At 45.1% G+C, this 113,000-nt stretch overlaps 2 long non-coding RNA genes across 2 annotated transcripts; one reads left to right on the top strand and one right to left on the bottom strand.

The window, feature by feature from the left end:
* Positions 1-23,319: 23,319 nt before the first annotated feature.
* Positions 23,320-99,747, bottom strand: LOC139060730 (uncharacterized). The gene is made up of 3 exons (XR_011514987.1): positions 99,639-99,747; positions 94,981-95,108; positions 23,320-23,671 (listed from the first exon to the last, which is right to left on the bottom strand). It is a non-coding gene; the product is annotated as an uncharacterized lncRNA (long non-coding RNA).
* A 3,261-nt stretch (positions 99,748-103,008) lies between these two features.
* Positions 103,009-107,431, top strand: LOC139060732 (uncharacterized). The gene is made up of 3 exons (XR_011514988.1): positions 103,009-103,706; positions 104,340-104,399; positions 106,386-107,431. It is a non-coding gene; the product is annotated as an uncharacterized lncRNA (long non-coding RNA).
* The last annotated feature ends 5,569 nt before the right edge of the window (positions 107,432-113,000 follow it).

Below are 113,000 nucleotides of genomic sequence, written 5' to 3' on the forward strand. Positions count from 1 at the left end.
AACCTAACCTAACCTAACCTAACTAACCTAACCTAACCTAACCTAACCTAACCTAACCTAACCTAACCTAACCTAACCTAACCTAACCTAACCTAACCTAACCTAAACCTAACCTAACCTAACCTAACTACCTAACCTAACCTAACCTAACCTAACCTAACCTAACCTAACCTAACCTAACCTAACCTAACCTAGAACCTAACCTAACCTAACCTAACCTAACCTAACCTAACCTAACCTAACCTAACCTAACTAACTAACCTAACCTAACCTAACCTAACCTAACCTAACCTAACCTAACCTAACCTAACCTAACCTAACCTAACCTAACCTAACCTAACCTAACTAACCTAACCTAACCTAACCTAACCTAACCTAACCTAACCTAACCTAACCTAACCTAACCTAACCTAACCTAACCTAACCTAACCTAACCTAACCTAACCTAACCTAACCTAACCTAACCTAACCTAACCTAACCTAACCTAACCTAACCTAACCTAACCTAACCTAACCTAACCTAACCTAACCTAACCTAACCTAACCTAACCTAACCTAACCTAACCTAACCTAACCTAACCTAACCTAACCTAACCTAACCTAACCTAACCTAACCTAACCTAACCTAACCTAACCTAACCTAACCTAACCTAACCTAACCTAACCTAACCTAACCTAACCTAACCTAACCTAACCTAACCTAACCTAACCTAACCTAACCTAACCTAACCTAACCTAACCTAACCTAACCTAACCTAACCTAACCTAACCTAACCTAACCTAACCTAACCTAACCTAACCTAACCTAACCTAACCTAACCTAACCTAACCTAACCTAACCTAACCTAACCTAACCTAACCTAACCTAACCTAACCTAACCTAACCTAACCTAACCTAACCTAACCTAACCTAACCTAACCTAACCTAACCTAACCTAACCTAACCTAACCTAACCTAACCTAACCTAACCTAACCTAACCTAACCTAACCTAACCTAACCTAACCTAACCTAACCTAACCTAACCTAACCTAACCTAACCTAACCTAACCTAACCTAACCTAACCTAACCTAACCTACCTAACCTAACCTACCTAACCTAACCTAACCTAACCTAACCTAACCTAACCTAACCTAACCCAACCCAACCCAACCCAACCCAACCTAACCCAACCTAACCCAACCTAACCTAACCCAACCTAACCTAACCCAACCTAACCTAACCTAACCTAACCTGACCTAACCTAACCTAACCTGACCTAACCTAACCTAACCAAACCAAACCCAACCCAACCTAACCTAACCCAACCTAACCCAACCTAACCTAACCTAACCTAACCCAACCTAACCGATGACGCGATCTCGGGTATGTCACACCGCGCCACCAACTCAGTTTTGGGAATCCGAAACTATGGCACCATTTGTCACATGACAAACCTCAACGATGACGCAATCTCCGGTATGTCACACTGCACACCAACTCAGTTTTGGGAATCCGAAACTATGGCACCATTTCGTCACAGGACGAACCTAACCGATGACGCGATCTCCGGTATGTCACACCACGCCAACAACTCAGTTTTGAGAATCCGAAACTATGGCACCATTTCGTCACATGACCAACATAACCGATGACGCGATCTCGGGTATGTCACACCACGCCGCCAACTTGGATTTGGGAATCCGAAACTATGGCACCATTTCGTCACATGACCAACCTAACTGATGACGCGATCTCCGGTATATCACACCGCGCCACAAACTCAGTTTTGGGAATCCGAAACTATGGCACGATTTCGTCACATGACCAACCTAACCGATGACGCGATCACCTGTATGTCACACCGCGCCACCTACTTAGTTTTGGGAATCCGAAACTATGGCACCATTTTGTCACATGACTTACCTAATCGATGATGCGATCTCGGGTAAGTCACACCGCGCCACCAACTCAGTTCTGGGAATCCGAAACTATGGCACCATTTTGTCACATGACTACCCTTACCTAACTAATGCCGCGATCTCGGGTGTCACACACGCCACCAACTCAGTGTTGGGAATCCGAAACTATGGGACCATTTCGTCACATGACCAACCTAACCGATGACGCGATCTCCGGTATGTCACACCGCGCCACCAACTCAGTTTTGGGAATCCGAAACTATGGCACCATTTGTCACATGAGAAACCTCAACGATGACGCGATCTCCGGTATGTCACACTGCACACCAACTCAGTTTTGGGAATCCGAAACTATGGCACCATTTCGTCACATGACCAACCTAACCGATGACGCAATCTCCGGTATGTCACACCACGCCAACAACTCAGTTTTGGGAATCCGAAACTACGTAACCATTTCGTCACATGACCAACCTAACCGATGACGCGATCTCCTGTATGTCACACCGCACCACCAACTCAGTTTTGGGAATCCGAAACTATGGCACCATTTAGTCACATAACTAACCTAACCGATGACGCAATCTCCGGTATGTCACACCGCGCCAACTAAGTTTTCGGAATCGGAAACTATGGCACTATTTCGTCACATGACCAACCTAACCGATAACGCGATCTCCGGTATGTCACACCGCGCCACCTTAGTTTTGGGAATCCGAAACTATGGCACCATTTTGTCACATGACTTACCTAACCGATGACGCGATCTCGGGTATGTCACACCACGCCACCAAGTTTTGGGAATCCGAAACTATGGCACCATTTCGTCACATGACCAACCTTACCAATGACGCGATCTCCGGTATGTCACACCGCGCCACCAACTCAGTTTTGGGAATCCGAAACTATGGCACCATTTCGTCACATGACCAATCTAAGCGATGATGCGATCTCCGGTATGTCACACCGCACCACCTTAGTTTTGGGAATCCGAAACTATGGCACCATTTTGTCACATGTCTTACCTAACCGATGACGCGATCTCGGGTATGTCACACCGCGCCACCAACGCAGTTTTGGGAATCCGAAACTATGGCACCATTTCGTCACATGACCAACCTAACCGATGACGCGATCTCCGGTGTGTCACACCACGCCAACTCAGTTTTGGGAATCCGAAACTATGGCACCATTTCGTCACATGACCAACCTAACCGATGATGCGATCTCCGGTATCTCACACCGCACCACCAATTCAGTTTTGGGAATCCGAAACTATGGCACCATTTCGTCACATGACTAACCTAACCGATGATGCGAACTCCGGTATGTCACACCGTGCCACCAACTAAGTTTTCGGAATCCGAAACTATGGCACCATTTCGTCACATGACCAACCTAATCGATGACGCGATTTCTGGTATGTCACACCGCACCACCAACTTAGTTTTGGGAATCCGAAACTATGGCACCATTTTGTCACATGACTTACCTAACCGATGACGCGATCTCGGGTATGTCACACCACACCACCAACTCAGTTTGGGGAATCCGAAACTGGCACAATTTGTCACATGACCAACCTAACCGATGACGCGATCTCCAGTATGTCACACCGCGCCACCAACTCAGTTTTCGGAATCCGAAACTATGGCACCATTTCGTCACATGACCAACCTAGCCGATGACGCGATCTCCGGTATGTCACACCGCGCCACCAACTCATTTTTAGGAATCCGAAACTATGGCACCATTTCGTCACATGACCAACCTAATCGATGACGCGATCTCCCGTATCTCACACCGCGTCACCAACTCAGTTTTGGGAATCCGAAACTATGGCACCATTTCATAACATGACCAACCTAACCGATGACGCGATCTCCGGTATGTCACACCGCGCCACCTACTTAGTTTTGGGAATCCGAAACTATGGCACCATTTGTCACATGACTTACCTAACCGATGACGCGATCTCGGGTATGTCCCACCGCGCCAACTTAGTTTTGGGAATCCGTAACTATGGCACCATTTTGTCACATGACTACCGTTACATAACTAATGCCGCGATCTCGGTCGTCACACCGCGCCACCAACTCAGTTTTGGGAATCCGAAACTATGGCACCATTTCGTCACATGACCAACCTAACCGATGACGCGATCTCCGGTATGTCACACCGCGCCACCAACTCAGTTTTGGGAATCCGAAACGATGGCACCATTTCGTCACATGACCAACCTAGCCGATGACACGATCTCCGTTATGTCACACCGTGCCAGCTACTTAGTTTTGGGAATCCGAAACTATGGCACCATTTTGTCACATGACTTACCTAATCGATGACGCGATCTCGGGTATGTCACACCGCGCCACCAACTCAATTTTGGGAATCCAAAACTATGGCACCATTTTGTCACATGACTACCCTTACCTAACTAATGCCGCGATCTCGGGTGTCACACACGCCACCAACTCAGTTTTGGGAATCCGAAACTATGGCACCATTTCGTCACATGACCAACCTAACCGATGACGCGATCTCCGGTATGTCACACCGCGCCACCAACTCAGTTTTGGGAATCCGAAACTATGGCACCATTTCGTCACATGACCAACCTAACCGATGACGCGATCTCCGGTATGTCACACCGCGCCACCAACTTAGTTTTGGGAATCCGAAACTATGGCACCATTTTGTCACATGACTTACGTAAGAGATGACGCGATCTCGGGTGTAGCACCACACAGCCAACTTGGATTTGGGAATCCGAAACTATGGCACCATTTGTCACATGTCTACCCTTACTTAACCAATGCCGCGATCTCGGGTATGTCACACCGCGCCACCTACTCAGTTTTGGGAATCCGTAACTATGGCACCATTTCGTCACATGACCAACCTAACCGATGACGCGATCTCCGGTATGTCACACCGTGCCACGTACTTGGTTTTGGGAATCCGAAACTATGGCACCATTTTGTCACATGACTAACCTAACCAATGACGCGATCTCCAGTATGTCACACCGCGCCACCTACTTAGTTTTGGGAATCCGAAACTATGGCACCATTTCGTCACATGACCAACCTAACCGATGACGCGATCTCCGGTATGTCACACCGCGCCACCAACTCAGTTTTGGGAATCCGAAACTATGGCACCATGTGTCACATGACAAACCTCAACGATGACGCGATCTCCGGTATGTCACACTGCACACCAACTCAGTTTTGGGAATCCGAAACTATGGCACCATTTCGTCACATGACTAACCTAACCGATGACGCAATCTCCGGTATGTCACACCACGCCAACAACTCAGTTTTGGCAATCCGAAACTACGGCACCATTTCGTCACATGACCAACCTAACCGATGACGCGATCTCCTGTATGTCACACCGCACCACCAACTCAGTTTTGGGAATCCGAAACTATGGCACCATTTAGTCACATAACTAACCTAACCGATGACGCGATCTCCGGTATGTCACACCGCGCCAACTAAGTTTTCGGAATCGGAAACTATGGCACTATTTCGTCACATGACCAACCTAACCGATGACGCGATCTCCGGTATGTCACACCGCGCCACCTTAGTTTTGGGAATCCGAAACTATGGCACCATTTTGTCACATGACTTACCTAACCGATGACGCGATCTCGGGTATGTCACACCACGCCACCAACTAAGTTTTCAGAATCCGAAACTATGGCACCATTTCGTCACATGACCAACCTAACCAATGACGCGATCTCCGGTATGTCACACCGCGCCACCAACTCAGTTTTGGGAATCCGAAACTATGGCACCATTTCGTCACATAACTAACCTAACCGATGACGCGATCTCCGGTATGTCACACCGCGCCAACTAAGTTTTCGGAATCGGAAACTATGGCACTATTTCGTCACATGACCAACCTAACTGATGACGCGATCTCTGGTATGTCACACCGCGCCACCTTAGTTTTGGGAATCCGAAACTATGGCACCATTTTGTCACATGACTTACCTAACCGATGACGCGATCTCGGGTATGTCACACCACGCCACCAACTAAGTTTTCGGAATCCGAAACTATGGCACCATTTCGTCACATGACCAACCTAACCAATGACGCGATCTCCGGTATGTCACACCGCGCCACCAACTCAGTTTTGGGAATCCGAAAATATGGCACCATTTCGTCACATGACCAACCTAAGCGATGACGCGATCTCCGGTATCTCACACCGCGCCACCAACTCAGTTTTGGGAATCCGAAACTATGGCACCATTTCGTCACATAACTAACCTAACCGATGACGCGATCTCCGGTATGTCACACCGCGCCACCAACTTAGTTTTGGGAATCCGAAACTATGGCACCATTTTGTCACATGACTTACGTAAGAGATGACGCGATCTCGGGTGTAGCACCACGCAGCCAACTTGGATTTGGGAATCCGAAACTATGGCACCATTTGTCACATGACTACCCTTACCTAACCAATGCCGCGATCTCGGGTATGTCACACCGCGCCACTTACTCAGTTTTGGGAATCCGTAACTATGGCACCATTTCGTCACATGACCAACCTAACCGATGACGCGATCTCCGGTATGACACACCGTGCCACGTACTTGGTTTTGGGAATCCGAAACTATGGCACCATTTTGTCACATGACTAACCTAACCGATGACGCGATCTCCAGTATGACACACCGCGCCACCAAGTTTTGGGAATCCGAAACTATGGCACCATTTCGTCACATGACCAACCTAACCGATGACGCGATCTCCGGTATGTCACACCGCGCCACCTACTTAGTTTTGGGAATCCGAAACTATGGCATTATTTTGTCACATGACTTACCTAACCGATGACGCGATCTCGGTATGTCACATCGCGCCACCAACTCAGTTTTGGGAATCCGAAACTATGGCACAATTTGTCACATGACCAGCCTAACCGATGACGCGATCTCCGGTATGTCACACTGCACGAACTTAGTTTTGGGAATCCGAAACTATGGCACCATTTCGTCACATGACCAACCTAACCGATGACGCGATCTCCAGTATGTCACACCGCGCCACCAACTCAGTTTTGGGAATCCGAAACTATGGCACCATTTCGTCACTTAACTAACCTAACCGATGACGCGATCTCCGGTATGTCACACCGCACGTTAGTTTTGGGAATCCGAAACTATGGCACCATTTTGTCACATGTCTTACCTAACCGATGAAGCGATCTCGGGTATGTCACACCGCGCCACCAACTCAGTTTTGGGAATCCGAAACTATGGCACCATTTGTCGCATGACAAACCTCAACGATGACGCGATCTCCGGTATGTCACACTGCACACCAACTCAGTTTTGGGAATCCGAAACTATGGCACCATTTCGTCACAGGACGAACCTAACCGATGACGCGATCTCCGGTATGTCACACCACGCCAACAACTCAGTTTTGAGAATCCGAAACTATGGCACCATTTCGTCACATGACCAACCTAACCGATGACGCGATCTCCGGTATGTCACACTGCACCAACTTAGTTTTGGGAATCCGAAACTATGGCACCATTTCGTCACATGACCAACCTAACCGATAACGCGATCTCCGGTATGTCACACTGCACCAACTTAGTTTTGGGAATCCGAAACTATGGCACCATTTCGTCACATGACCAACCTAACCGATAACGCGATCTCCGGTATGTCACACCGCGCCACCAACTCAGTTTTGGGAATCCGAAACTATGGCACCATTTCGTCACATAACTAACCTAACCGATGACGCGATCTCCGGTGTCACACCGCGCCACGAAATAAGTTTTCGGAATCCGAAACTATGGCACCATTTCGTCACATGACCAACCTAACCGATGACGCAATCTCCGGTATGTCACACCGCGCCACCTACTTAGTTTTGGGAATCCGAAACTATGGCACCATTTTGTCACATGTCTTACCTAACCAATGACGCGATCTCGGGTATGTCACACCACGCCACCAACTCAGTTTTGGGAATCCGAAACTATGGCACCATTTGTCACATGACAAACCTCAACGATGACGCGATCTCCGGTATGTCACACTGCACCACCAACTTAGTTTTGGGAATCCGAAACTATGGCACTATTTCGTCACATGACCAACCTAACCGATGACGCGATCTCCGGTATGTCACACTGCACCACCAACTTAGTTTTGGGAATCCGAAACTATGGCACCATTTGGTCACATGACCAACCTAACCGATGACGCGATCTCCGGTATCTCACACCGCGCCACCAACTAAGTTTTGGGAATCCGAAACTATGGCACCATTTCGTCACACGACCAACCTAACCGATGACGCAATCTCCGGTATGTCACACCGTGCCACCAACTAAGTTTTCGGAATCCGAAACTATGGCACCATTTCGTCACATGACCAACCTAATCGATGACGCGATTTCTGGTATGTCACACCACGCCACCAACTCAGTTTGGGGAATCCGAAACTGGCACATTTTGTCACATGACCAACCTAACCGATGACGCGAACTCGGGTATGTCACACCACGCCGCCAACTTGGATTTGGGAATCCGAAACTATGGCACCATTTCGTCACATGACCAACCTAGCCGATGACGCGATCTCCGGTATGTCACACCGCGCTACCAACTCATTTTTGGGAATCCGAAACTATGGCACCATTTCGTCACATGACCAACCTAATCGATGACGCGATCTCCCATATCTCACACCGCGCCACTAATTCAGTTTTGGGAATCCGGAACTATGGCACCATTTCGTAACATGACCAACCTAACCGATGACGCGATCTCCGGTATGTCACACCGCGCCACCTTAGTTTTGGGAATCCGAAACTATGGCACCATTTGTCACATGACTTACCTAACCGATGACGCGATCTCGGGTATGTCACACCGCGCCAACTCAGTTTTGGGAATCCGAAACTATGGCACCATTTTGTCACATTACTACCGTTACATAACTAATGCCGCGATCTCTGGTATGTCACACCGTGCCACCTACTTAGTTTTGGGAATCCGAACCTATGGCACCATTTCGTCACATGACCAACATAACCGATGACGCGATCTCGGGTATGTCACACCACGCCGCCAACTTGGATTTGGGAATCCGAAACTATGGCACCATTTTGTCACATGACTTACCTAACCGATGACGCGATCTCGGGTATGTCACACCACGCCACCAACTAAGTTTTCAGAATCCGAAACTATGGCACCATTTCGTCACATGACCAACCTAACCAATGACGCGATCTCCGGTATGTCACACCGCGCCACCAACTCAGTTTTGGGAATCCGAAACTATGGCACCATTTCGTCACATAACTAACCTAACCGATGACGCGATCTCCGGTATGTCACACCGCGCCAACTAAGTTTTCGGAATCGGAAACTATGGCACTATTTCGTCACATGACCAACCTAACTGATGACGCGATCTCTGGTATGTCACACCGCGCCACCTTAGTTTTGGGAATCCGAAACTATGGCACCATTTTGTCACATGACTTACCTAACCGATGACGCGATCTCGGGTATGTCACACCACGCCACCAACTAAGTTTTCGGAATCCGAAACTATGGCACCATTTCGTCACATGACCAACCTAACCAATGACGCGATCTCCGGTATGTCACACCGCGCCACCAACTCAGTTTTGGGAATCCGAAAATATGGCACCATTTCGTCACATGACCAACCTAAGCGATGACGCGATCTCCGGTATCTCACACCGCGCCACCAATTCAGTTTTGGGAATCCGAAACTATGGCACCATTTCGTCACATGACTAACCTAACCGATGACGCGAGCTCCGGTATGTCACACCGTGCCACCAACTAAGTTTTCGGAATCCGAAACTATGGCACCATTTCGTCACATGACCAACCTAATCGATGACGCGATTTCTGGTATGTCACACCGCACCACCAACTTAGTTTTGGGAATCCGAAACTATGGCACCATTTTGTCACATGACTTACCTAACCGATGACGCGACCTCGGGTATGTCACACCACACCACCAACTCAGTTTGGGGAATCCGAAACTGGCACAATTTGTCACATGACCAACCTAACCGATGACGCGATCTCCAGTATGTCACACCGCGCCACCAACTCAGTTTTGGGAATCCGAAACTATGGCACCATTTCGTCACATGACCAACCTAGCCGATGACGCGATCTCCGGTATGTCACACCGCACCACCAACTCATTTTTGGGAATCCGAAACTATGGCACCATTTCGTCACATGACCAACCTAATCGATGACGCAATCTCCCGTATCTCACACCGCGCCACTAATTCAGTTTGGGAAATCCGAAACTATGGCACCATTTCATAACATGACCAACCTAACCGATGACGCGATCTCCGGTATGTCACACCGTGCCACCTACTTAGTTTTGGGAATCCGAAACTATGGCACCATTTGTCACATGACTTACCTAACCGATGACGCGATCTCGGGTATGTCCCACCGCGCCAACTTAGTTTTGGGAATCCGTAACTATGCCACCATTTTGTCACATGACTACCGTTACATAACTAATGCCGCGATCTCGGTCATCACACCGCGCCACCAACTCAGTTTTGGGAATCCGAAACCATGGCACCATTTCGTCACATGACCAACCTAACCGATGACGCGATCTCCGGTATGTCAAAGCGCGCCACCAACTCAGTTTTGGGAATCCGAAACTATGGCACCATTTCGTCACATGACCAACCTAGCCGATGACGCGATCTCCGGTATGTCACACCGTGCCAGCTACTTAGTTTTGGGAATCCGAAACTATGGCACCATTTTGTCACATGACTTACCTAATCGATGACGCGATCTCGGGTATGTCACACCGCGCCACCAACTCAATTTTGGGAATCCAAAACTATGGCACCATTTTGTCACATGACTACCCTTACCTAACTAATGCCGCGATCTCGGGTGTCACACACGCCACCCTCAGTTTTGGGAATCCGAAACTATGGCACCATTTCGTCACATAACCAACCTAACCGATGACGCGATCTCCGGTATGTCACACTGCGCCACCAACTCAGTTTTGGGAATCCGAAACTATGGCACCATTTCGTCACATGACCAACCTAACCGATGACGCGATCTCCGGTATGTCACACCGCGCCACCAACTTAGTTTTGGGAATCCGAAACTATGGCACCATTTTGTCACATGACTTACGTAAGAGATGACGCGATCTCGGGTGTAGCACCACGCAGCCAACTTGGATTTGGGAATCCGAAACTATGGCACCATTTGTCACATGACTACCCTTACCTAACCAATGCCGCGATCTCGGGTATGTCACACCGCGCCACTTACTCAGTTTTGGGAATCCGTAACTATGGCACCATTTCGTCACATGACCAACCTAACCGATGACGCGATCTCCGGTATGACACACCGTGCCACGTACTTGGTTTTGGGAATCCGAAACTATGGCACCATTTTGTCACATGACTAACCTAACCGATGACGCGATCTCCAGTATGACACACCGCGCCACCAAGTTTTGGGAATCCGAAACTATGGCACCATTTCGTCACATGACCAACCTAACCGATGACGCGATCTCCGGTATGTCACACCGCGCCACCTACTTAGTTTTGGGAATCCGAAACTATGGCATTATTTTGTCACATGACTTACCTAACCGATGACGCGATCTCGGTATGTCACATCGCGCCACCAACTCAGTTTTGGGAATCCGAAACTATGGCACAATTTGTCACATGACCAGCCTAACCGATGACGCGATCTCCGGTATGTCACACTGCACGAACTTAGTTTTGGGAATCCGAAACTATGGCACCATTTCGTCACATGACCAACCTAACCGATGACGCGATCTCCAGTATGTCACACCGCGCCACCAACTCAGTTTTGGGAATCCGAAACTATGGCACCATTTCGTCACTTAACTAACCTAACCGATGACGCGATCTCCGGTATGTCACACCGCACGTTAGTTTTGGGAATCCGAAACTATGGCACCATTTTGTCACATGTCTTACCTAACCGATGAAGCGATCTCGGGTATGTCACACCGCGCCACCAACTCAGTTTTGGGAATCCGAAACTATGGCACCATTTGTCGCATGACAAACCTCAACGATGACGCGATCTCCGGTATGTCACACTGCACACCAACTCAGTTTTGGGAATCCGAAACTATGGCACCATTTCGTCACAGGACGAACCTAACCGATGACGCGATCTCCGGTATGTCACACCACGCCAACAACTCAGTTTTGAGAATCCGAAACTATGGCACCATTTCGTCACATGACCAACCTAACCGATGACGCGATCTCCGGTATGTCACACTGCACCAACTTAGTTTTGGGAATCCGAAACTATGGCACCATTTCGTCACATGACCAACCTAACCGATAACGCGATCTCCGGTATGTCACACTGCACCAACTTAGTTTTGGGAATCCGAAACTATGGCACCATTTCGTCACATGACCAACCTAACCGATAACGCGATCTCCGGTATGTCACACCGCGCCACCAACTCAGTTTTGGGAATCCGAAACTATGGCACCATTTCGTCACATAACTAACCTAACCGATGACGCGATCTCCGGTGTCACACCGCGCCACGAAATAAGTTTTCGGAATCCGAAACTATGGCACCATTTCGTCACATGACCAACCTAACCGATGACGCAATCTCCGGTATGTCACACCGCGCCACCTACTTAGTTTTGGGAATCCGAAACTATGGCACCATTTTGTCACATGTCTTACCTAACCAATGACGCGATCTCGGGTATGTCACACCACGCCACCAACTCAGTTTTGGGAATCCGAAACTATGGCACCATTTGTCACATGACAAACCTCAACGATGATGCGATCTCCGGTATGTCACACTGCACCACCAACTTAGTTTTGGGAATCCGAAACTATGGCACTATTTCGTCACATGACCAACCTAACCGATGACGCGATCTCCGGTATGTCACACTGCACCACCAACTTAGTTTTGGGAATCCGAAACTATGGCACCATTTGGTCACATGACCAACCTAACCGATGACGCGATCTCCGGTATCTCACACCGCGCCACCAACTAAGTTTTGGGAATCCGAAACTATGGCACCATTTCGTCACACGACCAACCTAACCGATGACGCAATCTCCGGTATGTCACACCGTGCCACCAACTAAGTTTTCGGAATCCGAAACTATGGCACCATTTCGTCACATGACCAACCTAATCGATGACGCGATTTCTGGTATGTCACACCACGCCACCAACTCAGTTTGGGGAATCCGAAACTGGCACATTTTGTCACATGACCAACCTAACCGATGACGCGAACTCGGGTATGTCACACCACGCCGCCAACTTGGATTTGGGAATCCGAAACTATGGCACCATTTCGTCACATGACCAACCTAGCCGATGACGCGATCTCCGGTATGTCACACCGCGCTACCAACTCATTTTTGGGAATCCGAAACTATGGCACCATTTCGTCACATGACCAACCTAATCGATGACGCGATCTCCCATATCTCACACCGCGCCACTAATTCAGTTTTGGGAATCCGGAACTATGGCACCATTTCGTAACATGACCAACCTAACCGATGACGCGATCTCCGGTATGTCACACCGCGCCACCTTAGTTTTGGGAATCCGAAACTATGGCACCATTTGTCACATGACTTACCTAACCGATGACGCGATCTCGGGTATGTCACACCGCGCCAACTCAGTTTTGGGAATCCGAAACTATGGCACCATTTTGTCACATTACTACCGTTACATAACTAATGCCGCGATCTCTGGTATGTCACACCGTGCCACCTACTTAGTTTTGGGAATCCGAACCTATGGCACCATTTCGTCACATGACCAACATAACCGATGACGCGATCTCGGGTATGTCACACCACGCCGCCAACTTGGATTTGGGAATCCGAAACTATGGCACCATTTCATCACATGACCAACCTAACTGATGACGCGATCTCCGGTATATCACACCGCGCCACAAACTCAGTTTTGGGAATCCGAAACTATGGCACGATTTCGTCACATGACCAACCTAACCGATGACGCGATCACCTGTATGTCACACCGCGCCACCTACTTAGTTTTGGGAATCCGAAACTATGGCACCATTTTGTCACATGACTTACCTAATCGATGATGCGATCTCGGGTAAGTCACACCACGCCACCAACTCAGTTCTGGGAATCCGAAACTATGGCACCATTTTGTCACATGACTACCCTTACCTAACTAATGCCGCGATCTCGGGTGTCACACACGCCACCAACTCAGTTTTGGGAAGCCGAAACTATGGGACCATTTCGTCACATGACCAACCTAACCGATGACGCGATCTCCGGTATGTCACACCGCGCCACCAACTCAGTTTTGGGAATCCGAAACTATGGCACCATTTGTCACATGACAAACCTCAACGATGACGCGATCTCCGGTATGTCACACTGCACACCAACTCAGTTTTGGGAATCCAAAACTATGGCACCATTTCGTCACATGACCAACCTAACCGATGACGCAATCTCCGGTATGTCACACCACGCCAACAACTCAGTTTTGGGAATCCGAAACTACGGCACCATTTCGTCACATGACCAACCTAACCGATGACGCGATCTCCTGTATGTCACACCGCACCACCAACTCAGTTTTGGGAATCCGAAACTATGGCACCATTTAGTCACATAACTAACCTAACCGATGACGCGATCTCCGGTATGTCACACCGCGCCAACTAAGTTTTCGGAATCGGAAACTATGGCACTATTTCGTCACATGACCAACCTAACCGATGACGCGATCTCCGGTATGTCACACCGCGCCACCTTAGTTTTGGGAATCCGAAACTATGGCACCATTTTGTCACATGACTTACCTAACCGATGACGCGATCTCGGGTATGTCACACCACGCCACCAACTAAGTTTTCTGAATCCGAAACTATGGCACCATTTCGTCACATGACCAACCTAACCAATGACGCGATCTCCGGTATGTCACACCGCGCCACCAACTCAGTTTTGGGAATCCGAAACTATGGCACCATTTCGTCACATGACCAATCTAAGCGATGATGCGATCTCCGGTATGTCACACCGCACCACCTTAGTTTTGGGAATCCGAAACTATGGCACCATTTTGTCACATGTCTTACCTAACCGATGACGCGATCTCGGGTATGTCACACCGCGCCACCAACGCAGTTTTGGGAATCCGAAACTATGGCACCATTTCGTCACATGACCAACCTAACCGATCACGCGATCTCCGGTGTGTCACACCACGCCAACTCAGTTTTGGGAATCCGAAACTATGGCACCATTTCGTCACATGACCAACCTAACCGATGACGCGATCTCCGGTGTAAGGTCGCTCTGATTGTTCGGCTTCTTAAGTCTCACGAATCGGCCTCGTGCTTTGTGTATAGAGAGGGGGTTCACTTCCCCCCATGTCAGCGGGGCGACAGTTGCTGTGTTATGCGGGGTCACAGGCAACGCGCGGGGTTTGGTGACGCATCGCGGCAGGTGCCAGGCGGGCGTGTGCCGATTGCTGGAAGTCAGTATTGTGCGCACGATGTTCGCAGTCCGCCGACGGGTCACACAGACCAGCCTTAAAACGAACCGCTGTACAAAAGGTATTGTGAGCCTGGCGCCCGAGTCCCTGACTAATTGGAGGCGCCGCCGAGGTTAAGAAGGACTTAGCAACTCTGACTCCGTGCTGCATGCAGTGAGCATGGACCTAATCCTCTACGCCTCCGGAAGGTAATCGCCAGCATTGTTGTTGGGTGCGACTGCCTGCGTGGTGTCTAAGACCAGCTTACCGTACACGCTGTAGGAATGCGGTGCGCACGTAAAGAGTGCATTCGCACGACGGCGTCTTGGAAACACGCACTCAAAGAACTTTGTCTTGTAGACAATAAATTTGAAGGACAAGGAGGGTCATCCGTCTCCCAGACGGCCAAACTTTGAGTACAGCGGCACTTCGTGGTGCCGGTGCCCCTGCTTCCGAGACAGGTGCAGCCTAGACGCCGTTGGCATTTGAAACGGTCTAGCGATAACTTGTTCGGGCCTGGCGTGTTTTGCTGAGCCGGTCACTCACTACGGAGAAATGAGAGGGCAACGGAGTTTTGGCGAAGAAGGAAAAGAGCTTTGTTTTCCAATATGTTTATTTTTAAGAGTAAGCCCATCCCTGTGGGTGGTGGCTTAACAAACGGTTGACTCTGATTGGCAACTGAACCTGTGGGACGGGCCAACGGCCCTACCGCCTTTTTTTCTTTGTATATTTGGGCTATAAAAATCGGGACGACATGCTGTCCCTCAGACTTGGCTGAAATCAGTATTACTGATAGATCAGTGAGGCTCCGTACCATGTACGTTAGACTTGGCTGAAATCAGTATTACTGATAGATCAGTGAGGCTCCGTACCATGTACGTTAGACTTGGCTGAGATCAGGATTGCTGATAGACCAGTGAGCCTCCGTACTATGTACGTTAAAACGAGTCTGGGCTCTAACAGTCATTGAGACAGTAGAAGAGTGAGACTTTGTTTCTCAATTGTTCAAGTTTGTAATGTATTTGTTTTACCTGCCATGTATATAGAAAAGTTCACGTATAAATATTTCTTGTACATCTGACCTCATCGTTTCCTGCCTGCGTTTGACCAACAACTGCCGATCATCGTCCGATAAGCTTCAAGTTCCAACGGTGAAGCGAGGACGGAGAACGAACGAAACTTTACTTCCGGTATCTCACACCGCGCCACCAATTCAGTTTTGGGAATCCGAAACTATGGCACCATTTCGTCACATGACTAACCTAACCGATGACGCGAACTCCGGTATGTCACACCGTGCCACCAACTAAGTTTTCGGAATCCGAAACTATGGCACCATTTCGTCACATGACCAACCTAATCGATGACGCGATTTCTGGTATGTCACACCGCACCACCAACTTAGTTTTGGGAATCCGAAACTATGGCACCATTTTGTCACATGACTTACCTAACCGATGACGCGATCTCGGGTATGTCACACCACACCACCAACTCAGTTTGGGGAATCCGAAACTGGCACAATTTGTCACATGACCAACCTAACCGATGACGCGATCTCCAGTATGTCACACCGCGCCACCAACTCAGTTTTCGCAATCCGAAACTATGGCACCATTTCGTCACATGACCAACCTAGCCAATGACGCGATCTCCGGTATGTCACACCGCGCCACCAACTCATTTTTGGGAATCCGAAACTATGGCACCATTTCGTCACATGACCAACCTAATCGATGACGCGATCTCCCGTATCTCACACCGCGCCACTAATTCAGTTTGGGGAATCCAAAACTATGGCACCATTTCATAACATGACCAACCTAACCGATGACGCGATCTCCGGTATGTCACACCGCGCCACCTACTTAGTTTTGGGAATCCGAAACTATGGCACCATTTGTCACATGACTTACCTAACCGATGACGCGATCTCGGGTATGTCCCACCGCGCCAACTTAGTTTTGGGAATCCGAAACTATGGCACCATTTCGTCACATGACCAACCTAATCGATGACGCGATTTCTGGTATGTCACACCGCACCACCAACTTAGTTTTGGGAATCCGAAACTATGGCACCATTTTGTCACATGACTTACCTAACCGATGACGCGATCTCGGGTATGTCACACCACACCACCAACTCAGTTTGGGGAATCCGAAACTGGCACAATTTGTCACATGACCAACCTAACCGATGACGCGATCTCCAGTATGTCACACCGCGCCACCAACTCAGTTTTCGCAATCAGAAACTATGGCACCATTTCGTCACATGACCAACCTAGCCGATGACGCGATCTCCGGTATGTCACACCGCGCCACCAACTCATTTTTGGGAATCCGAAACTATGGCACCATTTCGTCACATGACCAACCTAATCGATGACGCGATCTCCCGTATCTCACACCGCGCCACTAATTCAGTTTGGGGAATCCGAAACTATGGCACCATTTCGTAACATGACCAACCTAACCGATGACGCGATCTCCGGTATGTCACACCGCACCACCTTAGTTTTGGGAATCCGAAACTATGGCACCATTTGTCACATGACTTACCTAACCGATGACGCGATCTCGGGTATGTCACACCGCGCCAACTCAGTTTTGGGAATCCGAAACTATGGCACCATTTTGTCACATTACTACCGTTACATAACTAATGCCGCGATCTCTGGTATGTCACACCGTGCCACCTACTTAGTTTTGGGAATCCGAACCTATGGCACCATTTCGTCACATGACCAACCTAACTGATGACGCGATCTCCGGTATATCACACCGCGCCACAAACTCAGTTTTGGGAATCCGAAACTATGGCACGATTTCGTCACATGACCAACCTAACCGATGACGCGATCACCTGTATGTCACACCGCGCCACCTACTTAGTTTTGGGAATCCGAAACTATGGCACCATTTTGTCACATGACTTACCTAATCGATGACGCGATATCGGGTAAGTCACACCGCGCCACCAACTCAGTTTTGGGAATCCGAAACTATGGCACCATTTTGTCACATGACTACCCTTACATAACTAATGCCGCGATCTCGGGTGTCACACACGCCACCAACTCAGTTTTGGGAATCCGAAACTATGGGACCATTTCGTCACATGACCAACCTAACCGATGACGCGATCTCCGGTATGTCACACCGCGCCACCAACTCAGTTTTGGGAATCCGAAACTATGGCACCATTTGTCACATGACAAACCTCAACGATGACGCGATCTCCGGTATGTCACACTGCACACCAACTCAGTTTTGGGAATCCGAAACTATGGCACCATTTCGTCACATGACCAACCTAACCGATGACGCAATCTCCAGTATGTCACACCGCGCCAACTAAGTTTTCGGAATCGGAAACTATGGCACCATTTCGTCACATGACTTACCTAACCGATGACGCGATCTCGGGTATGTCACACCACGCCACCAACTAAATTTTCAGAATCCGAAACTATGGCACCATTTCGTCACATAACTAACCTAACCGATGACGCGATCTCCAGTAGGTCACACCGCGCCAACTAAGTTTTCGGAATCGGAAACTATGGCACCATTTCGTCACATGACTTACCTAACCGATGACGCGATCTCGGGTATGTCACACCACGCCACCAACTAAATTTTCAGAATCCGAAACTATGGCACCATTTCGTCACATGACCAACCTAACCAATGACGCGATCTCCGGTATGTCACACCGCGCCACCAACTCAGTTTTGGGAATCCGAAACTATGGCACCATTTCGTCAGATGACCAATCTAAGCGATGATGCGATCTCCGGTATGTCACACCGCACCACCTTAGTTTTGGGAATCCGAAACTATGGCACCATTTTGTCACATGTCTTACCTAACCGATGACGCGATCTCGGGTATGTCACACCGCGCCACCAACGCAGTTTTGGGAATCCGAAACTATGGCACCATTTCGTCACATGACCAACCTAACCGATGACGCGATCTCCGGTGTGTCACACCACGCCAACTCAGTTTTGGGAATCCGAAACTATGGCACCATTTCGTCACATGACCAACCTAACCGATGACGCGATTTCTGGTATGTCACACCGCACCACCAACTTAGTTTTGGGAATCCGAAACTATGGCACCATTTTGTCACATGACTTACCTAACCGATGACGCGACTTCCAGTATGTCACACCGCGCCACCAACTCAGTTTTGGGAATCCGAAACTATGGCACCATTTCGTCACATGACCAACCTAGCCGATGACGCGATCTCCGGTATGTCACACCGCGCCACCAACTCATTTTTGGGAATCCGAAACTATGGCACCATTTCGTCACATGACTTACCTAACCGATGACGCGACTTCCAGTATGTCACACCGCGCCACCAACTCAGTTTTGGGAATCCGAAACTATGGCACCATTTCGTCACATGACCAACCTAGCCGATGACGCGATCTCCGGTATGTCACACCGCGCCACCAACTCATTTTTGGGAATCCGAAACTATGGCACCATTTCGTCACATGACCAACCTAATCGATGACGCGATCTCCCGTATCTCACACCGCGCCACTAATTCAGTTTGGGGAATCCGAAACTATGGCACCATTTCATAACATGACCAACCTAACCGATGACGCGATCTCCGGTATGTCACACCGCGCCACCTACTTAGTTTGGGGAATCCGAAACTATGGCACCATTTGTCACATGACTTACCTAACCGATGACGCGATCTCGGGTATGTCCCACCGCGCCAACTTAGTTTTGGGAATCCGTAACTATGGCACCATTTTGTCACATGACTACCGTTACATAACTAATGCCGCGATCTCGGTCGTCACACCGCGCCACCAACTCAGTTTTGGGAATCCGAAACTATGGCACCATTTCGTCACATGACCAACCTAACCGATGACGCGATCTCCGGTATGTCACACCGCGCCACCAACTCAGTTTTGGGAATCCGAAACTATGGCACCATTTCGTCACATGACCAACCTAGCCGATGACGCGATCTCCGGTATGTCACACCGTGCCAGCTACTTAGTTTTGGGAATCCGAAACTATGGCACCATTTTGTCACATGACTTACCTAATCGATGACGCGATCTCGGGTATGTCACACCGCGCCACCAACTCAATTTTGGGAATCCAAAACTATGGCACCATTTTGTCACATGACTACCCTTACCTAACTAATGCCGCGATCTCGGGTGTCACACACGCCACCAACTCAGTTTTGGGAATCCGAAACTATGGCACCATTTCGTCACATGACCAACCTAACCGATGACGCGATCTCCGGTATGTCACACCGCGCCACCAACTCAGTTTTGGGAATCCGAAACTATGGCACCATTTCGTCACATGACCAACCTAACCGATGACGCGATCTCCGGTATGTCACAGCACGCCACCAACTTAGTTTTGGGAATCCGAAACTATGGCACCATTTTGTGACATGAGTAACCTAACCAATGACGCGATCTCGGGTATGTCACACCGCGCAGCCAACTTGGATTTCGGAATCCGAAACTATGGCACCATTTTCTCACATGAATAACCAAACCAATGACGCGATCTCGTGTATGTCACACCGCACCGCCAACTTAGATTTGGGAATCCGAAACTATGGCACCATTTTGTGACATGACTTCATAATCATGAGGTTCCACTTCAACCCAACATATTGGATTGTTACGTCTTCAATGGCAACCTCATTTGGCTGCCATCTTCGATTTCAAATGGCGAAACTATGCCTCCATTTGTCATAATTATGTGGTTCACTTCTAGCTGCTATATGGGATTATGATGCTATCATTGGCACTCGTATTTGGTCGCTATCTTGAATTTCAGATTCCTTAACTATGTCGCCTATGGATTTGCTTCTATCCACCATATTGGATTACATTATCACTGGCACCAGAATTAGGCTGCCATCGTAGATTAGGTCAGATATCACATTACCAATTACGAATTGGGTTGCTATTGATTTACTGTGGGCCGCCATCTTTGATTTATCGGTGACATCAATTGGTCTTCACCTTGGTTAGGTTACCAATCAATGAGCACTTCCGTTGCTATAGCAATTTACCACGGGGCTGCCATCTGGAACTTAACCTAAACCAACTAAACGATTGACGTGATCTCGGGTAGCAGCCACCTTAGATTTGGGAATCCGAAACTATGGTACCACTTCTTCACATGACGTCATAGCCATGCGGTTCCACCTCAATCCGTCATATTGGAGCATTATGTACTCACTGGCAACCTCATTTGGCCGCAATCTTACATTTCAGATTTCGAAACTACGCTTTCATTTTGTCATAATTGTTTGATTTACTACTAGCAGCCATATGGGCATGTGGGATATCATTGGCACCCGTATTTGGTCGCCATAATCAATTTCAGATTCCTAAACTATGATGTCATGACCCTGTGGATTCGTTTCTATCCACTTTATTGCATTACGTCATCACTAGCACCAGAACTAGGGGGCCGTCTTAGATTATGATGTCAAATATCACATTACCAATCACCAATTGTGTTGCTATTGATTTACTGTAGGCTGCCATCTTTGATTTATCGGCGACATCATCAATTGGTCTCCATCTTGGTTAGGTTACCAATCAATCAGCAATTCGGTTGCTACAGTAACTTACCATGGGGCTGCCATCTGGAACTTAACCTAACCCAAGTAAACGAATGACGCGATCTCGGGTAGCAGCCAACTTAGATTTGGGAATCCGAAACTATGGCACCACTTCGTCACATGACGTCATAGCCATGCGGTTTCACCTCAATCCGTCATATTGGAGCATTACGTACTCACTGGCAACCTCATTTGGCCACAATCTTACATTTCAGATTTCGAAACTATGCTTCCATTTTGTCATAATTGTTTGATTTACTACTAGCAGCCATATGGGGTTACTTCTAGCAGCCATATGGGCATGTGGGATATCATTGGCACCCGTATTTGGTCGCCATTACTAACTTCAGATTCCTAAACTATGATGTCATGACCCTGTGGATTCGTTTCTATCCACTTTATTGCATTACGTCATCACTAGGCAGCCGTCTTAGATTATGATGTCAAATATCACGGTACCATTCATCAATTGTGTTGCTATTGATTTACAGTGGGCCGCCATCTTTGATTTATCGGCGACATCATCAATTGGTCCCCTCCTTGGTTAGGTTACCAATCAATGAGCAATTCGGTTGCTACAGCGACTTACCATGGGGCTGCCATCTGGAATTTCTCAAACTAAAAAGTTCCTGCTCAAGCGTGCGGGCAGCAGGAACAGAAACGTAAGAGCTGAATCTCTTAACGAATAAAGGCGGGGCCTGCAACAGATCCACCATGCGATCCTCGATGTCTGGTATCGGAGAACTCGGGAAAGCAATTTCATCTCCGAAGACTAGACATGGCAAGGAGAGTGCCTTGCATGACAGTGGAGCCCACCTGCTGACATCTGGGTTCATGGCACTGCAATATTTCTACCTCGGCCATTAATGAGCCCACCTGAAAATTTTTAGAGCCAAAAGAAGACACTCCCAGTGCATAAAATGTGCCCTTTCAGTGCGTTCAAAACGCTTCCTAGAAGACATGCAACAACTTCCAGTATGCCCTTCAAGTGCATTTTAGCCTAATATATGGGTGCACGGGCGAGCGTTGCTCGATGCCAGGCACGACAGAGTGCATAGCAGGACCTAGTTATGGTGGCTACACTAGTGTGTCAAACCGCCAATGCATCGAACTATACCCGTTGGTCTCGCCAATGTGGCACATTTATTATTGCAATAAGGATTTGCCCTTAAGGCAAAATTCTTGGTGTGTATGTGTATTATATGTGTTGTGAGCCGTGTTAATAAATTGAAGCAGTGTTTGCAGAATCTGTTGTCATGTATCCCGCGGCCATAGCTGTTTGTCAGTGAAGCAGAGGCCCGCTTGCAGTAGAAGACGCGAGCATTCTGATTTTAAACCAGTACATGTCCATATTAGGTGGTATCTGCTTCCATCACACGAACAGAGCGGTATGGACACGTAGCGACCAGCTCCACCTTGAGATAAGCCAGTGTAAGGGCCACCTCAGCTCCAAGCCTCCTCAGCACTTCCTCTGCCCTAGTAAGGTGAAGGGGGAGGGAGCAGACATACGGTGGAATAAGAGCGCGTGTTCTCCCGGAGAATTTTTTTACGGGCTCGGAGCGAGTTATGGGAACAGGGTAGGCAAAATTTCCGGAAAAAATCTATTTTTTGTTTTTGTGTAATTTAAAATCTATTCTTTCCTTAACATGGCCCAGTGTTTCATTTGCGCGCACGCGAAATATTTACCTCAATATCGAGACTTTTCGAAACCTAGGCAGCATCCAGCCACGCCCCCTCTGACATGCTCAGGATCTGTGCCTCTCCGAAACTGAAAAAAGTTTTTTTGAGCGCCTATTTTTTGTTGCGTTTAGCAGGAATGGCTGTCACTCATCTGGCGTACGTACAGGGAGGTCTACACGCGTCAATATCTTCAACGATTTCTACGTTTTTTTTGTACAGTGTGTACTCACGGCACCTGTATTGTGCATTGGTTGCTTTCATGTTTTACGTGCTAGCAGCTACCCATCCAAGCGGGCGGAGTAAGCCGCTTTGCGCAGAACGCAGAGTAAATTCCTTACGTCGCCTGACATTGCATAGCCTGAGGCATAAGCGTCCTCGCTCTGTTGAAGCCAAACATGGCAAAGCGTTTGCGCGGGCGAATCGCGCTGGGCGCACCGCCACGGATGCAACACTGTCAATGAGGCGTGCGCCTCTCATCTCGCTAACTCATTCGTGACAGGTGCGAGCTTGCGATCCGAGCCGCAGGAACCGCGTTTATATTGCGCTAGCGCCATAGAACTGTTTCATGGTGGGCAAAAGAAGCACCAGAAGGGACTTGTCTTTTCGCACCGTCTTTTCGTCCACCATGAAGCAGTCGTATGACGCTACCGCAAGCGTGACTCCGATGCAACTACTGGCCATGTCATGAACACAGCCATGAGTAGCTGTATTCTATATTTTACCCAGCGCGGCGCTATTTCATTCACGGTGCGCGCACCACGAAAGCCACCCGTGAAGATTGCGGCTACACTCACCTGCTTCTGGCCGTCAGTCGATCACGTGTACCACACACAATACGGGATATGTGACGTAACCGTGACGTAACTATGAAATCAAACACGCATTTGCCGTAACGTGTAACACAAGACGTGTACATAACGCTATAACGTAGGTTGCCTTGTTCATCGCATCTAGAAACGCATCTACTACAGAAAATATAGGATCAATACACCAAATGGCGCAAGAGAGCTTTAAATGTCAGTTTCTGTTGGATCCTGCTGCTACTCATGTAGGAATTCCCGCGAATTGCCGCGAGCAGCTTTTATGGCAGCCCATGCCAAAGATTTGGAGTTGCATGATGCTGGCCTACCTTGGCAAGATTATAAAGCCACTTTAGAAATAGCAGTTGAAAAATACTGGCAGAAATGAATGGAAACATATTATAAAACCTGTTTTATGAGAACGGCGGAGTTCTCGCCAAAGAAAAACATTTTACGAGGTTATTTTATGTTGCTTGTAAAGTGGTCACACAAGGCTCATAGTTACTGAATATAACCAACCACAACGAACATGCGGCGAATTTGCGTACGTGTTAGATTTTAATAACATGTGCAGGAAATAAAAATGGAGGCAAATATATTTTACTATTTTCTTGTGAAAAAATAATCCCTTTCCATCCCATGTTCTTATTGAGCGATGAACCACTTGTGCCATAAGGAGATACTTTGAACTTTTTAAAAGGCACGGGAAGGCACAGGAATTCTAACTGTAGCACATTCCATCTTCTATATTTTTACTTCCACTATTTTACCGCATTTGAACAAATAAGCTAATTTGAAAAACGGCTGCTGCATCATAATCCCAAATCATGTTGATTAGCTCTTACAAAAATCAAGCATCCGTACGGCCCGTCGGAATACGCCGTTTCGTTTTATAAGCCCCTCCTATGCGATCTGCATTTCTTCCACTATTCGCACATGTATAGCCGTTAAAGGTGGCTCGCTCATGCACAAACCGCCCCTTCCTGCGAATTAAACGAGCGTCCTCGCCTGCTGCAGATACCGCGGGAGCGCTCCCATCTTCGATGCTCGAACACGCAGGCGATGATGTAGTCGGCAGTTCGGCCGATAGCGTGATGCGGCCGATGCGATAGCAGAATTCGCATCAGCCTTGCCGTCTTTCGTAAGGCGATTGCCATGCCGCGCCGTTAGCCGAGTGGTAGAGTGTCGAGCCGGCACTCGCAAGGACCCACGTTCGAATCCTGGAATCCTGCTCTGCAGCCAGCGACGAGCTGCAGAGCAGAAGGGGTTCGGCGTGGTCCGCCACTTGGACGGCGCGGGGGACAAGGGGATTCTTTGTGCTTTTAGCACAAAGTCTCCTCTAGCGTCCCCCGGGTACCCGAAAGGGCAGGTGCCCGGATTTTTATTTCAAGGTCAAATTTTTATTTCCTGATCGCTTGGTTTTCGCGCTAGCGCCATACAGCTGTTTTATGGTGGACGAAAAACAGCGCGAAAAGACAAGCACCAGAACGAGGCTTGTCTTTTCGCGCTGTTTTGTTTTTCGTCCATGAAACACTTGTATAGCGCTAGCGCAAACGTATGAATCACACTGGCCATGTTTATGAACAGATCTGCGGTATTTAATTTTACCTAGTGCGACGGTGCACGCACCACGAAAGCCGCCCGTGAAGAACACGGCTGCACTCACCTGCTTCTGCTGGCGCCAGCAATCGCACTGAAAGTGGTTCCAGGACAGAACTCCTGCACTGGTTGACATTAAATGTTTCGTACAGCTACGTTCGGGTGTTAGTTAAATACCCGCATGTATGCTGGGAGTGGCCAGTGTTCACCAAACTAATTTACTTATTGGCGGGGTACCTTCTACTTACTGGGTTGTTTGGAACTTTCTTTATGAAGTGTCTGGGCAACATATTGTAACGCAGGAAACATTTATTTGGCTCATATAAACAAAAAGACGAGAATGGCAGACAAAGGGTATACAGTTGCAGAGGAAAGCTGCCGCCAGCTTCAGTACAACATTATGCTTAAATTATTGAACATAAGCATGCTGGCCCATTTCCTACAGATACTGTTGCAGCAGCGACTTGCGCAATTCGTCCCGCGTCTTCACGCTAGCGACATTCAAGTACCAAGCACTGTCATGTTCATGGCTAACTTTACGGTATTCGCTTCGCTAGAACTAAAGGAAACGCGCCACGAAAGGTGACGCAGAAGGCTGCACATACCTGGCTGAGCTGGCGAGGGCGGCATCTCGTAGCGCTGACACGGAATACGGCTCCAATTCCCGCGACCCCATAAGTAACACACCTGCCTGCACATTTTCTTTTAAATCTGAGAATAACTTTATCAAGGGCGCGTGCATATTTTACACGTCAATATACACCAGATTTCGTAGCAAGCCATTGTTAACGCATCGCAAGTTTTCAAATGTGAACGCAAATGGTTATTCAGAAGTTTTCTGTTTTGCTATGGAAGCCGTTGTTTGCTTGTATTTTGTCATTTGGTGTTTTTGGCGGTGTAATCATGCAGGAGTATCATACCTGACGTCACAACGAGTCATGTTTTCTTGGTAACAACTCATTTGTTTTGCAAAGCTGGTCGCCCAGTAGACATTCATTCTTCGGGAGCTTTCGTAGTTTTCTAAATCAGGAATCAGCGATTCTATATTTAAAGTCGATCACAAGCCGTCTTTTTTTTTCACTAGTCAGTCTCGCCGTGCTACCTAAGAACACACGAATAAATTCGCCTGCTTTTGACTACTCGCATCCGCGAATTCTGATATTCCCCCAACGCAATATTTTTTTAATATTCTTATAAGGCAAAGTAATGTTTCACCACTGACTTCTGATCGTTTGTCAATGTGCTGCAAATGCTACAGTGTAAGCCGCAACTCGCATATTCCCGTTTGTGGTCGTCCGCTTTTAACACTTTCATTTGGTGCGAACATAGAATGTCCGACTAGTTCTCTTTCCTGTTCTCTGATCTATCTCAATGTTTTCATGGGCCGATCTCAAAATCCTACACTTTCCCTCAAGCAAGAATCGAACCTGCGATACACGGGCTCCTCATGTGCGGCGTGTCCAGAGGGAAGCGAGATGTGAGCCTACCTGCAATGCCTCGATAGTCTTCATAAATAAATAGCTGCAGCCGACAAGGGGGTGTTCTTTGTCAAGTACGACACCAGCCTCTTCTTGAATAAGACGTTCCCTTTTAACTTAATTGCGGCCATTTCTTTCTCTTTTCAGCATAAACTTGATTCATTTTAGGCTACATAAACGACATCATTCGTAAACTTGATTAACATCGAAATGCGGGTTAGCTACATCTACATCACTGTCATTTTGTCTTGAGATTCTGCAGTCATCAGCAGTAAGACTGATGGAAAACGTGTTAATTCATGATGGGCAAGCCATTCATTAAAATGAGATTGAGCGGCGGGCTTATTGCGGAGCTCTGATTCGGCTGACAAAAATGAGTCAATGGTTATCTGACGCAAATTGGTAACGATTCCTGAGAAAGGCTCGCAACTAAGAACTTCGCCGTGCAGATCCAGACGTTGAGTTCTTCCGCGACATTAGAATACGTAGTTGATAACGTCAGTGGGACATTTGCTTAATAGCCTTTTCGCAAAAGTTGTACTTAACCCACGCCCATATAAATTTAAGCACATATTTTCCATAGATGCGCGGCCATCGTTGCTAAGTCTAATTTTGGTTGCATTTGTAGTTGTGTCACGGTTGAATGCGGAATATCGCATCGCTGGTAAACATCAATCACATATAGTCTGAAGTGCTCCATATTACATATTTTAAGGACATTATTCAGTTTAGCCTGCAAATGACTGATGACGTCAGCCTGATTTTTTACCGAAATGTGAAGTTCGTGTATCCTGCAGCTCGAGACGCTCAGCAGCATAGCGCAAACATTCGCATGTTTAAGAATTGCCTTCTTTCTATACAAAAATTTAACTTCGCCATTGACATTTACCTTTTCACACTAATTTGCCATAGGTTTCCCTACATATTTCATAAACTTGACCTTGTCGGAGTCTGTACTTCGGTCAAGGCAGCGGGCTAAATTATGCACGTTTCGTAAAACAAAGAGTGCTTTGGAGCTCTTGCGTTTGTAATTTAATGCAAAGGCTACATATAACCCAGGCACTTTACAATTCGCGTGCGCATCATTTCAATCTCGCCAAATAAATGACGTACCTTTTCATTTCGCCCAGAACACCCGCAAAACATTGTATGACCCCTGGAAAATATGACAAAAAGCGTGTTCGCGAATTACTTGTAAAGCTTCTATTGATGACACAAACGGTATATTTTCGCGAAGCATGGAAGTAGAGATGCCCACCATTTGTGTAAGGCGGAGTTCCATCGCGACGTAGTAGCCGATGACGGCAGTGCGTCACTTGCGAATACTTACGTTAACTTCTCCTTGGGGTAGTTTATTGATATTTCACAAAGCGCACACACAAGGTGGCACAGCTGCACACCCCGAACACTACTTCGAGTATTCATTGTTTGCAAAGTATCTGTGATGCACGCACTCAACTTCGCACAAATATTTGGAATATTGATCTCCCCAATTTACCGAAGTTTTTTGTTATTGATAATGTATGGTGTTTTTTTTTTTTGTCCCAACGGTCAGGGATGGCCAAAGAGTGCCAGAGGTGTGTAGAAGTCAATGATGCCATGAGTGACAATTGTGTCAGATGTAACGAGGCTAGATAAAGGCCGAAAATATTCCCTGTAAGGTACGTAAACTATGAAAGTGTTTAAATGGTGTCAAGGCCGTGTAATGTGACAGATGACCACCACATATACAGCCAAACACGGATATATCAAACCCACGTATATCCAATTATTGTCTGTATCGAACTCGTAAATTATCCCCTTGAAAATTCTGAGTTAAAGTATGGAAATTCGTGCGTTTATATCGAACAATATCTTTACCCACCATTGGATATAAGAACACCGCGCGATCTCTGCACTCGCTGCACCCGCGAGCTCCGCAACTCCCCCGGAAGGCTCGGAAAATGTGAGAGCGAGAGGAAGGGAGGCTCGGACTGTACTCCCGCTGCGCACGCTCTCCGACTTGCGGAACTGTTTTTTTTTTCTCTCTCTCCCAATGTCTCATCCTTCCCCCGCGTTAGTGATCGGCTCGGAAAAGATAGCCAGGAACGAAGGCGCCGGCGGCATCCTCCTCCTGCCTTTTTTTTTTCTTGTTGCTTTTTCACGAGTTTTGCTCAGCCAACCACAGCTCGTGCCTTTCGTACGTCGCTGTCGCCCTTGGAGGTCATAGAGTTTCCTACAAAATTACTAGAGGGAACTCTGGCGCTAGTGTCTACGTGAGCTACAATGGGGGCGGTTGTCCCAGCATGGGTATAGACCGTTTTTTCGTATGCGCCGCCATTTTGTGAACGCAGTGGCGCCGCCTATGAGCAGCGCCATACTGGCTTGGGTGAAAGCGATGTTTTGCATGGCAGGTATACGCTCGGCGGTAGGTTCTGGCGTTTGTTTTCGCTGTCATGCGGCCTTTTTTGTATGACGCGCGTTTTCTACGTGGTAAACGGTTCTGTGAGACGTGCGGAAGTGGTTTAAGGCGTCACGGCCGGAATTTCTGCTGGCGTTGAGGTGGACGGAACACGCAGCGCGACGTGTGCGCGCATAGTTGAGCCTACAATCGGCCTCGGAGCTCAATTGCGTATTTCTGAATGTTCCAATCACTAATGTGACCTTATTGCAGTATTATCCTCTATTTCTAAGCTGAGGTTTAGGAGCCATGAAACGTAAGCGACGATCGTAACAGCGTGGGTACCGTTCTGCTACGATAGGAGTTGTGCTGTTATACTTTGACAAGCGTTCAAACCGTTCGCTGCAGGTTACATTGCTTGACTATACTTGGTTCGATGGATTAGGTTTCCGCCCCTGAATAAAATAGTTTTGGCAAGTAATAGCAGCATACCTTACAGTCTGAATTAAGCTTGTCCAGCAAAGGGACTGTTTACGAACTGCGCGAGCCTCCTAAGCAGTGGTATGTGCTGGATTACATATACGTTTGTTCTATTACCGCATGGTCCAAGCATACGGCATCAGTGGTTATATATTTATAAACGTTGTGCGGCGTGACTATGCGTGGTCCTACGGCGGCGTTAGCCTGTTTTATCTTGCTTTTTCGAGGAAGAGGATGACAACCGAATTTTTTTTTTCGGTTGCGTTCGTTCCGTTCTCTACGACACACTCGCGTATTACGGAAATATTGTCCTCAAAAATAGGCATCGCATTGTTTTTATGCGATCCCTTTCATATATTATGCCTGTATGCAGGCCAAAAAGGCAATGCCGAAGCGCACAGCTTACATATGTATCGTGCTGGTTCACCGAACGCAGTAATCGCTGTGTTGAGCAGCGCCATCAGCCTCATGCAGGAAGGCTAGAGTAGACATATGGTAATTTGAAGCCTACTAGCCTTGAAATGCGCGAGAACGATGCCGGTGCATCAGAAATATTTGATAGCGCCTGCCGCTTCGATGTTTCTGAGTTGCCTTAGGTTGGCCGTTCACGAACATGTGCTCTTATACTTTGTTTTACTCCCTATACGCCAAGCGAGCAGATAGAGAGCAGATTTACCATTTCACGCTGCTAATACAGAGACACCGGTTTTCTTTGTTGAATTAAAACCGATATAAGCAAAATAGTTCACAACACATACACACCGCGACTGATAATGTACGTACACCGCGGCTGATAAAGCGCGTCCCATTTTAGCGCCCCCAAGAGATATTTCCGCCTACTGTAGTTACCGATGCACCGAAAGGCTTCCTTGACGACCTTACATGAACGGACATGGCGTAAATTTCACAAAGTACGATCTAAAACATCTCGAAAGCGTTCCGCAGCACGCGACAGCAATAGACAAGAACGGCACCGAGAGCGGCGCTGCTGCGCCGGCGTTGAGAGCGCCGCATGCGGAGCAAAATTCTATTAGCCGGTGGTACCCCTCTCCCATCTCTCGTTCGCGCCGCCTTGATTGCCTCCTGCACTGCTCGTGTTTGGGCACGTTTCGCGCCGCGCGCGGTGTGTGCGCGTGGACATTTCCTTCGAAGGGCGGTGTACAGTCTCTCTCACATTTAGGGGAAAACTCGAAGCGCAGCAGCTCGCGCAGATGCTCGAGGGGCGGGATCTTGAACGGCGTCGTCTGCTACGGCGGCGCACGCTGGCCGCATTGTCGAGAAACGTTCTACTGTCAGGTGCAGGGCGCTGATCACATCGTTACTGCGTGAAAGGAGCCGGTATTCTTTGCTAAGCGTTGCGCGACGCCCACTGATACGCCTCGAATGTAAGTTCATCGCTGCATGGCAGTCATAGACGACGTACTGATTCCATACATTCTTGACGGCCCGTTTCTGGAAGGCGACTATATATTCTAACGCGATAGGACGCCGATCCACACTGCTCGTGCTGTGCAAGAACTGCTAGAAGAGCGCGCAGTCACTCTCTTGGAGCGGCCGCCTCAATCCCCGGGCGCCAACATCATTTAAAATGTCTGGGGCTCGTTGAAAGTATCGCTGGCGCAACATCCCCTCTATCAGTCGCCCGAGGATAGGCTTCGATCCACCATCATCAGTGACTGAGACGTGCAGCGAATGAACACATCCCTGATCAAGTCATTCTACACTTTTTTGCCTTCCAGGATGAGCGCTGTCATCGCTGCCGCTGGGGACATGACGAGATACTAACTGAAGTTCCGAGCGTGACGTGTCCAATTCCCCACCGGCGGGCAGGGTCTGTCTGGTGTAGCGAATGATTATCGAGAAAAATCACTTCCAGCTCATTGTCTGAACCTAAAACGTTCATTTAATCGTGTCCGTTTGTTTCACCGTGTTCGACTCCCATTGTTGAGTGCTTTGTTTTCCTTTCGAGTCAAACAAAGACTGAGTACGTTGCGCGCACATCTTGGTGCGTTTTGTCGCTGCTCATTACGGTAGCACACACAGTGAAGAAATATACGTGCACACGCTCAGTACTCCGGCCCTTCGAAAGAACAAATGAACCATGTTGTCAAAAGAAGTTTGTGGAACTCCATTAGCGCCAATGAAGGATCAGAGTGTGGCGACGCACAACGTTTAGTAAAGAATATCAGCTCAGTTCCCGCAGTACCGATGAAATCGGTGCACTGCCCCTGACAGTACCACGCTTCCCGAAAATGCGGCCAGCGCGCGCCGCCGTAGCAGACGACGCAGATCACGACACCGCCCCTCAAGCGTGTGCGCCTGCTCGAGCTGCTGCCGCCGCACGACTCCATTGCTTGCCGCATCGCGATGCAATACATTCCGAGTTTTCCCCTTAGTGTGAAACAAACTGCACACGCTATATTTGCCTTTAAGAAGATCGGTACGAGTGATCAATAAACGATCTCGCTTCGTTTGCCAGATGTTTACTTCGCTCGGCGCACCGCAGTAATCCATGTCTGTCGTCTGCTTCTTTCGTACCATTTTCTTGTGAATCGGTATAATTTCACTGGTGGCATCAACCTTTTCATGTTTACATTGCTGTCGTGACAGTTAACAACACAATAATAATTTCCGGTCATCCGAAGAGGCGCCGTCGCAAACAAGAGATGTTTCGCGCGCAGCGCGAACTGAGTGCGGGCGCGACCGCGAAGGGAAGCGGCAACGGAAACCTACACCTTCTCGCGTGCAGCGCGCGCGAGAAAGCCTTCTCGCGTGCAGCGCGCGCTCAGCCTGGCCTCCTCTGGCTCAGCGCGAGCGAAGGGAACCGGCGGAAGCAAACCCCCGGGGGATTGGAAACCGTGCCGCCAGGGGAGAAACGAGCGCTGGCGTCTCGGGCGAAACTTGGCGTGCGCTCGTCTATTGGCGGCGAGGAGTTACGGAGTCGCCCTCTATCGGAAGCGCCTCGATGCCGTAGTATGAGGGATCACGTGACGCGCTCCTCATAGGTTTTGCTGTCAGCGCTCACTGAAAACACCACGCGCGAGCTCTCCCGGACATTTCTGTAAGTACTTTCGAAACGAGAGAAGTTTCTTACTGTCTAAATAATAATCTTGGGCAAGCTGAAAGCACACAATCGTTTACAGCCGCTATCTCTTTACCGAATACGTACAGCGAACGCCACTGCGCGCGGTCGCCGCGATGGAGTCTCCCGAACCGGCTTCTTGCGTGAAAGGTAGGTAAACGCCGAGAGCAAACTATTTGAAATATGTTCTTATAGTGTTTTTATAACTAAATGGAGCGTAATAGAATGAAGCCTCAATGCAGCGATCGCGCAGATTCGCAGCGACCGACTGCGCGTCTGCATGCTTGTCCGCGCACTGTTTCGCTTTCTCCGCGCGCGCGTTTTCGCACAGTGCCATGAGCTTTAGGCCGCAGAATATGAGCATTTGACAGTATACAGGCAACCATTGTTGCGTGGGCGCTATCAGAGCTGTTCAAAAATAATTTCATTGTAGAGACTTCGGCGCCTACGGGGACTGTGATGTGCCGTCGCGACGATGCAATCCTTTTTTTTCTTCTAAATTCTTTGACCTTTCAATACTATTTCTGGAGTTGCGTCGCACTGTATGTTTATCGGCGTTCTCAGCGTGCAATTTCCCGCTGCTCCTTTTTTGTAATCCAGTGCATTAATTCATAACACAAACATGACCATATGCCATGCTTTCTTTAAATGTGCTTCTCACCGCTGCCTTTCCACTCCACTGAACTTGGCAGTATCTATAGTATCGACAAGTTCATAGACCAAACCGTCATGACATTAGTCGGACAGCGGACTCAGGCGAGCGTCTCAGTGCGCGTTTTGAGAACATCGCAGACCGGGCGCCGTAGCAGAAATCTTCCTCGCGTCTGTGCCTGTTGCATACCCGAGTTGTAGCCGATGACTGCCGGTTTTATGTTTCGCGAGCCAAGCTTCACACAGCTTCTTGTCCTGCGGCTACGTGTGAATAAGACCGACACCGGCCTCCGTTACGTGCGTCCGGCCCTGCGGCACCGAGCAGTAGCCTACCATGTTGCGCGCCTTCAAAGGCAGCCACTACTACCTATTGTAGTGCTTTCAAGCGTTGTAAAGGAGACACTCGAAGCGGGAAAATTTCGCCACTAAATGAAAACCGCAGCGTACGCGGGAATTTAAACTCGTTTTCAGCTCGCTCCGGCGCGCCCGAAGCAGCCGACGCGGCCGCTATGTCCACGTGATCCCTCCTAGCACGTCACGCCGACGGTGGCGCCAGCTTTTCCAGTGGTGGAGCTCGAGGCCAATACCCTCAAGCAGCGCCGCGCCGGATCGCCCAAGCCAGAGAGGAGGAAAGGCTCTCCGCGCGCCCTATCCTCCTCGCCCGATGAAACGGCCCCGAGAATTAGGAGTGGCGCCCTCTCGCGAGTGACGTCACGGCCAGGATGCCGCTCGCTCCGGCTCGCTCGGCTGCCGCGCGCGCTCGTTCCCTTCGTGTATGCTTGGGGCATGGGTGGCTCGAGCCGTACGTATTGAAGAATACGTCGGCTTCTTTCAGCTGCCATACCTTAACCACAGTTTCTTCTTCAAAAGCGTGTGAGTCGAGAAACTGCGGCTTGGATATCGCAAGCTAAGTAGCGTTAAAGGGGTCTACTAGGTTTTGCAATACATATATGCGCTGTGTCTATCGGTAAATTTTGACTAAAAAAAGAATATCTGCAAATTCAACGCGCGAAGTTGTGTATGATGCTTCGCTAAACATTTAACATTCCTTTCGTATTTAGCTATGAGAGGCATTGCATTTTACGTGGAAGAAAAATTTGGTAGTTGGCGTCAACATGTTATCTGATTTTAGAAAGACACTGCCCAGCGAAGCTCTCATCATGATTCCTATTACTCTGGTGTGTTGTTCTATTCAAATATGGCCATTCATTAATTCGCAAAAAATAGTTAGGCGCGCATTTCTTATGAAAAAGTTTGCTGCTACTTTCATCCCCCTCTGAAACAGGCCTCCAAAAAAACGAATTGCTCATGGCTGCTAACACGACGGCGCGTCATGTAGAGTATTTACATAGTTAATTCACAAACACCATAGTAGCACTCACCTGAGAGAAAAGTTTTGTTGTTAAGATCGAGAGCCACTCAATTGAAAGTGATGAAATGTTTCATAGTGGCCCTCAGTAGCCTTTATCGACAATATGGCACACCCCTGATCATGCAACGGTAGCAATTGACTGTCCGTATGGCGAGGCACGCTATGCTGCTACTTTCATCCCCCTCTGAAACAGGCCTCCAAAAAAACGAATTGCTCATGGCTGCTAACACGACGGCGCGTCATGTAGAGTATTTACATAGTTAATTCACAAACACCATAGTAGCACTCACCTGAGAGAAAAGTTTTGTTAAGATCGAGAGCCACTCAATTGAAAGTGATGAAATGTTTCATAGTGGCCCTCAGTAGCCTTTATCGACAATATGGCACACCCCTGATCATGCAACGGTAGCAATTGACTGTCCGTATGGCGAGGCACGCTATGTTCGCGAAACCCATCAGTTCACTACAACTTCGAATTAAAACCATAAAGCATGTTTTTTACAGCGCCAACTGGAATGGCTAAAGTATTCTCGAGCTACTACACCGCAGCTTAGATTTCCTGTATACAAAAGGAAAATTCAAGCACCTTCTGTTTCACCATGTCTCGATCCAGCGTTATTCAATTATACAAACGGATAACTATTCGCTTCGTCGGTACATAAAAGAGAACCTTGCAGGCAAATTAAGTTTGCTCCAATCAAATCGCAAACATTAATAAAGAAAGCACCACAAGCCTTGCATATACTTTCACTTGATTTCTGACCCTCCACCGGGGGGAATTTCGATATCTTCAATATGTCCCATACTACTAATCATTGACGCTTCGACTTCTTTCTGGCTGCAGCGATGCGGTCCAGCAGGCATACTTCACTAAAAAAATTGGGCTGAGCAGCCTGTGTCAATTCGCCAAACAGATTCGTCATGTATATTCCTCCAGCAGCAAGCACCAGTAAATTTCTCAAGTGAGTTTGATTTGATTTAATAATTTCCATTTACACACACACATGTACAGAGGAGTGGTAAGTGGAGGTGGATGAGGGCAAAAAGTCGCACAGACGCGGCTTGAGGTAACCTCACCCCCTTAGGTACAATATGGCTGCATGGGGTAACACATCAAGCGCCATATAAATTACATTTATATAGTGGCCATAAAACATTGCAGTTATACAATATATGAAAGAACAGTGAAATATTTCCACAATAACAATGCAAAACAAACTGCGGCATTGAAATAAATAAATGATATACACTAGGTAACATAGACAAAAAAAGAGGAACATAACATACATTATTAATCATTAAAGGGACACTAAAGGTTACCAGAAAGTCAAGTTAAAGTGGTAGAGCAATGTTCTAGAACGTCTAAGGCGTCAATATAATCGCGAACAGAGCTTTAGTAACCGAGAAATTGAGGTAAATTCATGACACGATTTGAGACCCCCCAGCGACATTCCGGTACTAAACCGATGACGAAAGGTCTCCCCGTAATTTATTTTCATCATCATCATCATCATCAGCCTGGTTACGCCCACTGCAGGGCAAAGGCCTCTCCCATATTTCTCCAACAACCCCGGTCATGTACTAATTGTGGCCATGCCGTCCCTGCAAATTTCTTAATCTCATCCACCCACCTAACTTTCTGCCGTCCCCTGCTACGCTTCCCTTCCCTTGGAATCCAGTCCGTAACCCTTAATGACCATCGGTTATCTTCCCTCCTCATTACATGTCCTGCCCATGCCCATTTCTTTTTCTTGATTTCAACTAAGATGTCATTAACTCGCGTTTGTTCCCTCACCCAATCTGCTCTTTTCTTATCCCTTAATGTTACACCTATCATTCTTCTTTCCATAGCTCGTTGCGTCGTCCTCAATTTGAGTAGAACCCTTTTCGTAAGCCTCCAGGTTTCTGCCCCGTAGGTGAGTACTGGTAAGACACAGCTATTATACACTTTTCTCTTGAGGGATAATGGCAACCTGCTGTTCATGATCTGAGAATGCCTGCCAAACGCACCCCAGCCCATTCTTATTCTTCTGATTATTTCTGTCTCATGATCCCGATCCGCAGTCACTACCTGCCCTAAGTAGATGTATTCCCTAACGACTTCCAGTGCATCGCTGCCTATTGTAAAGTGCTGTTCTCTTCCGAGACTGTTAAACATTACTTTAGTTTTCTGCAGATTAATTTTTAGACCCACTCTTCTGCTTTGCCTCTCCAGGTCAGTGAGCATGCATTGCAGTTGGTCCCCTGAGTTACTAAGCAAGGCAATATCATCAGCGAATCGCAAGTTACTAAGGTATTCTCCATTAACTTTTATCCCCATTTCTTCCCAATCCAGGTCTCTGAATACCTCCTGTAAACACGCTGTGAATAGCATTGGAGAGATCGTATCTCCCTGCCTGACGCCTTTCTTTATTGGGATTTTGTTGCTTTCTTTATGGAGGACTACGGTGGCTGTGGAGCCGCTATAGATATTTTTCAGTATTTTTACATATGGCTCGTCTACACCCTGATTCCGTAATGCCTCCATGACTGCTGAGGTTTCGACTGAATCAAATGCTTTCTCGTAATCAATGAAAGCTATATATAAGGGTTGGTTATATTCCCCACATTTCTCTATCACCTGATTGATAGTGTGAATATGATCTATTGTTGAGTAGCCTTTACGGAATCCTGCCTGGTCCTTTGCTTGACAGAAGTCTAAGGTGTTCCTGATTCTATTTGCGATTACCTTAGTAAATAGTTTGTAGGCAACGGACAGTAAGCTGATCGGTCTATAATTTTTCAAGTCTGGCGTCCCCTTTCTTATGGATTAGGATTATGTTAGCGTTTTTCCAAGATTCCGGTACGCTCGAAGTCATGAGGCAATGCGTATACAGGGTGGCCAGTTTCTCTAGAACAATCTGCCCACCATCCTTCAGTAAATCTGCTGTTACCTGATCCTCCCCAACTGCCTTCCCCCTTTGCATATCTCCCAAGGCTTTCTTTACTTCTTCCGGCGTTTCCTGTGGGATTTCGAATTCCTCTAGACTATTTTCTCTTTCATTATCGTCGTGGGTGGCACTGGTACTGTATAAATCTCTATAGAACTCCTCAGCCACTTGTATTATCTCATCCATATTAGTAATGATATTGCCGGCTTTGTCTCTTAACGCATACATCTGATTCTTGCCAATCCCTAGTTTCTTCTTCACTGTTTTTAGGCTTCCTCCGTTCCTGAGAGCATGTTCAATTCTGTCCATATTATACTTCCTTATGTCAGCTGTCTTACGCTTGTTTATTAACTTCGAAAGTTCTGCCAGTTCTATTCTAGCTGTAGGGTTAGAGGCTTTCATACATTGGCGTTTCTTGATGAGATCTTTTGTCTCCTGCGATAGTTTACTGGTATCCTGCCTAACGGAGTTACCACCGACTTCCATTGCACACTCCTTAATGATGTCCACAAGATTGTCGTTCATTGCTTCAGCACTAAGGTCCTCTTCCTGAGTTAAAGCCGAATACCTGTTCTGAAGCTTGATCTGGAATTCCTCTATTTTCCCTCTTACCGCTAACTCATTGATCGGCTTCTTATGTACCAGTTTCTTCCGTTCCCTTCTCAGGTCTAGGCTAATTCGAGTTCTTACCATCCTGTGGTCACTGCAGCGCACCTTGCCGAGCACGTCCACATCTTGTATGATGCCACGGTTAACGCAGAGTATGAAGTCTATTTCATTTCTAGTCTCGCCGTTCGGGCCCCTCCACGTCCACTTTCGGCTATCCCGCTTGCGGAAGAAGGTATTCATTATCCTCATATTATTCTGTTCCGCAAACTCTACTAATAACTCTCCCCTGCTATTCCTAGTGCCTATGCCATATTCCCCCACTGCCTTGTCTCCAACCTGCTTCTTGCCTACCTTGGCATTAAAGTCACCCATTAGTATAGTGTATTTAGTTTTCACTCTACCCATCGCCGATTCCACGTCTTCATAGAAGCTTTCGACTTCCTGGTCATTATGACTGGATGTAGGGGCGTAGACCTGTACAATCTTCATTTTGTACCTCTTATTAAGTTTCACAAGACCTGCCACCCTCTCGTTAATGCTATAGAATTCCTGTATGTTACCAGCTATATTCTTATTAATCAGGAATCCGACGCCTAGTTCCCTTCTCTCTGCTAAGCCCCGGTAGCACAGGACGTGCCCGCTTTTTAGCACTGTATATGCCTCTTTTGGCCTCCTAACTTCACTGAGCCCTATTATATCCCATTTACTGCCCTCTAGTTCTTCCAATAGCACTGCTAGACTCGCCTCACTAGATAACGTTCTAGCGTTAAACGTTGCCAGGTTCATATTCCAATGGCGGCCTGTCCGGAGCCAGTGATTTTTAGCACCCTCTGCAGCGTCGCAGGTCTGACCGCCGCCGTGGTCAGTTGCTTCACAGCTGCTGGGGACTGAGGGCCGGGGTTTGATTGTGTTGTTCATATAGGAGGTTGTGGCCAAGTACTGCACCAGGGTGGCCAATCCTGCTCTGGTGAGGGAGTGCGTTACCGGTTCTGGTCACCGGGATCAGGCCACACTCCAGGCCTGTTTGTGCAATTTTAACAACACGCGGATTTTTTTTTTTTAGTCCGGTGGAAAATTGCCGGCACCGGGATTCGAACCACGGACCTCTTGCACGCGAGGCGGGTGTTCTACCTCTACGCCACCGCTGCACCTAATTTATGTTACTAATACTCAACTACTCGTATTAAAAATATCATTTCATTCGATTATAAGACGGAAGAAAATGCTACTTGTCTACGTCTACTCGATTCTAACAAAAACTAAGATTTTGACGTTACCCTTCAGTAGTATGGGTGGTCGAAAGGTTTCGTTTTCGCTCGACTCTGCGCGCACGACTCTGCGCCGCGCACGCTTTGGAGTTTCAGTACTTTCGTTATCGCGTCGTCCTGTGAGGGTTCTGCTGGCTCGCGAAACTTTCATTTGGAACAAGCAGCGAGAATGCCACGTCCATGTGATGTCGTGGGAAGCCCTCGTTGCTTTCCCGCTCCGAAGAGCCGGTGTCGAGGCCGCCGTCGTAGTACGCAACGACGCCGGCAGTGCGAGCCCTCAGCAGCAGGTCGCACTCGTCGGTACTCAAATCGCTGAAGTTGAGCCCACCATCGCGAGCCAATCTGTCGGTGTCAAGGTCCATTGCGACGAGCGTCGAAGTTTGCGTCATAGAATGAAGTACCAGCTTATGGGCGTCTTGCGCTGGAGCTTGAGGTATAGTAGCGGCGCCTGGTGGCGGTGCGGGAAACGACATCTGGGTCGGCTGTGGCGAAGCACGTTTCTAGGCCGAGTTTTGCGTCGATTCGCACTTTTTTATGCCCTGTTGCGAGTGCGGAAAGGCTCGTCACTTCTCACAGACCACGCCGACCACGCTGCGAGCTCGCCGCAGCCTATAGTTTAACGAAAACGGACTTTCCGTGTGCCGTGGGACGTAATGTGGGACGTAATTAGTTCCATGATTATAATGCTGGCATGCTAGGCGTAGATAAATCGGATCAAATGATTGGATATTATAATGTTCTCATGAGAAGCGTACGGTGGTGGAAGACTGTTCTTCCACTGCATCGATATTGCATGTGTGAACAGTTTCATACTCTTCCAAGCTCACCGCACATTGCACCCAGAGATTCCTGAGCTGGCACGCACTGCCGGGTTTGACCACCTAGCTTTTAGAGAAGAGCTCATTCGGCAGCTTCTGAATCTTGACGGTGCCAAGCAAGCACACACGCCTCAACCACCCGTCGCAAAACATGCACTCCACAAGCCGGAAAAAGTGGCAAAACGCAGAAACTGCAAGCTGTGCTATGAGCAGAAGAAAATCGAGCAAAAAACTAATGTCTTTTGCAGCACATGCCAAGTTCACTTGTGTTTTACGACTGCCCGGAACTGCTTCGTCGAGTGGCACAAGAACCGTGGGACCTGAGTGGCTGACCACTGGTGCAAGCTAGATTTCACACAAAAAAAAGACAGTTGTAGATACGCGTGCCAAATTTTCACAAGCAAGAAAGGAGGCATTGTAGCACATTTTGTATATCTTGAATTTTTTTTATTATGTTTTTCCACTTTTATATCCATGACTTTTCCAACTTTTTTATGTTGTTCTTTCAGCAAATCTTGAATTTGAGATTTTTTAAAAAATATTATATATCACTTTTAAGTCTAACCTTTCTTTATGCATGAAAGACCATCTAATTAGCTACATTTTGATAAACATTGCAGCAATATAGCGTAATGACTATTCGTAATAAAAAATAATTTTTGACACCCATCAGAATTGCCTGTTTTTTCCCCGGTCCCGAAAGAGTTAATAGACACCACTAATTGAAGCTGTGTTTCGGTCTGGAACTTACCATGTGTCTGCACAGCCGTACAGCCTTGGAGCCCCTTCGACCACGGGCACCGGTATTGCAATTCATATTGCACGTGACTGTACATCGCAATCATGTCAAAGAGGGTATGGTGAAAACACTCCGTCAACCTGTTGGTCTGCGGATGGTAACTGGAAGTCGTCTTGCAAATTGTGTTAGAGGTGCACAGAACTTCGGTAAGGATAGAAGAGAAGAAGACTGCTGCGGTCACTGAGGAGAACGCACGGAGCGCTGCGGTGTAAGATAATGTTGTGTAGAAAGAAATCGGCGATTTCAGCAGCAGTCCCGGATGGTAGAGATGCTGTCTCCGCATAGCGTGTTGGATGGTCTATGGCCGTTGCAATCCAACAATTTCCATGTAAGGTCATGGGAAGAGGACCGTACAAGTCTATTCCAACTACTTCAAAAAGCGAAGCGGGACAAGGCAGAGGTTGTAAAGAGCCAGAAGGAGCTGTTGGGTTTGCTTCGACAATGAACGCAGGGTGCAACATACTTCGCAACGGCTGAAGATGGGCCAGGCCAGGAGCAGCGACTTCATATTCTGTTGTAAGTCTTGTGGTAGCCTAGATGACCAGTTGTCGCATGATCGTGAAAGGCTTCAAGCACCTCACATTGCAGAGAACATGGTATGACTGGGACCCATTTGTTGCCATCGATCTGATAAATGTTTCGATGTAAAACCCCACTGTGCTGCTTGAATTGATTAAGTTGTCGACGAAGTCAGGCATTTGAAGGTGACGAAGAATCTTCCATGCGTTGGAGAATAGTTCAGCAGTATGGGTCGATGCATTAGTGGGACACAAGGACAGATGGGCTGTCGTGTCTTAGCCATTCGAGGGTTACAATGGGTAAAGCCGATGAAGAGGACTCAGGACGTACACAATCACGGAGAGGTTATGGTGAATCGTCATGATTTGGCAGAGGGTAGCAAGAGAGAGCATTGGTGTCTTGATGCTTCTTTGCAGCCCTGTAGGTGACATTGAAATCGTACTCCTGTAGGTGAAGCACACAGCAACCCAGGTGACCTGATAAATTCTTCAGCGATGAAAGCCAGCACAGTGTGTTATGGTCTGTAACGACTGTGAAATGGCGGCCATGAAGACAAGGGTGAAATTTTTGCACTGCCCAACAGCAAGGCACTCCTGCTTGGTTATGCTGTAGTAATTTTCTGTACTGGTTAGTGCACGACTACCATAAGCAATTACTCGTTCTCGGAATGTCTTGTCAGATTGCAGTAGAATGGCACCGAGACTGACTGCTAGCGTCATTGTGAAAGATGGTGGGCGCAGTCGGATCAAAGTGGCACAGTACTGGGTCTGACGTCAGGGCATGTTGCAAAAGCAGGAAAGCATGTTCACATTCGTCGGACGAAACAAAGGGCGCATTACTGGCGAGGAGTTGATGGAGCGGGGACGTAAAATTAGCGAAGTTGCATATGAAGTGCCGGAAGAAGCAAGTCCAAGAAAACTGTGCATGTCTTTTTGACGCAGTGGACACAAAATTCGAGGATGGCAGTAAGCTTCTCGGGGTCCGGTCGAATACCTTCTTTGCTGACTATGTGCCCCAGAACTTTGATGGCCTTGCTGGCCAAACTGCATTTGTGTGTGTGTGTGTGTGTGTGTGTGTGCGCGCGCACGTGTGCGTGTGTTGAGCTGCAAACCAGCATTTGCAAGACAGGCAAGGACTTCATCAAGATGTTGCAAATGTTTGAGAACATGGTTGAAAACACAATGTCGTCGAGATAGCACAGACAGGTTTTCCATTTCAAGCTACATAAGACTTATCGATCATGCATTCGAATGTGGCAGGCACACTGCAGAGTCCAAAAGGCATCGCACTGAACTCGTAGAGCCAAAGGGGTAGCAAATGTTGTTTTTGCTTTGTCGGATTTGGACATCGGTATTTGCCAGTAGCCTGGTCTAAAGTCAAGGCTAGAAAAATATTCAGCACCATGGAGTGAATCTAGTGCATCATCCATCCGTGACACGGGGTAAACATCTTTGCGCACGACTTTGTTCAGCGCACGGTAATAGACGCAAGAACACACTGAGCTGTCTTCGTGACAATTGTAACGACATGAGTGTCAACAGCTCAAATGACAATTGATCCACGAGGCAACAGTTGGGGTTCGATTTGGTTTATTGCAGTAAGCAATGCAGACCCCTCAGAGAAGCAAATAAGGCCAGGGGTAATCAGAATTGCTCGAGATAGGGTATGGTCATAGTGTAGAATGAATACGCCGCCATCCACAATGTTACAGGAGTTGACACCTATAATCTCTTCTCTAGGTGGCCAAAGAACGTAATCGGAAGAGGTGACGAGACGAATGCGTTCCTCGAGGTTAGGAAGAGAATTGCCAGTGGCATCCAGTTGTGCGAGGCGCTGACGACAAGAGATAGAAGCGAACGCCAAAGATAAGTCCCACCCCAAGATGAGTTCATGGGTCACTCACGAAATACCGCAAAAGCAATGTGGTGAAGAATTAAGTCTATGGACACACGAACAGTACACGGTGCGATTGGACGAATAATAACGTTGGCCGCTGCACAAAGAGAAAAGCCGGAGTAGGGCAATTCTTGTGTTTTATAGAGTCCCAAACAGTCACATGGCAATAATCGCCAAGCGTCTTGTAACATGGAGCCACCTCAGAATTGCACCAAACAAAGATGATGGATGCAGCCAGTCTTGCCAGATAACTACATTTTGACTATTCTGTATTGTTTGCATTTTTTTGTGCAAAAGGAATTCTCACAGAGTTTTATCTTCAGTGGCCTTCAGTTGACGTCATATGCTACAACTACCACATAAGTTAACTCCATAGCACCACTAGGATGGAGACATTGTGTCGTGGGATGCTTCCTTAAAAGTGGACAAGCAGATTCTAAAGGAAAAGAGTGAGATGGTCACAGTAATAACCAAGGCATTTGGCATGGGAATGACTCAGCTATGAAGGTATTATCAGATGTAGACAAGCATATAATACTAAATGGCGCCTTGCACGAGCCCCAAGTGTCAAATGTAATCAGTATTGTGCATTGAAAGGGCCAAAAATGCTTTGTGTATGCAAGGGAACACTATGGGCATTTGATAGCAGTTGCTTAGATGTACTAGATTAACAGGAACCAAACAAACTCCCTTAGACATAAGCATGCAGCAAATTCAAGGACTAGATGAAGCTTCAAAGAAGTAACTGCATTTCATGTAGGATAGGTGTGAATGGGGGCATGCCGCTGCGACGAACGAGGTCATGAAACCGCTCCTTTTTGCGCAGGCTTTCCTGCTATGCACCCTTGCTCCGCTACATTCCGGTTTCGGCCTCATCGATCCCGCCACCGCTGGTCAACCCGATGACGCTGCTACACAGCCTCCTGTGGATGGCGACCAAGCAGCAGAAGACTGGCTGAATCCTCCGCATCCAGCTACAGTCGATTTCTTCGCCTGGCAACCACGCAGTACTGCCACCTCAGCAGCTTTGCCTTGCCTACAAATACCGCTTCCGTTCTGGGGCCATTCGGGGCATGCCGCTGTGACGAACGAGGTCATGAAACCGCTCCTTTTTGCGCAGGTTAGTTACCTTCCTCTCGATAGTTGCCTCCGAACCAGTAGTCCTTTTTTGGTCGCAGTGTCGTGCCCCTCTGACCTGCTTGATTGTCACCGCAGATTGTTGTGTTTTTCATGTTATTTTTGCCTCAATGTCAATTTGGTATCTCTCTTGCTTGTCATGTCACGGGATGTGGAACTGAATCCCGGCCCTTCTAACGGTGACGAACTTGTATCCCTTGTTTCAATTTCACACACACTGTCCCGCCTGGAGCAGTCCCAAACCACTGTTCTCGCAGAACTTTCGCTAATCCGCGCTGCCCAAACTAATATAGAAGGTCTGGTCGGCCGCCTGTCTTCGCGTGTCGACGCACTGGAAAAAGTTGTCGAGAATAATCAATCGAACGACTCGTCTTCTTGCGCCTTGAAAACAAGTATTGAGAAATTCTCGGCGGAAATCAAAGCTCTTACCAACAAATGTGATGACGCCGAGAATCGCCTTCGCCGGTCAAATTTGATTTTTTTCGGAATAAAGGATAATAAAGGCGAAACCTGGGCAGAGTCCGAGACCCAGATTATTTCCTTTTGTTCAGAGAAACTTGGCATTAACCTAAATTCTGACGACATTGAGCGAGCGCACCGGCTGGGGCGATTCCAGGCAGACAAAAAGCGCCCTATAGTTGTGAAATTCGGGCGTTTCAAAGTTAAATCAAACATTCTATCAGCGGGACCTAAGCTTAAAGATACGTCTTATGCAATTCGTGATGATTATTCAACACGCTTGCAAACAGCCCGAAAAATGCTTTTCAATTACGCCCGAGAAAGGAGCACTAACTTTAAGATTCGATTCGACAAGCTCACCATGAACGGCAGACAATTCATATACAATTCCGAAACGAATTCTGTCCAGGAAGTGCAATTATAGCAACCGTCACCCGCTTACTTGTCGCCGCCACGCCCCCGACCGCAGCCACCCTGCGGGAGATACTTCAAACCAACTTGTCATAATTTGGCGGTTCTTCTAGCCAATATTCGCAGCTATTTGCCGAAGAAAGACGCTGTTGAAGCCTTCCTAAATGATAGCAGTACAGATATAGCAATATTTACTGAGTCCTGGCTAACTTCTGATATCTCGAATGATGAGTTGCTACACGGTGTGCGATCTTTCACGGTGTACAGGTGCGACAGAGTGGGGCGGAGGGGTGGCGGTGTGCTTGTTTTCGTGAGGTCGAGTGTGCCCTCATTCTGTGTCTTACCAATCAGTAATCATGAAATTGTTGCTCTGAAATTAACACTGCCTTCCAGTACAATCATTTTAATTGCATGCTATCGTGCCCCGGACGCCGACATTTCATTTGTTAACCATTTGTATTCAATTCTACTGGACCTTCAGGACCGCTATCCCCGCGCGAGGTGCTTACTTGGTGGCGATTTCAACTTCCCTGACATTAACTAGCTCGACTTATCGGCGCACAGTGGCCAATCGAAAGAGTTTATTAATTTAGTTCTTACCTTTAATCTTACACAAATAGTTGACATGCCAACCCGCCAAAACAATACTCTTGACCTTGTTCTTGCTTCGAACCCTGAATCCATTCAGTCATTATCATGCATTCCCGGTTTCAGCGATCATTGCTCCTTATTATTCAAACTGTCCGTACCCATCCCTACTCGTCAACCATCAGTCAAATATATACGAGACTATAAGAAGGCTGACATTCAGAATATTATCATCGAGCTGGACAAGTTTTTTCATTACTTCCGCATGTCCTCCACTTCCAGAACAGTAAATAAAAATTGGCTGCTTTTCAAACAAAAATTGTTATCACTCGTTGACCGATATGTACCCCTTGTTTGCATTCGAGGCGATGCCAGCAGACCCTGGTTTTCTAATGCCCTCAGAAAACTGTCAAATAAAAAGAAACGACTCTTCCGAGCAGCAAAACATTCGGCTAGCGCTTTGCATTGGGAAAAGTATTTCTGTTGTCTTCGCGATTAAACAAAACTTTTGTGATGCTCAAAAAGAAAATTTTATCATCTGGATCTACAGGACATTATTCGCTCCAATACAAAAAAATTCTGGAAAATTTTAACTCCCGCCATTACGTCATCACATAACATCTCATTGGTTAGCAATAACGGTTATGAAGTTCCACCAGACAAACGCAGAGATGTAATGAATTCTTACTTTTCCTCAGTTTTTACTAATGAACCGACCTTAAGTATCCTTCCCCTATCTAAGTTTCCGTTTTCACAGATGCCGCCCGTTATCATCACTACACATGGTATCATAAAACTTATTGAAAGGCTCAAAGTTTCCAGCGCCCCTGGACCGGATAATATATCGTCCAAGATACTGAAATGCACCAAGGACATATCAAGCCAGTTTCTGCAAATAATATTCGTCCAATCGATTGCTACCGGCTCACTTCCAGACGACTGGAAGCTGAGCAAAGTAGTACCGGTTTTTAAAGCAGGTAACCGCTCTGATCCTTCTAACTACCGACCGATTTCACTAACATGCATTGCTTGCAAACTACTGGAGCATATAATATATTCACAAGTTGCATCTCACCTTGATTCCAACAGCTTCTTTTTTCCAAACCAGCACGGCTTCAGACCCGGTTACTCTTGCGAAACCCAACTTTTCCATTTCACAACCGATCTTCACCTAAATTTAGATTCCTCATTTCAGACGGACGTTATATATCGTGACTTCTCGAAAGCTTTCGATCGTGTACCCCATGAGTGCCTTTTAGCCAAACTTTCATGCTTGTGTCTTGATCCGCTGATATTAACATGGATCCGTTGTTTTCTATCCGGTCGTTGTCAATTCACTGTCATCGATAATGTTCATTCGCCCACAACTGAAGTTCTTTCTGGTGTCCCGCAGGGCTCGGTGCTCGGCCCACTTTTGTTTTTAATCTTCATAAATGATCTTCCTTCCAGCATTTCGTCGAGCATTCGTCTTTTCGCAGATGACTGCGTCTTGTACCGCCGCATAACCACATCCAACGATCAGTTATTGCTTCAAAATGACTTGGACAGAATTGAAGACTGGTGTTCGACATGGCTAATGAAGCTGAATGTATCAAAGTGTAAATACATGCAGGTAACACACAAGCGTACTAACCTCAGCTACGCATATTTCGTTGTACTCAACCACCCTTTCTCAAGTTGAATCTTACCGTTATCTTGGAATTCACATCACCAGCAAACTCACCTGGTCCGAGCACATCACGAAGATTGCAGCTGATGCATCGAAATCACTTGGGTTTATCAGACGGCACCTCAGCTTCTCCCCTCCCTCTATTCGCAGTCTAGCTTACAAAACTTTCGTCCGAACCAAACTAGAATTTGGCTCCCCAATTTGGAATCCACATCAGGCTTACCTAATCGATAGCCTAGAAGCCATTCAAAACCGTGCAGCCCGATATATTTCATCCGATTACGACACTCACTCCAGTGTTACCAATATAAAATTATCGCTTGACATCGAGCCTCTGACACACAGACGACAAATCGCCCGTTTGGCATTATTTCATAAACTATACTTCTGTTTTCCTTCGCTTCGGGACTCTCTTCTGCTACCACCTCCCCGAACATCACGCCGTCTTTTCAACTCCATGAGCATTCTACGTCTGCACGGCTCCTCTAACGCATTTAACAAGTCATTCCTGCCTCTTGCAATTGAAGAATGGAATTCATTACCAGATCATATTGTTATAGAACGCGATCCATTTAAGTTCCGGCAATTGCTGACATCCTATTTGAAAACATGATGTGGAAATTATTGTCTTCTTCTGTTTGCCTCTGTTGCTATTTTTATATTTGTATATGCTTAAAGGGTTCTTGTACTCTTTTTTTCTGTATATACCCTGCTGATCACTGATTGTGACAATGTTTGCTAGTGACCTGCGTTGTTGTGTTCAATGTTTCCCCCCCTTATGTAATGCCCCTTCCAGGGGTCTTTAAGGACCAATAAATGATGATGATAATGACCTTTGTGCATGAGATCAGTGACAAAAACACTAAATGAATGCAGTACAGTGTGTATCATATCTTGTGCAGACCCAACTAGCCTGGAGTTTCAGCGTTCCTTGTCAGTTCATTTAAATAGGCACTACATTGTTCAAAGTGCAATATTGTTCTACAAACAAAACATAATATGCAAGATGTAGCATGCTAACCCTCATGGCTCAACAACTACTGAACCGAAACCTCAATGAGCAGTGAAGCTTCCTGCAGGCACGACCTTTCAAATGCCGTGCCTGCAGGCCTGTATCAGTACGCTGACGATACTGTCCTCGTATCTCAGTCGCCGAACTACTCTGACTCCCTTTCTTCTCTTCAAGCTGCAGCAACTATTGCTATGGACTGGTTCTCACGCAACCTAATCAAAGTAAACAGCTCTAAGACCCAACTTATATGTTTTCACAGCCCGATGAAGAAAGTAGATTTGAACCAGCAGCTGCTCTTGCACGGATCTAATTGTTCTCAATGTCAATGTCTACCCCTGATCTATAAAACTACTGTGAAATACCTAGGATTATACTTTGACAGTGCTCTTTCTTGGAATGACCACTTATCCCACATTTGTAAAAAGCTCCAAACCGTCTCCTGTGTGCTGTATAACATTAGATACTATATGCCACTTTCAATACGCAAAGCTATTGTAAACGCTCTCGGTTATAGCGTACTGCGTTATGGCATAACAATCTATGGTCACTGTGCAGTTCGTTGGAAGAACAGGATCAATTCTCTCCTAAAATCTTTGTTAAAAAATATTGGCTATGATTTAGGCCTGCGCCCAAATTCTGATGTTTTTAAGGTATTTTCGCTACCCGATTTTGATCGCCTTTTGATGGAAACTATTGTCCTGAAACATTTTTGGTTTAGTGACTATAAAATTCCGTATGTTCCCACACAGTCTCTTCGACCGAAGGAAGCTTTTTGTATTCCCCGACGGTTTACAAGATATGGAAAGCGAGTAAGAGATTTTTACGTTCCCTTTTACTTCAATAGGTTGCCTCCAAGTGTTCGCCGTGCAAAAACTAAATATAAAATAAAAAAGATGCTGCGATACGCTACTTAGTGGGTGTACGATGTTGTACACACATGCTCCACCACTTATCAAATGAATCCTGTGAATTCACAGGTTACTGCAGTATTTGTTGCACTTATCTGAGTATTTTCATGCTATTTTATTTTCCTTCCTTGCTCTTTATTCTGTTGTGTTTTTTATATGTAACTTGGGTTCCGTGTCTATTTTTATTATTATTATTTTTTTGCCACTATACTAATTTGATGTTCTGTAACTTTTAATGTGCGTTCATGCCTGTGTGTTTATCTGCGTGATTCCGCTGCCTGTCGGGCTCTGCCACTCAAGCCCAATGAGGCTTTGGCAGGCCGGATGTTTGTACATTTTTTCAATACTTGGCGCAATAAAGTATTGTTATTATTATTATTATTGTAATTTTCATCGTAACCATACTTTTGCTCTTGAAAGTGAACCTCTTTAGTGAATTTGCTTGTGTATTAATTTTTCTTTAGGCAAGTATTTTTTTATACATGTTAATGTCTCAATCCTGCTTTCTCTTTCCAGAGCTAAACAAAATGCCTCTTATTTCAATTTGATCTTTTGACCTAGGAAGCCATCATCTGGTGCTGTGTACAGCAAGCACATGCTTCGGGCAAGGAGGGAGCCAGCACCATATCTACATCAGCAAGAACCTCGGTGCTCAAAATAAACATTTTCTGTGCAAATAACTGTCTTTTTATACTTACAGCATGAATTAATAAGTTTATTTTGCCTTCACATGCAGGAAGGTTTATAGGAATAAATAGTGACTGTTGAATGCCCAGGAAAAGCCTTGAAGCCATTTCACTTTTACAGTGATAAAGTACATGTGTACTTGAACTCGGTAGTACAGAAACGAAAGGCAAAGTAACAGGAAAAATGCTCGGGGCAGCAGTCGTATAAATGGTAGGTGAACACAACTAATTGTGCTGTCCAGTTTCATTCAGTTTGACCAAGTGTTGCAAGAATTGCCTTCAATATGAATCATTCAGTTTAGCCAGCAAAAGTCGAACTCGTGCAAACTTTGGAATGTCTGCCGAGAATTTTAGCATAAAAGGTATGTGTGCATCCTTCAGCAGCACTACAAGCCCAATAAGGTTTTTGGATTAGTGTCCCCCCTCCTTTGGGGTTATTGCAGTGTCTATTTCAAGTGCTTGAGGGTATAATGGAGAATGACTCCAATTTGCTATAAATATGTGCAGTGTTGATGCAGAAATGAGAAGGCTCTATAAATATGCAGGACAAGAGCTGGTAGGCCTGGTTATAAGTATGAATTAGAAATTTATAGACCAAAGGCAATATGAATACAATATGTTAAATTACATCCATATGTGGGAACTACCCACATGAAAGGAAAGAAAGTACAATACTTGCAACCTACCAACAGAAACATCAGTCTAGGGAAGGATTCTGTAAGGATCCACTAAGTGGACTATTTCAGCACACACTGATTAGGTAGAGCTCTAAGCTGGTAGAGCAAGTGGCAATCGTCACCGTGGGCTCTTGTGCTCTATTCATTCAGCGTGTACTGGAATGGACAGTCCACTTAGTCAACACTTACAGACTAGCCCCCTAGGGCTATGGAAGCACGCAGTATATTAAGCTTAAGTCTGGATTGCTACCTCCTACTTATGTGGCAAGTCCTCCTGTTTACCTGTTCCTTTCAACTGAGAGCTGAGCACCGCCAGAGTCCTTCCATGTTTTTCTGGTCACGAAACTCCACCGTCACGCTATGGGAGTGGTTCATATGCTGCCCAAAGGTGCCGCGACGCGGCGCCACTGTGCCACAGAGGGCATCGTTCGCGTACCGAAACGCGTGCGCAGTGCGAGGCGAACTGAGTGATCGGGCGCGTTATGTGCATGTGCTGCGCTATTTTTCGGGTGCTGGGCTGTTTAGTTGAAGTGGCAGGGTGGGACAACGATGTCGAACACGTGTTGCATGTAACAGCTGAAGAAGTAGGTGGTGTTATCTCTAACAAGCCATTTAAAAAAGAATTGCTGTATTTGTGATGTGCCTACTTCTGTTCGTTTGTGAGTTGTTTTGCCATGTGTTATGAAATGCTTATGCTTTACACTTTCTTGTTTATAGAAACAATCGATTATGTATTCTGTATTTATTGCCATTCGTTTCCTGCTCCTCAATGCATATCTCTCACGTTTGATGTTATTTCTTTATGCTTATTATATCAGTGTCATGTTTTAAACTTCTTGCATTGTGAATGGTGGACCATTCGTGACCGGAGGCCTCTGTGCTGTATTTCGCTCCGCTTATTTTACATGATAAATAAATGAGCGTGCTTGTATGTTGTTTTGCACCAACATGTTCTATTTCTTTTCTTAATCGAATTATAAAGCTTTTAACGCATTTTAAATAGTTGCGCATTAAGAACCAAAATACCTAGTCTCGTCGTTTCTGCGTTGGAACCACGAGCAGCGTGAACAAGTGCTGGGCTTACTGACGCTTCTAAACGACTGCTTGCTAAGGCGATTGCCTAATTACAATACAGCTAGTTTCAATTGTGCAGGTCCTAACACTTCACGTTTGCCTTAATCCGTTGCTAAAAGCCGCACCGAAGACATTTAGTAGCGAAGTTTGTCTTGCATTAATCCTACCTAAATCTCATTCAGAAATGGCATCGCTTCACAGAGAAATCAGCACACAGGCGCACGGAGCAGCTCAATTTCCTTTTCTTTGTCATTAAGTATTCTACGGTAGCAGCCCATTGCAATAACAATTTCATTCTTTTGATCTCCTTATAAGATACTGCCCACAGTCAGAGTCCTTCTCTGCCAAAGTTTAATAGAAAGTGAACAGCTGTGCTCAGCGAACAATCTGGCGCTATGCGCAACGGAGAGTTGGCGCTTACTTACGTGTGCGCAGGGATGCAACAGCCCATATGTTTGCATCTGGTGATAAGTGGAACCACTGGCGCTTTGTTGCGAATTCGCGGTGTTTAACTTGACGCAAATATTAAAAAGCGGAGCCCACCTAAGTGTTGAGGCGAACAGCGATGATGAAGAAATCTGGACCGAGACCTGCCGGCCGTGTACAGCGGACGCATTTCGACGGGGGCGAAATGCAAAACACCCGTTTATTTAAATTTAGGTGCATCTTAAAGACATTTAGTAGCGATGTTTGTCTTGCATTAATCCTACGTAAATCTCATTCAGAAATGGCATCGCTTTGCAGACTTTTAGGTGCATTTAAAGAGATTTAGTAGCGAAGTTTGTCTTGCATTAATCCTACCTAAATCTCACTCAGACATTTATTTACGTTTATTTAAATTTAGTTGCATTTTAAAGGATCCCAGGTGGTCAGAATTAATCCTGAGCCCCCCACTACGGCGTGCCTCATAATTGTGTCGTGGTTCGGGCTCTTAAAATCCCAGATTTTAAAAATTTTTCGGGGTCTGAGACCGCCTGAAGCTCCATGTTATGAGAGACTTTTTTTCGTCCCGGGCGCTCATATCATGGCAGAAGACGTGCTCCGGCAGTAATTTAAGCATATTCAATGTTAAAAATAGTTACGTGAAACTAAAGCGACGGTTGAGGAAGTCGAGAAAGCTAGAATACCGAGGCTGCCCCACACACAACCACAGCGGTAGCGGCGTTCGCATGCCCTCTCATGCACGGCTGCGCCTCTAGCGGCGGGCGCTGGCTCTATATGAAACTGAGGCGGCAGTTTCGTGACCAGAAAAAAAATGGAAGGAAGGTTAAGTCAGAAAAAGCAATCAGCGTCCATAGAATTCAAACTGTTACTATTTGCCCTATAAAAGGGGACAGTGGAGCCTAAAATTACACTTGACTTGGGCCATATTTTTCGCGATATGCCCGAGAATATTGGGATTTCCCATCAATTTTACCCTTCCTACATCACATAGCGAACAACCTGAAAACTTAACACTGTTGCGCAGAGCGATTAAGGGTCAGGATTTGAGCGAGAAAACAACACACGACACCTGAGCACAAACTATGAACTGGTTTATTTTTCTGCAAGTGAAGAGTACATAAAGCCTACACGCATGCACAGGAGTCCTCTTCCCGGTCTACCTACACCCTCTATTGTCAGCGATTATGCTAATCTCTTTATTGCTGAGTGAAATAGACGGCGGGCTGACACATGAGCCCTGTGGGTCCACCTTGAGGTTGTATGCTTCCACAACTTCTCTTTTCCTTTGGTTCCTACTTTTCAGCAGAATCATTGTCTTGTGATAATCAGCACTTGATAGTTTGTGCTCAGGTGTCGTGTGTTGTTTTCTCGCTCAAGTCCTGTCCCTTCGTCACTCCGCACAACAGTGTTAAGTATGTCGAACCAACTAGCCCACTGCACAATTTTCCTGAACTTGAAAACAATTGTAAACTAAAGTTTTTGAGAAACGATGTGTTCTGCCATGACATACAGATTTACGCATGATCACTTTGCTATATAAAAATACAATTTTAGCAAACGTTAACGAAGAGCTTCACTTTTGGAGTTCACTTAAATAATGTCTGTGATTCATTGTGACAGTACGAGGTCCTGGAGATGCTACTGTGGAGATATGTCAGCATTGAGCCTATTCCTGTTTAATCTATGGATAGATGCCTTCACGAAGAGTTGGAGAAACTGCACAATACAATGTTTTATATCACATGTAATAATTATGCTGTGATAAAGTGTACACGCTGAGCTTAATGTTTTAGAAAAGCTCAAGAAAAGGCTCCAGAATAGGTATGATGGATAGGCAACCTTTTATTTGGCTCTCTTCACAGTGAAGTCTAGACGCATCACCTCAGCCACACTTAGCAAAATCTGTGGGCTCATACTGCCCATGCCTTTACTGCACAAGTTGCCTTGGTGCTCCCAGTCTTGACAGGTAACACTTAAGCACCCTCTCATGCAAATGTTTGTTCCAAAGCTACAGTTGCTAACTAAAGTAACTCCCACATGCGATTCTGTAACTCTAGACCTAACTGCAAAAACGCATGCAGTACTATGAGTTTGGCATGGAGTCCACATGACATGTGCACAACTTCAAATTTCGTATAGGCAACAGATAACTGGTAACCTGTAACAAAAGAGTAACAAAATGGATGCCAAGGAAAATTCACCCAAAGCCTTAGGCAGGAAAATGAGGTGTTGTGATGAGATAAATAGCAATCACATTTGATCGACTGACTAAAAGCTGGCAGGGGTATCGCACTTGACATGATTGAAATGAGCTGCAGCATGGCAAGGTAACTGTGGCAGCCTTTACAATGCCGCGCTCTCTGAATTACACTTGTGTGCACCCATATGCTGCAGCGACCAACTGTTTTTATTCAAGAAAGCCAGGTTTGTGGTTCAGCACACATCATACGCTGGCAAACTCACTGATGAGTGAACTCCCTCAGATCATCCCATGAGTCTGAGTGAGCCCAGCTGAGCAGTATTTTGGCGAGTTTGAGCCCGAGTGAGCTCGGCTGAGTAGTATATTCTTACGAGTTCAAGTGAGCAGCTAAGTATAATTTTGGCGAGTCTAGATAGGGAGTTCCAATTATTTTGCCAACATATATATGGTCCGTGTACTTTCGAAATTCAAGTACGACACTTGCGCATAGGTTGGAAATTAAGCTTCTCGCCAAGTGACTACTGCAGAAATGATCATAGAGCTAGAGAAGAACGATACGCCTTAATGATGCAGCGTGCCGTGCGGGATCCATGTGTGCAGCGTGCCAGTGGATGGGTGCGTGTTTGGGAAATTAGGGGGTTTCGACCCATCCACAGATAACTTCCATAATACCTTTCTCCATAGTGTATTATTGCGATAGCAATTTTTGGACACCCCAAGCGAATTTTCGACATCGCCCTGATGTTTGGTTTAAAGTCCAAGTGTGACAAAAATTATAGTGCCCCGTTGCATACCACATGCTGGGGTTAATTGCGAATGAAAGGGTGCGAGGGTGAGCCGAGAAGGATGGCAGCTTTATTCGCGCTGTCCACGTCCCGTGATTAAGCGCGCGCTCTCCTACCCTAGCGCGCGACGTCTCTTGCCCGGCCGTGCCCGTGCATATGGCTGTCCGCGCGCAGCAGAGTGCATTATACACGGCCCGCGCGTGCCACATTTTTTAAAAGTAATTTGCGGCCAGTGTAAAGGCGGCAAGTCGACGTGGCTGCTGGTTTCACGAGTGTTGGAAGTAGCGATATCTAAGTTTCGGACAAAACTTAGAGAACAGTGACAGAGGGGCCAAAATTTTGGGGCGTATGAGCGGCACGTATAGTAGAATGCAGTGTTCAGTTGTAAAAAAAATTTTGATGTAACAAAGTAGAGTGCTGAGTGTTAGGTCTTTGTTACATCAAGGTTCAACAAAAATTAAGCGCTGGAAATCAGCGCTGGACGCATATGCAACTCCTTACTCCACACTGAAAACATTTGAGAAAACATTTTTTAAAAATACTTTGTACATTTGTATAAATCCCTACCTGCAGATATTCCTCTGGTTTAGCCTAATTATGTGCTGCCTACTTAACTTACTGACGCAGCATACGTATCATTGCGAAATTTATAATTTTTTGCTTTTAGAAAAACCATCGAGTTATTGAATTTTGCGAACAGAAAAAAAATTGCAACTTCCAATATAGCGCGCTTCCTCGGCTATTAAATAGCTACAATGTTCAAGGAACGTACTGTTTCCATTAGTGGTTTACTCATGCAGTAAGATGTACTGCTCCTACACCTTGTAATAAAAAGCATATGCATCGACACATAGCAGCTGATATTCTTGCTTATTTTCTCATCACAGAGGTAGATGGGGCACATGAACCTATATGCTCACACAAATCAACGTGACCAACTACTGCGGAGACATGGCAACAAATTCTTTGTTTACCTTGTACACCACAAGTGCGAGGTTTGCGCATTAATTTGACTTCATGAAACCCTATTTATACTACAGCCTTTACGGCAATGCTTGCATGCAGTGCGGTGAAGCGCTTGACAAAACTGCACATATTATATGGTTTGTTTGATATTAACTCGAGATGCAAACGTTTGTGCAGGCAGGCAAGCAATGTTTCCATTCACGCAGCGCACCAAAAGAGCGTGGTATATGCATTGATCTGGTTTCATGACATCGTACTGTTTGCCACTAGCTTTACGGCAGTGCTTTTGTATAGTGCTGCGAAGCACGACGGAACTTCACATTATTATACGGTGTGCTCGAAATCCACTCGAGATGCAAACGTTTGTGCAGGCAGGAAACGAATGATTTAATTCACGTAGCACAACACGAGAGCGCGCTCTATGCAGTCCTTTGATTTAATAAAACTATTTCTGCCACAGGCTTCACAGCAATACTTGTGTAGAGGGCTGTGAAGCTCGACGCAGCTGTAACAACATCCCACGGTACACCCGATTTTTACCGAGTTTGTTTTAAAGGGCCCCTCACAGGCTACATAACAAATTTTGGTTATACGCTGAAAGTTGTTACATGCCCTCTAAGAAGTGTTCTACCGCAAGCATTTTTCAAATTGGGTCATTAACAGCAGAGAGAGAATGATTGAAGTGCCGCGAACACATGATTTCAGGAGGCAAGCGTCGCCGCCTATATAAACACTCTCTCGCCTTTTCCCGTTTCGCCTGTGTAAGCGAATTTCCTTCAGTGCGTTCTCCCATACTGGAGCCGAGGGGTCGCGCGGCGGGTATACCTTGCCGTCTTCTTTTTTTTCACCGTCACACTTCCGGTGACGGCGTCGCGCGAGCTCTTGCGCTTGTCTCGTTTCCTGTAGCGGACGATAATGCGCACTCTACACGAGAACACGTGATTAGTGGTATAAGTCAGTGCCCCAGCACTGAGGCAAACGCGACAGGATGAAAGAGCATGATCGCAATGCTGGAACACAGTAGACAATGATGTATAGTTTCGTTCTCTGCGGGCGTGCAAACGTCGGAAAAAGGAGACGAAACGGAAATTCATCTCTCTTGCTACAGTGCGATGTAAAACAAACGCACCCAGACATTCGGGTTGTATTTTTCATTATTTCTCTAAGCTTTAATTAGTCCACTGAAGCAACAGATTCAACAAATAACTGATGCTGCCTTGAATCTAAGTCACGTGTTACTCTGAGTGCCATCACAGCGCAGCCTGTGCTCCTATGCAGCAGCAAAGTTACGGGCATTCATCTGCTTGCTGCTGCGATAACATTATGACACTTGAACTCGGAGGTACGATTTTTGTTGTGTGAGGTTATAGATAGCCAGTAGGCTACTTGTCTGATGCTAAATGCTATGACCCAGTGGCAATCCACGATGCACTCAATGAAAACGTTTTTATGCTGTGTGCGGCGTGACTCACCAGTGACCCACACGCAAGAATTCTCGCTCTTGTGTTGCCATCTGAGGTTTGAAATTGCAACTAATATATCTTTTTACTGCATTGGACATGGGGTGGCATGTTTGTTTCGGAGAGTGGAGTGGCGGCACATTTCTCAGTTGGGTTTCTTGCAAACTTTTCGCCGCAGTTCTTGAAATACGTGCCGTTGGAATAAGTACCTGCATTTTTCTTGCTACTCCCAAACTTTTCAGCGTGTCTCATAGATAGATCCTCATGCCCCTTATGGATGCAAAAAAAAAAAGCACAATGCAGAGGAAACAAATAAACTTCGTTTTGGGCCAGAAGAATGCACCAGCAACTTCGCGATCACCAGCGGATGAGTCAAGTGCTTCAGTGTCAGATGTTCAGCAGTGGACAGACAGTGAAATCAGTGAGAAAGATAGTGTTTACGAACCATCGCAGACCTCAGCCAGCAAGTCGAATGGAGAGTCAGACCTGACTGATGTTTCTGAGGTAAATGATTCAGGATACAATGCTCTCATTTCTCTCAGCCCATCTCTAGAGAAATGGACACCGGCAACAACCACTTCGCCTAGTGTGACACCACACTCTAGGCCGCCCACTATCATTCAGTTGCCATCTAGCCGTTATGCCCCATCTTTATGTTCACTGTTTATTACGGATGACATTTGGCAAATGATGGTCAATGAAACAAACAGGTTCACACAACAAGTGTTGAAGTCAACTACTCCTAAATCTAAATCACGGTTGAAAAATTGGACGGAAACCAATGCCAAAGAAATTAAAGCATTTATTCGAATACTGATTTGTATTGGTCTCCTCTAGATCTGTCTTCCTACTCCCAAATCTAAATCAAAGTTGAAAAATTGGATGGAAACCAATCTCCAACAAACGAAAGCATTTGTTGGAATACCAATTTGTATTAATCTCGTCCATCTTCCTATCTGAGTCACTACTGGGCAAAAAGTAACCTGTATGGTGTTGAACTCATTCGTCAAAATATGAGCCGTGACCGCCTTTTCCCTTCTTTTGAGGTTCCGGCATTTTGCGGATAATTAACTGGTTGTAGAGTTGCAGGATCATGTCTTTAAGATCCATCCACTGGTAGAGAAATTGAATTAAAATATTTGCCACTGTGCTTGAGCCGGGAAAGGAGGTTGTGATAGATGAAACAATAGTGCCATGGCGTGGCAGACTTTCGTTCTTACAGAGTCAGGCTGTTCAAGGCATGTACCAAAGACGGTTACAGGCTAAAGGTTGATGTATATGCCGGAAAGTGTGACTGAACAGTTGGCATCGGACATGCCGAAGATGTATGCTTGAAACTCCTGCAAAATTACAAGGAAGTCGTGTGCCCGCTGTACGTAGACAACTTCTACATGAGCTTGCCGCTCACTCTTCGCCTTCTAAAGGAAGACACTTTCATTCGTGGCACAGTTCGCTCAGTGAGGAAAGGGCTGCCAAAAGATCTCACTGAAGTAAAGGTTGCAAATGGCAGTGTTACCGGACTTCAATCCAAAAATGGAGTGAAGGCACTGAAGTGGATGGACAAGAGGCCTGTTCTGATACTCACATATGTCGCCAAATATGAAGCAACTTTGGTGGACAGTGGGAAGAAAACAAGGGACGGCGCACCAATCATGAAACATCAGGCCGGTCTCGATTACAATGCAGCAAAAAAGGGCGTCGACTATAGTGACCAAATGACGTTATACCACAACTGCCTTAGAAAAGGACTCAAGTGGTACAGAAAGGTAGCTGTTGGATGTGTCATTATAAATGCGTGGAACATTCGTGGCATGCTTGAAGGAAACTCTACGCCAATTATAACATTTCAAGATGAACTGGCTCATTCACTGTTCGGCCCTCGTCAAGACAAAATCAAAGAAACTTGTGGGAGAAGTGTCCACATGCTAAGAAAAACTGGCACATCGGCACACGACACTCAGTGGCACTGCACTGGCTGCTATGCGGCCAACAGTAGCAGCAATAGCCCAAACACTACAGTGAGAGTGAGAAATGTGACCACTTTCTGTGAATAATGCTTCGGCAAGCCATTCATCTGTTTGTTGTGCTTCAATTCTAAGCACAAGTAACCTGAGAAGCAAGCTAGCTTCAACTGTAAAATGAGTAGGATGAAAACTTCAAGACATGGCTAATGTTCATACTAAATTTTAGCCTTTCTCTAACTAATAAATATTTCTAACACAGGAACTGACTTCTCGTCTTTTCTAATGGCAAGCACTTTGCAGTTCAACATAGGTTTCTAGCATCTTGAATCCATCGAGGGGCTACAGAATGTATTAAAGAAAGATAAAAATGCATAATGTTGTGCTGAATGTGGTCAAGACACTTGTACAAGAAACTATAGTTATTAGTTCAATGAGGACAGTAATGTGCCTTAGCAAGTTAGAAATTTGTTACCAACTTGCCCACATTCACATCTTAACAGATTTAACAATGTTTCCACTACGTGGAGAACCTTGATCTACAGTGCTTTTATCATCCTGAAGAAGGTTGGTGTTCCTATTATAACAAGTGCACTTAAGAAGCTCAATCTCTCAGGATTTCATGTTGTTTTACTTGACATAAGCTTATGAGGCTTACAGATTACGTGCTTGTATCTCAACGTAAACACTAACTTCCTTTTCAATGATTTTCATTTCTGTAAAAGCACAGTAAATTTCGTCAGACGAGAAGTGCAAATGCGTTTTTTATTCTTTCATACTTGGTGCTTGCTATTATACAACTTACTTATATTACAACTTGCTTGTTTAGAAAACTCATAAAAAACACCCTCCCACCTTTTTTTTTTTTTTCTTCTTTTGGATGGATGTGTGTTGTTTAGTGGCGCAAGGGCCAGGTATGGCCAAAGAGCGCCATGACTGATAATGTCGTGTTAAGCGCTGATTTGCGAGTGGCGATGGTGGAATGTAACATGGCTGTAAAGTGGCCTAAAATCAATCAGTGACATGGAAGCGTAAAATAGGATATAGCATAAAATTATGATAGTGATACATGTAGTGGTCTCTGGATATAGTACGCGTGATAAGTGATCATGGAGCTAAAATGCGAGAATATGTAAATAGCAATAATGCCTCCGGGGGCCTTTGAGTACAAAGGCTGAGAGGCAGGTGCTTTCTTTTATTGCACCTACCGCAGCAGAAACCTCTGTTAGAGGCTGTGCTACGGATTTCCTGGGGCTATAATATGGAAACTATCTACATCTTTTAAAAATCTAAACAGGGATTCATGTTTGAAGAAAGGTTCTATGCCTACAATCATTTGAGGATGAAGTGGAATTTGTTGCCGGTGAGGTAATGGAAAATGCTTTTTCCTATTTGCATCTAATTCTCTGCATTGCATCAGGATGTGAAGCACGGTAAGTGGCTCACCACACTTATCACACATGGGTGGATCACCACCTGACAAGAGGTATGCGTGTGTACTGTATGTATGTCCTATTCTAAGTCTGCAAAGTATTACTTCCGTGTGGCGGTTCTTTGATACCGGCGGCCAGTTGCCAAGATATGGCTTGATAACATGGAGTTTATTTTCTGTTTCTTTATCCCACAACCGCTGCCAGAAAGCCCTCAGCGCTTTCCTTATGGAGGGCTTAAGGTCCATTACAGGGACAGTCATGGAAATGTCTGCAGCGTTCGCGTGGATGGATGTGGCTAGCTGGTCAGCCAACACGTTTCCTTCAATCTCGCGGTGCCCCGGCACCCAGCATACCACGATTTGCTGCTTGGAAGCATAGGTGGTTAGTAATGCTGAGTAAAGAGATACAATGATAGGGTTTTTATATTTTTTGACAGTTTTCAAAGCGTTTACAACGCTCAATGAATCTGTGTATATAATTGCCTTTGGGATATTACTTTCTTTAATGTGTTTAACGGCAGCCAATATGGCGTAGGCCTCTGCTGTAAAGATACTTGTGCTCGTGTGCAGAACACCGGTATCCGAAAAGGATGGACCGACTGCTGCGTAAGATACGCCAGAATTACACTTTGATGCGTCTGTAAAGAATTCAGGACATGAGTATTTGTGTTGTAATTCCAAGAAGTACATTCGTATATGCGCGAGAGGAGCACGCTTTGTAACAGTTATGAAGGATGTATCACACTCTATTGGTTGCCACTGCCACGGTGGGGGCCGTATAGCAGGGGACATAAGGTGGTATTCAAGCAGGGGAACTCTTGTATCTTCAGCTAGGTCTCTGACACGCAGTGAGAAAGGCTTTGCCACTGTGGGCCGGTTGCGAAAGAGTTGACAACTGGACAGATCGTTTATGGTGTAATACGCGGGGTGCTGACTGTTTCCGTTTACTCTAAGAAAATACATGAAAGAGGAGTATGTTCTCTGCAGTTCAAGTGACCATTCATCCGATTCAACGTACAGACTTTCCACTGGGCTTGTTCTAAAGGCGCCTGTGGACAGCCGAATTCCTAAGTGGTGGACAGGGTCTAGCATCTTTAAAGCAGTTGGAGTAGCCGACTGGTAAACTATGGCTCCATAGTCTAGTCGTGTGCGTATGAGGCTTTTGTATAAGTTCATGAGACATTTTCGATCACTGCCCCAGGTTGTGCGTGAGAGAACCTTTAAGATATTCATTGTTTTCATACATTTGTTTTTAAGATACTTTATGTGCTGTATAAAAGTTAGTTTCGCGTCTAAAATTATCCCTAGAAATTTATGTTCCTTGTTTACAGGCAGACGCTCATCATGCAACACAATTTCAGGATCAGGATGTAGTCCTCTTTTTCTAGAGAAAACAACACAGGTGCTTTTTTGTGGGTTCAGTCTGAACCCGTTCTCATCAGCCCATTTGGAGACCTTGTTAAGACCAAGCTGGACCTGTCGCTCACAGATTGCGAGAGAACTTGATTGAAATCCTATCTGCACATCGTCAACATATGTTGAATAAAAGATGTTATGTGGTATGTGTAGACGGAGAGAATTCATTTTTACTATAAAGAGCGTGCAGCTGAGCACCCCGCCCTGCGGCACTCCAGTCTCCTGTACGAATTTCCGTGACAAAACATTGCCCACTCGAACACGGAATGTCCGATTTGACAGATAACTTTCGATAACATTGAACATATTTCCGTGTATACCTAAGTGTGAGAGGTCTCTCAATATCCCGAACCGCCACGTAGTATCATAAGCTTTCTCCATATCAAGGAATACAGATAAGAAAAACTGCTTATGGACAAAAGCTTCACGGATACGTGCCTCTATGCGTATAAGATGGTCACTGGTAGATCGACCCTCCCGAAACCCGCACTGGTATGGATCGAGCGAATTGTTTGATTCGAGGAAGTGTAGTAGGCGACAATTAATCATTTTTTCGAAAACTTTGCAGAGGCAACTTGTTAGTGCTATGGGTCTGTAGCTTGATACAGAGGAAGGATCCTTTCCTTGCTTTAGAATTGGGATTACAATAGCCTCCTTCCAAGCAGAGGGGATCTCGCCGGAAAACCATATAATGTTGTAAAGGTAAAGGAGGGTTTTTTGTGTTTCGGGGGGCAGTTGTTTCAACATCTCATATATTATGCGGTCTGAACCTGGGGCGGATGTATTACAACAGTTCAGTGCTGCCTGCAGTTCTGCTATGGAGAATGATTCGTTGTACGCCACACGTTTAGCACCTTTCCGATGTAACTTTTGCTGTTCTATTCGCGTTTTGTTCTTTAGGAAGGTTTCGGAGTAGTGCGAGGAGCTCGATATGTATTCAAAATGTGCACCGAGAGAGTTGGCTTGGTCTTCAAGGCTTTCTCCGTGGTTGTTTACTAAAGGTAAGGAATACGTTTGTTGCCCGTTAACTTTCTTCACTCTATTCCAGACTGTTCTCTCATCTGTGTAAGAGTTAATACTTGAGATAAACTTTGCCCAACTCTCTCGTCTTGCTTGTCGGCGCGTTCTTCTCGCCTGTGATTTAACATGCTTAAAGTTTTCCAGGTTTTCTGCTGTTGGCGAATCGCGAAGCAGCGCCCATGCTTTGTTCTGGTTCCTCCGCGCTTGCCTACATGCATCGTTCCACCAGGGAACACGCCGCTTAGAACCAGTGCCGCTCGCTTGGGTAATACACTTAGAGGCGGCATCTAGTATAAAAGCTGTAAAATATGTGACAGCATCATCTATGGCTATACCGGACATCTCAGTCCACGTCATATGAGTAAGATCTCGGTACCGTTCCCAATCGGCTGATTCAACCTTCCACCGGGGGACCTGCGGGATAAGTTGATCTTGCTCCGTCGTACTTAAGATTATGGGAAAGTGGTCACTGCCATACGGGTTATTAAGCACACTCCATTTAAAATAAGGTAAAAGTGTCGGCGATAAAATGCTAAGATCTATGGCAGAATATGACTTGTTAGCAAGGTGAAAATACGTAGGCTCCTTTGTATTTAAGAGACATACTCCAGAAGAAAAAAGCAGCTGTTCAATGACGCGGCCTCGCGCATCACAGCGTGAATCGCCCCACAAACTGCTATGTGCATTAAAATCCCCAAGAATCAGATAGGGCCCCGGGAGCTCATCTATTAATGATTCTATGTCTCGTCTGTGAAGGTGATATTGTGGTGATATATACAAGGAGCAGATGGTTATGAGTTTATTTGAAAGTACGGCTCGAACGGCCACTGCCTCAAGGGCCGTTTGGAGCTTTAAATGCTGACACGCTACAGTTCTGTCAGCAATAATGGCTACACCGCCAGATGATGCCACAGCATCCTCGCGGTCTTTGCGAAACGTAACATACTTTCGGAGAAAGTTTGTGTGTATAGATTTTAAGTGTGTTTCCTGTAAACACAGCACTTTTGGATTGTGTTTGTGGATCAGTTCTTGCACATCATCAAGGTTTCTGAGAAGACCCTCTGATGTTCCATTGGATTATTTGTGTATCCATATTGGAAGTTATTAAGTGCTGTGTGTAAAGAAACAAGTAGTGATTATGGAGATTACAGAGATTACATTACAGAGCCCTTTCGAGGCCCGGTAACGGGAGTTCTGCCCTTTCTGGAGCGTTCGAGGGAGCCTCGCCGCTCCTTAGGCGGTTGGTGCGCCTTGAGGGCAGGTGTAGTGTCCATTGCCTCTTGTGAGGCGCCGGACACGTGCTCTTGCGAGCGAGAGGTTACAAGAGAGGGTCCTGCCTTGGAGGGCAAGACCCCTGCGCCCACCAGCCCAGAGGTCGGTGGGGCACCCTGCGGGATTTGGCTGCGCCGGCTGTTGCCAGCGCTGGAAGGGGCCGGGGAGGTTGGGGCAGCCTCGGCTGCGCCCACCTTCGGGGTCGATGGTCCCCTCTCCTCGGTTGACGGAGCAGCACTAGCTGCAACCGCCGCGGGGGCAGATGGCGTAACTGCCGACTCACTGACTGTGGGTCGGACAGCCACTGGAAGCCTTTGTGTCGCTGCCCCCTGACGCGTCACATCGGCAAAGCTTTTCTTGGGCAGGTATGAAACCCGCCTGCGTGCCTCTTTGAAAGTGATATTTTCTTTTACTTTTATGGTCACAATTTCTTTTTCTTTTTTCCAGGACGGGCAGGACCGCGAGTATGCGGCATGCTCGCCATCACAGTTGACACAATGTGGAGTGTTCTGGCATGTTTCGGAGGAGTGTTCTTTGTCACTGCACTTGGCACAAGTCAGCCGGCCTCGACAGTTCTGTGAACTGTGGCCGAACCTTTGGCACTTAAAGCATCTAAGAGGGTTGGGCACGTATGGCCTTACATGAAGTTTGATATAACCAGCCTCGATGGACTCGGGAAGGACACTTGAGCCGAATGTGAGTATCAGGTGTTTCGTTTTGATCTCTTTTCCATCTCGCCTCATCTTAATTCGTTTAACATTAATAACATTCTGGTTACTGAAGCCCTCCAAGAGTTCAGCCTCAGTGAGCTCCATCAAGTCATCGTCAGAGACAACACCACGGGTGGTGTTCATCGTGCGGTGCGGGGTTATAATTATTTGGGTTTCCCCAAATGAAACTAGTGTTGACAATTTTTCATATTGTTTTTGGTCGCGGAGCTCCAAGAGGAGATCCCCGCTTGCCATCCTCGACGCCTTATATCCAGGACCAAAAACTTCAGTCAATGACTTGGAAACAAGGAAGGGTGAGATAGTTCTTACTGGTTTATCTGGTATTTCAGAGTGGATCACGTGAAAACGAGGGAAAGATTCTTTTTGCCGTCCAAAAAACTGGAATACTTCATCGGTGCGCCCTCTTTTCTGGGGGCGATCAGGAAGCGGTGGGAAGGATGTTGCCATAGAGGAATGAAATTTTCGGCAATAACGGCAGCCACCCACCATGGAGTCCTACAAGGGGATGCTACAGGGACTGTAAGAACAGGTCCTGTAAACGCCAGCTGTACGTCATCACTATAACCAAATATGAAATAACCTAGATTGGCTAATCACACAAGGTTAACCCTTGCTGCCTGGAAAATTTGGAAGTAAGCGGAAGGAAGGAGAAGACAGGAAAGATGAAAAGTGAGAGAAAGACGAAGGCTGGAGGGAGAGAGAGACAGGAAAAGGCAACTACCGATTTCCCCCGGGTGGGTCAGTCCGGGGGTGCCGTCTATGTGAAGCAGAGGCCAAAGGGGTGTGTTAGCTCCGCCGGGGGGCCTTAAAGGTCCAGACACCCAGCATTGGCTCAACCCCCAGGATCCTCCTTTCCCCAGACATGGCTAAGCCGCGCACGGCTACACGCGGGACGGGCCAACCCTCTTGTGCTCGAGTCCGTGGTGTCGCAACCCACCAAACGCCTGCTGACGCAGACGCCCCTGCGGGGGTTTTTCTTCTTTTACTTTCCATTGACTGACTTTCATTATGTTAATAAACTTCAGAAGAGCTTGCTCTCAGGCTAGTTAGTACACACTGCTAAGAATGAAAAAATGGAGAAAAAACGGGACAAGAAAGAAAGGCCTACAGAATGCTGATCTGCGCGCGGCAATTTATATCAAGGACAGGGTGCTGGACCAGGGAAGCTAAGAAGCCGCCACAACAAACTAGGGGAGCTAGGTGAATGGCTTCGATGTCCACACAGAAACATAAATATAGGCATGTTAGAGAATGCTGTGTCATTCAACAACCCCGTGAATGTTGAAAAGTGGGACAGTAATTAGCTTAAAAGAGTTTCAGAGAGCTCCAGGGAGTGGGGAGGTGGATACGGTAAGGAGGCTAGGGTGGTGACACGCATTAAGGGCATCAAGAATGAAGTGAAAAATTATGGAACATAGGGGGATTGTCTCATCACTGCTCGATCGCTCAACACCAGATAGCCATGGCCAGTTGCCTTAGCCGAGATTCACCTACCCTGTCATAGCATGTGCTGTGCTTGCTGCTCTGCAGTCTTTAGAATAGGCAGGTGTCAGGGAAGCATGCCCATAATGCCTGCAATTAAGTAATAGGCGACTTGCAAAATAGTGCCCGCTCTCTTCCATACACAGCCATGGCTGAACCACTCACTAGCAAATCTGGTAAGAAAATAACGCTGACCTCCACTGTTACTTGGGCTGCAACAAGTCTGGGCAGCAAACAAGAAGACACAAGACAGCGCTGTCATGTTTTTAGCACAGCTCGCTTTCCTAAGTAATGTACCAACAAGGTGATAATATACATTATATAAATACATCAATTTGAAAACAAAATGTTATTTTTAATATAGTCATTTTTAAAAACAGCACAAGGATGATAGCATAATCTTAGGCGTAGTGGCTGCATGCCTTAGCAATGAAAAACTTTTGTCAGAAGTTAAGCAAAGTTGTTTTGGCAGCGTAAAAATGTGCATCCTCATTGCTAAAGCATTCCTGTCCGGGGAGTGCTAGGAGTTTGTCTTGGTGTGATGTTAAACCCTCCACACATTTATATAGTGCGAGAGAGAGAGGTGATGGGGGAGTGGTAGTGGCCAGTGGAGAATCCTTCCCTGAAATAAATTTCTGGCTACGTCACTGAATGTGTGCAATGCCTTGTAATAGCAATAGGTCTTGGATGGAAGCACTATAGATGATACCAGTGAACCTACTGAGCCTATTCCTGTTTGGTGAGGTGATGGATGCTTTCCCAAAGAATTATATAAACTGTACAATGGAATGTTTTGTACCACCTGTAATAACCATGCTGTAAGAAAAAACAGAAAGGCTGAGCTTAAATGTTGTAGGAAATCTCTTAAGAGGCTCAAGGATAGGTAAACATGACTAACTCCCGCATTCTCCACTCAACACTCCACCTGGATTCAAATGCACAGCAGCCCCGCTCCTTGACAGAAGCGGTTGCTTAGCTTTAATTAAACTTCATGTCAATTACTGTGAAACACAGCGTCGTCTTCAGTCTAGGGGTGGCACTGCGCTCAGCTCAGTGGAATGAAGCTTCCAGTCATAGATGGTTTCAGAATACAGGGTAAGTGACCTCACATTTCACTCTCTTCGTCGTGAAGTCTAGACACCAAAGCCTCGGTTTGAGCAAGTAATGCTTTAAGCGCTCTCTCATGCATATGTTTGCTTTAAGGCAGAGTCAGCTTACTATTTCCTGCTTCTCCCACGTGCAAATGACACAAAAATATCTCAATAAAATGATTGTGATTTAAGTGGTACACACTCTCTGCAATGTGATTAAATGTTTGTAATAAAAGAAGCACTACTCATGTGTTGGTCAGCATCTGCAGCAATATGTTCACCAAGATATTTTTTTTGTCTCAATATATTCGATATTGTTGCAAATTTAAGAGGTTTTGCAGCTAATATGTAGCTGTTTACATGCGTCTCGAGAACATACAGCTTTAGGTGAGAGGAGCGCTATATTGCATGAGACAAAGGAACATTTTTAGACTGCTTGTTTTATTTTTGTGCGAAAAACAATTGTGAAGGTTTTAATTGCAAAGTAATACAGTAGGTGTTGGCAACGCGAACAAGCCATGCAAAGTGTATGCATTAGAAATGAACTATCCAGATGAGGACCCCCCACCCCACTGATATATGTCAATGCTATAATATCAAATGCTGTGACATTTAACACATATGGTGACTAAAAAAAAAGGATAACTAAAGCAAGAGCAGCATTACTAAAACAACAATATCAACTGCAAAATTTATATAATTTTTCTCAAAACTTTTATCTTCGCATAAACTGTGGCCTCACACACTGTGGGCACCTTTGCCGACAACCTTCACATTTCACTAGTGCTAATTCTAGCTTCCCTCTAGCTTCTAGCTTGATTCTAACTTCTAGCTCAACTGCAATGTTTTGAACGTCAGGGCATGTGCAAGTGAAAATTAGTTTGTGATGGCCATGTGGATCTGTTTCTCTGCCTGAATAATAGGGGGAGGAGGGCAATATAATAGCCTTGAGAACTATTAAGCAGAAGCAGCATGGTGGATGAGAAGCAGTGGCTGGGATAAAACATTTCAGGAGTTCAATGTAGTAAGGATACAGGAGTAATATGATTAACTTCGCAAGAATATGAGGCCATTATAACACTAAGGGAAACAGACTGGCCCATCACAATGAATTTTCAAATATTGTAACTGATCTAGAACACCTTGCACGGCTGCTGCAATTAGGGAAAAAAATGTAGCATTGTCTTAAAAAGACACCTTTTTTGTTTGTTTACTCTGATATGCCACTGTACACATTATTACTATTACTTTTTTTTCTTTTGGAACAGAAAGTCACCATATGCCTGGAGGTTTTAGATCACCTTCTTGGTGTGCTCCCGATATATAAACAGTTCGAAAACATTAACATTGTTGCTTGGTTTATTGCCCAAGTAGACCGGCACGGAACGACTGACTAAGGAACCAGGCGTGTGAATATGCACACCCTGTATCCAATCAACCCCTATATCAATCAATTTTGTACAATTAGACGTCCATATATTGAACTTTAATGTAACAAACCGTTTTACTTTGCAGAACTTATTTGGTGTGCATATAGAAATCTTCAATTTATTGAATTCTGTTTATCTGCAATTTCAATTTACTGAAATTATAAATTCTTCTAAAATTTAAATGAGGATATGTGTTGCATTTGAACTGTAAATTCTATGGACGTACAAGCGCTTTTCGGGAGTAAAGCTTCACGATTTCCTTCCCAAGTTTATTCAACTTAAGGACAATATTCTGCAGCAAAGTTATAAAACGACCACAGGTGACAAGCAGCTCAATGCGAGGTATCTGGTACAGACCGACGGGGGAAAACTTACAAATCACAATAGCACACATTCAGGCGAGTATGTAAACAGGCGAACTAAGCAGGGAACAAAAACAACACAGCACTGCTTTCATAGGTCCCAAATGATCAGAGTTTCGTCAGAGTTGGTGCAAGCACGCATTCGCAGATAAAACGGGCTCCCACCGTGCATTGCCCAATACTTCGAGAGCTGATGCCTACACAACCACCGAGGTAGGTTATAGCACTTGTTTCTGCTCTGATCGTATAGTGTTCGAATGATGTCGCGACAATGCAAGTACTTGCAATAGGGGCGACGACCTTCCACAACTCCAGAACATCGCAAAAGACCGTTTGCACATGTACTAACCAGCCAAACAAACTAACCACGGCAGCGAATACCACTTAAATCGAAAATACAACGCAGAAACACCTCGAAAAGGTTTCACCATAGAGAAAGGTTACACCCTGTTTCACAGACGCTCACAAGAAATTCAAGAAATCACAAGAAATGTCCAAAGCGCACTACTGCCGCCTTTTAGAAATCCAACGGGAGCTAAGCCAAATCAGTAACAAGTTGGCTATTTGGGTGAACGCAACGCACCCGTTCGAAGCACCGGGTACGCGCAACGCCGGCCTTTTAACAGTTTATTGCGCAATAAATAAATAAATAAACATCATTAAAATTGCCCGACGGCAGGATTCGAACAAAGGGACTCTAGCACAGAAGCCTGATATTGAAACCATTAAGCCACGGATGCATGTATCGACAAGCGAATGAAACGCACTTATGAACTTATCGCGGGCATGCCAGTGCTTTGAGACGCTTGGCGCGTTTCGATTTGGGCACATAGACAAGCTCAATTGTCGCAATTAATGGCAATTCTACGCGTTCGCGGCGTCTTCTGCACTTCGAAGAATATAGATTGCGCTGAAATATACGACAAGAAGATTTATATAGCGTAATATACAAAGCCATAAGAACGTCTGAATCCATAAGCACAAAGATCAGACAAATCCATGTAGTAGTAGTAGTAGTATGTTTATTTGGCCATATTATATACAATACAATATGCCCTCGAGGTGAGGCTAAAGGAGGTAGACCAAGCATACCTCCTGACAAGGCCTAAACCCCGATCACACATCATGGAAACGGGGGCCGAATGGACACAGAGAAAAAAAACAAAACAATGAGCAAACATGATCACAATAGAAAAATAGTTAATGATAGACAATAATAAATATCCATTAACAATAAACAAAACATTTCATAATATGCACAATCAAAAAAAAAGAAAACTAAGTATACAGAATTAGCTGAAATTTAACCGGGGGGGAAAAGAATCGTCAGTTTTTTCTTAAATACAGACACACTATAACTTTCTAAAGCAATCTGAGTAAGAGACTGGTAGGCATTACATAATGTTATAATTTGATAATCGGTTGTTTGTTTACCATAATTTGTTCTGGGTCTTGCAGTAGATAGGGCAACGGAACGTAGACCATACGCAACGTTTCTCGAATTATAAGTATTAGAAAAAGAGTTAAAGTCATGTTTGACTTTAACTCTTTTTAACTCTTTTTAACTCTTTTTAACTTCCCATCATTCCCATGGTAGGACAACGACTGCAGCGCCACAGTTCCCTCTAGTAATTTTGTAGGAAACTATGTTGGAGGTGGCCATCGCGAGCGCTTTGTTAGCGGAGGCTGCGCACGTGAATTCTTGTGTTTTGTGCGCGTTCTTGTGTTTCGTGTTCATTATTGTTTTGCGTGCGTCTCACGACACGCGTGACTGGATCGTGGTGGGCTGACGCGGAAGCAATGGCCGCAGCAAGCACAAGCAGCGTCAAGAAGCGCAAGAACCTGGACTTTGCGACAAAGCTGAAAGCCATGTTGAGGCAGGCGAGAAAAGTGCGACGGTGGCAGACGACTTCGGGATTCCTCGGAGCACTCTAAGCACCTTGTTAAAAAACAAGGTGGACATTGTCGAAATCGGCGGAGCAACGAACGTCCGGAGCTTGTCGTGTGCGCGCTCCTGCCCACGAGAAAGTTGAAAAGGCCCTCTATGCGTGGTTTTTAGAGGTGCGGGCTAAGAACATTCCGGTGCATGGCCCAATGCTAATGGCTAAATGGTTTGCCGCTGCACTCGGTGACGACAACTTCGCCGACAACACAGGGTGGCTGCAGAGGTTTAAGAACCGCCACAAGATAGTTGGCAAAACCATTTCTGGGGAAAGCGGAGCCGTCATCAGCTAGGATATCCAGCAGAGGATTTCGAAGAAATGGCTGGAAATTTGCGCGAAGTTTTCACCCGCGGAAATCTTCAACGCCGACGAGACCGGGTTGTTTTGGCAGATGCTGCCCAGCAAGACGCTCGACGTCCGGGGCAGCACGTGTCACGGAGGCAAGATGAGCAAAGTCCGCGCGAGCGTTCTGCTCGCTGCAAACATCGATGGCTCACAAAAGCTCCAGCCCTTTGTGATCGGCAAAGCAAGGGCACCGCGCTGCTTTAAAAACTGTAAGCAGCTCCCCGTTCGCTACGCCTTCAATAAGGCGTGGATGACGCGTCAGCTGTTTACAGAATGGCTGCAAGCGCGGGACGCCGAACTGGGCAAGTCGGGGCGTCACACTTGCCTTCTCGTCAATTGCTCGGCCCATCACACCACCTGCGAGCTCGAAAACATCGCGCTCAAGTTCCTGTCGGCGAACACGACAGCGAAGTGGCAGCTGCTCGACCAGGGCATCATTAAGTCGTTCAAAGTCGGCTACAGGAGGCAACTCATTGATAGGCTTTTGGTGAACCTCCGCATGGGCACCGAGCTTAAGGCTGACCTGCTGGGGGCCATTCAAATGATGACGGGTGCCTGGAGAGACGTGAAGCAGGATACCGTGGCCAACTGCTTCCGGAAGGCAGGCCTCGTGGCGGCCAAACTTCCCGAAACCTGCGAAGACGGCGACAACGAGTGCATGGACGACGCGTTTCGCGCGTTGTCGTCCCTTTTCCCGGCTGCCGTTCCAGCCGAAGTGTCTGCTGACAATTTTGTGAACGGCGACAGCAATGTTCAGGCTGTTGCGAGCCTCGCCGACGAGAACATTGTAGCTGCAGTCGCAGGGACCCAGGCCGACAGCTCGTGGCGACGAAGATTGTCCGGACGAGGGGGCGGCTACACGCTCGTACTCCGCCGCTGAAGTGGCGGCCGCGTTCAGCTTGATTCGTCGTTGTTGCGGCGACATGGAAGGAACCGGGCTTTCGCACTTGAACAGCCTCGATAAGATCGAGGTTGGAGTCTTTAATTTCATTTGCAAGGCGAAGAAGCAGACCAACATGAGCGATTTTTTTTTCCAGGCAAATGAAGCATTACGTTGCGTCGTGTGTGCGGAAATAGTAGTCATTTTTGAATGCGACGATCAGTAGGTCATCGTCCACCACAGGTAGCCTCTGGGCCTGTATTTTTTTATATCGAGTTTTTAATATATTGAATTAATTCGCGATCCCCTTCGAGTTCGATATATCCGTGTTCGACTGTATTTTGCAATGAAATACCATTAAAAAATGTGTCGATTGACTAGCACTACTACCTCACTAAGGCCCTTGAGCACAAGGGATTGGAAGCATGTGCTCTACCAAAAGTAAGCTCGCAGTTATATACCCTAGACAGAGGGTACACAGCTGGTGTATTGCATTGCATATTAGCCCAAGGGCTACGAATCCCTCGGGCTAATAACATGAAGCAGAACATCACCTAAAACGTTGAGCACTGCCCTGGTTTCAAAGGTTCTAGACGAAGAAAAAGTGCTGGGTGTAGTAATACATGTTGTTTGTGTGCCAAAGAAAAATGCCTCACTTGGTTCGCTTCTGCTTCCCGGAATTCCAGCAAGACACGGAGTGCTAAATCATACACGTCCTAGTGTCAGTGTCACTAGAATGCCATGTCAACACTGCCATGCCGCAGTAAACTCCTGCCAGTTGTGCTAGTGTAACCTAGTGTAATGTAGTGTAACAAACTCCTAGTGTAACTACATTTCTCAGCAGCCAAGTTACCGGAAGTACCCACGTACTCTCCGCCGTTCTTTCGATTGCAACACTCGGTGGCAGCACGCACAAACATGACTTGAATCTCATCAATCCCTGTCCATGCAAGTGTAGTTGTCGCAGCATGAAACGAAACCACCAATATGAGAACCACTGGGATCCCATTAGGTTGAATATCCTTAAAAACTACCACATGTCCTTGCATATTGCACATTGCATATGAGCACAATGAGAGGCCACCGCTAAAACACAAAAGCAGCCCTGCAGGCATACAAGTGAAACGACCCTCTAGCAACGTAATTTCCCTGTGTCGCGCTCTGACAGCTTTAACTGGCTCATGCTTGAAAACTGCGCTACCTATCGCCGTACATTACGATACTATCTGCGAAACAGCCGATATCCATCCCTGACATACCGTGACTCGAAGTTGTAACTGGCAGTCGGTTAAAAGTTTAGCATGCCATTTACAATCATTTCGTTTCAGAGTGCCGCATCATCCAAGTACTGTACAACGCATACTGTATGTCTCCTGCTGCGTAGCTCCTGCATTCGGAAACGCTGCGGTTCATCGCCGCAAAGACACGTTTGCGCGCGTACCATGGACGCTGGTTCCGCCACCACGTCCTAGCTCGTTGCGCTTAAATAGTATCAAGGACAATTCGTGTGAGCGATCACCATAAGACCCATCTTAAAATGAAAATGTGCTGAGGAAAGCATATGTTGTCTTGAAGACGACAAGTCCGCTTGCTGAAACGTTGGCTTCCGCTTTTAACTTGTTTTCGTTTTGCTCAACTTTTGATGTCCCGTGAAGATTGGGGAGACAGGCGGAATTAGCTAAGAAACAACCTATGCCGGAATCTGACAGACCGCCAGCCTTTATACAAAAATATTCTAATGCACTCCCAAACATAAAACACCCTACGAAATAACCATACAGTATTATCCAGTAACGAAGCGTTCCCGGATGCACCAAAGGTTACCTATCGCCGCAACATAAACTTTGAAGGCATGTCAGTGCATGCAAAAATTACCCAACATCATTCCCCCATAATGAAAGCTTATTTTCACCCAGATGCAAAACTTCCAGGCACCTTCAAAGGGACATTAAAATTAAAAACACTGCGAACAATTATACACACGAAGTCAAAACTAGCTTTAATTATACAAGTTGAGATGCGATTTATATGCTTGAATGTCCCTTCTGTAAAAAGCAATAGAGCGCCAAAACGGGACAATCAATGAACGTAAGATCAAACGGATATCGCGCGGACACAGTTGATAAGCTTCCCAAAGCAGTCGCCAAGCATTTCGACAAAACAGATCATAATTAACTTTGATGAACTTAAACTCCAGAACTTCAGTCACATTTCCGCTCTGAACGAGAAAGGAAAGACAGAGAATTGTTCCTTATCCATAGGTTCGAGAGATCGCAACCCTTTGGCATAAACATTTCAAAGGGAACCTTAGTATGTATTCGCTATGCTAAATTTCAAGCTATAGGCAACAACACTTCATTTCGTTGCTTACTGATTTTTCATTCTTTATTTGTCTTCTTTTTCTTCCTTTTATTTTGTTTCTTTTCTCTTCCCTCTCTTTTCCCTGGATTTTAAAATGAAATAAGGTGAAAAAAAATTTGTCGGTTCACAATCATTACCGCCTCACTAAGGCTCTTGAACACAAGCGACTGGAGGCACCTGCTCTAAAAAAGTAACATGCTAAAAAGTAAGCTCCAGCAGTATGGGCTACGAATCCCTCGGGCTACTAACACGAAGCAGAACATCATTTAAAAAGTTAAACACTGCCTTGGTTGCAAACAAACGTTCTGCACACAGAAACAGTGCCGGATGTGAGAAGATATGTTCTTTGTATGCAAAAAAAACATCATTCGGTCTGCTTCAGCATCCCGGCACTATAGCAAGACGTGAAGAACGTTCTTCCACATCTAACACAAAGGGGAGGTTCAGCTCCAGTTAAAATGTATCAATCAGTAGCTTATGTCTGCCCTATTCTGAGGTGGCAGAAGAAAACTGCAGGTCATGGTGACTTTGTTAATGATGGCCAGTTCCATAGAAGTGGCTTCATTGTGTGCAGCTTATTCAATGTTTACACATCCCACAAGTGTTGCGTAGGAATGGCTTCAAGTCTGTGGCAGGAACGGGTATGGCCAGATGTCTAGGCTTTCTTGCTATGGAAGTTGCCATTTCAACTACGACCTCATAAACCTGTGCCCAGGCACCCAACGCATTATAACCTGTTGGTTACATGCGTAAGTATTGCACATCAGTGACTAGAGGTCGTTTCTTAGATGATTTTCCTGTTTTCGTAACGATCGTAAAGAGTTGACGACACTTAAAGAATCTGTGAATATGATCACCTTTGGAAGCTTTGCTTTCATAACGTGTTTAGTAGCCGACAGTATGGCATAGGCCTCAGCCGTGAACATACTGGTTTCAGGATCTAGAACATCGGATTCCAAATAAGATGGGCCGACTAGCCGCATAAGAGCCGCAGGCTTGCGACTTTGACACATCTCTGTAAAACTCTGGACAGGCGTACTTCGACTGGAGGTCTCGAAAGTGCACATGTATTTGTACATCAGGGGCGTACTTCATAATATCTACAAATGATGTCTCGCATTCAATAATTTGCTACTGCCATGGTGTTAACAGCTCTACTGAAGCCATTAGGCAATGTTCGAGGATTGCGACACACGTTTCATAACTAAGTTTTCTCACCTGCATTACGAAAGACTGTGTCTCTGAAAATTGATCACACAACAGTGTAGCACATGCTACTTCCTAACGTATGTGCAGCAAGGATGTAGCGGATTAGACTGTACGTTGAAGAAGTATGTGATACTACTGCATGTTCTCTGTAGGTAGTTATCACAGATTCTATAGGCTGACTGGCGATCTTGAACTCCTGTTGCCTTGCCCGGTTATTTATCATTGTCTTTGTCTTCTGCATATTAATGTTCAACCCCGCTCTTACACTCCCTCTGTTAAGGTCCTCAATCATTTGTTGTAACACACCTGTATTGTTGATGAATAGAAGAATCTCATCGGCAAACAGAAAGTTGCTGATATTCGCCTTCTATCCTTACTACTAAGCCTTCCCAGTTTAATATTTTGATTAGTATTTGATATAGTCAATAGAAACTGAAACTCTTAGTGCAACTGTTCAAAAGTAATCACTTCGCTGGAAATCGGGTTGTAATTCTCCCAAGGTCGCACACATCTGCTGCCTTTTTTTTTTCTTGTGGATATTGCAAGTAATTTATGTTGATTTTACTTCGTTGCGTATAACCTCGATACATTTACGCTGCCGATTTAACATGAAGTACAAATCTATTTAATTATTCAAGTTCTTCGTAGCAAATTCGCATTTTTTATGTGCGCTGTACTGCTGCTACTGGGCAGGACCCACGACCACATTGCCTTTTGCCGATATATCATCTTGAGATTTTATGTTGTTGCAAGAAATAAATGCAAATTCAAATAATTTTACGCACCACCATGGTTGACCACATGTGATCAGTAAATATGTCTATGTCTGTTAAAAGTATAAATGGCAGACATATTTCCAGTCTCTTTAACCTATTGTAATAGTAATCATATTATATATATATATATATATATATATACACACATATATGGAGAGAGACAGAAGGTCTTATCTTTAGCAGTCTGCCCCCTTACTCGAGAAATACTTGGTACGCTACTGTCCACATTCACTGTAAATATGAAATTTCTGCTATTTATGGTCTTTCTGCAGAGGAAGGAAAGTCTTTTAAGCAGCTCACCTAACACTTCTAAACAAGCCGGAAACGAGGTTTTACTGATAATTAACCACTCATTGACACAGCCATTTCAAAAGCGATACCACTTAAGGGGACAGGGTAGGTCCTATTCTTGCCATGCATTTTGGGCTATGTTCGTGACCCTTTTTCTCATGATCTGCTGGGGTTAGAACATTAACCTTGATGTCATTGTAATCAGCTATGTCAGGTAGTGTTACTGAACCAGGATTATATTTTTTTAAAGATTAGTTTTTTTTGCTTTCTTTTTTTTACTGGACCCACCCAATTGTAGAGCCAAAATCTGCAGTAAATAGCCTGTAAATAAAAATCCCCTGTAATATTATTATAATCCTGGTTCAGTAGACTGTCTGCAATGTTTTCTCAATATCTGGAAAATATTATCACCATAGCGCTTGTAGTTTCTGAAAAAAAAGGGTCAAATGCAGCAAAATTTGGTGTTTTGAGATAATTGCCTTTGAAGTGGAAGAAATAGCTATATTGCAATATAGGACTATAGAAACGAATTCTGGCACATTTTTTCAATAGCCACCAGCCTGGTAGTCCCCTCCGTCATCAACACTTCTTTTCTGTGCTAGCTGCCTTGTTTTCTGGGCCATCTTATACCCGTGTCACATGGGCGTTTGGAAGGCCTTCCAACCGATAGTCAGTTGACTGAAAGGTCAAGTTCGAGCTGCTACACGGGCGGTTTCGAAGGCCGCCGAGTCAATTCTCTATCGAGTCAACGGAGCACCTTACAACTCTATCGAAATCTCGATGGCCTTTGAGCAACGGAAACGGAAACAGTGCGAACATGCCCTCTCGTTCACAGTGTGCTCGTACTATCTTTTAGAAAGAACAAATCAAACCAAAATGCTCTAAAAATACTATATATGAGTGTTGTTAATTATTCAATAAAGTATTTTTGCCACTTGGTATGTGCGAACTGCACATACTCTCGACAACAGCTACATGCAGCGACGCAAACGTTGCCGCAGTTTCGCTACTCAACAACTTAAAAACTAAACATATATGTATGGCAATGTATAAACATTTCTTTAAATGTATAAACAAACATAAAATAAATTATAGTGCTTTTAAGTGGTTTTAATTTTGCTTAACTTTTTGTGACATGTAAACGAAAGTAAAGATCCGCAGCGCCACACACTTTTACGAGAAACGCTTGACCCACTCAACGGCCTTTCGAAAGTGCCGTGTAGCAGCGCGACAACTCCTTTGAGTCGATAGAACTGTGGAATTTCGAAGGCCGTCGACTGGAAGGCCTTCCAAATGTTCCCGTGTGACACAGGTATTAGTGACCAGTCTTGTAGCCCTCTCTGCAAAGTATAGTCGCCGCCAGTCAGCTTCGCGCAACCACTGGAATGTGAACCGTCCTGGAGAAGCTCCGAATGACCTCAGAATGTCGACTCGAGCAATGCTGCGGTCAATAAAAGTTAGCACAGCATCCATTGTCGCTATTTTAAGCGTCTTGAGGCCAAGAAAGACATTCTTCGGAGCACACTCCCATACAACGTTGTTGAACTCCTCATTCGCGTTCTGAGTTTTTCCATCGATACACTTCTGGAGAAGCTCAGGCTTTGAGAGCTGCTGAAACACTGGCGTTCCACTTCAAGCGTTCCGCCGAGCGCGAAAGCTTCGATGCAGACGCGCACGTGGTGGCCGCAGCGCCCACTCCTGGATTGTGTTGCGGAGAATTGGCCTCATTGGAGATCGACTTATGCCGGTTTCCGTCGAAGAGGCGTTCTTTAAAGCACTTCTTTGGCTTCGTCATTGCATTACCGCTAAATAACCAGCATCAAAGTATAAACAAATTCGATTGTCCGCGAAAACACGCCGAAGCACGAGCAAAACGCCGCGCGTTGCAAGCAATCCAGCTGCGTCCTATGATTCGTTTGGCTACAGTGGCTGTCGTTTGGCTAAGTGAAATATGGTAGCTAAGTTTTCACTGTTGCCAGATAAGTGACATCCATTCCACCAAACGTGACAAAAAAAGGCGTTGAAAAAAACAACTTTTTTTCAGTTTACGAGAAGCACAGATCCCGAGCATGTGTCAAAGGGGGTGTGGCTGGATGCTGCCTAGGTTTCGAAATATGTTGATTTTGAGGTAAATATTTCGCGTGCGCGCAAATGAAACACTGGGCCATGTTCAGGAAAGAATAGAGATTTTAAATTACGCAAAAACAAAAAATCGATTTTTTTCGTAAACTTTGCCTACCCTGTTCCCTTAATTAGCTCTCCGTTTTTCATCACAAGTGGCCAACGCGGATCAGCCAGAATTTATAGCAGATTTATAAGCTTTATGATCAATGAGCCATCTTTTCCATACAATAGGGGCCTGATGTGAAAGCACAATTCCAAAAGTAATGGGTAAGTGATCGCTACTTGTTCCATTGTCGAAGGTGTCCCAAGATGAAATATTAGACATGAGAAGACAAAGTCAGGTCTAACGCAGAAGAGAATCGTCAACTTAGAAAACTAATTCGACCTGAAATATGACATTGAAAATTGTTGTCCTGCGTCCAATTTCGCAACCTTTTCCCACAAACATCCGCTTCAAGTCCACAAGAAGAATGATGATAATTAAGAATCTAATGCCAGGAGCATTGCATTTGAACATTTTTGGCACAGCGAGTACAGCTGATCAGTGCTCTTGACTCCGTTCGGCAAATACGCATTAACCACTATAAACGCAATGCAGTCAGGCAGCAAAAAATCTAATCCAAGAATGTCGCAGTCTCACGCACATATTCATAGGTGACTGTTACGTTATGATACATTTTTCATGAGACTAATGCCAGCAGCCCACCGCCTCTACCTGGGCAATCTAATCGACATGTTCGAAAGTTACTAACAGTAAGTCTTTGATGTAGCGCAAGCCATAATCCTTGAAATAAAATAACATCTGTAATTAGTTTGTGTAAGAGGTAAAGAAAGGCAGCATAAACAGAAAAGTTAGAGTGCCAATTCCATTGAACATTTACTGATGCTTAGCCAGTCTTAAATGCAGAACTCAAGGCATCCTGCTCGTCGTGATCACTCTGTTTTTATTAGATTTATGAGAATTAGTGGGAGAAATTCCTGAAGGTCCCAAGCCTCACGTGTCCAAACGAGTGGCTAGGTCGCACAGTTACTGAGAGAGGAGAACACACGGACGTATCAGAAACAACCTCTGCCTGACTGTCAAAGTTTCATTCATTTCATTGTTGAGCAGGAGTACTAGTTGAAGAGGGGGCTACAGTAGCAGAGTGCAATTGGAGAGGCAGTTTAATTTGGCAGCATCTCAGTTATACTTTTATTTTTTTATTTGTAAAATACCTTACAAGGCCCCTTCTTGGGGGATTGAGTAAGGGGGGCATACAATCAAGTACATACAATTAACAACAATAACAAATGAAAACAGCAGCCAAGTGCACAGCCTAAAAGTCATGAAACATATTAGCTACATAAAGCTGCATATGATTACAATAAAAAGGAACAATATAAGTTAGTAACAACGTATAACACTGCAAGAAAAAGGCAAAGAAATAATACAGAGCAGTGAGTGTGTTATTAATGGTTAACATGGGTTAAGCGAGTTCAGTGAGCACTTGAATTTATCACGGTCAGTTTCCAAAACTATGTTGTCGGGGAGGTTGTTCCAGAGCCGAATGGCACGTGGAATTGCAGATGAGTTAAATGCTTCTGTTTTACCATAGATGCGCGTGAAGCTATGATGATTGTATAATCTGTGCGACGTGTGTGATGACGTTTCTAGGTGTAAGGAATGTTTGTTAGTGCGGTGGGCGTATTTATGAAATAATGACAAAAGGGCTATGTCGCGACGATTACTTAGTAGCTGAAGTGAAAGGTGAATCTTTATTTGAGTTACGCTAGAACGGTAGTCATAATTTCGGGAAATGAAACGTGCGGCTCTATTTTGGATTGATTCCAGCATGGTAATTAGGTAATTTTGATGGGGAGACCAGATTGGAGCGGCGAACTCAAGTCGAGGGCGAACAAATGTTTGATATGCCAGTTTGCGGATAAGTGGAGGTGAGTTCCGAAGGTTACGTCGCAGGTAACCCAGTGATCGAGAAACACTGGCACAGATGGTAGTAATGTGAGAAGTCCAGGAGAGGTTTGTTGAAAGATTAACTCCTAGATATTTAAATGATGAGGTCCGAGATAATGGGACATTTTTAATACAGTAAGAATAGTCCAAGTTATTGCGTTTGCGGGTGAAGGACATCACTTTACATTTTGATGAGTTTAGAGTCATTAGCCAGGTGTCACACCAATTAGTGATTTCGTTAAGATCATTTTGGAGGATCAGGTGGTCATCGGAGGCGTTAATAGAACGATAGATAATGCAGTCGTCAGCGAAAATGCGCTTGCATGATGATAAGTTATTGGGTATGTCGTTAATGTATATCAGAAAGAGTAAGGGACCAAGAACGCTTCCTTGTGGTACACCGGATGAAACATCTGAAAGGGGCGAGGAGAAGCTGTTAGCGAAAGTAAACTGCTGCCTGTTAGAAAGAAAATTTCGAAGCCAGGATAGTGTTAGTGAATTAAGTTTTAATGATGATAACTTCAAAAACAGGCGACAATGAGCTACGCGGTCAAAAGCTTTAGAAAAATCTAGAAAGATGCTGTCAGTTTGAAGGTTTAAGTCCATGTTAAAATGTAAATCTGTCGTAAATTCAAGCAGTTGCGTTTCGCACGACAAACCTCTCCTGAAACCATGTTGATTATGAAAAAAGAAGTTGTTCGATTCTAGATGTTGGTAAATATGAGATGCAATAATATGTTCCATCATTTTGCAGCATATGCACGTTAGTGATATCAGTCGGTAGTTCTCAGTTAAGTTTTTGTCAGCGTCTTTGAAAATGGGTATGACTTTGGCTGTTTTCCAATCTTGGGGTATCTGACCTGTCATTAATGATTGATGAAAAATGTGAAATAAAAACTTGCTAGATATTGATACTGTATTTTTTAGTAATTTAGAATTAATATTGTCAATACCTGCTGAAGATGAAACCTTCCAGTTATTAATAAGTTGAACAATACCATCAATAGTAATGTTAATAGGTTCCATGTACCGGTAATCTAGGTCGGCAACAATGGGCAAATTAGTAATACTTTCTTTTGTGAATACGGATGAGAAAATTTATTAAAAACTTGAGCGCACTCACTTTTAGGAATAGGAATGTTGTTTTCTTTATTGTGTAACGAGATGTCATTAGTATTGCGTTCAGGAGATAAAATTTGCCAGAACTTTCTGGGATTAGATTTGAGTAGTGAAGGAAGGTCTTGGGAAAAATATTTATTTTTGGCTACATTGAGAGCGGAGCAGTAAGAACTTAAACATTTAAGGTACCTTTTCCAAGCTGACGGGGTGCCGGTTCGTTTTGCAGTTCTGTATGAACGTTTCTTTTTGTTTCTGAGTAGATGAAGGGACTTAGTGAACCACGGTTTGTTTTTGTCTTCAGTTATTCTGATTAAAGGAATGTTCTGCTCAACCAATGCGCATAACTTATCTCGGAACATGACCCAGTTATCATGAACAGACCTGGTGTGGAACGAAGGTAGGAAATGATGTTCAAGAAATTATTCTAGCTCAGTGATGATTACTTCATAATTTCCTTTGTTGTAGTCACGAATTGTCTTACTTAAGATACCTGTAAATGGTAATGGGATACTGATGGATACATTCAGTAATCTGTGGTCACTGAAACCATCCGAGCATGTTACTTCTTCTATAGTTTCTGGGGCGTTAGTTAGTATAAGATCTAAAAGGTTAGAGCCACGGGTAGGTTCTTTAATGATCTGAAACAGATTATAATCTAATGTTAGGCTAATGAATTCTGATGAAAAACTGCAGGATGACGACAAGTTTGGCCAATCAATGAGAGGAAGATTAAAGTCTCCTATAAGGTATGTGAACTCAGTTGGACAGAGCTGGGTGGCTTTAGCAATGCTGCTGCGCAGTTCATCAATGAAGCAATGACTGTAATTTGGAGGGCGGTAACAAACGCCTATCAAAACTTTGGCAGAACGGCAGCGGCATGCGGCCCAGACAATCTCCAGACCTGAAGATATGTCAATAATATATGATGCGATAGTTTTTTTAATAGCGAGGAGGACGCCACCACCTCTTCTATCTGAGCGATCGCAGCGATAAATATTATAGCTTAGTTTTACGGGAAGAATTTAGGGATCGGCTAACTCGGGGGAAAGCCAGGTTTCGGCAAGAGCAAGAATAGTGCAGTTGCAGTCTTCAAGATAAGATGAGACGAGTTCGCGTTTCGACATCAGGCTTCTAATATTAGTGAATGATATTGTTAACGATGTAGCAATGCGATGAGTTAGCGGCGCTTCACATGTGTCTTGGTCTAGCTATCTGCTGATTTCCACAACTGAACGCTTTGTGGCATCATATGCATAAGATTTGTTATCAATGCGCAATCGGTCAACTGCAAGTTTGAATGGTTTATTTAGTGTTTTCGCGTGATCGATCAATTGTTTTCTGGCTTGTCGTGTAGAAAATGAAAAGTCCTCTCGAACGTAGAAACCAGAACCTTTTAGTTTGTGCGCAGAAGACAAGACGCGTCCTTTATCTTTAAAATATGTTAGCTTAGCAATAATAGGTCTGCGCTTTTCATCAGCGAACTTACCCATTCTATGCACTCTGTCAAACTGGGCGCCCGTTACAGTGATACCAAGTTTCTCTGAGCAGAAAGAAATTATCTTGTGCTCCGATGCAGCCCAGTCTTCTCGAGCATTACCTTCTATGCCAAAGAACAGCAAGTTTGAGCGTCTCATTCTATTTTCGTTTTCATCACACCTCGAAGAAATTTTTTCGATCTGCTCAGAAAATTTACGCAATGAATGAGAGCCAGGGTCCGGGCGACCTGGGCATTCGAGTGAAGTCCTCGACTCCACTGCAGAAAGCTTCATACTCAGCAGCTTGACCTCGCTATCTGCGGCAGACTGCCTGTCGTGGGCTGCCTTTAGATCGGCCCGCAAAGTCGCATTTGCTTCTTGAAGTCGACGCACCGTTTCTGAAGCATCTGCACGGTCATTTTTGACGTAGTTTAGTTCAGCAACTAAAGCAGCCTGCCCTTCCTCAAGTTTAAGTATTTTTTCCGTAGTAGCGACATCAGCTGCCTCTAGTCTGCGTATTGTTTCCAATATAATAGCAAAGGAATCCGCCTCCGTCTTGGACATTGGGCCCGGGTTTAGCTCAACATCCCCAGAAAGTACAAGCAAAAGTACAGGTAGAGCGGAAAACACATCACCCGAAAACGCTAGCATTCGTTTAAGTACATCAACGAGATCCGTCGGGCACGACACCTCAAATAAGCAGTAGTTGCTGGTCTTGAAAGACGCAGCACCCTTCAAATAACTAACCTGCAAAAACAGTGGGCGTGAGCTGGCCATCCTAGCAGCGGTGTCGTGCCCGACTGGAATCGTCGACGGTCGGTGTTTATATCCGGCCCCGCCGTTGGCGGGCTCAGTGGTAGGTGAAGTGACTGACGGTCCGTGTTGTCAGGTGCATGTGCTCATCGTGTCCAGAGTTGGCATCGGGTTTGGGAATATCAGCCAAACGGGTGGCCGATCCTCGGCGTTCAGCAGGCAGCAATCCCACACCTCGGAGCAGATGAACTATGTAAGCGTAACCTGCAAAAACAGTGGGCGTGAGCTGGCCATCCTAGCAGCGGTGTCGTGCCTGACTGGAATCGTCGACGGTCGGTGTTTATATGCAGCCCCGCCGTTGGCGGGCTCAGTGGTAGGTGAAGTGACTGACGGTCCGTGTTGCCAGGCGCACGTGCTCATCGTGTCCAGAGTTGGCATCGGGTTTGGGAATATCAGCCATCGGAACCTTCGGACCTTCGGAAAGGGTGCTGAAAAGTTGCTCGATAACTGTTGATTGCCCTATCATTAGCTGCGGCTACTTTGGCCGGAACTGGCACTTCTACAGATGCGGACTGACGGGATTTAGACACTGTTCGTATTTCCACACGAGGTTAACCCTTGCTGCTGATAAGATTGGAAGTAAAAATGAAGTGAATACAGGAAATACGTTAGTTAAGTGAGGAAGAAAGACAAAGGTTGCAAAAAGTTTCGAAAAAGGCAGAACTTTATTTTCAGTGCCATATGTTGTTATGACATGACGGCGGGCTCAATGACGTGTCGCTTCCTCCCGAGCCCTTCAAAGCGTGTTTTATTGCAAATACCAGAATTAGCCCACATATTTTCAACTCTGCCTATGCACAAGCCATAGCATTTGTTTAATTTAGATGAAATATAAACAAGGTGTCCCAACTAGATCACCAACGACAACAAAAAAACTAGTTACAAACCTGTTTCTTCAAACATGGTTCTACAAACCTGGTTTATTCCTGATGAAAATCAGGAATAAACGAGAGTTCAGTAATTATTTGCAATGCGTCAATTTAAACAGGATACTCTAAACACTCGAAAGACATAAACGTCAAATCCCCACGTTTTCAGCAAACTTGAAGGTTTATCTGATGCACCTGTTTTACGACTTTGGGAAAATATGTACATATCGTCAGCATGACACTCTCAAACACCTGAATCAATAGGCTATCCAGAAAGGCCTTAATTAGGGTAAAAATTAGTTCGCACGTTAATCACTCGTCGAATGACGTGCTCCGTTCGTCAATGATTTATGAACATCGTGCCTTGCATAATTCAATGAATGAATATTTGATGTTTAATGGTGTAAGGGTGAGGTATGCCCAAAGAGCGCCATGCTAATGTTAATGAGTTCGCAGTGGACTGATGGTTTCTGTGATCTTAATGTGCCGTGGCTGGTGAAGGCTTAAAAGAGGATGTAAATTCCATAAAATCTACGCGTCATAAAATTATGGGAATGACTATTGACGTGTACTACGAACATTAGAATGCATTGAGAAAGAATGATGCAATATACGAAACACGTGAGATGCTAAAATTTTCTAGAGCACTACTGCCTCACTAGAGCCCTTGAAACCCAAGGGCCCAGAGGCATGTGCTATACAGAGAATCTATCCTAGCGATATTCTCTGGGAAGAGGACGCGCTATGAAATGGATGGGCTTGTAACATGTAGCACATCAAGAAAGCGAGGACTGCTTTGGTCTTGAAAAGCGGTTCTTCACCGAGAAACATAGCCGGATGCAGGGGAATGCAATGGCAGTATAGAAAAGAAAAATGTTTCCTCCTTTCTCTTTCGGCTTCTCGGCACTCCAGCAAGACATGGAGGACGGTCAGCCTGTCGCCACATCTACCCAAGGTTGGAGGCTCGTTACCAGTCAAGAGAAAGTTACGAGTGCCAAATGTGTGTCCTATTATTCTTAGTGTGGTGAATAGGACATCTGTTTGTGTTTTCGTTGTCGGATACCAGAAACCTAGCTTCAGCTCAATTAAGTGAAGCTTGTTACTCGTTTCTGCATCCCACAAGCATTGCCAGTGGCTTCACTTTCTTTCTTAGGAAAGGCTTCATGTCTGTGGCAGGGACTGCAGCAGAACGAGTACCCTGCGATACCATTGATTTGGCCATCTCGTCGGCAAGCACATTTCCATCGATTCCTCTATGGCCAGGAACCCAGCATATTACTACATGTCTATGTGATAAGTAGATGTTACATAAGTGTGTGTAGAGTTCATTGAAGACAGGATTTGTATGCTTTTGTAAGGAAATGAGTGCTTTTACAAGGCTTAACGAGTCAGTGAATATGCTTGCTCTGTGAAGTTTTAGTTTCTTTATGTGTTTTACCGCAGACGGTACCGCGTAGGATTCTCCAGTGAAGATACTTGTTTGGGGGTTTAACACGTCAGATTCAGAAAAAGAGGTACCAAGAGCAGCGTAACATACGCCAACATGTGATTTTGACACGTCTGTGTAGAATTCGCTGCAGGAGTACTTCAATTGAAGTTCACGGAAGTGCATAGCGATTTCGAGGTCAGGAGCATGCTCTGTGACATCTACAAAGGATATGTGACAGTCTCACCTGCCACTCCCACGGTGGTAATAGCTCAGCTGGAGGCATTAGGCGATGTTCGAGAACTGGGAAATCCGTTTCCCTGCTAAGTTATCTTGCATGCAGTGAGAAAGGAAGTCTCATGAAGGATCTATTCCAAAAAAGTGTTTCAACGTCAAGTTGTTTACTGTCGTGAAACACGGATGTTCCTTATTAGAGCGAACCTTGAGAAAATATTTCATCTCATTTCATTTCATTTATTGTACCCTCAGGGCCGAAGCATTACAGAGGGGAGTGGCAAAAAGAAAAACATTTCTGTGAAAAGATACTTATACATGGAGTTATATAATGTAACAATGCAAATACAAATACTCTAATTAACAAATCAAATCAATACAGATCACCAAACTAGAAAACAATGTAAAATGAGTAGGTGATACAGGCAAGCACAAGCAAACAAGAGAAAAAAACGAGAAATAACTTGAGGTAAAGAACTAATTAGTTACTGTTAAAGCATTTTTGAAATGTTGATGGTCTGTAATTTCTGCAGTAGTGGTAGGTAGGTGGTTCCACTCTTCACAAGTCCTGGGAAAAAATGAATATTGAAAAGTAGAAGTCCTGCAAAAAGGAACGGCTACTTTATGTCGGTGGTCAATGCGTGGTGATACGTACTGGGGAGGAAAGATGAAATCATCGTGTAGAGAACGATGCTGAAATATGCGGTGAAAAAGACACAAGCAATAAAACTTACGGCGAGATGCTAGTGATGGTAGTTCAAGGCTCGATTTCATATTAGTCACACTTGCGGTTCGAGCATAATTAGACATAATAAAACGTGCAGAGTTATTTTGAACCATTTCGAGTGAGTAGATTAGATTGTCATGGAAAGGGTCCCAAACAGAGGCGGCGTATTCCACCTTCGAACGAATCAGTGTTTTATAAAGTAAACGTTTAAGAGCCTGAGGAGCGCGTGAGAAATTCCGGCGAAGATATGCAAGTGTTTTGTTGGCGCTGGCGATTATGGATTCAATGTGATCATTCCAGGTTAGTTTTGATGATATAGTGACGCCAAGATATCTATATGACGATACTACTTCTAAAGGAAAGTTATCAAGATGATATGAAACATTTGCATTAGTAGATCTAGTTACACGCATGACTTTGCATTTTTTAGTGTTTAATTCCATGCACCAAGTCTTACACCAAGCGGACACAGAATCAAGATCAGACTGTAGAATAGTAGTATCGTTAGAACTAGTTATTTCTCGAAATATTACACAGTCATCTGCAAACAAGTTGATATGGGAAGAGACGCAGGAAGGTAAGTCGTTAATGTAGATTAGAAAGAGGAGAGGGCCAAGCACCGATCCTTGTGGTACTCCTGAGGAAATGGGACTCGGAGGAGAGTCACTGTTATTAGTAGAGACAAACTGGGAACGATTTAGTAAGAAACATTCGAGCCATGCAAGCAGTTTGGAATCCAAATTTAGTAACTGCAACTTATATAAAAGGAGATTATGGCATACTTTATCGAAGGCTTTTGAAAAATCTAAAAATATACAGTCAGCTAAAGAAGAACGATCGAGGATGGCATGAAGACGATGAGTTGAGTATCACACGAGAATGTCTTGCGGAAACCATGTTGTGAAGGCGAAAAAAATGAATTCGATTCAAGAAAAGAAACAAGATTTGAAAATAGAATATGCTCGAAAATTTTACACGGAATGCTAGTTAGCGAAATGGGGCGATAATTTAGAGGCGAGCGTTTATTGCCAGACTTGTGAAGCGGAACCACCCTCCCGATCTTCCAGTCAGTGGGGAGGGAACTGTTCTCTAGAGACTGTTGAAAAATTTTTGTTAATATAATTGATGAATAACAGACTGTATTTACTATGATAAGCTGATGTATGTTCTTTGAAATTGGAGTGACCACTCATCTGACTCGACGTATAGACTTTCGACAGGGCTTGTTCTAAATGCGCCAGTGGCCAGGCGGATATCAAGATGGTGAACGAGGTCTAACATCTTTAGCACGCTCAGGGCGGCAGAGTGACATACAACCGCACCATAATGTAATCTTGATCGAACTAGGCTTCTGCAAAGATTCAGTAAATACTTCCTGTCACTACCCCATGTCGTATGGGATAGGATTTTAAGTAAATTCATAGTTTTTAGACATATTGCTTTAAGACATGTTATGTGCGAGATGAAAGTAAGCCTCGAGTCAAGTATTACAACTAGGAATTTGTGTTCGTTGTTCACAGGTATTTGTTGTCCGCCCAGTTCTACGCAATCTGGGACCAGACCTCTCTTACTTGTGAAGAGAACGCAAGAACTTTTGTGGGGGTTGATTGTAATCCATTTTGGTCAGCCCACTTGGACATGGATTGAGGCAATAATGAAAATTTGAATAAGTCACATCTAGCAGCAAATGGTTGTATGCACATGTCGTGGTTGATTCTTTTGGAGCAGTGGTGTGGTGGCGGCTTTAGGTACGCATCTTTAGTTATACTGATGCAATCTTAACAGGAAAAGAAATTTCATACATGCAGTTAGTTGTCGGCATTCTAACGTCAAGATACTAGCCCTTTTACGCAGAAGTTTCACGCTATCGTAGCGGGAGTAACGGGAATAAATAAAACGGAGTGCTAGGCTTTGAAAGAATTCTTTGAAGTTTCTTTTTCAGATAAGACTGATGGGGGTTCCAAACTATGGTGCTGTTCTCAAGAATGGGTCTTACTAGTCTTATAGGCGTTTAGTTTTACATGGGGGGTGCAGCTGATAATTTCCGTCGGATGAATCCAAGTTGTCGGTATGCTTTTGTACATATGTCATCTATGTGGGATTCCCAACTCAATTTTTCAGTAAGTGTTACCCCGAAGTATTTTGCTTCATTATTATGTGTCACAGCAGAACCTGATAAACGGTAAGTAAAAAAATGACCGTTTTTTTCCATTCTTATGGTGACAGATGACACTTTGCTTACATTTATTTTCATATGCCACGTTTTAAACGAACAGTCAATGTTAGTCAGTGTCAAGTGCAAATTATGTTGGTCGTCTTGTGAACGAATCACAGTGCACACAAGGTCATCTGCTAATAATTTCAGTACACTTGGAGTGACACAGGAAAAACTCATTTATATAGATTTTTAAAAAGTATACGTCCTAATATCGATCCCTGGGAACACCAGAGCAAACGTCTACATTATTGGATTTGGCATTCTTTATTTCGACATATTGAGTACGGCCTGAGGTAAGCTGCAATCCAGAAAAATGTTTTAATTAATACGAATAATTTGAAGCTGCTCGATTAATTTACGATGTGGGATAGAATCGAAGGCCTTCGCAAAGTCAACAAGCACTAGCAGCCATGAAGTCATGTGTAATTTCATGTAATTGCGTAACTGTTGATAGTCACTTCCTAAAGCCGTGCTGCTTTACACATAAAAGCTTGTTGCTTTCCAGATAGATTATGACTGCTTTGTTAATTATATGCTCCGCTAACTTGTAGCAAGAGCTGGTTAGTTATAGGTCTATACATGCTTACTAAGAGCCTATTCCCATTTTTTTAACACCGAGACCACTTTTACACAAAACTAGTTGGCGGGCACGGATGCTGTTTCTATAGGTAAGGAGACATTTTTTGAAGGAGAGACAGTTGTTGCATCTAATGATTTAAAAAAGCATTGGGTAATCCATCCGGCCGAGGCAATTTCTTTTCATCAAGCTGTAGCAGTAAGTTAAGAATGCCGCATTCTGTTATGACAAGATCGGGCATGAGAGAATGGTATTCCGCTTGATTGAATTCTGAGGTAGAAGCACGAGTGAACACAGACTGGAAATAGTGATTAAAGACATTCGCGATACAGTTCTCGTCATCTGTAACGGCTCCATTTCCATTTGTTTGATTGAAGCCCCCGGCTTCGCCATGTAACGCCAGAACTGTCTTGGCTGATGTGTGATAAAATTGGTCAGCATATTTGTGAAGAAATTCCTTCCAGAAGAAATTTCCACTCTGATCATTTACGAAAGTTCGTTTATAGCATCGACATTGCTTTCCTTTTTTTGCATTCTTTGCAACCTTCCTTTGAAGTGGATAATGCTGTATGTAATCCAAGGTGTCGTGCCACAAGTTCTTCCCATAGGAAATACACGGGCTCTTTGGTGCCGAATTGTCTATCACAAAATTCCCTATATAGTAGAGCACCAAGACCTACGTATCTTCATCCAGAGGAACACTTGCACACACACTTAGTATACTCTCTTAAAATGGTGAAAGCCTGGGATCTGTTTCAAGGTTGCACTCCGGTACGGGAAAAATGACGTGACTCAAACATGGCCACACGCTCTGTTAAGAATGGCGGGCTGCAAGGCAAAATTGCCACCCAATTACGACAAGGGGGGGCAAGACGCGCATTCCGCACTCTCCGTCGCTACAGCTAGGAGGCGTTCGAAGAAGCGGCCTTTGCGCTGAAAACCGCCTCCTTCCACCAGCCCCATCGACATTGTGACAGAACGAGTTCGGTGTGTGAACAATGGTTCCAGAGTTCCCCAACGCGGAGCTGATTTGACACGCATGGACAAGCTGCCGCGGGAACGACGTATTTTGGTGCTTCTCACGCTTCGGCGTGACGCAAAACAACGAGCTACCCTCGATTGGCACCGATACTTCCGGGAACGGCACCCCTCCAACGCCGTCGTTTGGGCATCGGAATGCGTGTGCCTTTGTGTCTGTAAACTGATCTGCGGAGCAGCGGCGAGTTGGTGATGAGTAAACGAACAGTCGCCGCCTCGTATGGCCGGCGGACCGAGTGTATAAAAACTGTGGTTGTGCGAATGCTGGACACACTTCTCTTGAGCAGTCATGTTAGACTGAGTCACTTCTCTCATGCAGTCATGTTGGACTGATACTCTTTTTCTCAAGCAGTCATGTTAGACCGATTTAATTTCTGTAAATAAACCCATTTTCCTCGTTCTCGATGAGAAACAGTTCTTCACTTCATCAACGATCTCAGCGTAAATAAGTTGGACGACGGCATGGGCCAGCTACCTTCGAATTCATGCCGTACTCCAATCTTGGCAAAGGACCACGGACGATGGGATTGAGCCCCCAATCATGACAGCTCACAATATCATGTACAGCTGAATGAGAGATTATTGCTTAGCAAAGTTAATTATTGATTAGTGACTAGATCAAGGTGGATTTACATTAATTACATTACATTCACAGAAACGAGTTGCCGCCATTGAAGCGTCAGGGGACTGTGAAGAAACAAAAAAACTGAGAAATTACCTTAATCACCTTGAGCAGTATGGACGACACAATATGGAAATACACGGCATAAGGTTCACCGAGAATGAGGACTTGCTCAGCAAGATTAACATCTTTGCTAGTGAACTTGGTCTGCAGCATGTCACTACAAGGGAACTCGATGCTGTTCATAGACTTCCAGCTAAACAAGGAAAGACACAGCCAATACTAGTCAGGTTTCAATCTCGAAATACTAAGGAAGAATGGCTCAATAGAGCTGTCTCGAAGGAAAAGAAATCAACCGTGGGTTTGCATGAGAACCTTACAGCTTGCAAGACTTCAATGCCACTTTTTAGGACATAAGCTCGCATATGATATGCAACATTGTTTTGCGCATTAAGTTATGTTCATACCGTCGGAAAAGTGCAACACATTCCAGAATCCCCCAGACAAGGGTCAAGTAATACTTCTCATGTCAAACGTTACGTACATAACGAAGAACACTGCATATTCCTTGTGTCTCTGCATTTGAGTTACTCGTGTGAATGGTGAGAATTACTGTTTTGTTTAACACGCTAAATTCCAAGAACTTTTTTCCTTATTTCTTTTCTAGTCACCAAATACACCTACTCGGCCGTGCCAAAAATTCAATCGCTCAGGTTTAATTACATGTACGCACTATCAGCACTGCCATCTCACCTTGCAGTACTCCTCCAATCACTTTTCTGCCAACGTATTCCTTGCAGCTGCAAGGGTCACCCTTCTGGCTGTGTCACCCACAGCCTGCTGCGAGAGGCAGCCTCTTGTTGATGTAGGTCTTGAAGGCCCTGCATAATTTGGGAAGCACACTAGCTTCTAAGCTGCACGACTAACGAACTGTAACTATGCTGTTTAAGGATAAGCAGCGCAATTAGGGCAGCAATAACAACAGGCAATACAAGTATTCATCTGCATGAGGTTTCATGTTGTACTTGACTGTACATACATTTCATACCTGAAATGTTTTTTTTTTTTTTTTCATCAGTGAAACAGGAATACTTCACGTTTTCACTTGAGGAGCATAGACCTTGAAATCGTTATAGAAACGTGCGAAATTGGAAATTACAGTTCCTTTCACAGCCGCACCACTAATGCAGCTCATCGTTTCTCTTATGTGAAGTGAAGTGTTTGCATTGTGCATTTAACCTTGTAATATATCGACTTCCCACAAAATCCCAGTCCCCAGCAGTCCATAATAGCATGTACAATTCAGGCGCATAGGAAGTTTCTTGGTCTATTTTAATCTTTAATTTCCATACCACTGATATAGACGAACAGCCATTCACGAGTGCTCAGCCAAGAACCACATTACATGATGTCACGCAAGTATTAATTTGGCTTGACTATATGTATCTGTTGTGTGACATGGCATTTGCATAAATACATTTGTCACATTCACCTCATAACAATTTCACTTCGAATTTGTGGAAGTTGTCCGAAATGACTTTGCCATATGAAGCTCTGCCAGTTAACAAAGGTGACATTGGCCCCCTAGAATACACTCCTAGCATCATACATAGGCAAGCTTTGTTAGCAAGCCACTAGATAATCGCACATGCATGACTGAAAGTTTGTGCAATATTTGTTCAAACGTGCAATGAATACATAGCATGCAGGCATGCATTCAGTGTGCTGTTGTAGTTGCCTTCATTCAATTTTTGCTACCTTTTTGTGGGCATCTCCCATGCCTTAGGTTTGTCAACCCACCAGTGACACTACATACCCTCAAAGAGGTCTTCACAGTGACCTTTGTTCTGCTCGCCAGTTAAAATCATCCATGGCTATGTTCTTTATTCATGTATTGCCACATTACTAAATATCCAAACTACGTAAACCCTACAGCATCGAGATGCAGTTTTTATGCACAAGATACGTAGCATTACCATTCAATAACAAGAGTATCCATGAAGTATGCATTCAGTTTGACTTCACCACTCCAACTAAAACTGAAAGCTAAACGTTCTGCTCCTCAGGTGAGTGTGGTTGAAACATGAAGTTGCCTAAGCATGCACGTAACATATAACATAGCCAATAATTACCAAGACTGTTACATTCATTAGCCAGACGTCTCACCCAATTGCATTTTACCGTGTGGCTGCAGGTGATATTTCCCAACTAAACTGCCTTGTCAATACAAATGCTTGGACCTTTGCCAAGCGTCTAGTGATCAACGGGTTTACAGTGGTGCATTAGAGATATCCTGTTGCATACAGTTGATCCTCAAAAAGGAAAGATTGAGGATTGGGTTATCAGATGACATCCACAATGGTGGAAGCAGGCTTGAGCATTTTGCAGCAGCTCATGGAGCAGTAATAATGCCATTCCAGAGCAGCTTTGGAGCACGAAAGTTATGTTTTGGAGCACAAAAATTGTGTTTTGGAGCATGTTTTTAGAGTAAAGTACTTGTAATAATTGCAACTTCACACTGACATACAAAAAAACGCAAAGAAAATCATTTTATTCAGCATGCAATTTGCTTGTTAGAATTACTTGTTAGATTCCAGCGTGGAATCTATCATTCTAGTGCGCTCAAGCACCGCCGGCAATTTGGAATTCACATCAACGAGCAAAACGTTTCCAGTTTCCACTTTGTCCATGTCCTTCGATTTTACTCCCGTGCTATGAGTTCCTCGGCACTGGTAAGTAATGCCTTCAGGGTGGATAGACGGCACTGCAGGGTGGCCTTTTCCTCTTTCAGCTTTTTTTCTTCGCTGCTTTCTGTCAGTGGCTCGTCACATTTCCGTTTGCGTGATTTTGATTCTTCTTCCATTTCAACGCGTTTGCGATAACCACTGTACGACTTTCCAACACACTTCAGGAGATCTCTAGTGATTGGCACCTTTGCGACGTCACCCCCATAACGCTTCAAGTATGCTTTCGTTTGACGAAGGCTTGACACACTTGTTATTGACAAAGAGGCTCCATGGTGAAGCGCCTGCTTGTTTTCGCTGAATCCTCTCTCGCAGTCTGCGTTGCCATGTGGCAAGGAAAGAACAGCCCTTACGAGCCTTCCCAGTCTTGGGTATTTGGGTTCGCCAGTGGGCATTTTTAGTGCAAACACATTAACCCAGTGTTCAACAACATTTGTTGAAACATCCCAGTCAGAAATTTCGCAGCAAAGGTGCAACCACTCATCAGTTAGAGATGATACTTCGCTGGGTGGCATGACTTGTGGCAGGGCATTCGCGATGTAGCGCAGTGACGTTGTGTAGTGGTCTCCTACTACACCAGGCTTCAAAAATCTACTGTGGAAGAGCACTTTGTTGTCCAAAGGTAACCTTGAGACGAGGTACTTTGTGCTGGATATATAGAAAGCTCTGGTCTTGACATAGAAAGCCTTTTTCTGAGTTGGTGTCCAAAGCTCCATTTCTTTCTCAGTATCTAAGCCAAGCTCAGGTTTCACTTTCCAGTTAGCTTGCGATTCAACTTGAACATTCTTCAAATGGAAACCAGTTACATCTACAAACGACTCCTGCCGCAAAAAATCTGCCCATCAGCTGTTTGACCACAGCAACTATTTCATCATAAAATAAATGAAGAAGAGGCTCTTTGCTCTGAAACAAGGTTTGAAACTTGTCAAAGAGCTGGGCGGCATTCTGAACAAAAAGGAGTCGTGCTCGGAGCGTGTTGTCAGAAAATGCAGATGCGAGGCGATTGTGCCTTATAGATGAGGATTTTCTTGGTTCTGCAGCCTTGGAAAAGAAAGACTTCAAAGCATCATACAGCTTAAGCACACGCTGTATACTTGGTAATAGTGTCAGCCACCTGCTGCTTACGTGCCGCAGGAACTCCAGCTGTGGCAATCCAAGTTTCTGTTGGAGATCCTTGATGTCCGCATGTCTTGTGATGTCCGCATGTGTTTGTAGAATACTTTGCAGCGGTTTTTTTTTTCTCGAAAGTTTAGACTGCACACGAGACAGCTAAATACTGCCCAGGGGCGTATTCTCAACATTCCATTTTCTATGTCGGATCCATTTGGTCCTCTGGCACAGGTTGGGTGACGAAGCCGCAGCTTACAAGCATTTGTGGATAGCAACTGGACCGCTGGCTCCTGTGGAGCGAGTGGTAAAATGCCACAAGATCAAATGGATCCAAAATGACCAGTGGAATGTTAAGAGAATACAGCTCCAGCTCACGTGCGGCCTTACACCACCCGGCATGTAAAAGTACAGTAAAATCTAGCCAATTCAGCCTTCAAGGAAATAGCAACCATGTTAAAATTATCTGAAAGTCCAAATTATCGAATGGCCCAAAAAAACTGATGAAAACAGTTCGCATCACAGCAGTTTTATAAAGTGAACACCTGGAATATTGTTGCAGTAAATTTGAGTTGGAAACAAAGTGACCGCGACAATTTTTTGCAGTTTGGTCAAGTTTTTTTGCTTTTCGCACACTGTCGGGAACGTCGTACAACTGCTCCAGAATCATAAGCGCCTCCGCGACTCTTTTCGCAGTGTGACGCAGTAGCCGCGGTGCCTATTCACAAATGGCCCCATCACAATATGAGGATGGTTCACCGCATGAACTCTGATGAGGTGAAGCGTCCTCAAAATCCGGCGGTTTAACATACTCGAAGAGCGGAGAAAGCACGTGGACGCAAGAGAGAGATGCGTAGACGTTAGAACGCCGTGACCTGGCCATCCCAAAGTAAACATACAAAATAAAACTACACGACCCGTGACGCACAATGTCCGAAACGGAGCGACTGGCCGATGCGCACGCCCGGTGGCAGCGGAGGGATGGCTTGAATTTAAGAGATGCAAAACTGAAAATATGCAGCTGATTTATACTTCGGCAGTGGTGGACTACCGATAGACGTCGCGCCTGCCATAGCACACGCGCCTGAGGTGTGCAGGCATCACTGTTCCCTACACAGGTTCGGTGAGGTCTATTAGGTCAATCACTGACGTCGCGGGTGGTACCTCGAAGCGGCCCCGCCATAATTAACCAGTGCGAACCTTCTCACGTGCGAACTAGCGAGCGTCCGACACCATAGGGTTTGGGACCGCGCTGCTATTTCGAATTATATGAGAAAACGGGGGTCAAATAATCGAGAATTTAGTATGCTCGACAACCTGACCTGATGACAAGCGAGGACCAACAAATACAAGTGGCACTAGCTTGTTTCCTACTGCATACCATATATCACGAAAAATCAAACAATGGCGCCACATTTTCGTCCACTGCAGCTACAAGGCATGACCACCCAGCTTCGCTTTTAGACAATCCCGTCGGCGCTGCCCTCAAGGCTGAGCATTTAAGTTACATAACTGCTATAATGTAGCATTTTCTAGATTCGGTAGCTTCAATACACTTACTTTTGCTCATGTCCAGGCTTGCAGGCGACCCAACGGCAGCAGCTTACAAACACAACACCAAACAGAAAACCTTCTAGCCTCTGTATTCGCACTTGTAATTCGCACGAAGTATCGGATCGGATCGGATTGGATTGGATCAGATCGGCTAGCCCACAGTGAGAGGAAAAATAACCCATAGGCTTCGCTAAATTTGACGGTAAAACATCGAAGTGGCCGGCGCGGCGGAGTTATGGCGCAAAATTGTGTTTTATAGCAGGATGGCTTGCACAAGAACATGCATTCGATTTTAATTGCGCATCCAGAGCTACAGTGCAGTAGCAGAAATAGTTCAGTGAATGGGCATGCATTCATATGTGAGAAAGCTCGAAGTAGCACAAAAAACCGCAGCTAAACGGCAGATTGCACAGAGCAGCCAAACAAAGCTACGGAAGCTTTGTTTCGCAATACAGGCTTGCATATGTTGTGTGTTGTGAGGTTGACATTACATAAGAGTGCATTGTTCTCTTGAGAATGTTTGTAACAATAAGACATATGTTGCAGTGCCTACCCAACAATTTAGCCACACAAAACAATATGTTGGTGTCTCCTTGCAGTGACACAAGCAGCACGGAGATTGAGAGCACACACATGCAAGTAGGAGTCGCATTAGGGAAGCACTAGCAAGTTCACATGATGTGCTGTCATTGCGACACCTCACCCAAATGCGGGTGCAAACATCGCGGGACGTCACCATGGCGAAACAGCACTGGATGATACCTATGCAAGAGCAAGGTTGCAGCCAACCTACCACTAGGCATGCAGTCCATTTGAGCAGTATGTGAAACCAGCTGTCATTCTGCTGACCGAGAGGCACCAGCCAGACATGCATGCCTGTGTCGAGTCACACCTGCACCACACCAGATGATCAGTCGCCGAAAAAGTATACAAACGCTGCATTGGCGTGTTTAGGCTGGGCCGAAATTGACACAATAATCACATGCGAATTGCTGCCTGTGCAAAAAACATCGTTTTGTGCCAGTGAAGGCTAGCCATGTTCACTTACAATGTTACTTACATTGTTACTGTTACTTACATGTTACATGTTACTTACACTTACATGTTACCTACAAGTGACAACCACACTATGGGTCCATTAGACTGTCTACACGTATCGCATGCCTTGCTTTGACACAACCTGACTCTTGTGCTCCCAGTGCAATTGCATCCACTGCTGCTTCACAACACTACCACTTATCCTCACATATTCTTGTCGTGATGGCGGCAGTACATTGTATTAGCAGCAAGGCTGAATGACTGGTGCTGCACGCTAGTAGAGTGAAAGTAGCAGCCTCGCTCTGTCGGTTACATATCTGCATGTTTTCAGGACAGCAAGTGAGAATGTGACAGCACGGTTTGTTAGGTAGATGTGTAGGAAAGCGCCCAAGTTTGGATGAAAGTATCAGTGCTAGTGGCATTGCATGGCCATGTGTTTTGCCGTCTAAGATGACTACACGTTCAGCAAAACTCTGCCTTTCACAGTAACATGTGTAGAAGCATTGCTGACAAAACATTTTTATTGCAGCAAACTGGTGAGTTACAGACGCTGAACCACCAGGTCAGCAGACTAGCTGACACAATGGAACAGCAGCTGAGGCCCATTTCGGAGTTGGCCACAATCATGGCCTCGTTTATAACGAATGGAACCCAAGTTTAGTGTTGATTTATAAATAATGTGTTATCCTTCCATATGTCAGAATTAAAAGTTCTTAAAAATACCAGCATACGTTTGAAGGTTTATTAGTAATGTAGTGTGGCAATCTCATGGTTACAACTGACCGAAGTTTTTTTTCAGCAATTCTTGGAGCAAGTAACATTGGGTGTTGGAGCAGTTTGGAGCAGACAAAATTCTATTTTGGAGCAATTTGGGGTAGAGAAATTTATTTTGAAGCAGTTTGGAGCGGGCCAATGGCAATTGGTGGAATGGAGTGTACAGGGCACTTCGAAACCACAATGAAATATAAAAGACCAACACGAAAAGAACAATAAAGTATGTCAACAGGCAGCATTGCGCATGTTTTTCTGTATAAAGGTAAGAGCATTGGTGGCACTATGATGGAACTATATATTCTGGTGCCAACGCTCATAACTGCAATGTTATTAAATCATGTGGTCCAATCAACGTGGTAACACACTTTCTGGTTCACCATATGTCAATGCAGACGCAGAGAGCCGCGATCAACCCCAGACTGGTGAAAGTTAAAGCTATTCCAATCCGTTTTTATAACAATAGCAATTACATGGACACTGTAGGCACATTTCTGCCGTCAGTGTTGGTGTGATGTTCCAGATAAATTGCAGGGGTGATAACGACATCGCCATGCACTGTATGCTGTAAAGTATGTGCAAGTCAAAGCATGTGAGGATGAGCCAGCGATGCCATTTGGGGAACTCAAGATGTATTCAAATATTATAATTACAACCTCCCAAGTGGCCGCACATGCCCCGACCAGTTGCAGGAAGCGCTGAAAAGTCCACTGTAGCGAGTGCAAAAATTCATGCGAGAGGCACGCTGGCTTGGTGTGCAACATGTGAACGGCTGTAGTCTTTTTTTGTGTGTATGGAATTCGCTCTCTGTCATTGTGGTGTCATGTCATTGTGGTGTAGCATGGCACAATTTCCTCCAAATTTATGTTTGTGGCACAGTATGGTACAGGAATGTGCCTTTCTGTCAAGATGGTGCAATCGACAAAGGAGTCCCACCCTTGCAATAATCTTGTGAACTACCATGCACTTCCAGTGCTTTTCAAGTGTGGAGAGGTAGTGCACAACTTTGTTGTGGCATTGGTGTATTGAAAAAAGCCTATCTTTAATCTAATTCTTGCACCCTCACTGCCAACACATCATGTATACTTCGTGTAGATTACACAAATATATTCCAAAGCTATAAATTCCATGGTCCGAGCAGCTAAATCCTACGCTCAAGCTGAAAGGAAATAGTAATGAGGTATTGCGCACTCACGCTTGTTCGTAGTACATACTACGAGCATGACATGTCGAAGTAAACCTGTTTGGTCTCCTCAGACGGAGGAGAAATCTCATGTCATATTAACGACTTCCAACACAATTAAATCGCAATGTGTGTCACAATGTAACGTATGTAGGAAACAATATGGAAGTATCCCACGAAACACAGAACCTCTTAAAAACTTCTTGAAACGGCTACAAACGTCTATAGACGTCTTGGTCTATGATAAGACTGAAAATAGAATTTCTTCTAAACATAACCTCAGCTTCCGTCAAAACCTCGACTTCATAACCTCAGCACTTGGAATATGCTAGTCTATATTCTATCGGTGGCAAAACCCACTACAGGTGTCACTAGAGTCTGTTTTGGTAAACGCATTCAGAATGTCTAACTCAAGAACTTTTCTAGATCTTTTTGTCTAAAAGTGCATAAAATGCCAAACGACGTGTTAAATGTGCGGTTACCGTCGGCGTTAGCGAATAAAAGACGCCTCAGACAAATCGAACTCGTTTGAAGCAACATAAGTTGATTGGCTTTAATATTAAATAATTTCACACCAGAACTTCAACAATCAAGGGCGTGTTATTGTTTTCCATACGGGACGCGCACACGACGCCTGGAAACCATTCTATGCTCGCGCAGCAGGTGTTTACAGCAGCAGGAGCGAAACGCTGGTGTTGCACAGCGGTGTCACAGAGCCACCGCGCTGCGACCACTTTGGCGGCACAATCCAAATTTGTCGGACATCTCATTCTGTGCTGGAAACACTGGGAGACAGGAAGTTTGAAAAAACGGCCACTGCCGCCCGCTATTTCTCGGTGGTGGGTTCGTTATCCAGTTGTGCGTCATTCTAAGCCGTTCTGTACATTTATACTGGATATTAACTGGAGTCATTTAGCTGTGCTGATGCTGTGTGCCGTGTGTTTTGCATCAGTGCTTCGTGACATCGGCTGTATTGCGTGTTTTCGCCGACGGCTTACTACCACAATGGCGGGATCTGCGTTCGCCGCCTTCGTGTCTCGGTGCGCCTTTGTACGTCGCACGTTCGGGTAACACTTTTTCCGGTAAGTGAAATACATTGCGCTTCGTTTTTCGTCAACAATGTCAATATATTTAGGTGTTACCCGCGGCAATTCTTGATATATGGGCTCTTCTGCCCTGCGAGTTTTCGTAATTACTTTTATACGAGGGTTCTGCTTGTGTTCAGCCGTTCAGCACTACCGCGCTCCACGACTTCCGCAACAACAGCCAGAACTTTGACCTGCTTGTTAGCCTGTGGTTAACGTAGCACGAGCCAACCGAAAGGAGTGCATTCGAAGACGACGCGCTGGCTGTAATGCTGAGCCAGACTGAACTCGCCTTATTTTGTGTCCTTTTGTACTTACGTGTGCGCGCGTGTCAGTGACTATGCAGTTTGTAGCTATCCCACTTTATAGCAAAACAAAAAAATATAACTGCAATGTTTACTTCATCTATACAATTTCAAATTAAATCGTCTGCTGATGTACAAATTTCACTTGTTTTGTTCTAAATAAGCAGCAAAACCTTTAACCTAGTAGGTGTTTCATCTGGGAGTGAAATCGCGACAGCTTGGCATTTATTAATGAATGACTGTGACTGAGTCACCTTATTTGTAATTGCAAATCTGCCTTTCAACTCACTTGATGCTATCTTATTTTGTCCCTTTCACTCTATAGGCGGCTGGACATCCTTCTTGTACCTTGGCGCTAGCTGGATGACGGGACCTCATGATCAGTGTAAGCCAATGTACTGTACCCTCTCTGGTCCTCCCAGTGCTTTTTATGTGGGTTAAGGCCAGGGAGTGCTTCGTGGTAAAATAGCTAGTTGGTGTCTCACCAACGGCCATTTTTTTGCACTGGTCCATTATAAGCTGCCACTATTATAACCAATTTCTCAGTGCCAGTGTACATACACAGTTCTACTAATAATTAGTTTCCCTAAGCCTTACAAAATTTACCTGTAGGTAGTCATTGCTATGTAAGAACTCGCAAATTAACTCTACTGTGTCATAGAAGTATTCCATACATGAGTAAAAATTTTCTACAACAGTGTACATTACACCTTGCTTCCCTAACGCACAAATGTATTCAAGCCAGTATTTGATTAGTTTGGTATTCCAAATGTTTTCTGTGTGATTTAGTTTCTTTACAGGAACTTATTGTACAGCATCAACAAGCAGTCTAATTTAAGATTTATGTGTGCTGTAAAAGGTGCGATTTGCCGCTAGAATTGATAAAACAGGCCAAGGCTTCCATACAAGGACAAACTCCAATTTTGCTCTACCACCATCAGCACTTGGCTGGCGCTTGCAAAATGAATCACATCACGTAGCTTGTGCCAGACTGTTTTTTAACCTTATTGTGAGGAGATCACAAAGTGATCTGTGGAGGCGCCTGCGTCTGAGATATAGATTGCGCTGCAACATATGTGCGTGTAGAACAGGCATGATGCTGAGGGTTCCAGCAGTTTGCAGAGGTTCTTTTAAAATTTTGTCATGACTGCAATTTTATCTGTGCTGTTTTTTATCACCTATTTTAATAATATCATTGGGGGTGTTATCAGAATTTATCAGTCTATTTGCCCTGGCCCATTAGCCTGCCACATTTGCCTTTTCACTAGGTGGGCAATTATTCTGCATGGACCATTACTTGAATAAACCTTTTTGTGTGCAGTGGCTTCTCAGTTGTAAGTCAGCATAGATGCTCAGAATTACCTGAGGCTATAGATACACTGATAATTTGCCACCTATACGAATCACTTTGCACTTTCTCATGCAAACAGCATGTTAACACTTCCAAGATACTTTCAACTTTGTATGACGCATCATCCAAGGTGTTGCGTCATTTGTGTGAGGTATTGCCCGAAGCCAATTAGGGTCACTTGAAGATATATCAACAAAAGTGATTGATCCAGCTAGGAGTGTTGCTTTGGAACACTACTTTATCACCAGTCCTCCTTTGCATGCTACCTGCTTACTCTGTACTGTGTCATGTTTAAGTTTGAAAGAAAGGCAACAGCTAGGCAGCGCAAAATGCCAAACTTGCTTTTAGTTCAACAATATAAGACGCTGTTTAACTTTTTAATTAAGTTAGTACATCATTTACCTGCAGAGTGAATTACTGTTTTAAACTAATTATATTTTGCAGGAAGCTTCTCAGACTTGTTTGACAGGTTGATAAGTGGCCACAAAACACCATACAATAATTTAAAGGCTGACTTTGACTGCTATGCAACTTAATGACTATATGCCAGGAACAAGGTCTCCGAGTTGGGGCGCTGGCTAACACTCCCAGCGTTCTACTAGGACACATAAATACCCAAGAAAGTGGATGGGAAAACGATGCCGCTGTAGCTCAATTGGTAGAGCATAGCACACGAAATGCGAAGGTTGTGGGTTCAGTTCCCACCTGCGGCAAGGTGTTTTTTCATCCACTTTAATTTCCATTAATTTATCGTTTTTTATTTAATTTATCAAGCACAAGTAATTTCCCCTACGTTGTCCTTGGTGTCAGTGTTTGTTGGCTTCTTATGATAGGAAATATAGCAGTCATTTTAAACATCATTGCATACATACCTTAAGATACCCGTAATATAAGAGAAAGGAGTGCTTAAATTTATTTTTAATGTGAGCAATACTTCTTACTTTGCACATATTGCTAATTGAAGTTCCAATTTCAACATTCCCATTTCCTCCCTTGCCCTTTTTTTCCTGTTCTGTGCAGGTATTGCTTGCCTATATCTACAAGAACCGTCACGGGTGGCCTGTGACAGCAAGCTTTTGTGGGCAGCCAGTGCTCTCCTACGAAGGCTGGCCTACTCTGGGAGCGGCGGCAATCATCTTCAAGATTTATCGATGATCACCTTTGCTGCTATTTGTCACTCTTCTTAATTACACTTTCTGCATCTTTTCTAATCTGTTAGGTAATAAAGTACGAGTATGTGACATGGTGTGAAGTTGATGCCTTGCTGCATTTTCGCTTGCAATCACCTTTTATGCATGAAAAGCTCATCATACAATTTATGAAAAAAATTAACAGCATATTATGATTTATCTTTCAGTTCTTGTAACATGCAACGTACAAGGAATTCACTAATGGATGGTATGCCGAAGAACTGGCCATTATTTCTGCGTGATGCTGTGCAAGCATGTGGCGTTAGCTTACAAGAGGCACCCAGAAAGTAAGTTACAATTTACTTTTAAATGAAGCATGGACATCAGAAAAAATATATTTATATTGCTAGTTAGAGTGGTTCGCAGAGTGTTTTTCCAGATGTGTACTATCCTTTATTTCTTAACTCATTGCAGCACAGTGTTCTGTTTCGTATACTGGTGTAAGGCTATTGTGCCCCCGTAGCTGAAACCAGGATGTAATTTTTGCCTGAACTGCAGCATCACTGACAAAATTTTTCTTTGCTAGAAACTATTTCAATTTGATGGAGACCCAGCAGGGCGAAGTTTTGTCAATAATGACGTGTTTCACGCATAGATGTTCTTGTTTAGGTCAATGAGTGAACATTGGAATTATATCAGCATACAATACAGATCTTGTTTGATTTGCAAAATAATTCTGACAGGTGGCATTCAATTGATTGGTCTAATTAAAAAGCACAAATTGACCAATGAGGCTGTACTACACTATTCCCATGGTTCACATCTGGAAAAACTACCTCTGCATCACTCTATCCGACAATATAAACTTTTTTTTCTGATGTCCATGCCTCGTTTAAAATAAATTGTAACTGTGGGCAAACGTCGTGTTGTTGTAAGAGCTGCCGCAAAAATGTGGGGGAATGTCTAATAAAAGTCTTCAGTTGTTCTTGTCAAGCTGTCCATTAGCCAACTTTTAGCGTAACGTTAGCAGGGCTAACTGAAGTACTTCTACACGTCCATGGCTACAAAATGTCTTGATCAAGACAGCTACTAGGCTTTTGAATTAGCCGTTGAAGACATCTTTTAGACATCAAATAGCTGCTTGTGTGTTTCGTGGGATCCAACAACAAACTAAAAGAAACACGAGGAATATGGCCAATCGTTGAAGGAGGACAAATTATATGAAAAGAATTGTGGCACAAAACCAAGTGAACAAACACAGTCACAGCAGAGGCGACAGAACATGTCTTCCAGTGCATACAGAACAACAAACTGTTGCCACAAACGTTGCAGTGCATACCTTTACGACTTATGCTATCGAAACCTAAACTGTGTGTAATAAATAATTCACATGGACATAAAGGAGGTGGAAACTACGAATTGGCATATAAAGTGCATGCATTTTTGGTTTCGGTCATGAGTCAACATGACCTTGCAGAAGCACATGGAAATACATGGTAATAAAAAGCTTTTCTTTGTCAGCCATTCCACAAAAATCAGACTTTCTGTCACAGCGATGCGGGTGAGACTTTGAGATACGCTTGATATTGCAACATAGCTCGTAACATAACATTTAAGCAAATGTGGTGACTGGCTAATTCCAAAACGCACCTAAAAAAAAAGCTTCGTGTGATGCGCCCCACACTGCTTTTTTAAACAATGCTTCGTTTCCGTTGCTTCATTTCCGTTGATAAAAAGTTGTACTTTTTAACAGACATAAAGCTAACAGTTCAAGTTCGTGCAGGTGTTGGAAACATGCTGCCAATTTAATATTGCACATCACAAAGCTTACTGAATGTGCAGCAATGCTACATACAGTGCACCACATGTTTGAAGATCATTGTTGTGTGTCACTCACGTACATACAAGTGTGTTGTGTTACACATTTCACGTCATGGTGAACCTCTTTCAGTGAAGCTTTCCGAAATTACATGTTAGCGGATTTATTATAACATTTGTCCCTAGGTTACACACAGGTGCCATTTTTCTCGCAAGACCACAATTTCAATTTTAAACACATTTCATTGTGATTCCTTTGACGGTTAACTCAGGCAAGGCACTTGTACAGTTTGCATGTACTTTAAAAGGAAGCTTTGGTGTTTAAGTACATTAGGATGTTTACATATGCAAATGACGTTGACATTAGTGTTACCAGTGGGATGGCATAATTGGCTTAGAAGGTCATTGCTAATTTTAAATTGCGAACCAAAGCCAAAAGGGGTAGCTGCTTCATATAACGTTGGGATGACTCGGAGATGTCACATCCTACACTAACTCAACATAGATACCTACAACGCTTCTTAACACACCACATATGGTGCATGCGCTGAAAAAAATCCAAGCTGATGATATGTCCTGATGTCATGGAGAACTTTTGTAGGTAACTCGAATTAGCCTTCATCGATTGCTCAAACAGAGTTAGCACTGCAGCATCGGTAATTAACGCTTAACACCTCCCACTTTCTTTTTTACAGTTTGATTACCCAAGCTTACTTTATGCATTGGCTTAATCTCTTTCTCACCCATTAAAGGTACGGGGCGATTTACTCATGCCTAAATGCTGCTAAGAAAGCAGTTGCTGCTCAACAGTACGTCATCTTGTGAAAATCACTCAAAATGACATTCCTTGTTAAATCACTGCTAAGGCTTGTGGCATTAAGGACATGCTTTTTATACATGCTACAAATATCTGCATTTACACATTACCAGGTTTTTTTAATGGCTGCTGTTTTTGTAGTTTCCTCTTTCATCCTTATAAATCTTCCCAAGAACTTGTACAGTGCTTCGGCACCGTGCCTTAAGCAGACTGTTTCCTGTTACCACTAGAATCAACCTTCATTGCATTCTTTTAGACGTAGCTCTTGTTTCCTTTCTCAGTGTGGAAAAAAATATTTCTTTTTGAACCCCGACTTCAATGTGTGCAGTTAGTAGTTTTTGTGCACAGATTTTATAATTAGCTCTGTCTTTCCGTGTCACTTCAACGTTTAGGCATTCGTGCAGACCAGCACAATAAAGGTATAGTGAAAGTGCAGACATGAACAAAGTGCTGGTTTCCAACAAACATTTATTTTAAATGTGAAGCATACATACACATTGAAAAAAAAAAGATAAATGAGCAAGTGTTGTGGGAACTTGTAATTAACAGTTATGTCCTTGAACCTTTATAAAAGACAAAAATATCTTCAAGTTCACATGATGAGACATGAGAACGACCAAAATCTAATTGCTAGTGCCACCTTCATTGAGCAGCATCCTGTGCACTAAGTGAGATTTATTTTATATACAGCAAAGGTGGTGATGTGAACAGAGTACACAATGGTCTAGCTGGTCATGTCAGCGTTCACATCCGAAAGAAAGAAGGGGAATAAACTTTATACACAACATTCACAGCCATTTTCGTCAGGCCACTATCTGATTTGTCATCATGAGAGGGTGAACAAGAACAAAACATAGCCCGCCAGCACCACTAGAATGTAAACTGATTCTCCTACAATAATGTGTAGTTGGCACCTTGATGCACTAATCAAACACTATTTCACAGTGCTGGTTCTTGGTAATTTCATTTGTGGGGGGGGGGGGGGGGTCATTTCACTTAATTTATTTCCACCTTAAAGGCCCGAGGGCATTACATAAGAGGGGGGGGGGGAGGCATAGAGGAACATATGACACGGCTACAGAGGTACAGTATCAGTACAGTGAAGTACAGAGGTACAAGTGTAACAGCAGATACAAAAATAGAAATAGCTAAAAAAATACAGCACAAAAGTGCAGAGATACAACAGCCTAAAAATACAGCAGCAGATTTCCATACAGCAAGAGCATGAAACACATTAGCTATGCATGTACAATGGAATATGGCTGATTAATTTTTTCCGGAATAGTTCGCTGTCAGTGCATGAGGCTATGGTATCGGGTAGACTGTTTCAGTGGGTTATTGCTTGAGGAAAGAATGAGATTAGCATTGATGAAGTACGGCTGTTAAGTCATGCTATGGCGTTGCTGTGGTTGATACGGGAGGAAGTTCGGTGTGGCGGTCTTAAGAGAGGGTGTCTTGACTTTGGGTGATATTAAAAGGCTTGGCGCTGCATGAAACCCGGAGAGCGGAACACCTGTGCATGTTTCTAGAATTCCACAACCAGCATTACCGTAGTAGACAGAGACAACATATGGATGACAAAGTTATTAGGAACATGGCAACGCATACTTCACAAGCCTGCTACTTTAGCCATTCCTCTAGATGTGAATGCATTTCTAGCTAAAGTTTGGCAATTTCACACTCTCCCTACTTTTCATATTTGTGTTCTATAAATGTCATTCTAACTTGTCTAGTATCATTTTAATGCACAGTTACAAACTGGAACATCCTTCTAATCCTTCCAGGCTTCTGCTAGTTATTTATTTTGAAGACGTTTGTACTTGATTCACTCAACTTCCAATTGACAGACAGCTGGCTTATGCAACCTGGCACAATCGGGGCCCAATTTTCATTGAAGCTGTTTCTTTTGAGTAGTTGCATTTAAGATTTCAGTTGCCAGTAATTAAGCCACACACCATAAAATATTGGCCGCCTACGACTTCACTTTCAAACATTGCCTGTAAACAGTGCATTCGAGCGCTTTCTTCCTTTTTTAGCAAAATGCTTCACTCACAAACATTTCAGTTAGCATGGATATGAGCCACTATTATTCTCCCCATTTTCAACAAATTTAACTTGTGTGGCTGTTATAGTTCTCTCAGGAGAGCAGGCTAAATTATACATTCGTGAAACACACTTACGGTACTTAGGTGCACCGGAAGAATTTAGTGCAAAGGCCGCAATTAACCCACACACTTTAAACTTTGCCTAAAAGAACAGATTCACGTTAACGCAGCTCTGCCAGACCGTCGGAAAGCCCATCTGTTGAGTCTCGTGAACGAATTTGTGGACTGTTTTTCAACGTCATCCAAAGTGCGGCGCATGTCCATCACAAAGCGCCGCATTATTACAGACGATTCTGCACATCCTGTTCGTCAGCATCCTTACAGAGTGTCTCCAGTGGAAAGAGAAGCGACCAGGCATCAGGTGAAAGAGATGCTCCAAGACGACGTGATCCAGCCATCTACAAGTCCATGGGCTTCCCCTGTACTGTTAGTCAGAAAGAAAGACAACACACTACGCTTCTATGTAGATTACAGAAAGTTGAACCATGTCACCAAGCGCGATGTTTATCCATTGCCACGCATCGACGACGCATTGGATCATCTACAACATGCCAAGTTTTTTTCTTCATTGATCTTAAATCAGAATATTGGCAAATTGAAGTTGATGAACAGGATCATGAAAAACAGCGTTTGTGACACCTGACGGGCTTTACGAGTTCAAAGCTCTCCCCTTCGGTCTCTGTTCCGCACCTGCCACCTTTCAGCCGATGATGGATACCGTGCTTGCTGAACTCAAGTGGCAAACTAGCCTCGTATACTTGGACGACGTCGTGTTCTCGAGCATGTTTGACAAACATCTCGCCTGACTTGAGAGTGTCCTCACTGCGATCCGTACTACCGGCCTCACCATCAAGCCTGGAAAATGCTACTTTGGGTTCCAAGAGCTCAAATTTCTTGGCCATGTCGTTGGTCCTCAAGGCGTCCGACCAGACCCCGACAGGCTAGCTGCCGTCACCGAGTTTTCGCCACCCACAGACAAGAAGGCTATCCAACACTTTCTTGGTTTGTGCGCATATTATAGGTGCTTCGTCGAGGGATTCTCGAGAATTGCTGAGCCTCTGACACAGCTTACACGCGACAATGTGCCTTTCATTTGGGCGGACGAGCAGCAGCAGTCATTAAATGAATTGCGCAACCGTTTGCAAGAGGCCCCAATACTTGCTTATTTCGACGTAGACGCTGACACTGAAATTCATACTGACGCCAGCAATGCGGGTCTCTGCACAGTTCTTGTGCAGTGCCAAGCTGGTGCGGAATGCACTATTGCTTATGCAAGCCGCAGTCTCACCAAGGCCAAGAAAAACTACTCAACCACCGAAAAAAAAAAAGCTTAGCGGTTGTGTGGGCCATTAGTAAATTCCGACCGTACTAGTACTGTAGACCCTTTAAGGCAGTCAGTGACCACCATGCGCTGTGCTGGCTTGCCAACCTCAAGGATCCTTCAGGCAGACTAGCCCGTTGGAGCCTGCGCTTACAAGAGTACAACATTACAGTTGTCTACCGATCTGGAAGCACAGTGACGCTGACTGTGTCACGCGCACCACTCCCTACAATGTCATCTGACCCTGACCATGACTCGCCAATTGTCGGCGTTAGACACACCATAAAAACGGTGTCGACGTTATAGATGCCATAAAAATGACTAAACACCAGTACGCTGACCCTGAGCTGCTGCCGCTGATCGAGCACCTTCAAGGAGTTGAAGGTGTTCTACCCCACACGCTCGTGCGCAGCTTATCATCGTACTACTTGCATAACAATGTCC

The sequence above is a fragment of the Dermacentor albipictus genome, chromosome 6, assembly GCF_038994185.2.
Source record: "Dermacentor albipictus isolate Rhodes 1998 colony chromosome 6, USDA_Dalb.pri_finalv2, whole genome shotgun sequence".
NCBI classification, from domain to species: domain Eukaryota; kingdom Metazoa; phylum Arthropoda; class Arachnida; order Ixodida; family Ixodidae; genus Dermacentor; species Dermacentor albipictus.